Source organism: Cupressus sempervirens, chromosome 8, assembly GCF_028749045.1.
Source record: "Cupressus sempervirens isolate cs-2001-9-10 chromosome 8, ASM2874904v1, whole genome shotgun sequence".
Taxonomy (NCBI): domain Eukaryota; kingdom Viridiplantae; phylum Streptophyta; class Pinopsida; order Cupressales; family Cupressaceae; genus Cupressus; species Cupressus sempervirens.
Window position 1 is genome coordinate 399209877 of NC_143125.1, and position 144179 is coordinate 399354055.

Consider the following 144179-nt stretch of genomic DNA (forward strand, 5'->3'; position numbering starts at 1 on the left):
CTTCATTTCTATTTACAACAATTTTTTATTCTATGAACAACCACTGAGGTTATATGATAATTTAGTTAGTAAATATTTTGTTTTTAAAATAATTCTATCTCTATTTATGTATCTTGACATCAATGACATCCAATAATGGGATCTTGAAGCTATTGATCTGGCCATAGGATTTCAATATGTCAATCTAATTTCCTCTGTTATATGTTATGTGAAGTGTTGAATTCAAAAATAAAGTCAGCTTTTAATAGTGTTAATAATGAGGCTTGCCATATGAGGGTTGGAGACATGTAGAAACATTGTAGGTAATACACAAGCTGTGGCATCAATGATGCTCCTCCAAACCATGATGGACAAATGAAGCATTTTTTGGTGATTAAACTTTCTTTTGATGCTGAAAATCTCACCATACACTGAAGTTAGTAAGGTATGATGGTGAAAATAACTAAAACGTAAGTGTTATTAAGGGGGACCATTTTTATTTTATTTTCAAAACAGTGTGTCCTCCCTTGGTAGCATTTAAGTTCTAGTTTAGAGTTTAGCCAACTCCATGAAGATGTATGTGAAGTTGGTAGTCAACTCTAGTAAGTTGAAGTAGGTATGGGGAAATCACAGTAGCGGTATGGTTAAGTAGGTGTTAGTTCCAGTTCCAATTTCAGTGTGGTTGTGTGAAGTATCCTACCAAGTACATGGCAGTTTCCAATACGGATGCCAATTCGGCTGTGTCCTACTACAACGGGAGGTTCCTGTACAATGTTAGTTTTGGTACGGTGATAGATTTGGTTTGGTGTGAGGCAGAGTTAGTTGACCATTTAATAAAGTGATAGTTGAGATATCGAATTTTATAATGAGTTGCAAAGTGTATAAATGTTTGTGAGATTCGTTAGGATTTGTACGCTGAAATTATGAAATGTCTAGTTGATTGTAAAATACTATGATCTGTGAAAATGTGAAAATTTGTTGTGCATTATATGTAATTTTGGTTATTGTAATGCAAAGAAGGCACTTGGATTTTTTCCTGTATTTGTCTTGTGTGTTTGATATTTTCTATGTTATTCTTTCTTCTATTTATCTCAATATTTTGAAGTATATTTAAACTAATTATTATTATTAGCTTTTCTTACGGTAAGTTTGCTTCAAGTTTTAAATCTCTGATATGAAGGAAACTATTTTGTATAAACATTGGTCAATTGGATGAGTGGAGCCTTAATAATGTGGGATTTTACTTCATAGTATTATTGACTTGTAACGAATTCAAATTATCCTTTTTTATTGAATTAATTCTTAACAACTCTAGGATGGCAACGATGGAGAATCTTGGCTCTAGTTTGTTCTTTGGCTACAATTTGAACAAATAATTATATTACTATAATACAATTATTATATTATATAATAAAAATAATTATTATATAATAATATATATGATTATGAAAAAGTGGTGTCCCTCGGTGACAAGGAACCACCCACATATATTAAGGAAGAATAAGTCTCCTTCCAGGAACAAATTGAAGTATAAATAAATATAAACACTCTGGAAAAAGAAACATATCACAATATTAGAGAAGGCTCCCTACTAACCTGTGAGGTTTCACAGATAACATAAGTTTATAATATAAAGGAATCTGACTATGACTACAATAACATCAACACTCCCTCTTCGCTAGGGAGGAATCCATTTAGGTTGTGTCACAATGACTATCCTTAAATAGGTAGATTAAATAGATTCTTTAGTAATGGAGAGATATTGGATTAGTCATAATAAGATAATTGTATCATTAAACAATTTATTAATGTTTCAAATAATATGAAGTATTTTTTGAGACATCATTGTGAATCAAATATGTAAGCCTCCTAAAGCTTCCTTCAATAACCATTCTAGTAATATAACTCGAGCATGCTTAATCATAGAGTTTTCTCCAATGTTATGTGCTTGAGTTGGAGTAGTACTAGGATGGGCCCCCCTAGGAAGTCCTTATGCTTCACCCCTATGAGCATCCACTAGATGCAATAAGTGCTAAATTACGTTCTATTCATTGTCATGATCGATGGGGTCTTGTGAACCATTACCCATAAAAGATGGAATAATGAGTTTGATTCTTATACTACATAGTTGGATCATAATATCAATATGACAAATAGATGTACACTTAAAGTAGTGATGCTTACTTTTTATAGAAGATATTGAATCATATTGTAATTTACATCCTTTAGTTAATGTGCATATATATTTAAATCATTGTAATTCACATATCTCCTAAATAAATAATACTTAATAATTTATGTTAATTGAGGGGACATGACAATCCTCCATCCCAAAAATTATTTCTACAGGAAAATGCAAATTAGAAGCTCCAAAATGTACTCTCCTTTCTTTGTGGCACATAGATTTTTCTAATGGACCAAATATTGCTTCACACTTTCTTTTCTTAATTGTTATTACCTAGTATCAACAATTTTTCAAGAACCAAAAAAATCCTCTTTTTTCATCTAAGATAAGCATATGAAATGAGTATATTCCATGATGTCTAAGTTTTTTCTTGAAGCAATAAAATTAAAACATAATGAGGATTTGGTTCTACTCGGACAAGTCTAATTCATAAGCAATTTTCCCAACCTTTTGTTTGGTTTTGTATAGTTAATGAAAATGGGGTTTAAGTCTGTATGCTCCACTCCTCTAAGGGGTAGCCCCCTTGTATATACTAAAAGACCATGTCACCAACCTCTAAAGTGTTTAACAGGTTATTGATTTGTGTGATTTTGATGATTCTAGGCATGATAAGGGTTGCCTTTAATGATTCTAAATATATCCAACTTTATCAAACCAAATCTTTGGCTCCTAGAACCTCCTTGTAAAAATAACAAGGTAAACAAAAAGTTGAGCCTCAATGTTATAAAACCATAAATGATGGCATCATACTTGACATGTGATAGATAGAGTTATAGTAATTTTATGCTAGCTAGAGCCAATTGACCTACAATTTTGAATGACTAACTATATAGTTTCACAAGTAACCTTCTACCCATTTGTCACTAATTCTAGGTTTCCACTCTATTTGGCAATAGTAGGTAGCATTGGGATGAGTCTAATTCTTGCTAAATGAAAATTTTATTTTGGAACACATCTAAGAATCTATACTCTATCATTCACTATAATTTAAGCCAATTCATGGAGCCTAAAAACTCTTTTGAATAATAAACCAAAAACATGTGGTGCTTTATAATGTAAAGTATAAAGAAGAAAGCCTACTTAGTGTGCCTATGCATCAACAAATAAATACAACATTTGTTTCACACCTTGGAGTTAGTAGGTGTTGCAATAAGCTTAGCTGCTAGAAATGTCAACTTAATTTTATATATTTGAAAACAAGACACCACATTATGTGCTTAATGATATTATCATAAAGTCCTTTCCATAAAAACCTTTCTTGGCTATAGTTTTTTTGTCTTGAAGTATTTTGGATAGCCAAATTAAGATATAGCATGAACTGCTCTTAAAATATTTTCTTTCATCTTAGTTTCATGTATTAGATAACTTATATTTCTGTAAAGGATGAGGTCATTAACTACCTCATATTGTTGTCAAATAATTTATCTTCAAATAAGTCATTAAAAAGGGTATTTTTTATAGGCAAGTCTACAATACAATGATAAATTGTGAACCTCTTATCTAAAAGGTCTTTCTTAACACATAATAATAATTAATTTCAACAAATAATAATAAATAATTAAAACTTCAGCCCATTACCTATGGGACAAACTAATCTCCAGACAAAATGCACTAAGGACAAAACAAAGTCAAAATCTTTTTTACCAGATTCACAAAAACGTAGTGATTTTTTTTCTAATTTTTTCGTTGTTTTCAACTACAAACTATGTAGATCATTAAGATCAAATGCTGAAATTTTTAGAAAAATCCATAATGTTTTCTATTTTTCCAAAAATTGGTCAACTGTACAGTTTATAGCGAGGATAGCCACATCCATTACCTATCAAGAAAACAAAGGATTTTTTACTAATTTTCTACATGACCTCCTAAAGATATGGCTTTGGTTCCCACTCCCATGTGTAATGGTTTTACCAAGTTTTACCATCGCACTTTTGTGATCCCACCTTCAATAAATGTCACCAATGGCTTCCCGTCAATGGGTAAGTTTTGTTTAGGTTTGGGAGTGAACAATATTTTTGTGCATGGATTGGGGATACCTATTGTTGGACCCAAGCATACAAGAATCTGTGGCCAAGGATAAGCCTATTTTGCTTCCCCACCTTCGACCTTAATCTTTTATTGTGGTACCTTCCACAAGGGTTTTGTCTCTTCCTTTGTAGGTGTTGTTGTGACCAAGTCTGTTGATTTTCAACACAAGGTCTCATTTCTTGTCTATAAATCTATTTTTTTAAAGATGTCTACAGAGAGCGATAAGGAGATTGTTCATAACACTTATGTGTTCACTTCTCATGGGCTAATTTGTCATTTTTGAGGATCATGACCTAATCTTCCAAAACTTCATGATTGGATCTCCCAAAATGGGGAACTAATCTTAACTAGTACTATTCACATTTTCTCAATAGAAAAGGGCTTTTACATTGCAAACTTTGATAATACCGATGATCGATCTAAGATCTTGTGCGACCACTTTCTAAGCTAGGATGATAAATTTATGTTGATGGTTAAACCATGGCATCCAAATTTTAATCCCTCCTCTAATTTGTTTAGACAAATTCTTATTTGGCTAGACTCCCCAACCCTCCCCTTCATCTATGCAATGATTCTCTATTAGAGGAAGTGGGTGAGGCTTTGGAGGTTTTTTAATGTTGGTTGTTGACTTCTTTGATATTTTGTACACCACTTATCTACACATTTTGGTAGACCTAGACAATTGTAAAGGTCTTTCTACTGAGATCAATATCGATTCTTCCATGGGGTCCTAGATTCAACCACTTGACTATGAAGGCATCCCCTTTAGATGTGATGCAAGAGCTTCTTGGGTGTAAAGACAATCTTGCATCACCCAAAAAAAAATTATTTCTATTTATATCTTTTCAATAAGGACTATTTTAGTGTAGAGTTACTATTTGTAGAAACTTATTATTTTTAGTAAGTTGGTCATATGAGCTCGAAATGCTCTGATTTCATAGGTTGAGGTTCATGATCTTAGTTATATCATCCTACTAGTGGAACTTCATTGTCATATCATATGTATTACATAAGTTATTGAGGTTTTTGGGTACAAAATATTTGAGCTCAATTTCGAAGGCCTAAATGGCTCTGAAATGAGGTTAAACCTCAGCTAACTAGAGCTTGTGCTACTCAAGGTTTGTAGATCAAAAGATTCATTTCTGAAAAGTGGTTATAATATTAGCCAATCAAAGTTTATTTGCAAAATTTATAGCCTCCAGGAGATGGACTACCTAAAGTATAATTTGTAATTATTTTGAGTTGGCCTTATGTAATAAATGTGAAAACAATATTATTTGGGGGTCGGTCAGCCTCAAGAGTTAGGGCTAAAATTCTGCAACCTTCCCAAGTGGTGATAAAATGCCTTTATAAGGAAGGCCCATAGTGTTGTCTAGAGTAGTTATAGGTGGTTGTTCATAGCTCTATTTTACAAAATATTGTAAGGAATGTGTCCATATGGCTTTACGTCTTGTATTTCTAATATATGTAATTTGATACTTTTGGAGATAATAAGAAGCCCATATTTTGTTCTCACAAATTTTTGTTCTTTATCTATCTCCTTTTTGTGTTTTTGGTATTAAGGGGAGCACCCTTCATCAAGGTGTTGAAGATTTTTTAAGATTGGTCATATCTCTTCTATGTGTGAAGTAGAGAAAAAGCAAAAATTATTTTCTTGGTGGAAGAGTCTATTTCTTCAAATGTTGTGACTAATTTAGCTTTGGTAGATGTGGTTTTTAATGGAAGTGATGATTATCCTACCTTTGGTGAGGTTCTAGTTGGTTGTAGCCCTACTGAAGTTACTATTCACATCCCACATAAGAGTGTTGTTGTCGTTTGGGTACTTATGTTTGTTTGTTGTCCCCCTATGGCCATCTCTAATTATGATCCTCATGTTTCTATTGGACTTGTCTTTCCTTCATAGTTTTTTTCCCTAATCCTCTTTTTTTTTTCCCCCTTCATTAGCATCTTCTACTGGTATTCTCTCCTAAAGTAGGGGTACTACTATGTTGGATTTGAATTATTGGTAGAATGTTGTTGCTAGGGTGGAAAATGGATGGATTACAATCAAAAGTAATAGATCTAGACCCCCCCCCGTCCTTGTTTTATATGACTCTTCATTACCACAAGGCTAATACAAAAGGTAAATCTTAAATGTGTTTGGTTGTGATGGGTCAAATTCCCCTCTAACCTTGTTTCCCAATTTTGGTTACATGTTTTCTTGGGCTTTTTGTTTCTTGTCATGCAACATCTTGTCTTGATGGGAGGAGATAGTTGGTTTTACCCCCTTTCTTGGCTTTCTCTCATCTTGTCTTATCTATGTCCCTCTAAAACCTTCTTTGAATAAGATTTTAGATCCCTTTAGAACCTTTTTTCACTAAATAAATAACAAAGGTATTTTTAGAATATCTTTCTATAATATTTTAATAAATTTTAATGTCAAATAATATAAATGATTTTTCTTTACAAAGTATCTATGATAATCATCTTTTTGACTTTAACAAATTTTATGTTAAAATCACATTCTTAACCTTTGCTAACTCAGTTTCGCTATCTTTAATTAAGATCTTCCTAACTCATAAAGTACTCAGACTATCAATGTGTTTTAACATAAACTTCCCTCCAACTATGCATTGTTTACACAACCAAGATATGAAAATTTTGTTTAAAAATAATTGACAGTTCGATAATGATTTGCATGAGTTTTCATAAATCTTAATAATATAAGATTATAAAATTTAGTTTAATTTTAAATTTTGAAATGATTTGCCTAGAAAAAGGACTAGAATAGAAGGACTACATGTATATGTCAACAAAAAGATTACATCAAATCTACATTTTAGATTTAATACCTACAATTTAATTTTAATTTTATTTGAAAATTTAGTATAGACACATTTCATATTTTATAGACTCTAATTTCTATGAAAAAACAAAAATAATCTATTTAGTTAGTTAAATTATATTGATAGTTAACATTACTTTAACATTTTTTCAAAAATATGTTAGCAATATATTTTACATAGATAATATGACAAAAATAAAAAGAACATGGAATAATTATTTACAATATTCACCAAAAAAAAAATAGAATTATTATAATTGAAACACTAATTTTTATTATCATTTCCAACATATATAATATGTTAAGAAAACTAAATAATTATATTGCTAGAGTTTCGGTTGTGAACGTCATTGCATGCTCTTTTGTGGTGCTTCGTCTTGTGCATCTACCGAGGTGGGTGCCCCTTCTACTCATTGTAATGGATCACATGTTGATGGGTTGATGGTCAAGGGTATTAAGTGTTCTACATCCTTTGCCCATAGGGTATGTTGGCCCTCTCTTGCCTTTCTCTTTTGTCGAATCTTGATGAACGAAGTGTTTCAGATATTGAGCATCATACTAAGACTCTCTGTAATGACTACCCCTGCAAAACCAATGCCACATCAAAAGTCTCCATAAAATATGAAAAAATCAACAAGGGTTAAGTCATTTGAATATTGACCAGTCAACATTAGTTGATTAACTATCATTAACTTTAACAAAAATGATACATATACATATATGCTCAAATCTAAAAAAAACTATATTTATGTTACCAAGATACCAAGATGTACCAATTATGTCGACCATTTTGGTAGAAGCTCCAGAACCTATCTAAGAACACAAGGGTGAGAATATTGTAGCAGTGTTTTACCACCCTACCACAAAGTTGTTAAGCTTCCCCATAAACTTTCTTGAAATGAAAGATACCCAACCCAACATTGAAGAAGTTTAAACAAGTAAAACTTAGAGTAATGGAATTGTGTACACATTTTCTATAATATAATAAAAAAATTCTATTCACTAATTAGCAAGGCAAGTAACACAACCTTTTAAAGCCAAGGCAAGTTAACACATTCAATCATTTACATAAGAAACACATTTTTTTGACTCAATAATTTCCTTCTCATATGTCCATTAGGAAACATACCATATAATAATAATAAAAAACTCATTCCAATATCAGAACTTCATCAAGTAGTTCATAAACTCTCACAATGACTCACAATTCAAATCAATGTAATTATGTCACAATAGACCTAGTTGATGACCACACTATCAAGAAGCTTTACAAGACTGAATTTTGTGTGTAGTATGTTCATCATTCACATAAAGAAATTCTTATATCTATGAAAAAGAATCTACATCTCCTTTTAATATTTTTTAATCTAGTTGTTTCCAATAAATACCACTATGAATCATTGCATCATATTCAAGAGTTCAATACCATTCATCTATATAGGAAAGAAAATCCTTCGACGTAGCTTAGCTTATACTACTCTTTCACTCATGACCATAAGTAATAAATACATTCAATTCAATTATCATTGTACAACGACTTTCATCAAAGTATATACACAAGAATTAGCCATTTTCATTCAATTCAAAAAAAGAGGAAAGAATGAGTATTTTAATACATTCTAGTCATATTCAGGGTCTACGCGAAATTCTAAAGGGATTCTAGGTAATATATATTCAATCATACCCACTCACAATCTTACGAATTTATTAAAAGTACATCACTCCTATGTTTCAAAGAGTTTCATTTCTATGTTGATGAACAATCCTTCATTGCTATCTAATTTTGTATCATTCATCCTAATGGTCATGGCTCAACCAAGTTATTTAATCTTTCAAGACTTATTTGTTTCAAGAAATCATACACATCTTTAGCTTAATTCAATGATTTCCTATTCCCACCACTGTCATTTTAAGATCACAAAGGGGCCATGATAGGATAAAGGTTTCAATAAGATGGATGATTGTTTTCTAGGATTGTATAGGCCACCCAAATATTTACCAAGAGATGGTTAAAGAAGATGTAATGAAATCACAATGTGGGAATTTATGCATACTCCACAAGTTACATCAATGATTGTAGAGATTTTACATACAGTAATTATAATCGTGAATCTACAGTAAGAACACTAATCTAGTGTATTTATGAACATCCAATAAATATAGGGAATCTACAACTTCTATACAAGCAATTGAGAACTCTGTATAGTAAAATTCACTACAATCACATAGAAAAATGCATCCTCCTTTAATATAACAAGAACAATTACATTCTCTGCGAACTAATTGATTTGCACAAACTATTCGTTGGCAAGAGAAAAATACCAAGTCTATGTTTAAAAAGGGCACAATCTAGTGATGCTATGCTCTTCTAGCGTCTTCAAGATGAGATTCTTGCCTTAACTACAATATCTACATTGGGTAATACTAGCTACAGGCGCAATTCCTCAAGTATTTTTGCCAAAAAAAGAAAAGAGTAACCCGTCTTGGCCTTTTAATATTAGAATTACATTTGTAGAATGATGTGACTTTTTTCTCTGGTTTGACTAGAAAAATAACACAAAAAAGAAAGCATAGTGGGAGACTAGCATATATATCGGGAACTATGTTTTCGAGTGACAAGTTTGGTAATGAATCATTCACTATTCCTGCATTAATATAGGAGGGATTTAAAGTGTTTAAGAGGTTATCACCACAAGAAATGGCGTGTCACTAGCCCATAAGCCAAGATTTATTACATGAATCTAGCCGCCCACATTGTAAAGTGAGGATTAAGGCGTAACTATTGAAGACATAGCAGTTGATTGATAATACCATGTCTGATAACTGAGGGTTTCTTCTTATCATCTTTAGTTTAGATCCATTCACCAAGCTATTTACAAATAGTGGAACGATAAACCATCATATCATTCGCATAGTAATAGGTGAACATTTTTTTTTTGTTGATGTAATTGTTTAGCTTAGCAAGTTATTCTTAATATGCAGATGTACATATGCTTTTATGGTATCTTAAGTATTCAACCTAGCTCACAAGCAACAAAAGTAAACAAATGGTTTTATGTTTTAGAGTTCAAGACTTCGTTTGAAAGAAAATAACACTATGAAAATAGAGGAACTTGAGAAGATGTTGTTGTTGCTAACCCTTTTCTCCACTCGCCCCTCCAGAAGATTCCTCCTTGTAGCCATCATTCTTTGGCTTTTCCCTCCCATGCTACAGCGACAACATTCAGGTAGAAATCAATCAGTGTTGCATTCATCCATGGTGTGAGGAGGTCTTTACGAAATGGAGAATCATCTGTGATAATCATGTAGAGAAGGATGATGAACATAACGAAGCCCAGTGTCACTAACGCCACTCTCGCCATCACCACTCTGAATACCCACGATTCCATTTTCTTCCCTTCCAATTATGCATAGATTCTCTTGACCAAGCTTCCAGAATGAGAGAGAGCAAAAACTACCCAGCCACGTCGCTACCTCTCCTCCCTCTTAAGTGTGACGACAACCAAATATATCCGTTTTAGAGTTCTTTTTCCAACAAAATTTGTAAATATTTTCTCTTTAAAAATATCATCATCTTAATGAATTCATTAATAATGATGTTCCATTATAATTTAAGAAATTAATTTATTACCTTAACCTATGCAACAGTTTAATAGTGAATTATTCGATGTCTCATTAAGTGGGTTGTGACACTCTCTCTGTAGATGTTGTTATTGGTAGGTTTAAGGGCTTTTGGCCAATACTCCTAGTGCTCCATGCTTGGTGATGTAGGAGCAACAACTATCTACCAAGATTAGAATTCAGAAATTACTCTTCCAAGTTGTTTTGATTTTAATTAGAGCTCAGTAGTATTTTCATTAATTAGCAAATCCTTCAGTATTTTAAGGATTAGAAGATTCCTTATTTTTCTATATAAGTATTGTAAGTTTGTAGCTCAAAGGAGATCAGATTGGGCTTTCGTAGAATAAATAAAGTCTGTGACTTTGAGCATAGTTTTTGTTTCTAAATAAAATTTACAAAATTTTCTTTTGGTGGCTCATCATTGTGGTATCAGAGCCACATAAAAGTGTGACGTTTTGAACCTACAGTCCACTAATGAGAAACAACATTAGCACACTAACAATGATCAAGGCCTGCATTGTTTCTTAAATATTCTAACTGGAGATCAGATGTGTATTGCTCACCATGATTATTGTTTGATCAGCTGACTTCCACTCTTTGTAGCTGCATTATATATGGTGGTCTTCTTAGATCGTTTTATTTTAGTTAAGACTGGCTATTGTCAAAACAGAAATGTGAAGGAATACTCCATCTCTTCTTCACCCTAGGCATTGAAAATCAACTATAAAGGAGGTTATTGCACAGACATTAACAACGGTAGCAATAATAATAAGAGGCAAAGGAATTGGTAACATTGAAATTTGGAAATTAAGAGGTGAGGTGTTATTTGTGTAGTTTATAATTTTCAAGAATCAACATTTTATGAGAAGAAGATTATATTTCAGTCCTTTGTCATTATTGGAATCCAAAAGTGAAGATGAAGATTATATTTCAGTCCTTTGTCATTATTGGAATCCAAAAGTGAAGATGTTCCAGTATGTTCAAGACAAGAACTTCTTTGCCAAGAGATGGCGCTCAGAGTTTGAGGACAAGGAAGAGGTCAAGGAAGGAAAACAACCATTATAAAACTTCTGGAAGGAATGAGACACATGGAGGCACGATTGGAAGCTATCAAACTTGCACAAAGAAGAGGAACTGACATAGAGAATGTCAGTGATGAAGAGGCATAACCTAAAAGAGGAGAGGAAGAAGAAGGAAGGAGTTGAAACAAGAATCCTTAGAGCGATTTTGGGAGCTGGTTTCAAGCCAAGGATGGAAGTACCTGTGTATGAATGAAACCTAGATGCTGAGGAGTTGACTGACTGGATCGATGCAATGAACAAGTACTTTAAATATCAAAATGTTGTTAATGAAAAGAAAGTAAAATTTGCAGTAACCTGATTGAAAGGACATGCATCCCTCTTGTGGGATGGAGTACAAGATGAAAAGATGCAACAAGAAAAGGCCAAGATCAATAGTTGAGATAGAATATTGGCAAAACTAAAAGTTAATTTCTTGCCCAAAGATTATCAGCTTAGCCTTTTCAAGAAATTACAAAATCTTAGACAAAAAGAAATGTCTATTAAAGATTAAACAAAAGAATTTTATAGGTTGACCATTAGAGTTGGTCACATTGAAAATGATGTTGAAAAAATGACTAGATATCTCAATGGGCTGAAGTATAATATTCAAAATGAAATTAACTTTGTTCGTCCTAGAACAATAGAGGAAGCATACCAATATGTTCTTAAAGCAAAAGATAAGTTATCCAAGAAACAAACACAAATCTTGAGAGGGAGGAATCAAAGTTTTAGAGGAAGGGGATCACAAGGAGGTAGAGCACAATGACAAGCACAAAAAGAAGAAGCTAGTAGCTCACATCAACAAGAACAAACATATAAAAGTAATGAATTTTTTAGAGGAAGACCTTATTCAAGATATAGAAGTAGAGGATTTTTTGGAAAATGTTTTAAATGTAACAAATATGGACATAGACCTTTTGAGTGTCCAAAAAAATCCTACCACCAGTCAAAGGAGTGCACACATTGTTGAAGGTGAAGAGAAGGAATATGTACAAGAACTTCCCACTTATAATGATGAACCTAAAGTGGGTGAATTGCTCTTGGTGAAAAGAATGTTACTCAAACCCAATAAGGAGGTGATAGAACCACCTCAAAGGAAAAAATTGTTTAGAATGACATGCAAAAATGGATGAAAATGTTGAAAGGTTATCATATATAGTCAGAGCACAGACAATATAGTTTTGATAGAGATGGTGGAGAAGCTAGGCTTGGAAAAGGTAACACATCCTACTCCTTACTCCTTACAAGGTATCATGGTTGCAAAAAGGGCATCAAATTTTGGTGAATGAGCAGTGAAAAGTGGATTTACAAATAGGAAGTTACAAAGATCAAATAGTGTATGATGTTATGCCCATGGATGTATGTCACATTTTTCTTGGAAGACCTTGGCAGTATGACAAAAAAGTTATGCATGATGGACAAGATAATACTTACACTTTTGAGAAAGATGGGAAGAAACACATTCTTAAACCCCTAAAAGAGGAAAGAGTTGCCATTGAACCAAGCTCCAGAATGATGCTAATGGGTAGTAAGCAATTTTTACACCAAATTAAGAAGGAAGAGGTAAACTTTGCTTTGATAGGAAAGATTAAAATTGAAGTTACTCGCACAAAGATAATTGATTTTCCTCAAGAAATTCAAGATATGTTGGTAGAGTATAAAGACATAGCAGTGGATGATCTTCCTAATGATTTACCTCCATTAATAAGTATCAACCATCACATAGATTTGATTCTAGAGTAGAAAATCTTTCGAATCAAGTTGCCTATAGGATGACTCCGAAGGAGAATGAAGAAATTAAGAAATAGGTGCAAGAATTGTTGGAGAAGGGGTTGAAAAAGGAAAGCTTAAGCCCTTGTGCAGTTCCAACTATTTTGAATTCTAAGAAGGATGGAGGCTGGAGAATGTGCACAGATTCTAGAGAAATCAACAAAATCACCATTAGGTATAGGTTCCCTTTACCAAGGATCGGTGATTTATTAGATTGTTTAAGTGGGACTAAGTATATCTCTAAAATAGACCTCAAAAGTGACTACCGTCATATTAGAATAAGGGAAGGTGATGAGTGGAAGATGCCCTTCAAGACAAACTATGGTCTCTACAAATGGCGAGTGATGACATTTGGCCTATCTAATGCTCCAAGTACTTTCATGTGTCTTATGAATGAGGTGCTCAAAGATTTCACAAGTAAGTTTGGCATAGTTTACTTGGATGACATCCTAGTATATAGTAGCTCAAAGGAAGAACATTTGAAACATTTAAGGATGGTTGAAATAAATTGGAGGAAAAGCTACTAATCAATCTCATAAAGTGTTCTTTCTTTAAGACAAAATTGGTTTACTTGGGATTTGCCATCTCACAAGAAGGACTAAAGATGGACAAGGACAAGATAAAGGCAATCATTGACTAGCCTACTCCTAAGAATATCTTCGAGGTAAGAAGTTTCCATAGGGTGGCTAGTTCCTATAGAAAATTCATAAGGAATTTTAGTGGGATTTGTGTTCCAATGGTAGATACTATTAAAAGAGATAAAAAGACATTCTATTGGATAGAATCAATGGATAAGAGCTTTCATAGGATTAAAAAGAAAATTACAAAGGAACCTATATTATCTTTACCTAATTTTACTAAGCCTTTTCAAGTTGAGTGTGATGCTAGTGAGACTGCTATAGATGTTGTCCTCAGTCAAGATGGAAAGCCTATTTCTTACTTTAGTGAGAAGCTTAATGATGAAAAGAAGCAATATTCAACATATGATCAAGAATTCTATTCCATCATATAAGCATTAAAGAAATGGAGGCATTATCTCATGCCTAAGGAATTAGTTTTGTTCGCTAACAATCATGCTTTGCAATTTATCAATAATCAACATAAGTTGAACCAAAGACATGTCAAATGGGTTGAATTTTGTAAAGTTTTACTTTCTTCATAAAACACAAGAGTGGTCGATCTAATAAAGTGGTTGATTCATTTAGCAAGAGGAGTTTGATCTTGGAGGAATCTCAAGTAAGTATATTGGGATTCGATGACTTGGAGGAGATGTACAAAGAAGATAAGGATTTCAAAAAAGCATATGAAGCTTGTTTAAATCCATTGAATAGTGATAGAATTCCTTGGATAGAATACATGATATAGGAGGGTCTAATATTCAAAGGAAACCAACTTTACATTCCAAGAAGCTCCATGAGAGAAAATATATTGAAGGAAAAACACAATGGAGGCTTAGTGGGGCATTTTGGACGAAACAAGACACTAGCTCAATTAAGTTCACATTATTATTGGCCATGTATGGGAAATGATGTTAGGAGGTTTTTGGAGAGGTTTAAAATATGCCAACATGCCAAAGGAAGCAGTTAGAATGCAGGTTTATATCAACCACTACCAATCCCAAATAGACCATGGGATTCAATCAGTATGTACTTTGTACTTGGTCTACCAAGAACGCATAAAATACATGAGTTAATTTTTGTAGATGTTGATAGGTTTTCTAAAATGCCTCATTTCATTCCATGTACAAAAATAAGTGATGCTACTAATATTGCAAATTTGTACTTCAAGGAGATAGACTACATGGACTTCTATGAATATTGTCTCTTATCGAGACACTAAATTTGCAAGACACTTTTGGAGGACTCAATGGAAGAAATTGGGCACTACTTTGAGTTTCAACTCAATTTACCATCCTCAAATTCATGGTCAAATAGAAGTAGTCAACAGAAGCCTCAAAAACATCTTGCAAAGTTTAGCAAGTATGCATCCAAAACAGTGGGATTTGGTGCTTGCACAAGCTGAGTTTGCATATAATGATTCTCCTAATAGAAGTACAGATATGAATCCATTTAAAATCTTGTATGGTATGCATCCTAAATTTGTGTATGAGCTAAGAAATCTTGGTAAAATAGAGACAAGAAGTGTCAATGGTAAGGATTTTGCCAATGTAATCCAAGAATTGCTTGACCAAGTGAAAAGGAAATTTAGGAAAGTACCATTAAGTACAAAAGGAGAGCTGATATGAAATAGAAAGAAGTCAATTTTATTTTTGGTGGTATAGTCCTAGCTCATCTTAGAAAATAAATATTTCCAAGAGGAGAATATAATAAATTGAAAGCAAAGAAAATTGGTCATTGTCGGGTTCTACGTAAATTCTCAAACAATGTGTATGAGATTGAACTTCTGAATGGCATTGGTGTTTCTCCAATATTTAATGTTTTAGAACCATACCATTCTAATGATGGGGAACAAATTATCCAAGACCCTAAAGCAGTTGAAGAACAGGTCATCAGATGGGAGCAGTAATTGTCAAAAGCCACACCAAAGCAACCTGAGTTAATCTTGGACATGAAAGTCATCATGAAAACTAGAGGTGAGGAGAATCTAAAATATTCAGTCAAATGGAAAGGCTACCCACTGAAAGATTGCACATGGTTGACAAATTTGGATCTATTCAAGTATGGTGTCAATGTTGAGGATCTCATGGAAAGGAGCCCATGAACAAGTCTTTTTGTTCCTTGGATATCTGATGCAGGAGCAACAATTATCAACTGAGATTAGAATTTAGGAGATAACTTTTCCAAGCAGTTTTAATCATAATTAGAGTTCAGTAGAATTTTGGATAATTAGCAATTAGTTAATGTTAGAAAATTGTTCATTATTTTAAGGATTAGAAGATTCCTTATTTTCCTATATAAGTATTGTAAGTGAGTAGCTCAAAGGAGATTAGACTAGGCTTGTGTAGGATAAATAAAGTCTGTGACTCTGAGCATAGTTTGTTGTTTCTAAAAAAAATTTGCAAAGTTTTCTTTTGGTGACTCATCACTTAGATTTCTAAGCACTAGAAACCTTATGTTTCTAACTCTATTCAAATCCATCCCTTGGTGAATGGTTTCTTTATTGTAAGATTTAATAACCATGAGGACAAAAGGATCATTCTTTGTGATCATTTTTATACATGAGAGAATTGTTTACCCTTGATGATTAAGCCTTGGCTTCAGGGTTTCAATCCTTCATCTGAATTTTTTGTAAGATGCCTATTTGGGTTCACCTCTTGAATTTTCCCCTACACATTTGGACAGATTCTATTCTTGAAGAAGTGGGCAAATCCTTAAGAGATTTCTTAATGGTTGATTCTGCCTCTTCTAATCTATTCCACTCAACATATGCTCAAATTCTTGTTGATATTGATGCTTCCAAAGGTTGGCCGACGAAAATAAAACTTTTCTCTCCAAAGGGTTTTTAGATTCAAACTCTTGATTATTTTAGATGTCGTAATTGCTTTAAAATTGGTTACTTGGTGGCAAAGTATGATTTTGTCAAAGCTAAATCTAAGATGCCCTCTTCATGGTGGAATGGAGCCTTATCAGAGCACTATACTATTACTAATAACGGTTCTTAGGAGGAGGTGATTCCTTCAACTAGGGGAGGGATTCATACTGGTAATTCTAAGTTGGAAGAATCAATGATTACTGATAAGACTAGATCGGAGGAGATGGTTTTTATCCCTTCTGGCTCTAATCACCAGGTTGTTATAGCGCTTAGGTCTAATGTTATAGATTTTCTTGATAATGTTGGCTCAGTTCAACATGTTGTGGTTGAGGTAGTCGTTTATGGAACAACTCAAGATAAAAATAATTAGGTTGTTGTTGGCCTTGATTTTAGTGGCTAGTGGTAATAGTGGTGTTTCAGTCTTGGGATCCTAGTCCTATGTTGGATCTCAAGAGTCTATTTCTTGGCAAAATAAAGTTGCTATGGTTGAGGAGGGATGGATCCCATTTACTGGAAAGCATTCAAAGAAGTCTCCTCCTCAACTTGATATGACCTCTTGATCCCAAAAGAAGGGAAGTAAAGGCAAAACTTAGTTTGTTCCTTTGTTTTGTTGGTTCTGGGATTTGATTTCCCATCTCGGATAGTATGGATTTAATGTTACTCTTTCCTGATTGTCTTTGTTTTGTTGGCTTTGGATAGTGGTATCCTCAACAATCTTTGGTTGAACTATTTTGGGATGTTGTGCCTAGTCTATGTTACCTACTCTTGGGGTAATTATTGTATCAGTTGAAATTATTGAAAATCCATCTTTGAAGAGATTGTAAAGAGTTTTGGGATCTCTTCAAACCCTATTTTTACCATTAATCAAAAACATAATTGCAAATAAATACTATTTTTTATAATAATAAAATTGCACCAATTGGTTAGATTAAAGGTAGGAAAGTTCTAAGGTCTGAAAAGATTGTTGAAGGATATCTGATGAAGAACACAAATCACTTGATATCATTGAAATAATTGGATATGAAAAATCTAGCATGCCCCAACAGATCACAGATCACTTGATATCATTCAAATAAATTTCCTAAAACATATTTTCATGCAAAGGTGAGCAATGTGAATGTTTGGTTTTACTAATATAATAAATATTCTCTTCTTAAATTATAAATGATACTTTTTCAAATTATACTTCACTGCAAAGACTTAGATTGAAGTTATAAACATATAATACTATAATGCTTTAAAATATATTAAAAATTGTTAGGTAAATTTGTATCTTGAAATTTAAAGAAAGAACGTTTATGATTTAACATACTCTTAAACATAAATTACAAATTATAAACTTATTTATATTTTTAAATTTTTATAATAATCATTCTCAAATTATATCAAAATTTATAAAAGTATTACATAAATAAAATAAATATAAAATTTAAGCAATAACGCAAAACAAAATAATAAAACTAGATCCCACAAATATTTTCAACCGTTAAATTATATTGAAATTCATTTTTACAAAAACATTTTATTCATAATTAAAGATACACATCAATCTTGTGCAAATTGGAAACATGCAAGACATTTCATTTATATTTGACATTCATTTATCCCCATCAGAAATAATAACAATCCAATCAATAGAGTTCAGTAGAACAATCCAATCCATTTAGTCTAGAACAGTCCAATCGATTCTATGGATTATGTAAGTCTAACAATGATAGCAACCTTGATGAAACAACTGGGACACCCAATTTTTTGATCTACGACCTCAACTTATGCTTTGTGAATGTAGTCCGACAAGATTTTCTTGGAATTTCTCAACTTTTCATTGTTAATTATTTCTAACTTTTTGTCTTCACACAAAAACTCACAATGCAAAAGGACACAAAGTATATAGAGGCCTTTATATACAGGCTCTCCTAGTGTGTATGGACATGCTAATATGCTTCGACATCCTCATATGTTTCTATAGGCTCATAGGATTCTACATGCTCATAGGATTCTACATGCTCATAGGCTTCTACAAGCACTCCTAGTCACTTGGGGGGGGTGTTCGGTTCTTGGAGGAACTGCAAATGTTGGAGAAGGAAGAGATTTTTCCACGGATTTTTGAGGCGTAACGAATTAGCATCAATATCCAAGTAGGCACTCGTGATTATTTTGCATATTCTATTACGCCCTCTCTCTTCCTATCTTCATTGTGTCTGCTAAATGACTATTTGGATAATTCTTGTGATGAATGTTTTATGTTGTGGATTTTTGGTATGCGTGTTGATTCTTTTTGTGTGCGAAGAAATCTAAGGGTAATATATAGCAAAGCTTGTATACAGCATCATACTCTTATCCATGTTATAACAGAGATTAAAACAATCTATTTCAAAATAGGAGTGGTTGTTTCCATACATAATATTGCTACAAATAAGCAATACTAAAATTACAATAAATCAATAAACAAATCAAGTTTCTAAATGGACTAAATTATATTATTATAAGTCTCATGGGGACATTACGGTAGAGTCACATAATTGGGTGCAGGTAGCAAAGACATTTTACCAGGCATGTCAACAGTTATTTGGCAGAATCCAAAAAAACTAAGGCCACACATAGATGGAAAAACTGGCACTTCTTGAGATTACGATATTGTGATTAGACTCCTTAGATATTCCCATGAATAATGAAATAACTTGAAACTATGGAGTTGTGAAAGAAGAATTAAGAATTAACACATCAACTATCTTCTATTCTATGATGCATCAACAAAGACAAAGATTTGGAGATCATATTGAAGTATTTAATTAGCAATTACTAAACAAGATACTCAGGACAGCAATTAGTCCGGAATGACTCCTAGCTTAACAGAGATGAAGTGTTGAGTCAAAGAACTAGCGATATTAGTGATTACCATACCTATTATAGATGGACACCACTAGATATTGTTCATAGCTAGAGTATTGAGGATTTGATATACACATTGCTGCAATATATTTAGATGGGTGATGTACATTATTGAAATTAAAAAGGTTTGACTAAAGTTTTGCATAAGAAATGGTATGAACAAACCTGAGATGTGAAAGTGATTTAAAAAGTGATCAAACAATGGATTGACTCAATGGAGAGCACAATGAAAAGATGCAGCAATTAAAAAACAAAACTGAGAAGTGTTAACCGCGAGATTAATAACATAGCAATGAGAAATTAATGACCATACATGAAGCCAATATACTCTATGATGATTAAAGACTAATAGGAAATGATTGAAAAATATGATATGATGATCAGTAGATCGACTAACACAATGATAAAAACCTTGAGAAATTAATGACCATACATGAAGCCAATATACTCTATGATGATTAAAGACTAATAGGAAATTATTGAAAAATATGATACGTTGATCAGTAGATCGACTAACACAATGATAAGAACCTTGAGACTGTGACTATTATTGTTAGATGATAAAATGGATGAGTTATGAACTCTAAATGGATTAATTGGAAAGAGATGTGAATCTAGTTTTATATCCATTTGGTTTGAGTTGTTTTCATTGAGATTTGTGCAAGTTATACATTTCTTAGCAAAAATTGCTTTTTTAAAATCTTCAATGGAGTTGCAGGCATACATTTGCATGCATGTAATTATTTATGCATTGTAAGATTCAATGGCTTATATATTTGGAAACTAGACTCAATATTACTTATTATGAAATTGGTTTGGGATCAATTGGTTTTGTATTGTGAAAGATATGGGATGCCCTAGACAGGGCTACAAGTTTTGTTATTGGTTTATGACAATAAATATGGGTCTTGGTACAAAGACCATAACTTGTAACATATTTGCTAGATTGGAATGAGATTTGGATATGTTTTAATATGCCTAGATTTTCCAAATTCCTCCAAAGGGTTTTTCAAGAAAATATCAGAAACAACAACTTAGAATCACTCCAAATTTGTTTCAAAATGTGAATGTTTCCTTCCCTTCTCATTTGGTTTGACCATACATAAGGTTTTATAGGATCATTGGTGGTTTACAAATTTCAAACCAAATTTTTAACCTACGCTTTTATTCTCTTAACCCTTTTTCCACTTTTTGCAATAGTTTTGCACTTCTTGTAATATTACAACTTATCATTTTGTACTTTTTTGACAACTTTACATTTATTGCCTTTAGGCATTACAATTGATTCCATTACATGGAATATCACATAAAAACATATGGAATTAAATTAAATAATTAAAATATTTCTTGGGATCATCTCCAATATCTTTATGACTAGGTGCTCTTGCACCAATCTGTTGGCTCTTAGAGAAGCTAGGAATCTAGAAGATGCACACCATGTGTTTGACAAAATACCCTACAGAGATGGATTTTCATGGACTCCATTGATGGTTGGGTATGCACAAAATAGAGGAGACATTGTAGAGGTATTAGTTTTGTTTCATCAAATGCAATAGGATGGCGTAGTTTCAAATCCTATTGCCACGATGAGCACTCTCCAAGCTTGCAGATGGTTGAGTGATTTGGGACAAGTTAAGATGATCCATGGTTATGTTATAGAAGAGAAATTGAGCCAGATGTTGTTGTCAGTACGACACTCGTAGACATGTATGCAAAATATGGGGTTGTTGATATTGCACGGAAAGTGTTTGACAAAATGCATATGAGAAATGTGGTGTCTTGGAATGCAATGATGTTGAGATATGCATAGAATGGATATGGCACTAAGGTGTCCAAAATGTTTGATTAAATGAAGTTGATAGAGGTGGAACCCAATTCAAGCACCATGGATATGGTAAGCATAGACACAGGGAGGATGTTGTTGCTCTATTTTCCCAAATGCAACAGACTGACCTGAAGCCAGATCATGTCACATTCGTTTCTTTGTTGTTGGCATGTAGTCATGCAGGCTTGGTAAATGAGGGTTGGCAGTTTTTCGAGTGCATGAAATGAGAGTATTGCATAATGCCAGGAGAGAAATATTATGCATGCATGGTGGACCTCCTTGGAAGAGCAGGGTGTTTAGATGAAGCTATGGAGCTTATTAGAGAGATGCCTCTCAAACCTAATGCTGGTGTATGGGGAGCATTGCTTGGAGCGTGTAGAATCCATGGCAATATTGAACTGGGTGAACTTGCAGCTAAAGATCTTTTTGAGTTGGAGCCCCAAAATTCAGTGGGATGTTGTTGCAAAGGTGAGAAAAATGATGAAAGATAGACGGGTGAAAAAGACACTGGGATGCACCTTGATTGAGATGAACCATAAAGTTAATGCATTCTATACGGGAGATAGATCACACCTGCAATCAGAACAAATCTATGCAATGCTGGATACTTTGAGTTGCCAAATTGAGGAAGCAAGGTATACACCGGATACAAATTTTGTGCTACATGATGTAGAAGAGGAAGTAAAGGAACATATGCTCTACAGCCATAGTGAGAAGTTGGCCATTGCTTTTTGGATTATTTATACCAGTCTAGGAATCCCTATCCACCTCATAAAGTGTAATGTCCCCATTTTAGCAGTTGACCAAGTGTGTGTGCGTTAGCCTTGTTCTACATGGTCCCGAGGGCTAACGAAGGGTTTAATGGGATCTTGGAGTGTTTTGGCCTAGTCATTTCCAGTTTGGGCCAAAACGAAGTTGATTTACTCAGTTTCAGGCATACTTACTATTTTTAGTAAGTGGCAGAACACAGTGCAGGTCAATTTTGGTGATTGGATTCGATACTCCTCGGTGAGAGCTTTCCGATGAGCTATCACTCGCATTATTCGGAGTTCGATTGCTAATACATTTTAATGCTTGAAGTTTTATTAAAGTAACGCCTAATTTAATTGTAAAATATTAAAGTGTTACTTTAATATTTATTTTATGGTGATGTGTACCCAAGGGAGACATAAGGGGTATTTTAATATATGTTTTATATTACACATCTTTTATCCCACATTGCCCATATGAGTTGAGCGGACCCGTGGGAATAGAATAAAAGGAAGCATCTGTGGCTTCATTAGGCAGGTTGAATATGAGAAGAAATTGGTATGTGAGTTGCAGCTCAGTTCTTGGCATTTGAGGACGTCTATCCTCTCTTGTAACATTCTAGACGTCATTCCCTTGGGGTTTGGCCTTTGGAATTCTTTGTTTTTGGCTTCATTATCAGGCAGTTTAGTTGCATTTCCGGCTACAGGCAGATTTGGTATTTTGCTCATATCTTCTTCACTACTTGTCCGACGCTTATGCCGCTTTGAGGGAATGGTATTACGAAGGTAGTGGACTGATTGAACGACAAAGTATTGCAGCAGCAAGTTCGTAAGCATGGGCTGGAGTATTATGACAATATTGCTGAAGTAATTAGTGAGTTGATAAATCTGCCATGTATTTGGTTTTATGAATTCTGAAAATAACATTTTATTAGCAGCAGTTCATTTCCACTTTGCATATTATTGTAGTTCCTTTCTGTTTATGTTGTATGATACCAATTCCATGCATGAAACACAACAAACAAATAAACGTTTGATTTTCGGAGTTATAAGGGGTTTTAAGAAGTTGAATGCAAACTGTTTGACATAATTCCTTTCAGCAATTTGGTTTAGTTTTTTGGGACATCCAGGGGTGCCCATTACAGTGGTATCAGAGCTATAAGTCCTGCCATCCTGTGGAGGTCTTATAGGGAATTTGGAACAGCCGGATAGAGGGAAAAAGTAAGTAAAAAACACAGGCTAAGCATTTATGTTTGAGCATGCGACAGGGGTCTTATAATTTTCGCGATACCAGAGCAAGACAAAATAGGATTTCAGACTTGCAAAGCAAACAATCTAGTACATCCGTGCAGGGGGACATTGAATTCAACCATACAGACACAGAGGAGATATTCTGTGATCAGGACAATAATATGGGTGATCGAGATGACAGGAATACAGGATTAGGCAGAGGCAAAAATGTTGGTCCAGATCAGGAGGAGGTACTGTTCCGACAGTTACTGGATACATTAGAGCAGGGGCAGCGTATGCAGCAGGAGCAGAATAGGCGAATGGACATGATGTTGCAGCTCATGGCTAGACAGATGGGTGTCAATATTAATCCAGGTGATGCCAACAACAGAAACAATAACAACGAGGGAAACAATAACCATGAAGGCCAAGGCAACAACAATGGTCCTGAGAATAACATTAATGGTAATAATGGACACGGCAATAATGGGAATGAGGCTGATAACTTTAGACACGTTGCACGCCCAGCACGGACTGCGAGCTCGAGACCTCTTCTACCCACTTTTCCACCCAGAGATCCGGTTCATCCAGTAAACGAACCGCAGATTACCGAGTTACAGGATCAATTCAGGAGGGACTGGGAGGCTAGTGGACCAGAGTTTCAGGCGGATATTTCTCTTAGAGATTATATGGACTTGAGGATGAGACACATGCCTAAAGCAGGAGGGAGGAATCAAAACTTTGAGCTGAGGAAGAAAGTTGGAAAACTTTCTTTACCTTATTATGATGCTTCATGGAAGATGACTGCACGAGCTTGGGTGCAGAAGGTAGATACATACTTGCAGCTAAATCCTATGCCTGAGGAGGAGGCTATCAAGTATGCGGCTATGCACTTGGATGGCATTGCACATGAATGGTGGCATCATGGCATGGTGACTTTGGGGCATAATCAGATTACATCCTATGAGGAATTCACTGAAACATTGATTGGGAGATTTGACAATAAGGATCCCGAGTTACATTTCAAGGAGCTAGCACAGTTAAAACAGTCAGGTTCTGTGGATGCTTACATTGCCGAGTTTCAGCGCTTGTCTGTACTTGTTACTGATATCTCTCCTAGGAGATTGGTGGTGTTATTTTGTGATGGTCTTGCTGATCCATTACGAGGTTGGGTGAAGGGACATGATCCACTCACGTTAGCTGAAGCAACTAAAAAGGCACGAGATTTAGCCCCTTCGGTATACAAAGGAAAAAACCAATCAACTGATTCTTCCTATCGCAAGGACAAAGACAAAAAATCATTTCAGAAAGAGTATAGCAAACCCAAAGAAGGATCAAAAGGACTAGACAATGAAACCTTGAATGAACTTTGAAAGAAGAAGCTGTGCTTCCATTGCAGAGAGCCTTGGGACTTATCTCATAAATGTTCTCTCAAGGCTAAGGCAAATCAAACGGAGTATTTTTCAGCAGAAGAGTCAGAGTCAGAAGGGGAGGATCAGCACTCCGATTCAGATGAGGGTAACACTATAGAGGAGAGCAACATTCCTAAGGATGATAGATCGTTGGCACGCTTGACAAGGGCCCAAAAGGCAATCACATTTAAGGTCAGGGGTACTATCCAGGGGCAGAAAGTGATATCTCTTATTGACACTGGGGCTACACATAACTTCATAGATGCACAGTTGGTAGCCAGGAGAGGGTTACAGACAGAGGAGCATGATGGGTTTAGAGTCATGGTGGCTAACGGTGATAAGTTATTATGCACTCGGAAGATATCTAATCTTCACATCAGGTTTGGAGATGGCTACGAGTTGGAGGATGAGTTCTATGTTGTGGACATGGGAGATTATGATGTCATCCTCGGCATGACATGGATGGCTTCACTAGTTGAGTTCACACTCAATCTAGCGAAATTGGAGATGAGATTCCAGCATGAGGGGAGAACTGTGGTACTTAGAGGGCTTTCAGATGGAGGTTGCAGAATAGTGTCCTTGAGGAGAATGCAGAGACTTTTTCGTCATGATGACATAGAGTGGGCGGCAGAGTGCCACATTATGCCAACTTCACCAGAGCCACAAGAAAAGAGTCATCCACTAGATGTCCAGAAGATACTCGATAGACACGCTAAAGTATTTAGCGATATCCCTCATGGGGTTCCTCCTGACAGAGGGATGGAACATGTTATTGAGCTCGAGGAGGGAGCCAAACCAGTTATGATTACTCCTTATCGTCATCCTAAGAAACACAAGGATGAGATAGAGAAGGCGATTAAGGATTTGTTGGAGATGGGGCATATCAGGCCCAGTAAGAGCCCTTTTGCTTCAGTAGTAGTATTGGTAAAGAAGAAGGATGGGACGATGCGCATGTGCATCGATTACAGGGCACTGAATAAGAAAACAATTAAAAACAGGTATCCCATTCCTAGGATTGATGAGCTGATTGATGAGTTGCATGGGGCATGCTTCTTCACCAAAATTGATTTGCGATCCGGATACCATCAGATCAGGATGAGAGCAAAGGACATTGAGAAAACAGCCTTCCGATGTCACTATGGCCACTTTGAGTTCATGGTTATGCCATTTGGTCTAACCAATGCACCTGCTACATTTCAAAGTTGTATGAACCAAGTATTCAGGAAGCAGCTGAGGAGATTTGTCTTGATCTTCTTTGATGACATCTTGGTCTTCAGTAAGACCTGGGAGGAGCACTTACATCATCTAGAGGAGGTGTTATCTATTCTGGAGAGAGAGTCATTATATGCCAAGGAATCTAAATGTGAGTTTGGCATGACTGAGCTCCTTTTACTTGGGGCATATCATTAGTGCAGATGGCGTTCGGGTTGATCCCGAAAAGATTAGAGCTATTGTAGAATGGCCTACTCCCACAAACCTTACACAGCTTAAGGGATTCTTTGGTTTATGTGGTTTTTATAGGAGGTTTGTTAAAGGATTCTCACAGATTGCTACACCCTTGACAGATCTTACCAGGAAAGGAGCCTTCGTGTGGACAGGGGCAGCACAGAGGTGTTTTGAGCATTTCAAGCAGGTAATGTCTTCATGTCCAGTTCTAGCTCTACTGGATTTCACGAAGCCTTTTGAGCTTCATTGTGATGCATCTGGTGATGGGATTGGAGCAGTATTGATGCAGGAGAAGCATCCCATTGCATTCGAGAGTAGGAAGCTCCGAGGAGTTGAGAAAAGTTATTCTGTCTATGACCGAGAGATGTTGGCCATAATGCATGCATTGGCCAAATTTCGATCATATTTGGTAGGTGGACGTTTTGTGATCAAGACTGATCACAACAGTATTAAATACTTCATGAGCCAGCGTGATCTTAATGACCGACAACAAAAATGGGTGACTAAATTGCAGGCTTATGACTTTGACATAGAGTTTGTCAAAGGTAAGAAAAATGTGGTGGCTGATGCCTTATCTCGGAGACCTCACTTATGTGCTCTGGCAGAGATTTCAGGAGATTAGAGAGATCGGATTATAGCAGAGTATGTCGGAGATGCTTGGGCTTCTGGATTGATTTCAGGTACCATACAGGATGATCGCTATGAGGTGATAGATGGATTGATCAGAGTTCAGGACAGGGTTTATTTGATTCCATCATCACATTTGAGAGAGGCGATACTGAAGGCATTTCATGATGCACCCACAGCTGGACATCCAGGGGTCTTCAAGACCTACAGGTAGATCCGAGAGCGATTTTCATGGAAAGGGCTCAAGGATGATGTTCAGAGGTATGTCAGGGAGTGTGTGGTTTGTCAACAGAATAAGGGAGAACACACATTTCCTGCAGGTTTATTACAGCCCTTGCCCATTCCTGATAGGAAATGGGAAAGTATTTCGATGGACTTCATCACTGGTTTACCACGAGTACAGGGAAGGGATTGCATCTATGTGGTGGTGGACCGCTTGACGAAGTTTGCTCACTTCATTGCTATTCCGTCCACTTACACAGCAGCACAGGTGGCAGAGCTTTTCTTTAAAGAGATATTCAGGTTACATGGGTTGCCCAGATTCATTGTCAGCGACCGGGATAGTAAGTTTATGAGTGTTTTTTGGCAAGAGTTGTTTAGGTTGTGTGGTACAGATCTTACACCTAGCACTAGTTATCATCCGCAAACAGATGGGCAAACAGAGATTGTGAATAAATGGGCGGAAGGATATTTGAGGAACTATGTAACTACACAACAAAAGGCTTGGATCAAATGGTTGCATATGGGAGAGTATTGTTATAACACCACTTATCATATGTCCATCAAGATGACTCCTTTCATGGCACTCTGTGGTTATGAAGCACCTAGCTTCATGGATTTAGTTTTGGGGGACAGTAGAGTGCCCAAAGCCAAAAACTTATTGCAGGATAGTCAGGACATCCTGAAAGTGCTCAAAGAGAATATACAACAGGCCCAGAATCAACAAAAATTGTATGTTGATCAGCACCGAATAGAGCGCAGCTTCGAGGTAGGGGATATGGTTTACTTGAGGCTACAACCATATAGACAGTCATCGCTCAAGAAGAGAGGAGCTGAAAAGTTGAAACCTAGATTTTATGGTCCATATAGGGTGATTCGCAAAGTGGGCAAAGTCGCCTATGAGCTTGAGCTTCCAGAAGGCAATCGAGTGCACAATGTGTTTCATGTGTCTAGGCTTAAGAAAGCCATTGGTCAGAGTGTAGTGCCTTCTGCAGATTTACCCCCTTTGGATGAGGAGGGGAAGCTTGTGTTAGTACCTGAGGCTATTCTGGATACCAGAGAGAGGAAGCTTAGAAGCAGGATAGTGAAGGAGTATTTGGTCAGATGGAAAGACCTGCCGGAGGAAGATTCTACATGGGAGAGTGAGCAGGTTATTCAGCAGGCTGGACTGAGATTGCTTGAGGACAAGCAATTTCAAGGGGGGCGGACTGTAATGTCCCCATTTTAGCAGTTGACCAAGTGTGTGTGCGTTAGCCTTGTTCTACATGGTCCCGAGGGCTAACGAAGGGTTTAATGGGATCTTGGAGTGTTTTGGCCTAGTCATTTCCAGTTTGGGCCAAAACGAAGTTGATTTACTCAGTTTCAGGCATACTTACTATTTTTAGTAAGTCGGCAGAACATGGTGCAGGTCAATTTTGGTGATTGGATTCGATACTCCTCGGTGAGAGCTTTCCGATGAGCTATCACTCGCATTATTCGGAGTTCGATTGCTAATACATTTTAATGCCTGAAGTTTTATTAAAGTAACGCCTAATTTAATTGTAAAATATTAAAGTGTTACTTTAATATTTATTTTATGGTGATGTGTACCCAAGGGAGACATAAGGGGTATTTTAATATATGTTTTATATTACACATCTTTTATCCCACATTGCCCATATGAGTTGAGCGGACCCGTGGGAATAGAATAAAAGGAAGCATCTGTGGCTTCATTAGGCAGGTTGAATATGAGAAGAAATTGGTATGTGAGTTGCAGCTCAGTTCTTGGCATTTGAGGACGTCTATCCTCTCTTGTAACATTCTAGACGTCATTCCCTTGGGGTTTGGCCTTTGGAATTCTTTGTTTTTGGCTTCATTATCAGGCAGTTTAGTTGCATTTCCGGCTACAGGCAGATTTGGTATTTTGCTCATATCTTCTTCACTACTTGTCCGACACTTATGCCGCTTTGAGGGAATGGTATTACGAAGGTAGTGGACTGATTGAAGGACAAAGTATTGCAACAGCAAGTTCGTAAGCATGGGCTGGAGTATTATGACAATATTGCTGAAGTAATTAGTGAGTTGATAAATCTGCCATGTATTTGGTTTTATGAATTCTGAAAATAACATTTTATTAGCAGCAGTTCATTTCCACTTTGCATATTATTGTAGTTCCTTTCTGTTTATGTTGTATGATACCAATTCCATGCATGAAACACAACAAACAAATAAACGTTTGATTTCCGGAGTTATAAGGGGTTTTAAGAAGTTGAATGCAAACTGTTTGACATAATTCCTTTCAACAATTTGGTTTAGTTTTTTGGGACATCCAGGGGTGCCCATTACATAAAGAATCTACGTGTGTGTGGTGATTGTCACATTGCATCTAAGTTTATTTCCAAGGTTGTTAAGCATGAAATAATTGTTCGAGACATAAATCGTTTCCATCACTTCAAGGATGGTTTGTGCTCATGTGGTCATTACTGGTAAGGGGTGGCATTGAAGAGTTACAAGAGAATCAAAGATAAGGACTTGCATATCCACAAAGTAATGCTTACAACATGCTAAGCCTGTGAACACAAACCAAATAAATAGTGTGGAAGTATTTGCCAAGTGTGCAAACCATTTGATGGAACGTGTAATTCAAAAAAATTGTTCACAACAAATCGCAAATGGATGGATCAATGCACAACAATGGAGATTAGGTATTGAATCATCCAATGTCATTCGCATCCAGTACCTAAGCATTGGAACTAACTTTGTTTACCAATCAAGGAACTAGAAATAAACTACTTATCAAATACCATGCTCTGAGAGAGAAATGTGGAGTTCACTGATGTTCACTAACACAAGAGAGTGTTGTTGGGTACCATGATTCGATTGAGTGAGGAAAGAGTTAGATGATGGTAATAATGGGTCATTAGAAGAATCAATTTTAGACATGTTGAAGAAAGTTAGACTTCACAACGAGTTGCATCCATATGTAGATATGTCATTGCAAAGAACAATTGGAGCTGACCAAAGGGGATGAGATGAGATTTTGTAAACACTTGGAAAGACTATAAGGCATTATCTTGGAGTTTCAATGCTTGTGAAAAGATGATTTGTAGATAAAGAAAGGAATGTAGAGATCACATCAACGAGACCAAAGTCGTGTTCTCATTTTGATGATACAAACTTCAAATAATTTTATTGTAAAGTAACTTGAGTCATTCCTTGTAATTAAGTGTCAACTCTAGGACTAGTTTGGGTTTTAGTTAGAATCTTAACTTTTCTTTGGTTAAGGTTAGGTTTTAAGTTGAAATTTGTAAAAAGTAGAGTTAGTTTGAAAAAACATTCATTACTAACTTCTAAACTCTAACTTTTTAAGTAGTTATGAACCCGAAAGGTTAGTTACTCTAGAATAGCTATAAATTTTTGAATCTCATTGTAATAAGAGACTTTTTGAACTTGGAGACAGGGAACAATTATGTTTTGATAACAAGGCAATTTTTGAAAAGTGTGTACAATTGTTGTTCTTGTAATCGGTGATTTCTTATGTTCTTGATGCTAAGAAATAAAAGAATGTACATTTTGCATTCTCTTTTCTAATGAATCTGAATTGTTGAAGTGTTGATTGATCAATTTGAACATCGTCATGGTATGGTGTAAACATTCAAGAATCACTGAATTAACATTGTGTTCAAGATAACTCTCAAACGTAGTTCTTTTTTGTTTTCGTTAGTAGTCTACATCAATTTTATAGAAACATTGAAGTCGTATGGTGCATTCATCATCAATAGTTTCCTCTATATATTCTAAGTTGTAAACATCTTTATTGAAAAATCAAAATTTTATTTTACAAGGGAGTTGCCCCTCTAAATGCAAAGGAAGGTCAAATATCAAGGGCCTATCCAACTATTGGAGAAATCGATTTGCCACACACTCCATTAGGCTAAATTGTGTATTTTCTAAGTGAAAAATCTGTTTATCAATAGACTCGATGTTTTAGTTATGAAAGATGTGAAAAATAGAGAATCTTTAGAGTACATGTTATGCAAAATTCAGTCTTGCTATATAAAAAATCGCATTTTGTTTCATTTTAATCTTTGTTTCTTTAACTATAAAATTCTTATGATTCCACATGTTGCTTCATTATGATAAGAACTACAATTTTACCATAAAATTTTATTATAAACAAATGCAACCTAATATTTTTGTCTTTTTAAAACTTGCATCATTTCACTAATTTTGCTTATTTGTATCTCTAAATGCATTACACTATTATACTTATTGATAAGAACTATGACACTTTGAGTCTCTTGTTTTAGTTGTTTCTTTATATGATCCATTGCTGTGGTCATTGTCTAATGACTACATTCACGCCAAGTGAATTGTGACAAACTAGCTTACTGGAGTCCACCAGTTCACATTTTTCCTCAAATAGCGACACATTTCATAAACTTACAGAGCGGAACAATGGTTCTTGCTTTTACTAAATATAAAAGCATCTTAGGCTTTAGAATATTGTAAAATGGTACAATTGATCAAGCCTCTTGATCGACTCTATATCTTTACAACCCTAAGATGAAACAATTGCTTTAGAGCTCTCTTGAAATCTATATCATCGTCATTGTTCTGATAATTCTTCTTGGGAAAAAGTTGTACAAATCTACAATCTGTAGATAAAATTCACTACTTTCATTAAATGTTAATTCAGTTTTCAACCCACATTCCATCGAAGAAGGCATCCGAGAGAGCAGCTTCTGCTGAATCATACATGAGTAACCGTTTCCTAAAGGCTTGCAGCGATCGTTTATCATTTGGAGAACATCTCTGGCACCATAAACAAATTCTGTCTTAGTAATGCACAGTTAAGGCCTATTAAACCAGAAGTTGAAACGAGAGGCTTAAGAGCAACTCACAAAAAGTTTCTTGGTCAGTAAAGTGTCTGCTATATAGTGAAGCCACAAGGAATTCGTTTTAGGATACCTGTGAATATAGAGTTTGGAAGATTAGAATGACTCGTAAGAAAAAGATGAAAAATCTAGTCTTCAAATGATGCTTATAACCCTTTTTTTTTAATCTTTACCTTCCCTCCCAATTTCCCTTAGTCACATCCAACATCCACCGATATGTTTCAGACTGAAATTTAATAAAATTGTTAGTTACCCAAGCAAAAAAAATACACTTTGAATTTATGGCATTCATGTTGCGTGCGTTGAAATAGAAATCGGCTAGGTATTAGTAATACATTCCATAGGAGAGTATCTATGTGGAACGAAGATACAACAATAGAGATATGTCAGAGGTTAATAGCTTGTAGATTACCAAAACCACCAGCCCACAAGGAAAGACACCAAAGCAAATTTAAATAGTATAATTTACTAGAACGAAAGAACTTATCATATGTGAGCTACTTGTGCACAAGATTGAATGCCGCGAGGAACCCAAATCTATGCTTTCTTAAATTAAATTTGAAAGTCAAATGCTCCAGCTGAACGCACACCTGTGTGTTTCGTTTTGGACCCTCAAACAAAGCAGGGTCTGATGACAAGTCAAAATATAGAACTTGATTTCCTGTGGTTGAAAAAGCACGGTGAGACTTTACAGCAATATGATTTAGAAAACATTTAATGGCTAAACTGCATGTAAACTTGTGTTAAGCATGAAACTTTATCTACTTTATCTTCTTTGATTTATCAGTTCGACGTCTTCAGCAAAAGTCAAATATTACTATAGTTGCACTGGCAATAATAATTACTTATCGCATCCTAACATTTGAGTATAGGAAAAATTAAATTTATATAAATGTTCAAAAGGAAGCAAAGAAAATTAAATCAGCTACAAGTGAGGACACACGGGTCGGGATCCAGGAGAGAACAGGGTATGTACATCCCATACAAGCAAAATATATAGGGTAAATGGAAAGCACTCCCCCTGAAGGCCTACACAAACGTACTCACAGATTTGAGTCCAACTTGGCGGCGTGTTTAAATCACCCATTACCTTTATCTAATAAATTTCTTTGACCGTGACTCTAGTTTATTCCCTTTGGTAATTCAATTGGCACTAGATTAGATTTTAGCATAGTAACACAGGGACGCGTCCCCCCCCCCTTTTTGCCCAACGTCTTGGAGACTTCAATGCACTGGAGACTTGGAGACTCCGTCTCCCCGTCCCCAGCGGTGCCACCAGATTCTGCCACCTCCACCGAGGATAGGGGACATCCTGATATTCACTATTTGCAGATTCAACTATTTATGTTTAATGTTCGATGTTCCAATTCAATACAATGTTCAAGTATTCACTCTTCTACATCTTTATATCCTATATTGCAATACATATTTTCATAACTAGCATTTTTAAGTACCATATGCATAGATATATTCACCCCTCTTATCCCCCACCGCTGTCCCCCCACCGTCCCCCCGCCATCCCCAAATTAAGACCCCTTTGTCCCCCCGTTCCGCCATCCCCCCAGGGCGGTGTAACTATGGATTTTAGCACAGCATTTCATGTACAACTCTCCAAATCCTAATTTAGTAAAGAACATGATATGTGGAACAAGAACTATTTTGGCAAGTGGTTTCACCCAATAGGTGTTATAAAAGAACAAATGCAACTAATATGGCAAAAGCAAGTTGAATCGGATTAGTTACCCATCCTAAGAATCAAGAGAGAGTTAATAATCAATGGAATGCCATTCTGCTCAAAGAGAAATTATCCTGACATAAAACATCAATACACAATCCCAGGAACACACAGTTCAATATTCAGACTACTCAATGCTCATTCAATATTCAGACTACTCAATGCTCATTCAATATTCAACCCATCAAGAGATAAACCTCAGTAAAGCGCTTTTGCCAGTGTCTATTTGCAAATTTGATTTAAACCTACATTGTCAGGGCCCTTGGATTACTGATTGTGGGTGCACCTTGGGAAGTTCAAGGTTAGGATTCTTATGTCCATGGCACACTGATTTGCGGTCTTCCTTGAAATTATTGTTTACTAAGCCCAAAAAATTCCTGGTAACCTTAGGATTTAGGTCCATTTGGTCCTACCATGTGATGCTAGATTTGGTGTAGGCTGTAGTCCATCATTATAGGCTAAAATGTGCTATGACCATTCAAGATATGGTATCTTCACACACAAGTAGCTGAAAGTTAAGGATGCATTCAGAAGGAGCATATCATCATCTCCAAATATTATGGTTTATACAATTAAAAAAAATTGACTTGGCTTAGTGGCTACATGTCCAAGAATGCTGTATCAAGGAGCTTAAGGTAAAGGATAGAAGGATAAAGAAATTGCATATCTGCTCAATATGTTTTGCGTTAAGAATTTTATACTGTACACATGAATGGTTTCATGATCCCATCATTCAAGATGTTCACTCGCTAGGCTTCCTAAGATGTTGCCAAGGATCTTGTTAACCACCTTAGTTTTCCCATCTATCTGAAGGTGGTAAGATGAACTAAAACTAAGACTTGTTCCCAACTTCCAAAGAGCCCTCCAAGCGTAGCCAATAATCATGGTATCATTATCAGCAACAATACTTCTAGGATGTCCATGCAATCCTTATAATTCCTTATAAAACAAATTGCAAGCCTTGTTATTGCACATGATATAAAATGTGTCATTTTGAAGAATCCATCAAGTACAACAAATATGGAATCGTTATCTTTCTTTCTCTCTGTTGGTCCAAGTATAAAATCCATATTACTTGAATCTCATTGCCTATCCTGCAACTTAACAAACCTCTTCAAATCAGCATTCATTCTTGGCCAAAACTAATATGCACTCAATTGAGCACCTTAATCTGCCCAAAATGTCCTACCAAACTACCACCATGTTTCTCTTTCAGCGAGTTCTCTTTTGTGGAATATTTAGGAATGCATAGCTTGTTGCCCTTGAACAGTGGTGGTTTTTGATACATGTAGTCCACCCATGGACTCCTATCTTTGCTTATTGCACCTTCACATGTGGCATAAGCCTTCCTGATGTTTAAATCCTCCTTGTACATGTGTTCCAAAGGATCAAATCTCAAGATATTTACATCACATTCCTGCATAATAGGATTTCTCTCGCTAATGCATCTTCAAATTGTTAGATTGTCTACTTGTATGCTTGATTACAAAGGTAAAATTTTGCAATAATGCAATCCATTTAAAATGCATTTGATTCATTTTAGCTTTGGTTTTAGACATGGTGGTCAATATACAATACAACTTCTCTAGGCATCAAGTATTGCATCCGTTTCTTCAAAGCTTGGACAATGGCAGAAAATTCTGTCATATGAGAAATACTTCGTTTTGGCATCACTGAGTGTCTCATTGAAATAGGAAATCAGCTTACAATCCTTACTCTAAATAGCACCTACAGCAACCCCAATAGCATCAAATTCCACCTAAAAAGGTTCACCAAATCCAAGCAAGGCTAGAATAGGTTGTTCTAATCTTTTTGTTAAGGAATTCTAAGCTTCTTATAGCTTCCTTAGTGCGTTGAAATAGCTACTTATTTCCCTTAATTGTTCCCACAATTGGAGCACAAATCTGCTAAAATTTCTTACAAACTTTCTATAGAAGGTAGCTAAACCAAGAAGTTTTTTAAAGAGATTCTTTGGAGTAAGTTTTTTTGTTATGGCTTTGACCTTTTCTTTATTTTCTTCAAAACTTCTTGTGATATAACAAACCCCAAATTGATCAACTATGTTTTCATGAAATTACAATTCTTAAGATTGATTAATAATTTCCCTTTTTGTAATTTACTCAAAATCATTTCAAGATGTCTAGTGTGCTTCTCCTTTGAGTGACCATAAACCAGAACATTGTTTAAGTAGGCAGTAATAAATTACCAATAAATTTCTTTAGTACTTTATTCATTAGCCTCATGAAAGTGATTGGACATGTGTCAAACCAAACAATATCACCTAAGATTACTAAAGCCCAGCATTTGTCTTAATGTTGTTTTACATTTATCCCCCTCTTTGATTCTTATCCTAGGATAGCGATTCGTCCTATATAGGGCTGGTTTCGCATCCAAAGCTGACGGATGCATGGTGCTTCCGGAAGCTCTGTGGAAGCTGGCCGGAAGCCAGCCACAGGGTTCCGGATGCACATGGAAGCCAAAGACTGACCGGAAGCAGGGTTACAGATGTGCATGGAAGACGGTCAGTCTTTGGCTTCCATGCGCATCTGGAATCCTGTGGCTGGCTTCAGGCCAGCTTCCATAGGGCATCCGCCATTGGCTTCCGGTCAGTCTTTGGCTTCTACACGCATCCTGAACCCTGTGGCTGGCTTTTGGCCAGCTTCCACAGCGCTTCCGGAAGTATCAAACAGCACCTGTGGGCCCAGCGGCCAATAACATAAAGAAAACCCCTAAAACAAATTAAGTTACCCATTATGCATATGCCTAAATTGATTTTTTTAAGTTGTTTTTTCCTATGAAACTCTAAAATGACCCTAATTTGAAGCATTCACAACTCATTTTGGAACTTTGTTTGCACTCACAGCCACTTCTCATTTGATCTCTAATGTTGGACAAGCACATATTGATATATCATATGAATTTTGAAATATCTTGAATTTCGATAAAGGGTGAAGTATCATAGTCATACTATCAAATGATTTGTCTTGTATATTTCTTGCATTTCTTGGCATACATACATACATACATACGTTTCCTTCCGCATTTGCATCCAAGAAAAAAAATTCCCGCATCCCCTATCCACTTCGAAATCTGCATCCGAATCGGTAACTTAGCTGTTATCCAAAGATATCCACTTTTTAAATCTATCATAGCAAAAATATCTTACAGCACTTAAAGAGTCTTAAAAAGTCCATGAAATCATCAATTCAAGGTAAAGGTACTCTATACCTAATTGCAATCTTATTGATGGCCCTTAATCTATAGGCATTATCCAACCTACATCATTCTTTAGACTCAACACTGTTAAAACAGCATATGGACTCAAAACTCTCTTACTAGCCTTTTGTTCAACAATTCTTATACCTAATTTTTAAGTTCTTCATTTTCCTTTAAAATAGTCTGGAAAACTGCCTTGTTTAGTTGCAATCTTATTGATGGCCCTTAATCTATAGGCATTATCCAACCTACATCATTCTTTAGACTCAACACTGTTAAAACAGCATATGGACTCAAAACTCTCTTACTAGCCTTTTGTTCAACAATTCTTATACCTAATTTTTAAGTTCTTCAGTTTCCTTTAAAATAGTCTGGAAAACTGCCTTGTTTAGTAAATTAATCCCTAGAATGAGATCTATATGATGGCTGAAGTTACTTCTTGTAGGTAATTCATCCAACACAATATTAACAACCTCGCCGAACAAATTTTGAATTCCTATAGGAAGGTCACTCAGTTTTCTGCTAATAATGACTATTCTTGGCTACCTCCTCATATCACTCTGATATAAGAATTATTTTTTATTGACCATCAGCACTTTAGGACTGACCTCCTCAGCTGCATTCCCACCTTTCAAAAGGTACGAGTGTGTGTTTATTTCTGTCATTTTCAAAAGTGTAAGCATTACTCCTCCCATTATAAATCAGTCTCTTGTCAAATTGCAGAGGTCTGCCTAAGAGAACATAACAAACATCCATTGGCATAACATCACATGTTACCTTATCTTTATAGCTCTCTATTTGAAGCTCCCACTTGGCACTATGCATTTATCAAGACTTAATGTCCTTTTTACACCCAAGACACCTTATAAGGAGTTACTTATCTGCTTTAGATCTAGCTTATCAACCATTTCAGTAGACATAAGGTTGGCAATACTTCCACCATCAATAATAACCTTACCACATCTACCTTTAGTCCTGCATGTGGTTCTAAACAATATATTTATATGAGTAAGCTCCTGAAACTCTTTTCTAGGCTTCAGCGAAAATCTTTTCATAAATAATGACTCCCAGACCTCAGGTGCATCTTCATGAATAGGTGATTTGACATTCTTCTCTTTAGCTTGAACAATGTGCAGTCTCCTGGCTTGTTGCAGGATCGTTTGGACACTTATAAGATCTATGACAATATTTACTACATTTTTAACAATTACCCAGAAAAAGACTCCCCTTGACCTCTTGGCTAGGCCTGCTACCTCAAAGAGAATCGTGATCTTTTGGGGATTGTTCTCAATGATACAAGCTGCTGGCCACTTCTTGCAGCTGACTTCTACCTCTCAAACTTCTGTCTTTATGCCTTGGATTTTGTATTTGTTTTCTAGATAGTTTTTATTATGCTCTAAGACCAGTTTTTATTATGCTCTAAGACCATATTGATATGCTTCTGCATATGTTCAGGACTAAAGGTACATCTTGTATATTCAATCTCAATCCATAAGATGTAGAATTATTTTGGATAATCCTTTACTGACATTTCTTTTTGTCTAAGGCTTTGCAATTTCTTGAAAAGAATGAGTTGTTAATCTTTTGGCATGAATTTACCTTTTAGTTTAGCCACCATCCTATCACATCTTGTAATGTCTTCTTTTAGGAACAATGCAATATAACCAAAAAATTTAATGCTCAGTATCACTTGTTATGTCCCATTTTCTGATAACTTGTGAAATTGGGAAAACTACTTGCAAAAATCAATTGCAAGAGACTTCTTTGCTCAGGGATTCAAATAATGCGAAAAATAATAATCTATCGTACTACTTATAAATGTTTGTGTTGTACAATTGATAAGATATATATGGCAATATCACTGTTATCTCTGATTTGACAATTGGTAAGATGCAAGATGGTTACGTGTATATATTAATAATGTTAAATTATATATTGCTATCTCAGATATGAAAGCTCATCACTTATGCAAAGATGATCTCTAATGATTCACTGGAATTACTATCATTTATGGCAATGCAATGCACCTCTGAATATGTTGTAGCTTTAGGAAAAGGTGTAGGTAGTGAGATGAATATCTCCTCTCAGCAATAGGGGAGGCTAGGTGGCTACAATGGAAACCTAACTGAAATTAACAAATGGGCTGTTCTCTGAATCAACTCTTTTATCAAGAATGATTGTATGATAAAAACTACTTTTGCACATTAACAAAAAGGTACCTACTGCTACAGTAATATCGGTGGCTTAGTAGTTGACATAAGAACAACTCTTCAGACAACAGTTATAACTATATTTGATTGATTGATGATAACAACCCTAAGTTGTTTACAATCAATCTGTTTTGATGAGTAAAGTGAATAGATAACAAAGCGCAAAGTCTCTTGCTAACTATCCAAGTTGAAATAATATACTTTGAAATCAAAGCACAAAGTGAATAGATAAATGGGCAGTTCTCTAAATAAACTAGTGTTTCTCTTCTCCTCCAATTCCTTACTGGTGTCATAATGATGCCAAACAACTTCATGAGAGAGCCTTCCTAGAAGACAGTACTTGTGGCCTGTTTGAAGCCTTAGAACTTTCAATGCATTGAGGATGGCCATTATTTGTCTTGTCATACGGACAAGGAACTCCTTCATAAGCCTTTAGTCTAGCAAGTGCTAGTTCACCTCACTTTGTCTTGTGTGGAATCATTCCTCTAATTGTCCTCCAAAGATTTTTGGAAGGTGCCCTAAAATGGATGGACCATGAGATGGCTTTGTATTCATTCTCTTTCTTAAAAAATGGAGGTATTTCATCGTCTAGCTATTAAGTCCGCCTAACAAACAGATATCTTCGCATCACACTGCGACCACTTGTTGGCCATTAAGGAGCTCCTTGGCCAAAATGGAGGCAAGGCCTCCAAGCATGTCGTGGTGCACATCCACCACGACAGCCTTGGCACAAATCCTTGATCCGCTCACCATTTTATCCTCTCCTCTCCTCTCCCCTACCATTGCCAAAAAGCTTGTCAGTATTATCATTATGTTTCAAACTTCATTATTTGATGAACTAGTCTATGTTGCAATTTAGTAATTCAATGTATGATTTTCTTTAGAATTGTGAACATACATTAATAAGCAAGTATTTAATGTTTATCTTTGACATTTGGCATTGATCAATGATTAGGCAACATATATTCATACTATAATATGATTTAGTTTTGTGCATTTTATTCTACTTTTCTTATTGTTGTTTATCATTATTTTATGGGCAAAACATTAACATGGTATCATAGCCAAGTCAAATAACAGTGAATAAGGGAGCCTTTGTGTTCATTCAACTCTGAAAGTATACTAGTAGTGTTGCATCTTCTGATATTTTCACAATATTTTAGAGTGAACCAATTTAGCTGCGAGTCATATCCTCTCATAATTTTGTTTATTCTGTGAATTTTGGTCTTCTATCTTCTTCAGTTTCATCTATCTCAGTGGTTTGCGAGTTTCATTTTGCTCATCTAAAGTATGTTCCTTATGCCACTAATATCCATGTTTTCTCTATGATCATCATGTTGGTTCCCAAAACCACAAATTTTAAATCCAAGATCTTTGTCACTTCTCTGATAGGATTACTCAATCAATTTTGGCCAACCAACGCAAATAACTTCGATTCCCCTACACTTCAAGCCTCGCTACACCTAGGCGGGTAAACCTTCACCTCGAACCTGATGAGCTAGTTCAAAGCTTTTATATAGCAAATTTAGACTTGGTGAATTCTTAGGTTGGCAAGGTCCTCAAACTCAATCACATAAAGTATTGAGTGCTTGAAATGGTTGAATGTTTATGTAAGGTTATCAATAATTGATTAGATGCTTGCAAGAAGGAAGCATATAAATTTCTAACTTCATAAATCCCATAAATATATTTCAATGATTTTAAAAGACAAGTACGTCTGCTTATCCGAGCAACATATCCAACTACAAGGAATATCACCTACAACTTTCTGAGACAATATTTATTAAATATCATCAATTACTCATGTGCTCTACAAGAGATAAATTCAATATGCAGTTCTATGTTAGCCAAAGGAATTTAACTTCTTAGGTGGGAAGTCCGATTAGCTAGAGATGAGGAAACGTATGTATAGCCATCCCTGTTTGTTGAACACAGAATGTAGAAAATACCCATAAAAAAGCTTTGGCAAAATAATTCAATAATCATCTTATTGATTGTGAAGGACGAATCCAAATCATTATTTTAATGTCTTTGCATTTTAGATAATCAAAAAACAAAAAATGCTTTTATTTATCATTAAAATATAATATATAATTTTACATTAAAAAGCAATGTCTTCTGCTTCTTATCCCTTCATACAAGATCTAAATATCCTTTTTAATTCTCCTCTTCCTTTTTTTGAATGTGTCTTTTTCTTTGTGTTGTCCTTTCTTTCAACCAAAATATTCTTCATATATACCATATTCAAAGGAGGTTGTGACTTTTCAAAAGCAAAAGTCATATCTGTCATGTCCCCAATTTCTGCCCTTCCTTAGTGACAACATTTCTAGCAAGGTTGGTCTATTATTTAGTTCTCATAGGCCAGCAGAGCATAGAGGGAACCAACCCAGGGGCTTTGAGAGTCATGCATGAGCTTCCCAAGTAGTTTGGAGCAGTAGACAACAATTTCTTACAATTTAGGAGGGATTCCTAATTTGTAGGGATTGACTAGGAGTGGTCTAGGAGGCATTTGGAGAGCTCGACGAACGTTTTGGAAACTTAGAGTGCATCTCCTATTTTTTAGGAGGAACACCCAATTCAATGACAGTTCTCTCAGAGGTGCACACAGTAGGGGAGTCATTGGGACTCAATTTTTGTGGATTGGGGTTGTCTCCTACTTTGTAGGAGCATCCCTAGATTTTAGGGATGGACTGTCAGTTGACCCATCTTGTCCGGCACCAGTCACAAACAGGTGACAAGGTCAGATTCATGTTTGATTGGTCATTTTGGGCCTTTTGGGACCATTTGGGAAATATTTTAATATATTTAAATATTTCCTAAGTTGGTGATTAAATAAATTAAAATAAGGTTTATAATATAACCCTTTTGGAGTAATAAGGGGATTTTGGCTTCAGTTGATTAGGTACACCTATGTGTTATAGCTTGTTGAAAAGGTCTCGAATTATTATACATGATTTTTATTATCTGTAGACTTTTTGGTGCCTTCAGCTATGGAATTTTAATAAAGTAATGTTTTTCCTATAGCATGGACGACTTTAATTGGGAAAATGTTATTTTATTATATTTTATTTAAAGGGCAAAGTGTAATTTCCCTTTAGGGTTCAATTTACAATTGGAAGGGGATATAAGGAGATGGAGATCTAATTTCTTATTATCTTTTGTATATTGAAAAACTTGTTTTTGTGAATTGGCTTTCAGAGAGCAATTCTTCATCTGGGACGCAAACCCCAGGTTCTGGATTGGCTGGGACGTAGCCCTCAGCAGTTATTGGCATTGGATTCTTCAGAAAGTGTGTTGCTATCAAGGATAGAGTAAGCCATTCTTTATTGTGGATTCAGGTTGCAGATTTATGGTTTCAGCGTTGCAGATTGATTCTTTCAGCTGGGATGTGATTCCTTGCAGTCCTAGGGCCGCCATTTGCAGTAGTTTGGCATCATTGTTGGATGTAAGCTCCTTGGAACTGCATTGGATTTATTATTTGGCTTTATAAATCAAAAATTTGCCTGATACGATTTATAGCAATTCTGATTTGGTTCTATGTTCTTATTTATTTTCGGTCTGCTCTCATGTTTATTGTTCATTATTCATTAATATTGTGAAAACTATCAAAAAACACAAAACAAAAACAAAACCTTCTGTAACTTCTGTCTATTTTCAAAGACCATCAAAGAAATCACAGGAAAATATAGTTTATTAATTTAAAAACTACAGCAGATCAGCAAGGGCATCCATTAGGGATCTTTCAATATCCATTTAAGTAACAAGAGCTCTGAGAGAGCTTGAGTCCCAACCTTGTGCAAGGGTTAGAAGGTGAAAAAATGGATAACACTAAGTTGAAGACCTAAATATAAGAATTTGTTTCACTTAAAATATGATTTAACTTGTTAAATAAAATAAAGCATGATGAAGTAGTCATTATATAATTTTTTGGTGAGTTTTTATTATTTGATAGTTTGTATTTAATATATAAATTAACTAATTTTTAGAAATATATTCAATTGTAAAAAATAATATAATGATGACAAACAAATATATTCATATATTTGCTAAGGCATTTTTTAGAATAATCAATTCTTAATGTTTTTAAAATTGAAATCAGGTCTTAAAAATTATAATATATTATATTTTTTATTAAATTCAAATATTTAAAAACTCACATCAATTTATAAATAACTTTTTATAATATAAACTTCCAATAATTAACAATTATATTTTCCTAATTTATTATAATTAACTTTAATTTGAATAATAATAATTTTTAAAAACTAATAAAAAAATATTTTTTTCAATGATATAATTAAAATGTAATGTTATTGTAAACTAATCCTAATAGAATTTAAATCTTGCAAATACTATGGTTCAAATCGTGACGGGAGGAAACTGGCAATTGGAAAAGATTAAGAGAAGTGGAAAATTAGCAGCAGCAACCCCGACACGTTTCTTAAAAAAAATATTAAATAAATCTGATGGCTAATAAATTCATCCTAATCTCCTATTTTTTTCTTTATTTTTTGTTTCAGAAAAACAATATTTATGCCTAGAAAAATCGCCTCTAACAAATCAGGAAATTAGAATTTGTATGCTATAATTATTTTTAAAATAAAACCTTTAAAAATATCAAATGCACATTTGTTTTTCTGGCAAAAAATTAATACGAGGGGGCAAATGGGAACATTAGTTCCCTACCTTATATATGAGGCAGTGACTAATAATTATTTGTTTTTCATTGTTAAAATATAACACCCAGGCATTTGATTGAACAAGCTCTTCTTTAATTATTATATCCTCAATGTTTATATTAATCACCCATAATCTTGTCTGCATTATCAACACGATCTACCTTAATCTTTTAATAGTTTGAAACTTTGATATATGTTGATTAATTGAGGATAAACAATGTTTGACCCATGCCAAAGAATCTCTGCGATGTGTATAACTCTAGCGACATGCACCTCTACATCATCTTCATCACACATAAACTTCCAGACTTGGCACCACAATCAGATAAATAGAACTCCTTCATTGTTCCTTGTCATTAATCAATCGTATACATGGCAAATGTTTCAAATATATCCATTATTAAGATCAGGATGTTCACGTGCTTGATCTTACTTGGCTCCTTCGACCTATTGTTCACATGCTGATTGAAAACTCGTCTCTCCGTCAACAATATGATATGATATGATATGATAGATTTTAATGACATCCACGAGGCCAAAGTAGCCTGTGGGACCCACACGATCACCCCCCCAAGGTAGGAGTGGAACTAATCTAGCTGTAGAGTTTTGGTTATCTTGTCTCTCCTACGTTGAAGTTTGATAATTAGAGTCGTTCTCTTCACTTGATCTTCCTCGAATAAGTAGTTCAAGTCCCTGTTCTATAATATCTCTATATAACCAGATCTGATGTCATTGTATGCGAAGCAAACTTTGACAAAGTACTACTCCGTCTCTACTGCTCCCATATTACAGAATAGAAATGTTATGTCTACACACTCTTCCTTTGGAACTTGCCATCTACCAATTTCACATCGCAACTGGTGTGAACTAGTTTTGAGTTGCGCTATTAGCATTTTTGCTCTCCAATTAATAGGTGCTCTCATATAGGCCTTTTCATCATGACTAGAAGTGGAGTTAAATTCTTTAATGTAATAAGATTTTTTCCGTCCCATGTGCCTTGTCCATAAAATGTTGCGAAATTTTTCCATGACAAACTTCTTTATTTCTTTAATACTATTCGGGAAAGTATTGATGTTGATATCCCATTTTCACATCCATTTGTCATTTTGCTTCATCCCTGTGCTTTTTGCCTGACAAGTTTTTCATCTACGACTAGCTTGGGCCAATGATGTGTTTCCAGACCTTGGGTTTTCTTTAAATAGCTTATCATCCGGACCAATGCGACGGCTTCTAACGGAAAGGAACCCACCTCAGCCAATAAGATCACATACAGCACTGTGATCTTGATTTTAAGATTGCATGTGATGAAGTGTTTTTGAATTCTTTCTACCTGTCACCATTTCTGTTCGGACATACTGTCGCCCCAAACTTCACATTTGTATAGAATAACTGGAGTGACCAACAGACCAAAAAGAGTTTTCATGGTCGTCAAATCCCATAATTTTGCATTCCTACACCTGTTTTGTAAAGAATATAACGCCTTCCAGCCCCCTTGAATCTTTTTTGATTTGCATGTATCCCAATTGAGTTTGTTATGAAAATCTATGCCCAAGAATTTGTACTCCTCCACAATCTCAAGAGGGTTACCGTCAAACAAGAGCTCGTCCTGTATACCCCTATTCTTTTTCAGCAAGAAGATCATAACTTTGGTTTTGCTAGTGTTCACTTGCATTCCCACCTCATGGCAGAAACTTTCTAGTGTTCATGGTTATCCTCTTTATATTGTTTGATAGACATAATGGTTGCCTTGCCTACAATAGTTTTGCCAAGGCTCTCGAAACTTATAAGGAATTTCATTGGTGCTTGTGATATACGATAATCGAAAAGGAGTGCCCAAAATTTTTTATGTCCAGTCCAAAATCTTTTGGCAGAAGTTCCAATCATCGCTTCAATATATTTACAATTCAGAGATTTATCTGCCTCAAGAAATATAGAGAGATGTTTATCTAGTACATCACTCATATGTATGCACTACATTTTCAAAACATACTTCCTACTCCCGTTCTCAAAATTCAGTGCCTGTAATGATAGTTGGATAGAGGAAATAGTGACAAGGTCGAATTCATTCTCTGTTAATTCTTAGAACATAAAAAATCTCTTTGTGAAGCCATGTCTTCAACTGTTCATTGATGTGATAGAAGAATTACTCTGAAAATTCATGACGAGTTTGTGCATATCAAATTTATTCTTCAATATTTTTATTCCTCCAAGCTAGTCTTTAATAATCATCATGAACAGACTATAAATTAAGAAACCAATATCAGTGTGCATATCATTTTGCTATGTACTAATCACGGTAGTATCTGGTGATATAAGTTGTTCATTTGCAGCCATTCATTCATTTTGGAACCACAATATTATATAAACATTGCTTCCAAACTGACCAAGAATTTCCAAGTTTGTTCATTTTTGTTTCTATGATGCTCATTTTTGTTCCAAGTTTGTTCATTTAAAAGTGTAAACAAATTCATGATGGTGTTGGTATTGGTCTTGGTATACCAGGTCGTTGTTGTTCTGCCTGATTACATGAGTGTCTTCCAGAGTCGAAACATTTTCCTGCAAAATAGTTACTTCCATAGCCAAACAACTAACTATTTTAAATTTGATATCTTCAATTTCTTTAGAGAGATCCTTCAATTCTTTAATAGTATGTCTGATAGCTATAAGTTTCCACAATGCTTTTTATCTGCATCCTGGTAATATATTTTTCAAGTTTCAACAAAACATTTTCAGCTGGCAACTTATTTGTATTAATTTTTGGCATTTCTTCCATCTTCGGTTGGTGGATACCAAATACTTTCCTCTTTTTATCCTTTGGAACACATTTTCTCTATTGGAGGTATTTGGGACTCTAAATTTTGCCAAAATTTAGAGTTTCATCACGTCGTTGGTTTGTTTGGACTCTACATGTCATGTGTGCATGCTCTACATTGACAGTGATGTGGCATCAATGACTGATTTTTTATTAATGACATAGCATTCTTTGTATATCTTTCGTGGGCTGGCTATTGTTATTTGTCCTCCTCTATTTCTCATTATCATAGTGTATTTATGCTAGTCGACGGTTACTCTCAGCCTAGCTGCCCAGCTATCAACAATTACTCTCCTTCACCATCGAGCATCTTCTCTCCACTCCCTTGGTAACAAAAATTGTTTTTGGGCCTTCATCAATACTTCTTCTTGGGTTCTCTTCTGGCATCATTTTTACTTCTAGACAAAGGGCGAACAAAAATGTTATATTTTTTAATATAGAAAGTATTTTTAATACGGCAACGAAGGTTGCAGAATAATGACAAGAACTGTTTGGATGCAATAGACTTTAAAGGTTATGTTGAGACAAAACATATGCTAATTGCTTCCTGGTTTATTTGTTATTGAGAGTCGAATATTATGCATTCAAACTTTTATGTATTAAATGTTGCAAGTGTATGCAATCTGATTTTGGTGTGTGTGTATGCAGTTTGATTTTGGTGCAATGTTTTTATATCATGGATGTAAATATTTCTTTGGTGTTGGGTATGTGACAGAGTTGTGATTGTGTTGTCTTTAGTTTTTGAAAGTGGGACTGGGTATAATAGTTCAACTATGTAATTTCAGATGCAATTGAAGGATTTGTGCATATAAGAAGAAGATTGGTGTGAAAACAGAAATTATCAAATTAATTTCAGTGTAAGGAACTTAATCCACCATGCAAGTTATCATCTATCATGATTTGCTTAGACATCATAAGATGTTCATCACAATAGAAGGCCATCGCTTGTTTAAGGAACTTAATCTAGCATGCAAGTTATAATCCATCATGATCTGCTTAGACATCATAAGATGTCCATCATAATAGAGGATTAAGTTATTGAAAGATCATCACCTTCCAATAACTGTTACAAGTACAAGTAATAATCATTTGGAAATCGTCACTTCCTCAGATGTACACAAGGGGTAAGCCCATCAAAATCATGCATCACACATGGCTTTTCAAACTCCCTTTGAATATCAAACTTATGAGTTCCTCATCCAATGTTGCCTATGATGAAGTGTCAAACTCCCTCTGAATCTGATATCAATCTTCCTTTTCTTGCAAGGACATCCCCGGAGAGAAAGGAAAAGATCAAGGCAAATAGCTCTTATAGTATGTGTTGGATGGAATTTTGCAACCGACAGTTTTGGGTAAAAATTTAGTCGCAAAATAGGATGACCAACCACAGCGTGTGAGACAGAGTCTCTCCTACCTTAAAGGGAAGGCTCCCCCTTCTCACTGTTCCTTGGATCAACTCAACGTAAGCAAGAAATTGAGAGATTTATAAACTGGGTGTTACTATTATCCTTTCTTCTTAACTTTCAAGAAACGATCCACTTATTTGTAAGGCGAATAATGGGCAAGGTGAATCTCTAATTACAATTCTATCACGAGCTGAAAACAGTGATACCGATAAATTTTAACTAACTCAAAGGCTAGCCAAAACGTACCAGTTTGGCTCTAAGTCCTATTGTACTTCTATGTGGTAAAATGTTTACAATTAGGGCACAAAGACTCCTAAAAGTAACAACAATCTAACTATTTTGTGAATCAAGATGAAAATACAAGCTACAGACAAAGCTTCTAGCTATGGATTTTCACAATTGTTCCTGGTCAAAGCTCGGGATTCAATTGTTTCTTAACTCTTTTCTATCAATCACAAGATACAATATCAATGACAAAAGATAGTACGAATCAAAGGTAACTTGAATGAATTATAGACAAAGCTTACAATTCACACAAATAACAATCTCACTTAATCAAAGTTAAGTCTCAAATGCTCCTTTGTATTTACTTTCTCTCAAAATAGTGCTACACAAACAAAGTTCTGCTGGCACAATTTCTCCAGAGCTCTTTTGCATAAAGATAATGATGATTTTACAATGAGGGGGACACTACTTTATATAGGAAAAGAAGTTGAGAAAAAGGGGGAGGAAAAAGTGGGAGTAACTCAACCAACTTTGACCAAGTCTAACTACAGAAACTAAAAGGGTTACATGCAACTGCACATGCAACTCGCATTACACCTTTAACATACACATGTAATGCGAGTAATTACACTTTTTCATGTGATGCATCTTCTCCAACTACAAACATGAAAGAAGAAGAAAGAAGACGGAAGAGAAAAGAACAATTTTGAAAGGCCTTGTACTTGACGATGCAATCCCAATTGATAACAGGATTGGGAGTTCCTGTACCTTGTACTGTTGTATTCACGTTGACAACCATAATGTTGCGTTTTTTGACAACCTCTAGCTCTCTTTGATGAATTGTCCATTATCATGTGGAAACTTGATGTGATCCATCTTTTCTCGCTCAAGTTGTCGTGAATTCTCCTTTGTAGATCAACACAAACTAGAGTCTTTGACACTTTGAAAACCTTCTTGACGATGTTCGGATGTACACTCGAAACAACTTCCCATCAACACCTTTAACTCCCCTTTTTTTTTTTTTAGTAAAGTGCTTAGCGCATGGGAATGCGTGTAAATGGAGATTGCTGATTTTCAAAAAGTGACTTGGGCTTTGAAGATGTCATTGCACGAAAAATGAATTACATGTAAATGCAACATGTAACGGAAGGTGGAGGGTGAAACGAGATGTAAGTGCGAATGAAAGGTACAGTTTACGTGTACATGCGGGTGCAAATGAAGGATAACATGTAAAATATGTTATGAGGTGAAAACATGTATGGAAACATGTACTTATTCATGTAAGTGCAAATGCGTATATAAAGATGGAAATGAAACAATGGCGGTGAGATAATGAATTATATAGTCACTTTTGGAAAAAGAAAGAAGTCAAAATTCATGGAAAGCGAAAATAACATCATTTTTGTCTTTTCAAAATATGACTTTTGATCAAAATCGGACCTTTTGGATGCAATTACATGTAAGACATTTCGTGTAATCGTGTCTTACAAATGGAAGTGAAAAATGAGATGGATGAAAATGAAAACGGAAAATGGGATTACATGCATGTGCGGATGGCGAATGAAGTGAAAAACATGTAATCGCATTTGTCGGATGAAATGTGAGATGTAATGACATGGAAACGGAATGTGAAATGAAATGATAATGCTTTCGCATGTAGTGAAGGAAAAACAAGTTTTTGGGAAAAAACTTGCAACTTCTCCAAAATGGAGGAAAACCGGCAACAAGCACACAAAAACAAAACAAGAGAAAAACATACCTTTGAAAATAACTCAAAACATGCCAAGATGTAATGCATTCCCAAAGATGAAATTTGAATTTGGAACTTGGGGAAGAACCAAAGACATCAAAATGAAGAAAATTTTCATATTTAAAGAAAAAATGCACACTCTAAGGCAAAGATTTTCACAAATGGCATCCATCCAACGATTTCAAGCATCAAATCAGCAAGGATAAGCATGAATTAAAACACAAGAAAAAAGAAGTCCACTTACTTGATGAATATGTGCCAAAAATGAAGGAAAAGATGCTCTTTCTTTGAAATTTTCTTCAAAAATGATGAGTATTTGTCAAATCTTCAAAATCCGAATGATAGAGGGCAGCAAACAAGGAGATTATTATACAAGATCACAAAACGTGCCCTAAATTAGCTCCTCATTGCCACGTTTTAAAAATTTGAAAGTTCTTGAGCCGTTTTTATCAAAACAAGCAAAAAACGTGATCTTCAAAGTAAAGTATTTTGATGATTTAACACCAAAATAATGATCCTCAACCAATGTAATCACCTAAAAAGGTAAAAACGATTTGATCTCATGCAAAAACATGATCAAACTTGGCAGATTTATAGATTTTTATGCAAAAAACGTGCTCTAGCTTGAAGTTTCAAACATGCTTTTGGGTGCAATAACTTGATTTTTGATGAGGGCAAAATGATCACCTCTCCAAAACATGATGAATGCAATTGATTTCATTCAAATCCATGATGAGAATCAAAAGTTATGATCAAAATAGGAAGTTTTTGGAGCAAGAACATGTTTTCTTCACATAATAGGACATTTTTGTGTTCATTGCATATTTTAAAACATGTAATAAGGTAAAATAGGACCTTTTTGATGCAATTGCATGTTTTAAAATATGTCTTTGGTTATAATCTCACTTTTTGAAGCCCATTACATATTTTAAAATGTGCAAGTCTCCAAAATCTCACTTTTTGGAGTCACTTACATATTTTAAAAACATATCTCACCTTTTTCATGCACAAGCATGAAAACTCAACTTTTCATGTCATTGCATCAAAAAGGCCCACTTTTAGAAACTTTTGATGTAATGACTTAAAAAAGGTCCTCAAAATGAATTTTTATATGCATTAGCATGAAACGTTTCCACTTTTCATTATTTTTTACATGCATATGCATATAAAATGTCCACTTTTAGACTTTAAAGTCATGCATTTCACTTATTTTTATAGAAATGTCAACAATATGGATCAAAAATAATATTTATGCATTATATTAATCAATATAAGTCATAAACATTAAGTTAAAGTGACATTTAAATAAGTATTTGATTTAAAAATCAAAAATTTAAAAAGTAACTATATAATTCTATAGTCACTTTAAGTGAAAAATTAAAAAGTAGCTCAACTTAAAATTATAACATAAAGTGCACTATAGTCACTTTAAGTTATAAATTTAAATGAAAAGTAACTTTAAAACATAACAAAAAGTGAGTAAAATGTTATATTTTCAAAAAGTAAACGTCAAAATGAAAATATAACATCATATTTTTAATTCGTGTTGTTGCACCTAAAATGTCCACTTTTGAAGCACTAAAATGACCATATCTCTTGACTGACAACTCCGATTGACCTCTAGGTTAGACCGAATCGAAGGGGAAAACGAAAGGCATAAGATGAGCGAATTCAAAGGACCAAAAACAAGCAAACACAAACTCAAAAGCAAAGAATGGACTCTGAAGGCTTCAAAAATCAAGCAAAGGCTCGACAGAAAGAAAAACAAAAACAACTTGACAAAGGCTTTCAGTAAAACAATTTGATATTCGAATTGAAATGGATCAATCGATCAACATTAAGCAATTGAATATCAAATTCAAGCTTAGAGAGACACGAAACTAGCTTGGAAAAGTTTCATGCTGTTACCAACATTTTGTGGTGACAAAATGCAGGACAACAGCTATGATATGGAGTTATGCCCTACCAAGTTAGTTCATGGTAAGGGACTTTGTCAGCTTATGGCTGAAAATGAACCATTACAAGTAGAAGATGCAAACTCCTCTTCACTTCCTACTGTATTGTTTGTTAGTACAACAGATGATTGGTTCTCTGACATGGCTTATTATCTAAGTTATGGCAAATGTCCTCCTCACTTGACACACAAAGAAAGAAGGACTCTCAAGTTGAAAGCTTCTAGTTTTATTCTTTGGGAGAATGGTCTTTTCAAGCGAGCATTGGATGGAACATTTTTAAGGTGTGTTGATAAAAGTCAGCAAGTCCGACTTTTGGATTCTTTTCACAATCAAGCATGTGGTGGACATTTCTCGGCACCATTCACTGCTCACAAGATTTTGAGAGCACAATACTATTGGTCCACACTTTTTCAAGATGCATATCAATGGGTAAGGAAGTGTGAGTCATGTCAGCAATTTGTGGGTAGGCAGAAACTTGCTGCTCTTCCATTAAAACCAGTTTCTGCAGCAACATGATCCACCTTCCAACAAAGGTCATACTTACATACTAGCAGCAACAGATTATTTCACCAAATGGGTTGAAGCAATTCCAATGAAAGGCTCTACCTCAGAGATTATTTGTGACTTCCTGAAACAGAACATCATCTCACGTTTTGGTGTTCCAAATAAAATTATTGCAGATAATGCAGCTGCTTTTTCTTGAAAAGAGGTTACTGAATTTTGTTTCAATCATGGAGTTACCTTGGCACATGCGTCTGATTATTACCCTCAAGGTAATGGTCAAGCGGAATCAAGCAACAAAAATTTGGTGAATATCATGAAGAAGTTGATTGATTCAAATCAGCGAACTTGGCACAAGGCTTTGATTGATGCTTTGTGGGCAGATCGGATCACTCCGAAACGAGCAATTGGAATGTCTCCTTTTCAATTGTTATATGGGGTTAATGCTGAAATTCCAATAACTTTAGAGCTTCCTGCTCTCAAGTTGGTGCGTGCCATTGAAGATGAAACTTATTCAGTTGCACTAGATAAGAGAATTATGTTTCTTCAACAATTGGAAGAACAAAGAAAAGAAGTGGTTGATACGCTTACTACTCATCAGCAACAAGTCAAAGTTCTCTTTGATAAGAAGGCCAAATATCGAGAATTTCAAATTGGCGATCTTTTTGAGGACCTTTTTCAATTCATTATATCAAAAGCTTCTAAAAGTGGGTCTTTTTGATGCAATGACATAAAAAGTTGAGTTTTCATGCTTGTGCATGAAAAAGGTGAAATATGTTTTTAAAATATGTGACTCCAAAAAGTGAGATTTTGGAGACTTGCACATTTTAAAATATGTAATGGGCTTCAAAAAGTGAGATTATAACCAAAGACATATTTTAAAACATGCAATTGCATCAAAAAAAGTCCTATTTTACCTTATTACATGTTTTAAAATATGCAATGAACACAAAAATGTCCTATTATGTGAAGAAAACATGTTCTTGCTCCAAAAACCTCCTATTTTGATCATAACTTTTGATTCTCTTCATGGATTTCAATGAAATCAATTGCATTCATCATGTTTTGGAGAGGTGATCAGTTTGCCCTCATCAAAAATCAAGTTATTGCACCCAAAAACATGTTTGAAACTTCAAGCTAGGGCACTTTTTTGCATAAAAATCCATAAATTTGCCAAGTTTGATCACGTTTTTGCTTGAGATCAAGTCGTTTTTACCTTTTTAGGTGATTACATTGGTTGAGGATCATTATTTTGGTGTTAAATCATCAAAATACTTTACTTTGAAGATCACGTTTTTTGCTTGTTTTGATAAAAACGGCTCAAGAACTTTCAAATCTTTAAAACGTGGCAATGAGGAGCTAATTTAGGGCACGTTTTGTGATCTTGTATAATAATCTCCTTGTTTGCTGCCCTCTATCATTCGGATTTTGAAGATTTGACAAATTCTCATCATTTTTGAAGAAAATTTCAAAGAAAGAGCATCTTTTCCTTCATTTTTGGCACATATTCATCAAGTAAGTGGACTTCTTCTTTGTTGTGTTTTAATTCATGCTTATCCTTGCTGATTTGATGCTTGAAATCGTTGGATGGATGCCATTTGTGAAAATCTTTGCCTTAGAATGTGCATTTTTTCTTTAAATATGAAATTTTTCTTCATTTTGATGTCTTTGGTTCTTCCCCAAGTTCCAAATTCAAATTTCATCTTTGGGAATGCATTACATCTTGGCATGTTTTGAGTTATTTTCAAAGGTATGTTTTTCTCTTGTTTTGTTTTTGTGTGCTTGTTGCCGGTTTTTCTCCAGTTTTGAGAAGTTGCAAGTTTTTTCCCAAAAACTTGTTTTTCCTTCACTACATGCGAAAGCATTATCATTTCATTTCACATTCCGTTTCCATGTCATTACATCTCACATTTCATCCGACAAATGCGATTACATGTTTTTCACTTCATTCGCCATCCGCACATGCATGTAATCCCATTTTCCGTTTCCATTTTCATCCATCTCATTTTTCACTTCCATTTGTAAGACACGATTACACAAAATGTCTTACGTGTAATTGCATCCAGAAGGTCTGATTTTGATCAAAAGTCATATTTTGAAAAGACAAAAATGATGTTATTTTCGCTTTCCATGAATTTTGACTTCTTTCTTCTTCCAAAAGTGACTATATAATTCATTATCTCACCTCTATTGTTTCATTTCCATCTTCATATACGCATTTGCACTTACATGAATAAGTACATGTTTCCATACATGTTTTCACCTCATAACATATTTTACATGTTATCCTTCATTTGCACTCGCATGTACACGTAAAGTGTACCTTTCATTCGCACTTACATCTCCTTTCACCCTCCACCTTCCGTTACATGTTGCATTTACATGTAATCCATTTTTTGTGCAATGACATCTTGAAAGCCCAAGTCACTTTTTGAAAATCAGCAATCTCCATTTACATGCATTCCCATGCGCTAAGCACTTTACTAAAAAAAAAAAAAGGGGGAGTTAAAGGTGTTGATGGAAAGTTGTTTCGAGTGTACATCTGAACATCGTCAAGAAGGTTTTCAAAGTGTCAAAGACTCTAGTTTGTGTTGATCTACAAAGGAGAATTCACGACAACTTGAGCGAGAAAAGATGGATCACATCAAGTTTCCACATGATAATGGACAATTCATCAAAGAGAGCTAGAGGTTGTCAAAAAACACAACACTATGGTTATCAACGTGAATACAGCAGTACGAGGTACATGAACTCCCAATCCTGTTATCAACTGGGATTGCATCGTCAAGTACAAGGCCTTTCAGAATTGTTCTTTTCTCTTCCGTCTTCTTTCATCTTTGTAGTTGGAGAAGATGCATTACATGAAAAAGTGTAATTACTCGCATTACATGTGTATGTAACAGGTGTAATGCGAGTTGCATGTGCAGTTGCATGTAACCCTTTTAGTTTCTGTAGTTAGACTTGGTCAAAGTTGGTTGAGTTACTCCCACTTTTTCCTCCCCCTTTTTCTCAACTTCTTTGCCTATATAAAGGAGTGCCCCCCTCATTGTAAAATCATCATTATCTTTATGCAAAAGAGCTTTGGAGAAATTGTGCCAGCAAAACTTCGTTTGTGTAGCACTATTTTGAGAGAAAGTAAATACAAAGGAGCATTTGAAACTTAACTTTGATTAAGTGAGATTGTTATTTGTGTGAATTGTAAGCTTTGTCTATAATTCATTCAAGTTACCTTTGATTCGTACTATCTTTTGTCATTGATATTGTATCTTGTGATTGATAGAAAAGAGTTAAGAAACAATTGAATCCCGAGCTTTGACTAGGAATAATTGTGAAAATCCATAGCTAGAAGCTTTGTCTGTAGCTTGTATTTTCATCTTGATTCGCAAAATAGTTAGATTGTTGTTACTTTTAGGAGTCTTTGTGCCCTAATTGTAAACATTTTACCACATAGAAGTACAACAGGACTTAGAGCCAAACTGGTACGTTTTGGCTAGCCTTTGAGTTAGTTAAAATTTATCGGTATCATTGTTTCCAGCTCGTGATAGAAGTGAAATTAGAGATTCACCTTGCCCGTTATTCGCCTTACGAATAAGTGGATCGTTTCTTGAAAGTTAAGAAGAAAGGATAATAGTAACACCCAGTTTATAAATCTCTCAATTTCTTGCTTACCTTGAGTTGATCCAAGGAACAGTGAAAAGGGGGAGCCTTCCCTTTAAGGTAGGAGGGACTCTGTCTCACACGTTGTGGCTGGTCATCCTATTTTGCGACTGAATTTTTACCCAAAACTGTCGGTTGCAAAATATCCACCCAACAATACGTATTGAAATTAAAAATAATAATAGAGAGACTAATATAATACTCAAGGATAATAAATACTATCTTCTCGATACATGTTTCTCAAGTCAGAAAACATCTTCATATAAGTATTTGTCAAATAACGGGAATGGTACCATGTGGCTGCAAGGATGTGTCACTCTTGGAACAATTTTATTCGGTATATCAGTTTGGATTTTATGCATAGGTTTCCTCGATTCTGAATTGTGCATTTAATTTATGCAATCAACACTATTTATGACTCTCTTTTATATTGTTCTCAAACTAATGAATTAACTTGCTTGTTGTAGACAAACTTCCTTATTTCTCTACACAATATTGGGCTGATATATGTCATGTTCATGCTCACATATGTTCCGTCCTTGATTCCACGTGGCAATCTCCTCGAGCCCACTTATTCGTTTAATCAAGCAACCAACCTTTAGTTTTATTTTGGAACACTTTAGAAACCCGACAAACTTAACAACACCGTTTAACATGTCGGACGTTTCAAGTTGGATTCTGACCTGCAACGTGCCAGAGATGTAATAGGTATGCACCTTCTGCGGTTAATCACCATTGGCCATTGGTGGTGTGGGTGGAGAAATATCATGAACATTGCTTTCATGTTTAATGTCGAGGCTGTTGTAATGAAACTTGGCAGCAAAGTTGTCATTGAATGTGTATTCTGGATAAGACAGTGATGTGTAAGTCAACATAATCTCTGCATTCATCATGTTGTTGTAGAAATCCTCTGTAAAACAGTGGAAGAGGTTCTTCAACAATCTGGGCTGCTTGTGAGTTGAAGAATCTTCAGATTTGAAGCCATTGTTTTCAGCATATTCGGGACTTCTCTATTTTCTCTCGAATGTGTCATTTCCTACGTGGAGTTGCTTATAGCACATCACCTACGTGGACGACCTTATGTTTGTAGTTTGCAACAGGGGTACTTCACTTCAATCATTAATCTTGAAAGGTTCGGGCAAGGAGAAAACAAAACTTCAGCACCAGCAGATATACACATATCAATAGTCAAACCCGACCCTTCATTGAAGATCTCCATTCCACAAATCTTATGGCAGAAGAAGATATTTAGAGAGGATATATCAAAAGATTTTCACATTGTCTGTAGCAAGATATTGTCTCCCAAAAGTAGTATCCGTGATAGAAATTGATATTTCAATATATGATTTGACCAGCCGCAAAATTTACACCCATGAAATCAATGCAACTAGAAGTCTTGAATACTAGTTATCATATTGCTTATGAATCAATCACGTACATTTTGCTTAATTGGCAATATAAACTCTTCAACTTGAATACCCCGAGATTTAAACTTCATCATATTCAAAAATAACCTTATTGCCTGTTGATTTATTTGCACAACATATGCTAGGTTCAATGCATATAGTAATAAATTTGCAACTTGGCTCTAATACCATATTGAGTTTTATGATCGCTCCAAATGTAATAGCACTACCGGTCTGGTATGTGTTTTCCAAAGGCAACGATCTCTTGTATTTATATTGAAAATAAGTCAAGAAGAGACATGTCCCTTCATGGGACATGTCTATTCATTGTAATGAGATTAATATAAATGACAATTATATTTGTGTGTTATCTCTCGAGTCATTATTATTATTTATATTAATTTCTCTAATACTTACATAATAATAATAATATTTATTTTTACATATATTTAAGTATATATATGCATCTCGTATATGCTAAATATATATGCATATCTTCACTATTTTTGACTCATAGGTTTATCCAACTCGAGCTACCAAACATCAACAATGGTTATATTTGATTCGGTGACACTTGGTTGCATAATTGTTTGACACTGTTTCATGTTGGGTTCCCTAGCGGGACATTACAGACTCCATGACTTTGATCTTATGTTACTATAACAACCAGTTTTTTGGGTCTTAATTAACAACTAATATATTCAAATAATACAGTTATTACTTCAATTTCATAGGAAGACAGTTATAATAGTCATGTTCATGTGAAAGAGATTTACCATTAAAAACAGTTAAACAAAATTTCTTAACTAGGAACTTAAAGCACCATCAATGAATTTACTATAGAAATTAAAATCCACATGCCATGGAATTTGAAATTAGAAATCATTGTAGGGATGCTTTTGCAACCACCCAAGTTAGCTCACAAATACCACTATAACAAAATCATATAACGACTACCATTGAATATCGCTATATCAAAATTGAATGACGAATTACTATTAAATACCACTATATAAAATTAGGGCATCATAAACCATTGCATCAATTAGGGCATCAATTACCACTGGATCATTTAGAGCATCAGATACCACTGAATCAATTAGGGCTTCAGATACCACTATATCGTTTGGGGCTCCAGATACTACTGAATCATTCTTTCCTTTCGATTGCTTAACTATGGCATTATCATAAGATAGAAGATATGCTCATATTTAATATTCATATAAATGAAAGGCAATCAATAAATCTATCTTTTGCATCTAAGTGTAAAATAACTATAACGATGATATAACTCAATTAATCTTACCTTCTTGCATATACATCATAAAATTAAAATACCTGTTACCGACAAACAATTGAACGTAGAGCTTATCTTTGTCTATTGTACGTTTGACAACTTGGGGAGAGGTGAAACATTGTCAAGGGTTTTACCACCCAACCTCAAACCATAATTTATCCCCACACAATCTCTATCGAGAAAGGCCTTCCCTACCCAGAATAGACAGGGATCATCTTATTGTCCATTGAGCATCCTGGTATCTAAACACCATTCGACTTGACAGCAGGAGATAACAATAACAGGATCATGCACGAGCTATTAGGTGTTTCCTTACTTAGTTATTCATATTTGATTTCATTCTTGGTTCTTGCAGGTTAACAACACCTCTTCACCATTTCAATGGCTTCTTTGCTAGTGAATCCTAATTGCCTTAAAGATTATGATCATTTTGTTTTATTTACACCTCTTCACCATTTCATGGCTTCATCGTCGATGAATCCTATGTGTTAGAGAATCTAAGAGTATTATGATCTTTGTTTCGGAAATTATGATAGCATGGTTATTGATGTTGATTCATATAATCATTTAAGTTTCTACAGCTACCATTCGAATTCATATATGATGTTTAATCACAAAGATATTCTATGAAGATCTTTAATGAACTCTATGTAATGCAAGGGACCAATAGAAAGGTATTGTAAATTAATCTCAATCTAACAATGCATAGTCGGCAACAGTCGGATATTCTAAGTCAGAAAAAGAAGTTATGAGCATGAAACATATTTGTTTTATTCTCAATCCTATCATTATGTACCGACTACAATCAGTCATTATCCTCCATAAAGGAAGAACCATGAATTACGATTGCTTATACTGTATTTCATTCAACCCTGGAAATGAGTAGCCGACTACAATTGGGCTTATACTTAGAAAGAGAAGAAAATTATGAAATGCGATTTCATATAAACGTGACCTGTGATTGGGCTTGGATGTGACTTCTTTCGTCCCTAGGTCGAAACTTCTGTTGGTTGATTGCTCACCCGCTGGTTGAACTTGATGCAATATTCAATCGCCAATAGAGTAAGGGAGAACAAGGTGGTTTGATGGAGTGATTAGGAAGAATGTTTTGGTTGAGAAAGATTCAAACTCAGCTTGCAAAGGAGAATGCAGCAAATAAGGAAAAGGAGAAATGTTGAATGGTTTGGTTCATGGCTTCTTTTAAAAACTAGTCGTGACTCCTCAGCTACTATTGGTTCCAAGAAGTCCATTCAAATTCCGATTATTAATTCGATTTAACATGCCAAATGTTAATCGATTAAAAGCAAGAATATTAAAATGGAAAGAAAAGATTTGGAAGATTATAATTCGAATATTATTATTATTCAAATGTTTTGATTAAGTATAAACAGGTTTTAAAGGACCCGAAACCTTTACAAAATAACAAAAGTCTAGAGATAAACGAGAGATGTAAACATCAAAGAAAAGCAGCACAGGACAACATAAGACAGACCTCCAAAAAGAACAACCATGAGGTCACCCAAGACAAAGCTGGAAAAGACAACAAAAGAACAATAAAAGAACAGCAACCGACCAACTAAGAAGTCTTTATCAGGTCAACAACCTGATCCGCCAGAATATGCATATTTTCAGCAACAGCCTTCACCTCGTCCTTTTTACTCACATCCTCATTCTTCTTAGAATGAGCTCGGGTGCGTTTGCTTGGTCCCTAAATCTCTACCAGCGGAGGGGAGTCCTGCCCTTTGTCATTCTCAATCCGCTTCAAGAGGTTACCCACATTATCAGCCATCTATTTAAACAACTTTTCCAAAATGCCGTCTTAGCATCCATTTTAGACACCTTCCCCTAAATACCACTAATCTCTTTATCCATCACCCTTTGTTTAGCCTCAAGCAGTGGTTTCTTATGCATGAGGTTTTTAAGTCCTTTTGCATTCCCAATAACCTCTGAGAGTCTGTCTATGTGTTGGCCCAATGTACGCTCACCTCTAGCATTTTTGCTGACTTGCTCCATTTCCTTGCCCAACAACTACATTTGTTGCTTAAGGAAGCCAATCTCCTTCAAGATTGTACTAGGGTTACCAAAAAGACCCTTGGACGACCCGAGCCCACCATCAATATTATCACCCAAATCTGGAAGGTGCCCCTATTCCCCAATATCCTCATTATCCGAGTCCCCATTCTTCATAATCTGTAACCTCTCCTCTTGCCGCCTTAAAGATTTTCTTTTCCTTTCCAGTCGGTGAGCCAAAGGCACATCATCATAAGGAGGAGAGGCCCGGTCATCTTGAAAGCCCTTAATACCCTTTCCTTTACCTCCATTCCTCTTATTATAGTGATCTCTCACTAATTCCTCCATGAAATCGCTTTCCCAATCAAAATCACCTTCAACAACTATCTTTTCTTCTTTTTAGAACTACAACCAAAGCCCTTTTTCAAACTCCCCATACCCCCTTTAGCTTCATCTTGGGTATCTAAATCATACACCTTTTCCGGGAGACTCCCTTCCATATCTTGGTCTGCCCCTTTCAAACTCCTCTGGGTTTCACAATCTTCTTGGATTTTAACACATTCATTATAAGGACCGTAAGACCCTCATGGCAAACATGCTCCCCATTCGGGTCTTTCTGAATAGCCTGAGTGGAAATACTGAGAGACTGCATTAAATAAAAAGGGAAATTGATCCTAACATCATGCCTAAAGTGATTTGCCAACATGAAATGGTACCCATACAACTTAGTGAATCTCTCATCTAAAGTTAGATATTCCATTATCACAAAGAGCACAAATTGCCATGGTCGAGAAACAGAGGCCGGGTTGAAATACGAATTACCTATTTTAACCAATCGACTTTTCTCTTGCTCTGTCTCCACAAAATCATCGATGGCCCTATCCCAGAGCTTCCTCTCCCGATAAAAATTAATCCCGTCCATGTCTAGCCCCGTGACCTCCGCAATTACTTCTTCGGTAACATCCATTCGCTAGTTACCAACCATAACAGAGCCATCCTTCCAAGATTTGATAAATTGGTGCGTAATAGCTAGATTGTTACCTCTAAGCCTTTCCATGTACCCTGTGAAATTGCCACGCCTTAGAATATCCCATACCTCCGTCTTGTTCCTCCACTCCGAGTAGCTAGCCGGCTCCACCCTTTTCCTTTTTCCTCCCATATTCACTTCATCAAATTCGTTGGTTTTCAATAATTCAAATGTTATTATATTTGAATATTATTATAATTTTATATTATATATGTACATGTAAATATTAATGGGGTGACATCACTTTATTAAATTATTATAATATAATGGTGCCATCTCATTTCTATATCTATATGTACGTATATAGATATATCTATTATAATAATAAGGTGAAAGATCATATTAAATCCTCTGAGGTATGATTAATATTTTAACCCAATTATTTATGTTTCTCAAATTATTTATTTAAATAGCTCATGCGAGTCCCACAAATGTATCTTGTTTCAAGTTGTTAGGTCATCAACCCATCTGCCCAATGATGGTGATGCTCTTGTGCTTAATTCTTTTCTGACAATGCTTCCACCCCTTCAACGTGTTTCCTACAAGGAAATTCTCTGAAATTAAATCATAACAAGTTCTAAATAATCATAACAGCTAGCTGCCTTTTCAATTCCAAAAATTCGTTAGCATGTTATCTTCACATGAAATTATAACCACTAACCATCTTACCATTTTGCAAGATTATAACGAATTTAACTGTCAACTGACTTCATGTGAACCTCAATGGCTATATTTTAAATTAGGTCAAAAATTGGGATGTAACAGTTACTATGATGAATTGTGTTATGCTGAGATAACATGTTTTAATGAGAATCTATGTGATAAGATTTTATCATTGACATCTTTTGTTGGCAGCTATGTGTGCCTGCCATACTCAAGATCTCTCTCTTGCTAAGAGGGGGTGTGGAAGATTATAGTTGTAATAGAGATCTTTATCTCTAATTTTGCTATATATTGAAATTAAGATAATACCTATGTATTGTGTTTACAGCTGGAGAAGATATTTATGATAATATTTGAGATAATATTATATAAAGACACATGGGTCATGCATTTGGAAACATGAAAAGTCTTGTAATTGGAAATTGACGAGACCTTTGTGTGTAATGTGAAGGGTCTCTCATTTCAATTTACATATGTGATCGGTTAGTGTACTAACATATGACTTCAAGTGGAAAGCATTGTACTTGAATATTTATTTATCAATAAAAGAGATATTTACTGATGTGACTGGGTTTTTCCCATCAAGTAGAAGGGTTTTCCTGAGATAATCCCCTGTGTCTTTTGTGCATTTTATTCTACTTTTCTTGTTGTTGTTTATCATTATTGTTTGAGCAAAACAATAACAGAGGTTAATGTTCTAGACAAAATATTTCCACTTATAGTATGTTTTTGCGTCAAATTTATTATGAATCTAGTTAAGAAGTCAAATAAGAGGACTAAGATAGTAGAGGGCATCCAATCAAAGTATTGAATAAATTGTATGAACATTTTAACTACAAGAGCACTAGAAAATATTGAGGTATTTATAAAATATCATAAAGCTACTACTTGAATGAGAACAAATATAAATACAATTCCAAGTGATAAGAATGTTTAACTTAATATGCATGGACACCAAATAATAACATGGGTTAATACATGTGTCTATACGCATGCACGTACACACATTAACAATGACAAAGATTGAATTTTGTTAATTTGTGTGTTAATTCATGCCAAATATCAATTCAGCTCAAAACCTATCTATTTAAGTTTTCTAATGCATATGATAAGAGTGAATAAAATGTTAGTGCTAGTTGACTTATTCTAGGAGCCATGCAAAGGATAACTATGAGTGTTACAAAGAGCTATGAGGCTAGCTCATAATGAGAGGCATCAATGGTTGAGTTTTGTTGGACCTCATTGGCAAATCGCTAGAGAGATGGGAAAAACCTTGAGCAAAACTTGGAGCTTTACTACAAACAAGAGGTAGAGGCACAATAAAATCGCGCACATATTGCTACAATTATGCTAGGCTAGTTGGTTACAAAAGAGTCAAATCTGATATGTTGATTGGTTAAATATTAATTAGTAGATAGGAGACGAAGAAAAGTAGAAAATGTTGTTAAAAATGTGGAAAAACATCCCTTCGGGTGTCTTAATCTAGTTGAGATTACATGCTAATTTGTTGGATTTGATGCAAAACTCCCAACTATTGCATTTGAGCAACAAATTCTACATCAAAGGTAATGTCCTTCATTTTCAACTACTAAGAATAGGACTGTGGATCATGAAACATTTCAAGGTAGTCTATGGATGAATCGAAGTCCTATTGATTCAATGCAAACATGAGTGACAATAGGTTAGAGGCATGAAGTGTGTAGCTCATTGTTCATAGAGTTCTTTTTCTCTATTGAGGGTTTCTCGAAAGTAAACTTTTATTGCACATTGTTATGTGTGTGAAGCAAGTTGTTTTGCACTTTAGAAGTTTCTACTCAAGTACTTTGTTGCATGTCATATGTAGCCATTAGAATTGATAACGTGCATGCAAAGGAAAATAGTAGATTCTCACTTTAGAATTGATAAGAAATCAACTGAAGCTTGACACAACTGCCCTTATGGATCATAGATCTTCCCTATCTATGATATATTTTCAATCTCCTCATTGATCTAACAAATAAAATTCATTTTCATCCAAAAAGGTCACTTCTTACTTGTTCATGGGTTTGGCCAAACAAAGACTCAGTGTTACCAAACAAATCCCAAGGCAAGCAGGCCAAAATGAGACCCAAGGACTCATGACCTAAGTTTTGGAGCCCCAATGAATAGACTATACCAAGTCTATGAAAACTAGGAAAGAAAACATTTAAGTGAAAAATGCTTAAGCATAAAAGCATGAGAATCAAGTCATTTTTGAAGGGTTTGGAGGACATCTATAGAATAGCTAGAGTGCTAAAATTATGAAAAATGGTTGCACCATGATACCACCCCTCGGCCCCAATTGGATTATTGACAGTAGACCCCCACAAGGGGCACTATTCCTTGACCTTACTTGGCGCACTACCCCCAAATCTTGGGCCATAGTATCTATGGTGTCCTATCATTATTTATGCAAAAAGGAGAATTAAGTAACCACTTTAGTGCCTTAGCCTAATGAAGGGAATGGTAGTCTAAAATTTTGCCGCTGCTTTTTACATTATTGGAGAAGGTTTTGTGGATAGCGAACAATAAATACCCAAGTCCATGTACAGTATTGTAGGGAGGAATTTTTATTCCATTTGTGTACAGTGAAAAGCTGAAAAAAGAGAATGGGAATGACATTAAAAATTTATGGGAATGAGATTCACAAACTACTTTCACTCATTGCATAAGTTTCATTACTTGATCTCAACTATGCTACTTAGTTGCATTTTACCTGATTTAAGTTTTCACAAGATATCATTTATAGAAATAGAGATCACCTGTATTGATTCTAGACAATGTGAAATCAATAATGGCTATTGTCAAGCCAAATGTTTGTGCTTCCATTCTTTTCCCTTGGAGAATGAATTTTATTGTCTTCCTTTGGTCACGATTTAGAAGAACATTACCCCTGCACATACAGAAAGAATAACCATGTACAAGAATGTTAGCAAGGATGCACAAGTCTTTAGTCTTGAACACTTTACTAAGAGATCACACACAACTGAGTGTACTGGAAACTATAGGTACATCATGAAGCAGCTACAAGTACAGAGGGGCAATGAGGGAACCAGTGCAAATCTCTGTGCTCAAACTCGCAAGCTGCTTCTGCTATAGCAAGAGAACTTGTTACCTAAGAGAAACAAGCAAAGGACCAATATATATTTCAAATTAATATTGTTTGGAATAAAAAAGTCAATGTACTTTTCAAGAGCTCCTTTGTAAAGAATAATTAAATATAATAACCTGCACCAGCAAGCTTCGAGCTTCATCAAAGTCTAAAACCACAAAACTTTCGAGGTCCTGCCCTCCATCTGCTAAAATGAATGTTGCATACAACTGAACCACAATTTGTTGAGAATCAAAATTATCTTCTGCTTGGATGACATCTTGTACACTAGAGTCTCATAATCCATATTTGAAACAGCAAATCACAGGAAAAATTAAAAACTTTGACCTGCTTTTCAGGAAATGCCATAGGGTGATCATTTTCTGATGTGTGCTTTTCATCCCATTCCTCCCATGCGTTCACTAGAAAAGCATCATATGTACCTTCACAAACTCTTATTCTGGAAAATTGATCATATTCAGGATTTTTTTAGTGCGTAGTAGAAAAAAACAGAGCTCAAATAACAACAATGGTTTTTTCAATGTGTCCATTGCTGAGTTATTCTCAGCAGCAAGAAACAGCATTAGTAACTATATCTTACCACAGAACTTACGCTTTTGTTTCTATGAAGTTTATACAAGTATTATTGTTAGCAGTCTTGTCATGTGCACCACGTAGACAATTCAGTGTTTTGGAAAGTGATACCTCCGTAACAAGTTCAGCACAAGTCTGCATAAAATGAACATGTTTGCACATGGGATAACAAATAAATTCCAATACATTTAGGAACCAACACCTTGGCAGAAAGATGATCCCATCAGATGCCAAGAGAAATATAACTCAAGAATATATTACACAACTATGTTACATACTTTCTGGGCTTCTCCATTCACCAAAAAATCCCCACCAAACGGTACAATTTTAAAGACATTTCCATGTCCTTTGAAAGCTTCTCCAAATGTCCCTTCGCCAATTTTAATAATATTGTTTGCATCACTGTTTAAAAATATACTTATATGAGGAAGCTTAAATTCCAAAAAAACGTTTTTTCACTTTAAAGAGTATTATATTAAAAAAAGAGCATATTAAAAAACAACAGCTATCCTCAAATAGAAAACAACCAAACAAGCAGTAATGGTAGTTAAGAACAAAATGGCTTGCACTTGGAAGCAAAACAATGCTATTATTGACAGTAATCAAACTTTGATCCGATTATATCAAACGGAGCAGGTTAAGGTAAGTCAGAATAAGAGAACGTAACAAAGTTGGTGCTTTAAAAAAGTTTTTCATTCATCGAAATAAAATGATACATGCAGACTTATACAGGAGAAGCAATACTTACAGTGTCTTAAATACAATAGAAAGAAAACAATATGACATGATTATCTTCTCAAAAAATACTTCAAGGAGAGAAAAATAGTACATAAAACACTTGCATACTTTATTGACTCAACCATTCACAATATAATAAGATATTTCTCATTTTTTAAACCCTGATTCATATGTGAGTATTTAGAGACCCCTCAATGTAGGAAATCATTAAGCAATATTACCCCTCATATTCCCTAGTAAAGACACAACTCTAGGCCCCACTAGGTATGGAGGCGTGTTATACAATGCAAAGCATGGTTTGTAAACTCACCAAGTACTCGTGAGCTTTTTCAAATGGCAAGTATTTGCAAGGTTTACTAATAGATTTATCAGTGTCAAGCTTTTCCAAGTTCTACATAAAAATGGGCATGTATTCAATGAGTCCAAACACTTGACTCGCAGTGCCCCTAAATCCTCCGAATAGGGACTACCCATCAAGCCCATAAGGACATTGCCCCCAAGCCCTGAACAAACTCATTTGATATATTTTGCAGCTTCATTTTGCATTAAATATATGGTTTTTTTCAAAATATACTTGTTTTTTAAGTAGCCAAGACAGAAACTTTTGTTTTGTTGACTACTCTCTGAGTTCTAGTTTGCAAACTAAGATGAAAGAAGACAGCACATCCAACAATTCAGTCACAAAATCATTTCCCCTGTAGCCTTTTAATTGCCTTTTGCACCTTGATTCATTGTGATGTGTTTTCTTTTGGATGCTTTCTCTTCTAAGGTGTCAGTTTCCATGATATTGTTAGTTCAACAAAATCATTCATTACCTTTTTGTGGCTCCTTCTGCACTGTGTTGCATCATTACAGCAAGCAATTTTTTTTCTTTGGTTCGGTAAGAATTTCTCCAATGAATTTTTGCCATTGAGGATGTTGATAACTTGATACAAGTGTTACAAGTCTCGAAATCACCTTGGTCTCAGCAATCTGATTTTTACTTGGACTCCACACCAAATCTCAATGCAGAATAAGCAAGACTCCATGAATTGAAAAATTCAAGAAAATCAAATATTTTTATTTTGAAGGATTGAAAACTTGTTTCATGCACCCTTCGATAAATAAAGGTTTAAAAAACAATAATGTCATCAAATACAGACTACTTTGATTACATAAATATAAATGCAAATTTTAGCTGAAGAAAACAACATATTTAGATGCATAATATCATCAAACGTGTACAAAATTCACCGACTCTATTCTGATGGATAATTAACTACAGGTAACATCACCTCTTCACTTCTGGTAATGAGACTATGAAACAACATGAAACTATGGCATTGTCATATTTTTCAAGCTAAGCAATGATATGATAAAGGGCCTAGATTAGAACTAAATTCGAGCCAATTAGCAAGGACTATGGATTGTTTGTTACCAAACAACTAATTCACAAGCCTATTACTGTAGAAAAAGATAGACCATCAAATGTTGTTTGGACCAAATAACCAACCAATGCTCACAACAACAATTTAGTAATGCCAGAAACCAAGACAAGAAGTAGACCTAAAATCAAAACATGATAAAATAGACATAAATTATGAAGTAGACACATTGAGCTAAAATATAATGTCAAAATTTAGATCATTCACCTGACATAACAGTAAAATACTCTCTTTGAATTGACACCTCACCAAAATAAAATATATTTTTACTGAAAGATCCTCGCAATTCACACATTGAAATTTTACTTTTTAACATTCAACGTTGATAAAAAGTAGACACAATATTAAAACATGTGGCAATAATATATGTACATTGTAGACACAACAAGCTAGAATGTAATGTCCAAATATATATGCTCCAAAAAGACACATCACTTGAGCTAGTGCCCTTACTCTTGTACCAACGACACTATGAGGACACAGCTTCAAATTATGAGGGAATTTGAAGTGGTTTTGAACAAAAATCTGACTTGACGCCTACGCATACCCCTGCAAAAAACTTATCTAGGTGGCCTAGTTTGAGAGTTAACAACTTGAGTTTTATTAATTTTCATGTAAAATGCCTTTGGGATCATGCCCATCACTTATAAGGAAGTATGTTTGTCCATTTTCATGCTTCCCTTCGTCAGTTTTTACAGGTGTTCCAAGCACCTGGTTTGAGGGCTCAACGGAAGTCTGCATCATGCACATTTTTAGATTAATCCATAGTTACACCACCCTGGGGGACGGGGGGACGGCGAAACGGGGGGACAAGTTTCCGGGACGGGGGGACAGAGGGGCCTTAATTTGGGGACGGCGGGGGGACGGTGGGGGGACGGCGGTGGGGGGACAAGAGGGGTGTATATATCTATGCATATGGTATTTAAAAATGTTAGTTATGAAAATATGTATTGCAATATAGGATGTAAAGATGTAAAAGAGTGAATACTTGAAACATTGCATTGAATTGGAACATCGAACATTAAACATAAATAGTCGAATTTGCAAATACTGAATAACAGGATGTCCCCCATCCTCGGTGGAGGTGGTGGAATCTAGTGGCACCGCTGGGGACGGGGAGACGGAGTCCCCAAGTCTCCGGTGCGTTGAAGTCTCCGAGACGTCGGGCAAAAAGGGGGGGGACGCGTCCCCGTGTTACTATGGATTAATCAGAGTAGCCTACTTTTGGAGGCTTGCCTTTTGCACTCAATTGATCATTATTGAAAAAAGAGTGTTCCCCTGTATTGCCAGCATATTAATGAGCCCCTATATCCATTTGTTTAAGTATCAGACTTTATGCTAATATTATTGAAGGTGATATAAAGCTGAAATTAGATGAAGATTCTGTGCTCTACAAAGTATGTTGAAGGAATGAGAAAGAATAAATTTCTGCTCTGCTGTACTTAAAGACTTGTGTAAATCTGTGTTCTACATATAGCAGAAACAGGGCGGGAGAAGTTCATATATACGGCAATCTCCTTTAAAACAAGAGTTATGACCGATAGTCGTGACTCATATTTGAGTCACGTCTATCGCCGTGACTAATCAGAGTTTGTTTATTTGACTAAGCCAACAGACGACTTTATATTGTTGCTTTAATATATATGATTTTGGATTATATATAGTTTGATATGAATCGATATCTTAATTTATCATTTTATATATTTGTGATTATATATATATATATATATATATATATATATATATATATAAAATATGAATATAAGTTATCAATAGCCCTTTACTAATCTATACATTAACACTCCCTCTTAGATTAGTAAGATAAACACACATAAGAGGTCTTTGATCAGAAGACTTCTTTTATCCAATGTCAAAACATTGTGACATGTGAGAGTTGACCTATCAAAATATCAATTTCATGATATTCACCAATCTCTCAAGAGCAATGGCCTATCAGAATCATCCACTTAATGATCATCACCAAATACTCAGTGTGGTAATGGCCTATCATTATATCAGGGCAAGATATACACCAAGTACCAAGAATATATCTATACAAACAACTTGTAGATAATCAAATTAATAATATCAACTGCCTAGTTGTTGATTTACAAGATAAAGCCCTTACATGAAACACTTTCACCAAAATGAATCATGCTACAAGTTATTGTAAGGACGTCACTTTACAACAACTTCTCCTAATACAAGTGATAATCATTTAGAAGTTGTCACTTCTTCATGATGTACACAGGGGATGGGCTCATACATGGATGACATCAAAAGTTCGCATGAAGTCTCCTCAAATACTATCATGTGGCATTGTCACAACATTCACCATAAACATATCAGAGAATAAGATTTCTCCCTCTTAGTTTGATATCAAATTTCCTGACCTCTTAGCACAAGGTTCTCTCTAATGAAGTGTCAAACTTCCTCTGAATCTGTTATTATCCTTCTAACCTCTTGAAAGCAAGTCATGTCATGCTTCCCTAGTTCAATGGGTATCCTGATAGCATAAAGTCTTCCAGCCTACATACATGAGATTTTATCCCATGAATCATAGTCCTTTAGCTGTTATAGTTTCTGAATAGTGTTGAATCCATCAACAAGGTCTACTCCTTGTGAACCAATATCATCAAAAGTTTGATTGAAGCATTTTTATTTTATTTTTTGCTCCCTCTCTTTCTCCAAGGTTGCATCTAATGAACTGTCAGACTCCTTCTCATAATTTCAATCATCAAGAATATTTGCTTCAAGAAACTCACATTATCCAACCTAATCATCAGATGATTCGTGAATCCTAAATCACAGCTTCTTCGGAACTAATATCATAAGATTGAGTCTACACAATATTTGGTAGCATGCCTAATGTTCCAATCTTCTTTCCTGCAAGGGCATCCTCAAAGACAAAGGAAAAAATTAAGGCAAATGACTCTCTATAGCACATATAGAAGTACAAATAAGAGAGAGACTACAATGAGTGGATAAGTATAATACTGAAGGATAATAAATACATATCTACAAAAATGTCTGAAAATACATTTGAAGGTCCATAACTGAAAATGTCTTCTTAGATCCTCTTTTGAATCAGCTCCTCACTAAGGATGGTTCAACTGGGAATGAAACATTGTTTATTATATTTCCCCCTACAATGTAAAATGCTCACTCTTATGCCATCGAACAATTTAAAATAATCTTTCTCCTCACGAGATGTCTCGACTTAGTCCTTTGTTGAAGGTTGATTGAAGCGCTCCTCACTAGCATCCAAATTCTATTGAATATCTTATTCCATCTTGAGCAATATAAGTTTTGAATCTGTACTCCAATTTCCCAACTGTAGCACATGCCTTGTATAAAGCTTCATCCAATAGACGATCTTCCACACTTTGAAGATTTGGCAACATTTGATGTCAAGCCAAATTCTTCAATTTCACTAAGTCCGTCAATATTGGTATATGCATAGATAGGAGTTTGCCAAGGAATACTGATATCAGAACAGAGTGTTGTAATAATTAAGGATTATTTGAATACTGTCTGAATATTCCCATTTTCATCTACAACCATAAGATACATTGTTGAGTAATCATGTTTGTAGATTATTACTATCAAGCATCATCATTCACTTCATGGCACATGAACTAAATAGTCATTATTTGTAGACCGGCAACTATAACTGAGAAGTGATATAAGAACAATCGGTGCAACTTGTAGTTCAACATCTGGAAGATCAAAACTTCCTACAATGGTCTCCCACCATTGCCGCCAAATCACACCTTTGACACATAAGATTAGCACGCTACAGTCTCTTATTTGAAGTGCTTTGACCTCCCTTAGGTTCTCCACTGCTCGCACTCAATCGTTGGTATGATCACAGCAAATCAAAGCACATGCGATGCTTTTGAATCAATATACCCTGATTTCATTGCACCCTCTGTGATCAACATGGTTGGTCTTGATGGAGCACTAAAATTTAAAATTTTAGGCATCCATTTGAGCATATTTTATGAGTATCAGCCTCCGTGATTAAGAGTACGAAGCTGTATACGCTTACTGCCTAATGATGTTAAAGACTTTGAGAGAAGTTAAAATGTTGTGAGCTTAGAATGAGCATGTGAATGCAGTCCATTTCTGTAATACATATGAAGATGATCATCATCATGTTCACAAACTAATGGAGTTACATAAAGACGGAGAGCTCCTTAATCAAATATTGAAGTTAAAAGGATAAGTGCTAATGTAAATTTGATGCAGCCTATCTGTTCATTAGTCTAGGGAGATTTTAACATATGTTTATGGTTAACAAAGTCAGGACTGAAAACTTGCCTAGATCATTAATCCAATTTCTGATGTCCATATGGGAACAATTTAAATGGCAACCAAAGGCAAAAGTTTGCTACGAGAAAAGATATGAAGCATATCGAACTCTGGATAGTTGTATATTCTGAGCACCTTCAATGATACTTTCCGACTTTTGCTACCAATCAATATGAAAGTGATAATGATATAAAATACTAGTCAAAGTCACTGCAAATGAATGGAGTAATAAATGGGTTTTGTTTAGAGTTCCTATGACAGGTAATTGTTGGAGAATCAAAAGTCTGTTATTCAAATGCAGTGATCTGATTGGAGTACTGATCATGTAAGACAAAAAAAATAATGTTTATATAAAAAAGGGTTATGGCATCAAAACTTACCTTATGCTATAGGATCATTAGGACAGTAGTATCAATTTAAGGTGTTTCTTTTCTAAAATAGCTTGCAATGCTAAGTATGGTTTCCAGATGTTGATGGGGAATGAATAAAGGTATGAGCAGTAATTCCCATCCGAGTCGGACATGTTAAAAGGTAATGGTTTATACTTAGTGATAATAGCAGAATTGGAAATGAAAAGGAATGATGGAACAGATCTTCAGAGGGATTCTGCTGCGGTTATGGGTGCCTTGGGAGCTCTTTTTGACTGGAGAGATATTACTTGTAATTGTGCCAACTCCGTCTCAGTATTGTGAAGCTGTTGTCGGCCTTGTGCTAATAGGCTTGGCCTTGTTCCTAAACCATCTAATTCAAATAAGGGCAATCAAGGAAGAGCGCAGCTACAGTCACTCTAGCAAATTTGCAGAGAGTTGTAAAGGTCAGGAGAGATGAACCTTTTAGTCTCAAGACTGAGCACAAAGAAGCAGTTTGGACAAAATATGCAGCCACAAACAATACCAGGTCTTCAGTGAGGCGTCTTCACCATTCACCCTATTTCTGTGATGAGATCATCAGATTTTTTAATGATGGATTGCGAGTGTTTTCAGGCCTTATGTTTCATTTTTCTCCAGAAAACTGCGATTGGAGCAAGTAATTCTGGATTGCCGACAGCTTCAATTCGATTGAGATTGCTTAAAGACTGGATAAAAGCCCCGTCAGTTTAAGGAATACCATGAATTAATATTATGGTTGCGGCAGTCTGTGAAGTGCTTCAAGTCAATAACGGAAGAAAACATGGTCACCGAAATGCATCCCCTTATTTGGATTTCGAAAAGAGTAATATAAAAATATATTTGCTTGTTCTAACGCTGTGTTTTTTTTGTTGCAGGTGAATGCACATTTGGATGAAAGAGCCGCTAGAAATTGGGAAATAATCGTGGAGCAACATACACGCCTAATGGAGGAAAGCCCTGTGCAATTTTGGAGAATGATCCTAAGGCCATACATCCGACAATACTATGAATTCAATAAATATTTCGGTTCATAAGCTTCCACCGTTTGATTTGGTAGTAATATGTCATTAATTAAATATTGATTATGGGGTAAAGCTTATGTTTGAAGCTTATAAAAGCAAAGTGATTAGTTTCTTGTTATTAAAGGGCGTGATGTTTTGAAGAGAGGCCCTGTGTCCTTTGGAAATCTATTAATATGAGATGTAAAGCGGAGACTTGGGAGACATATTGATATTATTAATTTTTACTTATTTTATACTTTATGATGTATTGTATTTTTCATTGTCGGAGAAATGGATTTTTGAACTAAGCCTGTGGATTTGAGTTAGTGGGTGAATTTTGTGCCACCCGGATATGTTCTCAATAGATGGATCTTCTGTAAGGAATGTCTCTATTGTGAGTTTATTTTCAGCATTAGTATTTATTTTATATTTCGGAGTTTTAAATTATTAATAGGTTGTGTCCTTTATAAATATTTTTTTTATTATTTTCTATAAATATTTTAATATTCAGATAAGTGGACTGGATCATTATTGCATGTTAAATTAGATAAACATAAATATTGGAAATATTTAATTGCTTTTATATTTATGTCTAATTTGTCTCCGCAGGAGTTAAAGTGCATTTTAGACTAATTTAAAATTGTGTCATATAATTGATCCATTGCATCTGAATTATTAAAATTGTTTATAGTTAAATATATTAATCTTTATAAAGTTGTACGTCTCAACTTATAATGTTGACTCTGATTGCCCATTTAATTAGGCACTGGTCTTTTATTCCTAATTCATAGTCCATATGCTGGAAAATGTTTCATTTCTTGCCTTTGAAGAATTAATATATTCATTTGTCGCATTAATGTATATTTATTTTTTATTCAAAACATTACTCCAATCATTTACTTTTGTTCTCAGTTCATAAATCGCAAGTTTAAAGTTTTCCTCTAATTCTTGCCATTTGGAAAACTTTTATTGTATTCACGTTCTAATTGATCTGTTTTACGTGTCTTGGATTTAAGTGTTTTGTCCAAGATTAGGTACACCCACCTCGGTTTTGCAGAGCCGGAAGTGCAAGGGATTTAGATCACATTGACCGATCCCGTCAAGTTGGCTTTAACCGGTTGGATATCCCAGCATCGAGCAGGCAAGGCTTGTAGGATTCCAATCTGCAGTTTTGGGAACCAACAAGTCTAACTAAGATTTTTTCTTGTCAAACTCATATTCTCTTCAACACATATAGTCTCTCGAGCTGCATCACATTCATCAAGACGCCACTGAATTTATATTCTAAGCCAAATTGCAAATTTTCGAGTGCTTCACTTGTACTTGGCACAAATCAACAGTTTTTATCTCCAATGCAAATCGTTTCCTTGACATATATCAAACTGCAGGTGACGTGCATTACTAATTCATTGTATGGCGGTCTTATTGCCACTTAAGTTGTAGTTGATATCAAAGGATTACAAATATTTTATTAAAAAATATTGACAACTGGACCAAGCACCTCTCTGTCACCTTGCTCTACTCAATAGTAAACATTCAGCACAACAAATTTGTATCTTGGAGCTCGACGTTAGGGGTTCCACTCCCCTGAATTCACCCAAATGTCCCATCGAATTTCTCTTTTGGGTGTCTACTATATATTATACCCTAATAGCTTTGAGTAAATGGTGGATGTCTGTGCTTTAAATTTGCTTTACTGAACAAGAAAGCAAGCATCCATGGAGCTAGTAAGAAATATAACGGAGGTGTTCATGAAAAAGATTGAAAGCGATGTTGAGCATATTATTCCTCTTCCTCAACAGTTCTATATTGTTATCGTCCTCGGTGCCCTCATTTGTATGGTGAAAACTATGTATCGCAACAAATATATTCCATCTGTACCCTTCAGAGCTCTCTTTCTCTACCTTTGACAGCCCTCTCTTAACCTTTCTTGTCTGTGTTGTCAGTGTGATCTTCATGCATTTCAACAGGCATGCTACTAACCAACCTTCCCCTACGTTGATTGCTCTTGCAACTCCTCCAAGATATGTTTGTATTAACATCTTTATCTTGTGTCATTAGAAAACCTTATTTGCACATACAGTCGCTCATCTACCATGTTGATTTCCGAAAAAAAATATTATTATGGACGTCTTAATATTAACAGTCCTGGGTTCCGCCTGCTCTGATACCATGTTAAAGTATCAGACTTTATGCTAATATTATTGAAGGTGATATAAAGCTGAAATTAGATGAAGATTTTGTGCTCTGCAAAGTATGTTGAAGAAATGAGAAAGAATAAATTTATGCTCTGTTGTACTTGAAGACTTGTGTAAATTTGTGCTCTATGTATAGCAAAAACAAGGCGAGAGAAGTTCATATATACGGCAGTCTCCTTTAAAACAAGGCGAGAGACCGATAGTCGTGACTCATATTTGAGTCACATCTATCGCCATGACTAATCAGAGTTTGTTTATTTGACTAAGTCAACAGACGACTTTATACTGTTGCTTTAATATATATGATTTTGGATTATATATAGTTTGATATGAATCAATAACTTAATTTATCATTTTATATATTTGTGATTATATATATATATATATATATATATATATATATATATATATATATATATATATATATATATATATATATATATATATATATATATATATAAAATACCTTCTACATATATAAGAATATATATAATATATATATACACGAATAAATATATATATTAAATATGAATATAAGTTATCAATAGCTCTTTACTAATCTATACATTAACACCATTTTTAGACCCCAGTGACATCATGGAATTACAATTTAGTACATCAATATTTTGATGCTCAATGACTTTCATGCCAAGGTGTTTGACTCATTGGATTGTCGTGCATGAAAATGTTCTTTCATATTAATTTGCAGAGTCTCAAGGATTAGTATGCTATTTTTAACGAGCCAAAGCCAGATGCAGTTTATTGTGTTTCGAGATCTACATTTTCAAAAAAATTCAGAATAGCCACTTTATCATTAATATCTAGCACTCAAAGTGGCATTGTGCAAAACATACTCATCAAACATGAATTAATCTACATACCAGGCGGTGGATTCTCGGGGTTACATTTAGTATTTTTTTAGGATGCATATTAGAAGGGTTTCAATTTAATTTTAGTATGTGCGATTGCAGAATGAATGAAATGACCATCTTTGACTTAGTTACCGGATTCTCTTGCCCAGTGCTTGGATGCAGAAGCATATGCATTTGGAGGCAGATGCACAGGAGAACTCACAAGCAGGGTTACAGCTCCCTGTGGATGTGCATGGATGCACAACCAAGTGCATCCACGTGGAGCTGAAACGTTCCCTGTGAGATTTCCTTAGATTTTTAAGCCCAACTCACACAAACTTGGTCTTTGTAATATTGGTGTCTTTTATTGACCATTCCATATAATATCGTTGCTGACCTATTTTTAATCTTTGATTGTAGTTGCCGATTCGGGATACAAATTATCCGTTGATTCGTGAAAAAAAAATTCCTATTATGATTCGCAAGGATTTGTGTATATTTAAAAATATATAAATATACAATGAGAGAGTGAAATAGAGAACGAAGGCGAAATGTATTTGGATGTTGAATAGAAGGGTTGTTTTAGGGTTAGAAGGCAAAAATAATATTTAAAAAGTCATATTAAGTTGGACCCACTCTAAACCTTGGCTTGTCCGTGGATCCTCAAGGATTCGTGTTGGATCATTGTGGACTTGAACTCAATTCGTGTTGGATCCTTGTTTTACACAATGCATTTGTTTAGATTTGCGGGCCCACAAATTTGGACGAATCCACTCTGTAAAACAAGGATCCTACCTAGATCGGCACGAATCCGAATCTGACCTCCCGGGCACAAATCCAATAACTAGGTCTTTGACTTTTTATATTATTGCTAGTACACAAATTGCCTTCTTCTTCTTTTTTTTATAGGCAATGCTATTTATCTTTGAAGATAATCGCATCATATTAATAGTTATGTTTTGTCCAATTAAGTTCTAAAAAAATTGTCCATGTTATATTCCAGAGGTACTTTTATATTATCACTATATTAATCTATTGAGCAACATATTTATTGAATCCTTCACTATCATTTTGGTGAATTTAATATTGTTCTATGTCTCCAATTGTTTGATTGTTGGAACCATTGCTTATTATAATTGTTCATAGACGAAATGAGTACATATAAATCGCCTTAATTTGAATCCTTCAGTTTTAGAAAACCATTCTTATGTCGTCTAATATAGATTTGGCATTTGATATTATCTTGATCAAATATCAATGATTAAGTATCATACTATCAAATGATTTAATTCTATATATTTGTTGAATTGTTTTGTGTATATGTATATGTATGTGTGTGTGTGTGTATACATTAAAAAACACACCCAAAACCCACAGAAAAATTGAACATCCGCATACCATCTTTTACCCGTATCTTCATCTGCACCCAAATGGTAACTTAGATCTTTGGGTATTAAAATCTCACAACTCTAATGTTGCCACCTAAATCCATTTGGCGACTATACTAGCATATCAAGAGTTAGTAATTCAGTAGCTCCAAGAAGTTGTTTGATGTGTTTTCAAAGGCAGTTCTGGAGGCAACCAACCATGTTTTGGCCAAAATACAAAGGTTTCAGAAGTTAGATTTAAATGATGACACAGTTGGTGTTTTATTCTAAACACATCCAAAGTTGCAATCAAATCATTTTGGGATGAAGATCGGTTTCAAAACAAGAAAAAATTTAGGCCAAGCACACATTGGCACTTGGCATTCATCGGATCTACAGAGGACAAGATAAGAAAGCTTAAAAATGCATTTTTTTCAATGATATAAAACAATCATGTTGGAAATTAATCTCCCACTTTATTGCCAAAATGATATTAGGAGAAAACAAAGTTAAATCATTTAATCTTAAATGATTTAAGTTTGCCAAAGGAGATGATAAATTTAAAAATAATATTTGCCATAAAAATTGCAATGTCCAAATGTAAAAGGAAAAATTTAAATAAGAAATGCAATAGGTGATGGAAAAAAATTAATTTAAGCCTTGTCGCTCAATGAAATGATGGGCCCGTGAAATGCAAAGGTATGCAAGGATATATGTTTTCTAAAACCAGTGGACACGTGATCAAAGAGCGCATGATCACAAGCCAAGTAAAAAGTGTTGGGCAAGGGTTGCAATGTTGCACCCAAGATTTAAAGGTAAAAAAATTTAAACTTTGCATATGGTAAATGTGGTGGACCTGTGAAATAAGCAGAAGAAAGGATTCAAAACATTCAAATATTTTTTGCCAAAGCTTATATTATATCTCCCTTACCATGTGTCAAGTAAGCGCACCAGTGCAAAGCCTTCAAGGATTGTGTAAGTTTAAGTTGTGCTGATGTGATCTGAGCCTCCTTTTATAAAATTAGATTCAAAGTTTGAAAAATCTTTATTTTAATACCCAACTACCACATGAGTAAAGCACAAGACTGCAAGTAAAAAGTGAAACCCATGAGATTGGGAGTGTACATGCTTTGAGCATTAAATGTGACATTAAACCTTAGATATGCATTTTAATGTTCTTGCCTATCTCTTGTGTAAGTAGAGCGCAAGAGTGCAGCTAAAAATTGGGACCCATGAGAAAGGCAGCAAAGTTGCACCCAGCACTTATTGTAGCAAAACATTTGATATATTTTATGATATTTCTTTCCCTGTGACTAGGTTTACGGTTCAGATGCATTTTCATCTGTTAATTTCGTGCAAACAATTAAGTGGTTTTCATTTCAGGTAGTCATGCTTGTTAGCCATGAACATAAGGATTGGTGTTGATCAATAATGGGGATGTCTTTATAATTCTGCGTCTGTTTGGAGCAGCATACATGTGCTGTTTCTCGAGTCAGTTTTCATAGAGGAATTGAGGAAGATTGGTGAAGGCCATAAAATAACTAACTGCATGACTTTGTGGGCTGCTTCTGTGTGATGTAGTCAGTAATGAAATGAAAAGAAATTTGAGCATGCTATCAGTAAGGAATGTTTGTACAAATTGCAAAACCATACCCAGACTAGCAGGTGTACAATGACCATGGCATGCTTTCGAGAGAATGCCGATGCGCAGTCTGGACAATCTCATGTCTATGCAAAACATCAATGGCATCATCCTTTGAATTGTGTGCAAACAGTAGAAATGAAAGATGGCTTTTCGAAAGCCCACGGACATTACATGATGCTCCCAAATAAAGATGCCCTGACAGCGAACAGAGTACAGATTCAAATGCCTACGAGTTTAACCAGCACATAGCAACAGCGGCCTCTTGTGTATTTTTCAGCTATGCAGGGGTTGGAGCATATATATTTGCATGTAATTTCAAAGAAAGATGGGAAGCAAGTTCAAATGATTCCCATGACCCAGTCATCCTTTAATGTGTCCGTTGAGGTGATTCTGTGATAGCTAATTCACAGTGAAAGTTTGACTTCAGCTATGGAGAATCAGGCAGTTAAGAAAAAAGTGGTAGAAATGTTTCTTATTAAAGGCATTTGAAACATTGATTTAAATATCAGTCAGCAAAGTTCATTTTATGATTGCACTGCTTTGTCTTCTCCTATGCATATTAATTTGCAAACTTATTTACAAATAATGGTGATATACTTGAAATTGGAGGATGGCTATGGTGCTTTCTGTACACAATGACTTTTGCATCATTCTTGTGAAGAGTATTCAGCCCAGAAATTTTTGTAAATCAGACTGCTTGTCTTCATAGACGGACAGATTTTGAAATTAAAATTTGAAAGTGAAATTATGACCACCATTTTCACCATTGGGACAGCAGTTTAAACTGCACCAATGTCGTGTTCTATGTTGCACTGCATACACACATTAACTATTACAGATGGTCTTGTGATGGTTTGTTTCATATCTCAGTACAAAGAATTTGTGCTGGTGCATATTGTAAAGTCTTATTGGCTTTGCAAGTTGTGAAAGACATGGGAAAATTGCATTGAAGAGAACAAAGTGTCCACAAGAGGTAAAAATTAAAATGGATGGGAGGAGAGGAGTTTAAATAGATTAAATGCAAGTCTGGAGAATATGTCAAGACCTTGATGCCATAAAGAAATGTGCAGAAGAGATGAAGGTTTGAGATTCTTGTGTATTGTGAGGGGAAAAATATGCAAAACACAGCATAAGTGAGTAAAGATGACAGATGAATTTTGATGAGAACTAACAATGAATGATTTCACTTGAAGTGAAATAATTTAATGTAGATAGTGGAAAGCTAGATTTCACATGAGATAGTAAGAAAAGGTTAAAAGTTTCAATTACAATGAAGAGCGCTTGGGAAATCATTTTTCAGTAGTAAGGGGCAAAATACTGATGAGGTTTTCTGAATATTTTCACAATATGAATTTGATTTTCATGTGAATGCAAGGAATAGGTGGATTGATTGTAGAATCGTTGCATTTTTTAATTTTTATCAGAAGTTGTAGTTTTAAAATAGCATCAGAAATTAATTTGAAATTACAAGTGAAAGAGAGGAGCTATTTTAACCATTTTAAGTGAGTTTGGGCCCACTTAATTTCATTTTGGGTCATGGGTCCCCGGGGGTCCACAGATCCACGTGGGATTCCCCTAGGTCCACACAAGATCCCCCCAAGTGCATGTGAGTTCAAACCTATAGGTCCAAGCATGGACATTAGGCAAATCCAGAATGTTCCTATCCGTGAATCTAGACACAGTTTGAGGGTCCAAGGTGTGAATCTAGTAAAGTAGGTGTTGGGGCATGGACAAGGCTAGGAGTTGAGTAGCGGTAAAGTTTCTAATTGTAGATTCTTTGTGTTTGCCCAGTATTGGACAATGTTTTCACACAACAAAATATTTTCTCATATTGATAGAAAATTAAACGAATGCACATTAATGATGATGTAAATAGTGCGCACTATTACGATAATAGATAAGCTTCTATTATTAGTTAATGGTTATCTATTTGTAATCTAATGTAAATATTAGAATGTTTCTAATATTAGTTAGTCTGTAGTTATCTGTTAGCTTTCTTTAGCTTTCTTTTAGCTAGAATAGAATGTTTCTATTCTTTACAATTGTTATCGTTTTATTCTTTTGTATATATTGACCTCTCGATCTCTGTTAATATTAAGCAAGTATTATACTAATTACTTCGTAATATGGTATCAAAGCCACTTCTTTAAAAAAATCAAAAATAATAATTTCTTTTCTGAAATTATCAAACCTATTTTCGAAATTATTTTTCTAAAATATTTGCTTCGAACTAGGGTTTGTTTGAGAATATTGACCATCAATATTCATGTTTTCTTTTTTTTAGCTGTTTTTGAAGAAATGTGACTATTTTTTGGGCATTTTGGTCCATTTTTTCAACACATCTAGGGTTGGGAGTGATGCCAAGGGTTTCTTAAAACCCTGAGTAACAGATTCAAGCCCAGAAATTGTGTTTTTAGCTGTAGATTCGCCACTGATTTCAAACTTTTTTCAGCCCAGGACGTTTATGTTCAAAACCCTAATTTTTGTGCTCAAAATTTTTTTCTAATAATAGATTCTTGGTGGGTTTTTCAAGAGCTCAATTGGGTTGTCGTCAAATTTTTCTAGGTGCCTCAATTTTCAAGCTCTCTTCTGGGTACCCCTTTAATTTTTTTGGGTCTTCCGTTAGTTTGCCTTGAAGTACGTGTCTTCACAGATTTTCACGTTTTTTCAATGAAAAATGTGCTATGGCATCTCTGACTAATATTTTGCTTGAGAGCAATTCAAAATTATGGCACTTGGAAGCAACGAATAATAGTAATTTTTGAATATCGAAATATTGATCAAATTGTCTTGGGTGTTACACAGCGTCTGACTACCCCTAGTACTAATTGGGATACATGGGATATGAATAATTGAGAGGTAGTGATGCTTCTCAAATTATCCATAGATGATGATCAACTCTCTCATATTCCATCCGAAAAGATAGTTGCCGAGATATGGGCACATCTCAAGAATCTTCATGAGACTTCTGACAAAAGCAGAGCTTTCTTTTTGAGGAACGCTCTGTTTTCTATTATAATGGATGAGTGAACATCGCTCCAAGCTCACCTGAATAGGATTCAGGAAATCCGTGATCAGTTGCTTGCCATTGCAAGATGGAGAAAGAGGACATTGTGGTCATCACTGTCATGAGTTTACCCAAGTCCTATGAGCATTTTATCGAGACTCTCAACATCACTTTTTTTGATGTTGATCTAAAATTCACAAATCTTTGCACACTCCTGCTTCAGCAAGATCAGTGGAAACAGCAGTTCGGTAGCAATTTCATCTACACCTCCTCGAAGCAAGCCTTTGTTGCTAAATCCTGTTAAGTTTGTAGTTACAGTCAGATTGATATGATTATGAGTTTCATTACTGATGGTAATATAAATATTCCTTTATATAATATATATTACATATATTATATTATATTACATATATAATAATAATGTATATATTATACATATGGTTAGTTATATTATTTTATACTAAGTAATGATGTTTAAACCTTGGAAGACATGTCTCTTCATTCTCTCATACTTATGTGAGATCCAAATCTACATTCGGAACATATCAATAACAATGGCAATATAATTACATTTGCAGACACGATCCATGTTACTTATATGGTATCAGAGCTGGTTGCAAATGTAAGAAAACAAAATACACAATGTCAATCCCATGGTTGCAAAAAGAAAAAAAAAAAATTGAATATGAAAAGCATTGTATGTGCGTGTTTACTGAGCATTGAAGAAACTTCATTTGCGTGGCCAGTTGGAATTCAAAAGATTTGGTACTGCAGAATATATGACAGTGCACATAAAACCATTAAAGAGGACCCCCCCACATTGACATCGGGAGTGTCAAAGGGTTTTTTAATTACTTTGCCCTACAAAACATACATGTAGATACCATGAATAGATCATATCGAACCTAAAGGTAGGGACTTCATATTCGTGGTATTGTCCATATTGCTGTCAAAGACCGCCTTATTAGGACACATGAATGGAAGACTTGGCATGTACAGTTTGAGAAACCACTTAAACAAGGTGGGTACAAATTCTGACATGTCGCCCACCACAAATTGCAGCAATTTAGCAATTGAGAGGAGGATGACATTTATTAACAATATCGACTCAATGTTTATAGCAAATACTGAAACATGAATCAAAGAACAATAACAAGAGAGGAAGACAATACGTCCAATAGAAAAGGTAGGGTATAATTGTCACATAACTTCATAATTTGAGAACTACTTACATGACCATCAGATACGATTAAGTTTGGGTGAAATCGCAGACAAATTAATAAACCTACAAGCATTACCTTTTTCGGAGATTGAAGTTCTGGAAAGCAAAATAGAGAACACGACAGAAATACGGAATTGAAGAGAAAGAATTAGAACTGGTCCTGGGAAAGATACATGGACGATAAGAGTCTCATTCAAGAAAATCCAATTCAAGTCAAGGGATCTGACAACTACTAGATGAAAACTACTCTTTGCATGCATGGGACTGAACGCTTTAAGTTTAGTTTATGCAATTTTCAGGATCCCCGATGGCTTCCTGAATATTTGTATCATCCTCAATAGTTTTTGCTTATTGTCGCTGAAAATTCACATTTCTTATTTGTTGTCTCTGACTTGGTCTTTCATCGAGATGGTAATCCATTGGATAAATGGTCTTTGACAAACATACGATATGGTTGTGGCTGGAGACTTCAAACATCCATATAAAGTCAATTCAATATCATATCACTTTGACAAGCCTGGGATGCATACGTGTGCAATTAATTCCTTATTGTTGTTGTCTTTTGATTCTTCCTCCATAAGACACTATAAACGTGTCTCATTACTTCAACGGCATCCATATATGCCGCTTTTTCTATATCACTGATCAATTCATCTCTATTACTTTATGACTAATTAATACCTGGTATTGATATCAACCGATGATATTTGATTGCATCGCATATTGTGTGGCGTGGGAAGACATATCACCGTCTACCACAGATAATCATTTGTTTATTAAATCTAGCTGTTTATATCCATATTACTTAACATGGTTTGTTTATGATATCCATGTTACTTGACTTGGAATAGCCACATATATTTAAAGTCACAATGAGGATTGACGGCAATACACTATATTGTGAAGTCAGGCATCACGATGAATATAGCTTCGAAAAATTTGTGTGCACACGGGTGATTGTATTTGTGCCTCTTGAATATATTATTGTAACCGAAGACCAGAATGGGATGCCGTGAAAATGGTTCAATCAGATGCAAATAAGAATGAAGGAATATAATAAGGTGGCCCAACATACACCATGTGGATAAGGTGGCCCAACATGAAAACATATAGAGCCACAACATTTTGTAATAATCTCTGCTTCGTTTGATAAATAAAACTCAAATCTGAACTACTAACTTTTCTCCAAACAGTTGTTATGCAACCATAAACCTTAAGCAAAGGTGCCTCTAAAACACCACGTGCTAAATATCATAATAAATGTCATGAAATAGTCATATCGAATAGAACTTTAGCAAATACATAGATAGTGGTACAAACATTAATTGATAGTATTCATCTAAGCTCACAACGATAAAACCAAGTTTGTTATGCAATGAATAAATATAGAATTTCCACATTCATGAAAAAATCACAGCGTACGGTAACTGGCAAAGACAATACAGACCCGATTTTCTAGAATCTAGTTTGCTGCCAATTTGAAGGTGGAGACCTTGTGACTGTCCCTGAGCTGCCGTTAGGATGCTGGGTTGTCTTTGCAATCACTTCCTATTTCAGCAAGCTATTCCTGCTTATCATTTTCTGTTTGCTACTGCTGGAGTAAAAATATTCATATATGTGTTCATTGTAAAATTAATCTAACCCATCAACCAGCTACCCCCATCTACATGTGCTCTACTACTGTCGATTCGATGCTAAGGCAACGCTGGCAATGCTACTGTGATTGTCTTTCGGCCATGTACTCGGGTTGCTCCCTCTATTTTTTGTGATAACCTTCACTCACGTTAACTCTATGGCCACCTAGATACCTCTATTACCTCCAACTCTAATGCACTTACTGTAGGTTGTCAAGTGATGAGCTGCAATTGATGTTATTGTAGATAGGTATCCCACTGTCCTCTAACAGTACTCTCCACACCACAGTTCGCAGGCTACTCCCAGTAACGTGTAGACACTACTACACTACTATTGTATACAGATTACAACTTACACAACTACTAAAAGATTAGATGCATAATCATCGTTCATCAATGTAACAATGGAGTCTTCGCATACCTGTATGACCTACTGACTTTAATCTCCTGTTCTTCCTTCTACCATGGAAGCTTCACTTCTTGTAAAGTAATGGATCTATTCAACCTCAATTCTACAGTACAATGTGAGTACTAGGTTTGCATCCAATCTCACTATTTTCCTTAAGAGGTTTCGTCCTTAGGAATTATCCAGTCACATTTAAGCAACCTTTCGGATTTGAGAAAATACCATATATTCATTGTAATAATCCCAATGTTTATAACTTCAAAATGAGGAGAGGCTCGAACAATTTAGCAATGTGGGATAAAAGACTATTTCGTCTTTTAGTCACTTAAGTAACTTTACAACTTTATAACATTAAAATATTTAAATAAATCACTTAAGTCGCTTGAACTTTAATATTTCTTGAAATACTTGTCTAATTGTCGTGCCATCTGAGATAGGAATCTCTCCTCATAATTCCCCATGTGACTAAATGTACTTTCTAAAAATAGAAAGGGTCCACCTCTATTACCCTAACTTACTATACATAGTAAGTATGGCAAATGGAGTCTAAATGACATCAAACGAAGGTCAAATCCATAGATCACTGAATGTTGGAGATGATACAATCCTCAGAAGACCCTCTAGCCATCCTCATTAGACTATGAGGATCCAATATTAGGCTAATCCCTAAAATTCTAATGCTGGCAACCGATGGGGACATTACACATTTGAGGTACATGGGATAGAACGGAGGAGTCTAGAAGAGTTTTGGTGCCCTCAATCGAGCTAACGATAAAGGGATAGTAAACATATATCTTACGTGGATACATATCAAACAAAGTAATATATATGAAAGATGGCATGTGGTCAAACAAGAGTATTGACCGAAAACTACTCATTTTATTGACAGTTAGAGTGATATTGGAGGTAAGAATATGTTTGCTCATTTCATTACTAGATCTTTAGAATACTATTTAAGGGATGTGTCATCATTAATAATTATTTATTGGTTATATTATATAAGATAGTATAACGGAAAATATATGATGACTATAGATATATATAAAGTAAAATACGTTTTCTAAACAATTTGTTATGAATATAAGTGAAATTGGTTACCTTAGATTTTTATGTGGTATTAATAAAGGAGTTAATATATTGAAAATTTAGATTATGGTATATATAGAAATGGAAGATATGATTATATGTTCAAAGCATATACATTTGTATATATTACATTGAGATGATCTTATATTATGATGCAGAATTATTATCCTTTAGTATTATCTCTAATCCACATATATACTTGTTGCCTCACTTTTCACCATGTACGAATCTTGCAAAGTGGAGATTAGCTTGTATTGTTTTTAGTTTAGTCGATTCGGTTGCCCCTTTTCCTTCCTCAAGTAATAAGTATCTCCATCGGGTTTTCATCTTTCCCTTCTCTCGCATTGTATGGCCAGGTGGGTTTTGTTTATCATCATGAGTCTTTGGGGTAGTTTAAGACCTTGCTCGATGGAGATTCTTAAATTATTTTACTTCAAATGAACTTACTCACAAGTCATTTTGTTCTGAACTTATAGAAAGTTGGACTGGCGAAAAATCCAATTTCATCTTCTCCTTGGCGGGTTTCGCACCCCAAAGGTGAAACTCCGCCGAGATTCCCAAATGCGGTTCTCGAGCCTAAATGAAGAGAAGCAAATCATGTTATGGATAGATCATTCAAGTGTTGCCATACTTTCGCTACGGGAACCTTTCAAAACTCACTAAGATGATTAAAAAGGCCATCGGCAGAAAACTCAGAAACAACTTCTCCTCAGCGGGTTCCGAACCAAGAAGTCAAATTTCCGAAAAGGTGTTTGTAAAAGAATAAAGTGAGCCAGTGGGTCCCACCTTTCACTTGTGAAGTCAATTTTATATTTTTCGAAGGCTTAAAGTAAAGTGATTAGGGCAGAGAAGGTAAAACAAAGGGCATCGGCGGAAAACTCAAAAACAGCTTCTCCTTTGCGAGGTTTCTACCCTTGAAGGCAGTTTTTCGCATCCAGCGGAAGATCACTCTTGCAAGCATGGTTATTTGATGAATCGATTATAGGAAGCTTAAAAAAGGTAAGGGAAGCATGTTGATCACTTTGAGGGAGGTATTCTGTTCAAATTCTGACCGAGCGGAATTTTACTCACGGAGTACTCCGTTCTTATTTCTCCGCAGCTTGGTGTAAAACGAGAAAGTAAGCCGTAATAAAAGAAAATAACCCTTGGGCCAACGGAAACAGTGAAAAGACAAGAAAGAGTTTGTTGTAACCTCCACATTTACTAATCTAACGGATTTATCATTTAAGTCATTTGTGTGGCGCGGATTTTAAAGATTAACAGGTGGATTGGAGTTTCTATATAGAGATGAACATAACGGATTTTCAAACTACTGCTTACTCATTTGAACTGTTATGCTGTTAAATTGATTATTGAAATCCCCACAGTTACAAAGTTCTACTCTCTATCTTATTTTGAGTTTTAAGATTTCCAATTATCTCTACCTCAATCGAAATGGCAACAAGATTTGTTGGATTCGATGGATTGGGCAGAATCAAGTCCACATGGCAGAATATCACAGACACTTCACTCCGTTTTTTTGACATGCAAGATTTCCAAAGAAGGTTGAGGGCAGAACTAGTTCATCCCATAATGGAGAAACTTCGGAGAAGTGGGCTGGTAGAAGCAACAAGATTTCCCGTAGAAGTGCAAGCCTCGGAGCTGATTATTGAATGTATCAATCACTATAACCCAGATACGAAGCAAATCTTGCTACCTAATCAAACGGTGTTAATCTCAATTGATAGGCAAGCAGTAGTCAATTGCCTGCGAATTCCAAAAAGAGAGGAGTTCTCTAAATTAACAATTGGAGGAGATATGTCTGAATTCTCTTTGAAAAAGATGGTGTGGCGAAAGGAGATCATGAGTTCTTGGTTCCAAAAGCCAAGAGGAGCCAAAAGTAAAGTTCCTAAAACCCTTTTGGGCACTGATCTCAAGCCCAAGATTGTGGACATTCTAGTTCTTTTGCATCGATTGAAAGGTGAGGTCGAAGCCCTTAATTTTGTAGAACAATGCTTCTGTTTAGTGCAAATTATTTGCTCGGATACACAATATGTTGACTAGGTGTATGAGGTAAGTGAGCATCTATCTAGAGCTCTAAGTGCAGCCAAGTTCTACAATTCATTTTATATGTCTTCCTTCTTGATATATATGTTGGCTTCCCTACAATTATGGCCGGGCCTTCCCAGAATAGAGAATTTTCTAGATGATGTAAAGAGTTATGAGTTTTACCCATGCTTGCAATTACAGAATAGTTATGCAGAGTATATCAGAGTTAATGATGCATTTACAATGAAGCTTTGCAAGGAACTCCAAGGGTGCCCAGAGAGGAGATTCAGCCCAAAAGCGATGGCGGCCATCAGTCAATTGGGTAGTTATTTCATCCAATTCTCATCTTTTTCATATTTACGTCTTGCAGCTTTCGATGGATTTCCCCTGAAGCTGCCCAGATATCCGAATGACATGATCATGCTCATTGAGATCATGAGACAAGCAATCCAAGTGAATGTGCTGAGCGCCAGTTTGAAGAAAAAGGGATATGAATTTCCCATAAAAGTTGGAGCATACAGTTGTGAGTCCCGATCAAATGCGAAGAACATACTCAAAGCATTCGAGAACAAATACAGACTAGAGGAGTATGAAGTGATAAGGCCCATGTTTGATCCAAATGGGTATGCTAGAGATGTGCTTCAAATTGGAAGCGTCATCAAACATGTAACTGCTATAGAAGATTGCTAGGCTGATTGCAAAGATGAGCTAGAGAGCCGAGACCGTGCCTTTGCTAGACTCACAATAGAACAAATAAAGACATATGGCATTAACTTAGAGGTGGAAGGGCTAGAGGATGATGGGCAAAATATGTATAGTAATACATATTTGACCAAATTGAGAAATACTCCAATCAGTTCTGAGCCATATGTTGATGTGGAGAAAGACCTTGATGTTATGATGGCTCGGATTATCAAAAGAACCAGGAAATGGGTCAAGTGGACAGCAAAAAAGGGCCGGAGTAGGAGCAAGACTACTCAAGCTTCACTAGTTGTTGCTACTCCCACTTCTTCTCAAAGTGCCACACCTAATGCTACAACTTCAGCTACTCAAGGACCTGCTCAATCTGCAGGAGGAGGTGACCAACCCCCAGAGAAGAAAATTTCAATAGCTCCAACTTGCCACGGTGGTCCTCTACCAGTTATTGGAGCCCAAGCCAGCACCAAAGTAAAGAGGATTGAAGAGCCGAAAGATGGTGTTACTACTCCAGTTTCACCTCCTCATGTGGCTGCTACTCCATCTCCTCGTCATAGCCCTGGTCCATCTGCAAGTGCTCCCCTTTTGAAGCCGACTGGTTCCCCCATTCAGATAGTAGAGATCGAGGATGAACAGAGTAGTAGCAACGAATCCACCGAATCTGATGAAGCCACAAGGAAAACTCAAGAGCAAGAGAAAGTCCCGAGTTCTTCTAGGCTTCTATTTCAGGATCCTAAGAATCCTTTTTCTGCTACTTCAGCGCCAGTGACTCCGGTGAGGAAGAAGATGTTCAGTGTAGAATCACTTGGGGCTGCTTCTAAAGTAATCAGTACAGAATCTTGGCTAGAAGATACTCTAGAAAGGAAGAGAAAGAGGAAAGAGGAAAGTATCCCTACAAAGGATACTGTGTCTCAAGCAGTTCGCTCTAGATCTATAGTAGCGAAAGCTAAGAAGCAAAAGACTTTATCAATACTTGGGCAAGTTCCAGAAACAGAACACTTAACAATGGAGGTAGCAAAGTCAAATAAAGCAAGCAGAATTGAGGACATGACACCTGATGATTTCACTCTGCATTCGACTGATCTTGGAGAGGCTAGGCATGATACAAAGGTGGGCTTATGGAGATCAACTAACGAGGTGATAGAAGAACAATTGGAGAACCTCAAATTATCAAAAATCAGAATGAAGGCCGAGATTGAAGAATTGAAAAAATTTATCAGGCAATTAGTTGTTCCATTGGCAACCATTACTGGTGTGCCTGCTATTGAGAACCCTACTGCAGAAGAAGTGCAAGCCTTCATCTCACAGCTTCAAAAGGATAGACATTTTGGCCAGATCGGAAAAGAATGGATTGAGAAACTCAATGCAAATGGAGCTATTCTAATTGATCAAATTGGAAATGTTATCCTTCGATTGGAAATTGAAAAGGATAATATCATTTCTAATCACAACACTTTGGCCGCAAAAAAGGCAAGGTGTGACGAATGTATTTCTCTCCTGAATATGGTCATCCAAATGAAGGCAAAAGAGGCAGTTGAAGCGAATATTTTGAAGAAGGGGACTGAGCCTCTGTTCGAATGGCTTCAAAACATGCAATTCAAGCAGGAGATTATTCAAGAGGCTGAAGAAGGACTCGAAGAAACAAGGGAAAAGGTGAAGAAGATCCAAGACAGAGCATTTGAACTCATGCGAGGATTACATACTAACCCACAAAATAGTGGGCAAGGAAAAGCTCTCATTGGGGTAGAAGTAATGAAAAATAACTTCTCCACATACTTGAGTAATCTATCTGGAGTGACTTCAAGCAGTCAAAACAAAGTGGTAGAGTTGCAGACGCTTGGTGGATACATACATGTGGCAGCTGGAGAATTGACAAGTCAGCTAAATGCAGTAAAGGAGTTGGCTTGGGAGCATTCAAAGTGGCTCTTAAGATTCACTAATGTACATGTGCCTAGTCACGAAAAAATGATCCCAATTATAGTGGCTGCCAAAACATATAAGGCAAAAACTGAAAAGGGAAAGAAGTCTAAGTAATTCATTTGACACTCCCTTTTCGTTCTCTGATGTAAATTTTGCAAATTTTGTAAATTTTGTAATACGACAAACTGGCATCTTGCCATTTGTCATCCTCAGAAGATGAACTGATTAAAATTCCTATTGTAACGGTCATCTCTCAACTCTATATGTATGAAGTTGAATGATTAATGAAAGGTCGGCAAATTTTTGGTGTGAAGTACTTTTTGTTGCATAGTCAATTAAATGGTATTTTATGTCAATCATTTTCTGTTCCAGTAGGTATTGTGTTCAATCTATGTTTCCTTTCCGTTTTATAGAGAATTAAGGAGGAACAGAGCTTCTTTCCCCTGTTTTCAAGATCATGAATGAATGTGATAAGTATTGTTATGATTCATTCGGCTAAAGATTTTGTTAACGTTCCTGGTTTATCAGTTATAGTTTAGATTTGAATTTCAACTTATTCTAGTCTTATGCGAATAGATTTACAGATTCATAAGATGTGTGGATATGTGAATCTGGTTTAGTATTGAGAAGTCTTTCTTGCCTGAATTAAGTTCTAGTTAGGCTTAATTTGGTTTGCCTCTTCTGCTCTCGGGTTAAGAGCATACCCCACATTAGTTTTAGGAATAAAACATAATTCCTTGAACATCATTCACACACGAAGCTGTACCTACCAATTCAGAGAGAAGCCAATAATCAAATAATGGCTTTTCAACTGTAGTAAATAGATATTGTTCATCATTCAAGCATTAAGAGTCATATCTTCACAAGAAACAAGAAAGGACAAATTTGTTTACCAACAATACTATAAAAGCTATGTGCCTTGATCTTTTCTTTGAGAATGTTATTACAAGAAGAGAAAGATTGAAATTCAAAGGGAGACTGACATTAAAGACAACCTTGAAAGAGAGGGAGAAGACTGAGGACATTATTTAGTTAAACCACATTGTGATAGATTGACTAATGACATAAATTTGGAATACACAGATTGCAAGATGTGCAAAATATAGGTTTAATCAAAAGATCAAACAAATACCTTTGCATGAACAAAGGAAATTTGATTTTTTGTGAAACATTAATGAAGTTTTTTCAGTTGAACCATCTACGAGCCTCTCTTTGATGAATGAAACTCGACGTACAAGTTGTAGATTCATACATGTAACACAATCATACTAAATCAAGATATTGGCGTATTGTGAACAAGTTTGAGAAAATTTAAGGACATGTTCGCTACTACTGTTAAGCTAAATGAATGTTTGGACCTTTAATGGATGAAAAGGGCAAGATGGAACTTAGAAAGGAGTTGTCATATTTGATGCAAAATTGTTCAACAATATAAGAATGAGTGAGAATTCTACATTGTGGGGGGAATAGTAGTCAATGTTCCATTCCCACTTGAATCTTCTTTAGAGGGGAGATGTTTTATTCTCAAATAAACTAAGAAGACAATTTATGAATCTTCATCTACAGATAAGTGTTCTTTTTTTTTGACATTTATTTCTCTTATTTGTAATTTCTATACATACTATAAAGGTTATTTGCCTTGATCTTTTCCTTTATGGTTGAGGATGTTCTTATAGGAAAAGAAAGTCAGTACTCTAAACATGCTACCAGATATTGTGCAGACTTAACCTAATGATAGTAAATCCAAAGACCCTGATGATCAAGATGGATAAAATGAGACTCTTATCTTTGATGATTAAAATTATGAGAGTCTCCTACATTAAGAGGGAGTGTGACACTTCTTCGAAGGCAACACAAGAGCTTAGAAGATTGATACTCAAAGGGAGTCTAAAAATACATGTGGGTGACTGCATGATGTTGATGGGCCTACTCCTACGTATATCATGAGGAAGTGATGACTTATCACCAAGAAATCAAAAAATTGATATCAGATTCAAAGTGAGTTCGACAAGTATTCTTGGGTAAAGAGAGTTTCAAAAGAAGTAACTAAAGGACCTGACTTCCCAGGATCGATTATCAAAGAGAGAAATTTTGAGATGCAATACCTTGTGGATGATATCTTCTCTATGATGAGAAGTTCTAAGAGAATTTTTTTATAATGCACTCTCCTCTATGAGAGAGAAGTATGAGGTGAAAGCCCTTTGTTCCACCCTCTAGTAGTAGCTATGGTGGGTCCACCCTCTAACTTGGTTCATGGTGGATATCATGTGAGTTACTACATGTTGTTGTAATTATGTCATGAAAGATGACGATCTTTCATTGATGTATATATTTAGAGGGGAGTTATTGAAAGATGACAATCTTATCAATAACTGGACCTGTTATCATAATAGACTACATTAAGTTGTTTTCCCGGTGTGTCAAAAGTTATGATAACAAACAGAAAGTAACTATTGCAAGGTGACGATCTTATCAATAGTAGACCTATCTCTTGATAGTAAAATGTGTTGGAGCACGTGTTATCTTGGTTCTTTGGGCTAGATTTTGCCGGACATATTGGTAACCAACTTATCATGGTTCTTCGGGCCAGATTTTGCCGGACTCCATGAAAGTTGTTATGGTTCTTCGAGCCGGATATTGCCGAACACCATAACTTAAATCTAGTATAGACCACACTTGGGTGGTATTTAAACTTATATTAAAGTTATAGTAATTGCTTAATTTCCCTCCTTGCTAAAAGAAAAAGTGTTGAGAAATTTAGTCTCATTATGAATCATAGCAAATTCCATACATAATATATGTGTGTGTTGATGGACTTATGTTGATATACTTAAATTTGTCATTCTGGGAATATCATACTGAGATTTTATCTCTTTGTATACTTAAGAACATAATATGTTTTGTGTCAATCCTTCCTAACTAAGAGGGAGTGTTAAGTTTGTAGTTACAATCAAATTGATACGATTATGAGTTTCATTATTGATGATAATATAAATATTCCTATATATATATATATATATATATATATATATATATATATGTATATGTATATATATACATATATACATATATAGATATATATATATATATATATATACACACATATCATATATACATATATATACATATCATATATACATATATATATATATGTATATATGTATATATATATGTATATATGTATATATATGTATATATGTATATATATATGTGTGTGTGTGTGTATGTATGTATTACTTATATTATATTATATTATTTATATATATATAATAATGTATATATTATACATATGGTTAGTTATATTATTTTATACTAATTAATGATGTTTAAACCTTGGAGACATGTCTCCTCTCATACTTACGTGAGATCCAAATCTGCATTTGGAACATATCAATAACAATGGCAATATAATTACATTTGCAGACACGATCCATATTACGTAACAAATCCTTTCAAAAGGATAAAGGGAAGTCTCAGCAAAAATCCTCTGCTCCAAATTCAGAAGGCTCCTAGAAGAGAAACATTCAATGCAACTATAGCCACAAGTTTGATCACATTTAGGTTGAATGTCAAAAACACATAGCTGCCCTATCTAAGCAATCTGGTTCGCAGCCCACAAGAAACAGTGCGGAGCACTTTGAGAAGACAAAATCTGTCTTTTACGTTTTTCGACAACTTTGTGTTCTAGATAGATTAACCATTAAGGGAGGCTATTACGATAATAGATAAGCTTCTATTATTAGTTAATGGTTATCTATTTGTAATCTATTGTAAATATTAGAATGTTTCTAATCTTAGTTAGTCTATAGTTATCTATTAGCTTTCTTTAGCTAGAATTGAATGTTTCTATTCTTTACGATTGTTTCCTAAGGAAACATCATTTTATTCTTTTGAATATATTGACCTCTCAATCTCTGTTAATATTAAGCAATTGTTTTACCAATTACTTCGTAATACTCACACCTATATTTTCACTTGAGTGGTGTAAAAATGGGGAAAATTATTTGGTACTTTACAAAGGAGTTATACTTGCAAAGAATATATTTTCACTCAAGTATTTGAATGATTATCCTACTTGTGGTAAAAATTGTTTCATGGTAGAAGCATGGGTTAGAAGATGATTTCAAAAGGTTTTGAAGATTAGGTATGCAACACATTATTCTTCATCAAGAGAATGTAGTTCACAAGGATATTGAAAGAGAAAAACCATTTTTTTCTAGTAGCAAATGGGAAGTGGACAAAATAGCAAAATCTGCAAGTAGGAAAGTGTAGATATTTTCAGACAAAGGAATCAAATAGAATATTTTCTAGCTTAAAAGAGAATAAAGATGACTATGTTGGTGTGTAGCAACGGATCATGTTAATATTGTACACTTGTCAAGCAAGGGAGGGGAGGCAAAGCCGCCCCAAAATTTTCTCAAACGAGTATGAGAATACAAGGATACAAGTACATGAAAAGAATATGAGTAAACAATTTAGGGTTAGGTTAATTTTGTTAGCCGACCTTTTGTAAACTGTCAAGAAGGGGCCTATAAATACGTTGATGTAAAATGCCCCAGAAGTGAGAACATGTATTTATAATTTTCTCTTCATTGGATAATAAAATAAGTAGACAGTTGTTTCTCTAACAAATGTAGCCCATATTGGATGAACTTTGAACCACATTAAATTTTTGCTTTATTTGTTATGTTATTATTCTTCATTTGTGTATTTGAGTTTGTATAAAATTATTAATTTGTATTTGCTCTAGATTTGCATAAACCCTATCGTATCAAAGCCATGTATTTCTATAAATTGGCAAGGAATTTCAAATTCGAGTGGGAGCAATGGAAGAAATCAAATTCAAGGTCGACAAAGTTTCATAGCCAAAATTAGCAGCTATGGAAAATGCAAATAGGGGATCTTTGGAAGCTATTGCAAGGGAAGGCAAAGAAATCTACCATGATGTTGAATGAAGACTAGGGGAATTTGAATGGAAAGGCACTAGGGACCATTCAATTGTGTCTTGCACCATCTGTAGCATTCAATATATCAAAAGCAATAATGGTTGAGACCTTGATGACAACATTAGCTAAATTGTATGAGAAACCCTCAACTTCCAATAAGCCATTTCTTATGAAGTGTTTGTTTAATATGAAAATGAGTGAAAGAGGATTTGTAGCAGACCATTTAAATGAATTTAATACAGCTACTAGCCAATTGACATCTATCAATGTCAAATTTGATAAAGAGATTAGGGCTCTCTTAATTTTATGTTCTTTGCCCAAAAGTTGGAACAGCATGGTTATGGCTATAAGTAAATTTCTGTTTGGTTCAAGCATTTAGAAATTTGATGATGTTGTTGGTGTTATCCTAAGCGAGGAAATGCGATGGAAAAGCACAAGTGAGGCTTCAACATAATTGGGTGTCGCTTTGAACATAAAGAACAAGGGAAAACCAAAGGAAGAGAAGAAGACCAAGAAATCGTGAGAAATCAGGAGGGAAGTCAAAGAGAGTACATTCTCAATCAAGAGGAAGATATTTTGTTGGTACTACAGAAAGCTAGGACATTACAAGAAAGATCATTGATCTCACAAAAAAAAAGGAGACGAAAATCAAGATAATAGCATGGAAGCCAACATTCAATTATACTTTACAAGATGCCTTAAGTCTATGCTTAGATAATGTTAATGATTCTTAGGTAATAGATTCAAGGGCTTCAATTCATGCCACACCCCATAGAAAGTATTTTCTAGATTATTTTCAAGGTGATTTTGGAGAGGTCTATTTGGGTGATGATGAGTCTTGTCAAATTGTTGGAAAAAGCAAGATAAAAATCAAGTTGCAGAATGGAAATGACTAGTTGTTGCAAGAGGTTAGGCATGTCCCTAGTTTAAGAAGAAAATTTATTTTTGCGGGACAATTGGGTGAGGAAGGTTTCATAGTGACCTTTACAAACAATGTCTAGAATGTCACTAAAGGTGCATTAGTAGTAGCTAAAGGTTCAAAAGTAGGCACATTGTATTAGTGTACTAGTAATATTTTTTCTACCTTAGTTGCTACAAAAATGTTGTTGCACACACAACTACAATAGATGTTGTAAGGGATAGCTACAAAACTGTGGCACCATAGACTTGGGTGCATGAGTGAGAAAGGAATGAAAATCTTTCACTCTAAAAATTTGTTGCCAAGATTGAAGCAAATTGATTTGAAGTTTTATGAAAATTGTGTTTATGGCTAACAGAAAAGAGTTAGATTTCTCAAGGTTGGGAAAGAGAAGAAGAGTGAGAAACTAGAACTTGCGCATTTAGATGTATAGGAACCGGCTCAAGTATCATCTCTTAGTGGCTCTTGTTATTATGTTACTTTTATAGATGATAAAACTAGGAAAACATGGTTGTATTTCCTAAAACAGATATTGGATGTTTTTGAAACTTTTAGGAAATGAAAAGCTTTGGTCGAGAATGAGACAAGAAAAAAGTTGAAATGTTTACAGGTCTGATAATGAAAACAAGTATTGCAGCAAAGCATTTGAAGATCATTGCTCTTGCAAGAGAATCCAAATGCAAAAGGCAATTCCTAAAACCCCACAAGAAATGGTGTGTCTAAGAGAATGAATAGGACTATCATGGAGTGTGCAAAGAGCATGACATTGCATGTTGGACTGCCCCTACATTTCTGGGAAAATGTTGTACATATTGTTGTTTATTTGATAAATAGGGGACAATCAAATCCTTTGGATGGTAGCATTCTAGAAGAAGCATGGACTATTAAAAAGGTCAATTAATCTTTTTCAACAAACCTCTATGGTATTTTGAAAAAAAGAAAATACTTGGAAGTACAGATGTTATATTCAATGCGAAGGTCATGCATAAAGAACAAATGCAAGAAAAGAAAGCATGAATAGGCCACAAAGGAATATGTGGCGTTGGATGAGATCCCAAAAAATCATGTCATTGGTACTTGATTCTCAACAACAACAAGATATTCCACAAACTCCTGCAAGGGTAGACATTCTACAGGGTTAAGCAGACCTCCTGAAAATTTTATCATTTATTCTAGGCAACATTTGTTCCAGGTTCTGCTAGTTACATTTATTCCACCATTTTGTTTATGTCATTAAGCTTAAGATGTGAAGATACTGCTTAAACATTAAATCTGTTTAGTCATTGCGGCAATTAGCTAATTTTACATTGAGGTAACAGTATTCCACTGATGAATAAATGGTTGTTAAATGCCCTTTATGTGGCAGAACTGTTCTGGTTGCAATGCATTTTCTGAGGCAGCAAGGGAGTAAAGAAACTAGACATTGCTTTGTGCCTCAAACTTGAAGCAAAACATTGAAACACATTTCGAACATAAAACCATTGGCTTGGTCTGAGATAGTCAGTTTACAGTTTGGTAAAAAAATGGTAAAAATATCATTAAAGTCCTCAAATTTCAAATACAAACCATCAATTATGTTGAAGATTGTAGCTGTGATAGATATCTTTATCTCTGACTTTGCTATATGTTGAAAGTGAGATAAGATCTATATATTGTGTTTACAGCTGGAGAAGATATTTAAGATATTTATTTGAGATGATATTATATGAAGAGATGTGTGTCATGCAAACTGGAGAAGATATTTAAGATATTTATTTGAGATGATATTATATGAAGAGACGTGTGTCATGCGAAGAGGCATGCGTTTGGAAACATGAAGAGACTTGTTTTTAGAAATTGAAGAGACCTTCAGTTGTGAGATGAAGAGTTTCTCAATTCTTTAAATATATATATATGTGTGTGTGTGTGTGTGTTACGGGACTCGGACTCGCCTCTGACTTGGAAAGGTCAAAATTTGACTCGGACTCGGACTCGGCGACTGGACTCGGCAAGGACTCGAAAAATTGAAAAACTCATGAAATCCAAAGATTTTTAAGGATTTTAAGATTGTTTCTTGCATCTTTTAGTCAATTAACATCAAATACACAATAATTGATATAAATAGAACCTACTTAATACACATACACAATTTTGCATAGATCACATAAGTATAAAAGCGAATTTTTGAAGGAAAAAAACTGAATAACCACAATATAAAGTTATAAACTATAAAGTAATAAACATAGTGTCACTCCAATATCAAAGACTCAAATGTCTACAACATTCATGGATTACAAAATCCATGGTATCAAATTCAAAGGTTCAAAACATATATCAAAATAACAACTAGAGTCATCCTCTATGTCCTCCTACGAGTGCGCCTAAGATAAGTCATGGAAGACTCTAGAGCCATCCTCTCTGCCTGTGTCTGAGGCTGACCCTGAACCTCCTCCTCATCCTCATCATCATCATCCTCCTCACGCACATAATCCTCATCATCAGCCTGGGATCCATCACTCCTAGCCTCAAGGTCCACTCTGTCTCCTCGTGCTCTAGCCTCCTCAACTGCCATCGCTACTGCCTCAGCCTCTCGATCCACCTGATCTACCCACTCCACATCTTCATCACTGAAGACAGGATCATCCACCTCTGTGTTCTACTTTGCATGAGGATCAACATTCTCTAATACAATCGGAGTTGTATCGGTGCCAAAGATCTGTCTATGGCGAAGGCGAAAGTTGTAGTGAACAAAGACAAGATCATTTAATTTTTGCACTGCCAACCTATTGCGCTTCTTTGAGTGTATGTGCTCAAAAAGACTCCAATTACGTTCGCATCCTGATGCACTAGATGGCTGGCTCAAGATGCGAATCGCAATCCTCTGTAAATTTGGCACCTTTGTGCCAAACATCTCCCACCATGCATCTGAAACAAGAAATTTTTGAATCATATCAATAACTTTGAATTTATCAAATTAAGATGGTAATAGAATTACTATTAGAAATTAGTATGTAGAATCAAAGATTTTTAGTGTTTATCAGGCATCAATGCTGTCCTATTTCTTTTGCACAACTCTCGTGCAAATAAGTCCCCTTGAGCTTTCTTAAATAGCTCAATCTCACAGACTATATCTGTGCTAACTGCTGAATTGGGTGACATTCTCTCTATAACATCGTAGAGGCCGCTCCACACCTCATCATCAGCTTTGAAATGTGGGCTGAACTGGTATGCTGGATTAAGGAAGTAGGCCACTGCATGTATAGGCCTGTGAAGTAGATTGTGCCATCGTCTATCAATGACATCCCATATAAGCCCGTACCTATCTCGATTCCCTGCAAAAAAAGTGCGAATGGCCTCCTTCACCCTATCCATGCCCTCATAAATGTAGCCCATTGAGGGCTTCTCTCCATCAGCTGTTCGTAGGAGAACAATAAGCGGCTTTACAAACTGCAATCATTATGAAAGTTGGAAAAAAAAAATCAGCTTTAAGTTTTTTCTTTAAAAAATGAACAATAATTTATAACATAATTTTATAAACAAAATAAAGTTGAAATGAGAACAAAAAGGAAAATTACCGTCACAATATCAGCAATAGGTGTCCAAAAAGAGGGCTCGTCAAAAATATGATCAACTGCAGCAATCCCTACAGTGGTCTTTGCATATGAAGATGCAAGCCACTCCTCACTAACAAACATACGTCTCAAACCTCCCTTTGAATCAAGCAAGAATTTCAATGTGAGGAAGTTGGTTGCAAATCTAGTGACCCCTGGACGAGACAACTCCCTTTGCTCATTGTGTTTCCTCATGAGGTTGAGGACCCATGTATGATTATATATGAATTTGCATACACTCCTTCCTCGCTCTATAACTGTTTTGATCCAAAGGAGTTTACCAAAATCCTCTAACATGAGGTCAATGCAATGAGCGGCACAAGGGGTCCAAAATAAGTGAGGGTGTCTCTCCATAAGAAGCTTTCTTGCAGCAACATAATTTGCTACATTATCAGTAACTATTTGCACCACATTCTCCTCACCTACATTCTTTATCACTTCATCTATTATTCCACAAAGATATTCAGCATTCTTTGTTTAACCCGAAGCATCAATGGATTTCAAAAAAACCGTGGCACCTAAAGAAAAAGAAACAAATTAGTATAATGATTAATGATGAATCATAATTTATAAATTCAAAATTTATAAACTTAATCACTTAAGTACAAGTTCTACTTCTAAATTTTTAATGTCTAAGACTCTAAGTACAATTACAGTTTACTTGATGAAGAAACAAGAAAGTTGAGGAGTGTTCTACTCCTTCTATCAGTCCAACCATCAGTCATGATGGTGCAACCTTTTTTCTTCCACACCTCACGCTGCTCCGTGATTTCAACTTGTACATCAACCACCCTTTGGTTGAAAATAGGGCCTCCTAGCTCTTCAGTACTAGGGGCTTTGAACCTTGGATCACAAACAGCAACAGCATCGATTCCAATTTGCCAATAAGGGGACCTAAAACAAATAGAATAGAATTTAAAGTTAAACAAATTAGCATATTATTAATTAAAATTAAAAACAAAATACAAATTAAAATAAACAAAATAAACATATTATTGAAAGTTGAAAGTTGAAAGCTAAAACTTGTAACTTTGAAAGCAAGAGAAGACTTAAATTTAAATTTACATAAATAATTACCTTGCTGCATTGAATGAAATGTTGTTGTAGATGAAGAAGTCCCCAAGTGCCAATTTTGCATAATCATGTTTATCCTTGTTCCAATCCATGCCCTCAAGCGATGGCTGTGAACCTAGAGCCGTGCGTGGAGCAAACATAGAATCAAATGTCGATTTTTGCTTACGAATGCGAGGCTCAATGCTCACACTCGTAGAAGCAGTGGTACCCGTAGGTGGAGCAGTGAATAATGGAGAGCGAAAACTAGAAGACCCCTGTTGGACTCCGGCTAGTTGTATCATTTCTTCATGTTGTTTCTTTTTCAATTCTTTTTGCTCCATTTTTTCCTCTAAAAGAGTTTGGATGTCTCGCATAACATCTTGGAGTACATCTTTGCATTTTTTAGCATCATGTCTAGGTATATGTGCTAGGTGATACTTCAATCTATTTATTCCTCCCCCATTATATACCACACCACAATGCCAACATGTAACAACTCCCTTTTTGTGCCCCGGGATGGCATGTTTCCAAGCCCTATCCCTTGCTATTGCACTTGGGTCTGCATTAAGGTTAAATGGAGGCCTATTTCCACTTCCCTCATCTTGTTGTTGAGACATTATATCAAATTTCAATAAGTTACTGTTCGTTGTCAGCCTGCTGCAATATGAATGTAAACAAAATGAGAAGTAAAAAAATAGTAGACTAGTAGTAGAGAGTAGAGACCAAACAAATTTAAACAAAATGAGAAATGAAAATACTTTAAAAATATGAATATAAAAGTTTAAAACATAGTATAAAACAACACAAAGAAATGCAACAACAACTTGTAGCTTACCTCTTCAAATTTGCACAAACAATGGAAATGCAGTTTGTAGAAAGCTCCTCCAAATGCTCCCTCAAGCTCCTCTCAATGCTTTAATACAAGCTAGAAAGATGCACAAACCATTAGCAATCAATACGGGAGAGCAAACCGGTTTGTTGATTTCTCTCTCAAAACCCCAATATTCTTCTCTAACTCTTTCATCTCTCTTGTGAGCACAAGCAAATGGTGGAATGACCTTTTTAGGTCAATAACATGTTATACAAACCAAAAAAATCCAATTAAACAAAGCATTTTATGTTTTTTTTGCCTTTTTACTTGTTACCCGCCGGCGATAGTCCTAGCATCGGGACTCGCCGAGTCAGGCGAGTCCATGGACTCGCCGAGTCAGACTGGACTCGGACAGGGCTCGGCAGAGTCTGAGTCAAGAGGCAGTCTACCTCGGAAAGGTGGACTCTGCCTCTGACTCGCCGAGTCTGAGGCTGACTCGACGAGTCCCATTACACTGATATATATTGTATTCAGTGGAAAACATTGTACTCGATCATCTTTTATCATTAATTGAGATATTTTTCTGGTGTGGCTAGGTTTTTCCCTTCAAGTGGGAGGCTTTTCTCAGGATAAATGTATTGTGTCTTTTGTACCTTCTTTTGTTCTTTCTTATTGTTGTTTATCTTTATTTCTGGGCCAAACATTAACATGGTACTAGAGCCAAGTTTAGATATCAACAATATAGGAGTGTTGAATATGTGTTGTTTATTTGATAAATAGGGGACGTTCAAAATCCTTTGGATGGTGGCATTCTAGAAGAAGCATGAACTATTTAAAAGGTCAATTATTATTTTTCTATAAACCTCTATGGTGTTTTGAAAATAAGAAAATAATTGGAAGTACAAATGTTACATTCAATGAGGTGGTCATGCATAAAGAACAGATGCAAGAAAAAAAGCATGAATAGGCTAAAAAGGAATATGTGGTGTTGGCTGAGATTCCAAAAAATAATGTCATCGGTACTCGATGCTCAACAACAACAAGATATTCCACAAACTCCTACAGTGTTAGACATTCTACAGGGTTAAGTAGACCTTCTGAAAATTTTATCATTTTTTCTAGGCAACATTTGTTCCAAGATCTGCTAGTTACATTTGTTCTACCATTTTGTTTATGTCATTAAGTTTATTATGTGAAGATACTTCTTAAACATTACACCTGTTTAGTCATTGCAGCAATTGGCTAATTTTACACTGAGGTAACAGTATTCCACTGATGAATATATGGTTGTTGATTGCCCTTTATGTGGCTGAACTGTTCTGGTTCGAATTCATTTTCTGAGGCAGCAAGAGAGTAAAGAAACTAGACATTGTTTCGTGCCTCAAGCTTGCAGTGAAACATTGGTACACATTTCAAACATAAAATCATTGGCTTGGTCTGAGACAGTCAGTTTACAGTTTGGTTAAAAATATCATTCAAGACCTCAAATTTCAAATACAAACCATCAATTCTGATTGTAGCTGCGATAAAGATCTGAATCTCTGATTTTGCTATATGGTGAAAGTGAGATCAGACCTATATATTGTGTTTACAGCTGGAGAAGATATTTAAGATATTTATTTGAGATGATATTATATGAAGAGACGTGTCATGCGAAGCATGCATTTGGAAACATGAAGAGACTTCTTTTTAGTATTTGAAGAGACCTTCAATTGTGAGATGAAGAGTCCCTCAATTCTTTATATATATTGTATTCAGTGGAAAGCATTGTACTTGATCATCTTTTATCATTAAAAGAGATATTTTTCTGGTGTGGTTGGGTTTTTCCCTTCAAGTGGAAGGGTTTTCCCAAGATAAATGTCTTGTGTCTTTTGTACCTTTTTTTGTTCTTTCTTATTGTTGTTTATCTTTATTTCTGGGCAAAACATTAACATGGTATCAAAGCCAAGTTTAGATATCAACAACATAGGAGTGTTGAATATGGTGGTAGCTACGAGGCAGATTCTTCTCTTTTTGGACATCTCTGTAAATCTCTTGGTTTGTCTCCTTGATGTTTGTCTCTCTATGTTGGTGTTGTTAATATCTCTTCTCTGCTGCTCCAATTTTGCTCTCAGTTTTGCCGCATGATCCTTCTTTCAAAATCTCATATGTTTGTTAATACTTATCGTACTCATATGCTCATATACATTTCTTTTTTGTGCATTGTTATTTTCAATGACTCGGATTGTCTAGGTCTTGTGTGTCCTGACCTGTTCTTCCTAGTCAACATGTTTACTTCACCTTCACTCTCCTTACAATCAAGTTGTTTATTCATGGTGATATGTCATTAATGGTTTGAGTGTAATGATTGCCTCTTGGTCTCCACTTTGCCTTTTTGTTGTAGAGAACCGGTGTCTATTAAGCAAATGGTTTTTGGACTTCATCTGGCATTGCTAGAGTGATATTATTTTCTGAAATTATTTTCAGTTTTCTAAAAGTCATCAAAGAACAGTTCGTAGAAGAGTTAAGAGATCTAGAGAATGTGGCAATAGTTGGTCTCGTCTTTGAACTTTCACTCCCTGGAGCTAAGGAAAATCTCAAGTTTTTCATGGTGGATTTGAGCAATGATTGCAGCCTCGATATGGCCATCAATGGTTGTGAAGGGGTCTTCAACCTTCAAATGCCCCTTCTCTTCCATTCACAAAATCCAGAGGACGAAATTTGCAAGCCTACAATCAAAGGCACACTCAATGTATTGAAGGCTTGCGCGTTATGGCCAAGCGTGTGAGGAATGTAGTACGTCATCAATAAGCAAAGTATTGGCCATTGAAGAGGATGGGAAGCGTATAGTCACTGTTGATGGATCATATTGGGTGTCTGTCGATCATGTCAAAGCAACCTCTCAGGCTTTATTGTTTGTGGATACATTGAGGCTTGCTGTTGAGACACTTTTGTCTCCAAGATTACAGCATTATTGCTTCAATCCCGAAATTACAATGCACAATGCCATTGTTAAACAAAATGTCACATGGAGGTGATTTTTGAGGTAAGAAACATCTTCAGTATGGGACTATTGCGAACAATTGCATGTAAACCTCTCCAATTTGAAGTATCAGCATTCAATAGAGCTCTACAAGTCTTGTTTGTGCATAATACTTTTCAGCACGGTACAAGTATTTACTCTTTGTTTTAAGCTGATATTTATTATTTACAATCGTTATACTAGATGTCATGGGCAAGCAATTATGGCAATTGTGCTGATTTATGTTTCAATATGCTTAAAAGAACTCATATTATTGCCAAATGTAAACCCTAAACCCTGTTTCGTTAAGCATTGTCAACGTAGTCTTTTCAACCAATCATTCATCTTAGTGTTTATTGGGTATTTACAACATTGATGCTCGTGCCATAGATTTTGTTTGAAATATTTATCATGGAGCTTGAAATGTGCCTTCACAATCCCAACTAAGCTTATTAATCTACTTATCTAATTATGGTTCTTTCTGAGATTTGTGTCATTACTCTCCTAGCCCCCAAAAGAGTGTTATTTGTGAAGGAAGTAAATTGTTAATAGTGGTTGAGGTGTATTTATGTTCTTTCACTTCACTTGAAAAACATTGTGGCTGAATGACGTACAAGAGGTGTGTGGGCACATGTTTTGAAGTATATTCTGCAAAAGAACTCTTCTCGGTGCAAATTGACGTATCTTATCTCATGCTGTCATAAATGGAACTTCTTATGTTGTAGCCCTACAAATGGTTGTTGCGGCTCTAGCATGTTGTGATGACACATGTTTATTGAGGATCTCTACAAATTGAAAAGAAGAAGAGGGGAATGGAGGGTAATTCTCTTGTTGTTGATTTGTGGGTAGTCAAAGCAGCCTTTGAATTTAAAGAATCAGACTATTTATGTTTTCTTTTAGACAGGGACTATATTTTAAAGGTTACTGAAATCTTTGCTGGTCAATCAAGGAAAAAAGAGGATGAAGTTAATAAGCTCAACAAGGAGCTTAAGGATGCTCAAGAGGCATTGGATAATGCACGAGTTGCTCTTCATGAAGTGGAAAATCGTATTGTTGTCACCAATCAATCCAAGGAACAGGAGGATAAAGGAAGGCATGATTTTTTTTAGGAAGTAACTGAGGAACTAGATAGTATTCAACAAACTTACAACTTGGATAGCTACCTCAAAAGATCGAATAGTGGAATTTTGGATGACATTCAGCTAGTAGACAATTCTTTGTTTAAGGTGTATGTTGATTGGACATTTGATAATTCACTTTTTGAGCTGAAAAAGGAAAACCTTTCTGTTTTTCGAGATGAGGATTGGAATGCTTATAGGACTGTGGCCCTAGGTGCAATTTCTACTGATGTGTTTTGGTGACAAGATTGAAGTGGTGAATCGATTTCAAGAGTTAGAAGTGCTGCTCATTCTTTGATCAGCTTATACATGGTTCCAAATTCTAACTTACATATGAGTGGCGTGGATTCTATGCTTCAGCAGCTGAAAAGATCTTGCTTGAGGATTGATGGGAGTTATAGTTTGATCATTGGGGATGAATTTTCAGCCCATTCCTCACTCGCGATACCTATGTACTTAGGGGGGTTTCAAATATCATTGTAGTATTAGGCTTGCCACACCCTTGGTGTTGATTTCAGGTTATGAGCACCTTGATTCCTTCATCAGCAATTTAGGATAGGCAATTATGATAGTTTGTATGCAATTCCATAGGAGATCATTCACAGATGGAGAGTTGTCAATTGTTGATAGTTCCTTGAGATATTTATATCACCACATACTAGATAGTCATGTCAGCATGATATTGTGGGATCCTTGTATCAGAATGGTTGATGCATTATTCTAGTGGATTATTGATGAGTGGGCTTCACAATTTTGGATAGATTGCTTGCACCGTTGTAGCACAAGGGATTGATGGGGCAATGTTCTTGCGGTTGATATGGGGTCTAAGTATTTTGGTCACTGCATGCAAATGTTAATTGCTCAAGGACAAGCAATCTTAGGGAAGGGAGGACTGTAATGTCCTCTTTTCTAGCCCTTTATTTTCTAATGTGACATTGGCCCTTTCCATCATGGTCCCACAGCTAATCAGGTCTTTACAGAGATCAATGCGAGTTTTGGCCTAGGCACTTCTAGTTGCAAGCCAGTCGAAGTTGCTTCGACAAGGTTTCCAAGTAAATACTAATTTAGTAAGTAAGCAAGGTTCAACCTTTTGGCCATTTCAATATTGGATTTAGAGCATTTTGGCAAGCTATCACACATGATATTCTAAGTTTGATTGCATACTTATCTTATTGCCAAAAGATTCAATAGTTAGTTAATTAATTGACTATTTAACTAAAGTACATATTAACAAGTCACTTTATCATTCAAAGGGGTCTTTCATTCTCCTAAGTGGAAAAGGACATTTTAAAAATAAAAGAACAGAAGATGAAAAGAAGGAAAAGGGGAATTAAAGAGTCACAGAATTGGACATTAAAAGATGAAAGCATTGGTTCATTTCAACATGCTTGGGATTGAGTTTGATTTCAGATTTCTCTTGGAGAAACGAGGAAGGTTGCAATTTTCATTTTCAAAAATTGAGGATGGAAACCTTCAGGCTTTTTGGGTGGATTGGACACAACCCCAATTCTCTTATGTGGTGAATTCACAACAGAGTTCACAGTTGCATTTTAGGTTCATTTCTGGTTATCCGATCTAACTGTCATCATTGTTTTTATGATTGGATTGTTATTGCATTGTAGAATATTATAATGCAATAACATTTCTAAGTATATTTTATTGGGCATTATTCTGGTTTTTGCTGGCTAAATCTGAAAACTGTGCATGAAATTATCTATTTATTTATGAAATTTATTTGAGAGAGCTTGACAAAAAATATCCATTGAGGATATTGTAGATGGGGAGCCTGATAACAGTCTCCCTATCAAAGCCTTTGACCATGCTTGTAAAGCCATTTCATGGACTCATATACAGCATAATGAAACGGTTGACAATGCTACCATTACAAATAGTCTAAATAGTTGTGAATGCAAATCTTAATGGGTGAAAAGCATGTGAACCGATTGACATAAAGCCTCAATGAATACGTATAATCATGAATTGTTTGTCAAAAATGCCTTGAGGGTGTCATCTCAAAAAGAAAAATAGAATGACTGCAGATTGTTCACAAAGTGAATTGGTTGATAAGGTTTTGCAAATTTTCAACTGGGTACAAGTGGCACAATGCACACAAACAAAGCCAAAGTTCACAATCTTCACTATTATTCTAACTGCCCAAGATGGGAGCTTTAGAACCCTTTTTGTACTTTCAGGTAAAAAGTACAGAAAAACAACAAATACCTCCATCATATGAAGGAGCTGCCCTCTCAAACACATAGGAAGGTTGCTATCTAATTGCAATCTCTCCAACTGTTGGCATAGTTGTCGCTGCTCACATGGCAAACAAGGTCAGTTTTGAAGAAATACTCGCAATGACAAACCTGTTTACCAACATGTTTCTCTTGCTACATCAGCTACAATGGATATTCTCACAAGTGTGGCAGAAACTTGTCTAATTTCAGCAATTGGGCACCAAAGTGAATTGTCAAAGATGGGAATAAGTGTTACTAATCCCAAGGGGTCAAGTCATGCCTATTTTGCAACAATCTCTTTCTTTGACCAAAGAGTCATGTCGTAACATAAAATCTTGAAAGTGAAGGCAAGAAGGATGGGAAAGCTTTGATAGGCCATGGAAGAGACTGACTAAGAGCTAGATGTCAGGTATGTTCCTCTATTCTAGGCATGCAACACAGCTTTGAGAACAATCTTTCTTTGGTTTAGCACCATTACCCTGATTCTCATTAACTGTCAATACAAAAATCTAATGTAGATGAGATACATCATATTTGTGATTTGAAATAGACATAAGATTAGACACACGCTAAATCATAGACTTGCATACTGCTATGTTGATGCTACTTTCTATGGTCAAAAGTCAAAACCATTGACTTTACCTAAGTTTAAAATAGCAAAACTGAACACACATGTCCATGACCAACTGTAATAGTCACAGCTATCTATGGTGTAAAACCATAGTAATGAGACTCGCCGCGAGTCGGGCAAGTCGTCCAAGTCAGCAAATCAAGTTACCTCAGCCAGGTCAAAATGACCCGTGACCTTAGCTCGGTGGATCAACTAAGCTGACTCGCCTGACTCAGTTGACTCGGCTGGGTGACTCGGCTGACTCACCTAGGTGGCTCGGCTAACTCATCTGACTCGGGCTGATTTTTAATTTTTTTGCCTTTGTAGTTGTGTATGTGATCAAATTACCTCCTATTTTATGATGTTATTGTGTCTTTAATCTTTATTCAATAATGGGGGCATGGAATTAATTTAAATCGAAAAAAATCTCTAAATTTCAAAGGTTTTATCACTTTGGCGAGTCACAGGCAAGTCCGAGCTGAGTCACGGATCAAGTTACCCTTGCCGATTCCAAGCCCGGTCCGAGTCTCATTACTTTGTGTAAAATACCCAAAGATGCCTAAATGGATAACAGAAATTCAAGGGATCAAAAAGAGCCAGGAGGATCTAAATGATGCTAAGATAGAAACGAAGGTACAGTGCGAGGTAGAATGTACTCTAAACCATACATCTTATGAGAATATTTCCCCTGTCAGTCCACTCCAATATGCATTTAATTGATTCAGAATTAGCACTACACATGCTGTAGAGAATTGCAGAATAACAAAACAGATAATAGTTTAATATATTTCTTTAGAGGAATCAGGAATGTTTATATAGCAATGAATTTAATTTTCTTATTAAAAAACTTAATGCGACTCTCATTTCAAGCGCACTTTCTCTCTATTGCTTAGTTATGTGTCATATAGTAGCTCATCTATGGTCTGCATTTGTTACATCACTTATCAGCAGAGTTCATAACCTTCTAAATTCCAAAAGAATATCACCATTTGAATGTAATAATATATGCACCTAGCCTGACAAAATTTGCAAATTCAGCAGGAAAAAATCTTTGACAGAACATAACAGAAGGGAAAGAGAACAAACCAAAATTCAGAGAATGCTTCAAAAAGTCTCATTGGCCTTCTCTGCCCACAAACTTGAAGTAACTTTCCCAAGGCTGGCAACTCATAAGGTTCATCTTCTTCTGAAGACAATAGTGAAAAAGGATCTTCAATGTTTGTCTCACCCGCTTCAGTATCCTCTTCCACATATTTACTTTCTAATTTTGTGCGCTCCTCGGTGTTCTGAGAATTCTGCACACCAATTATCTGCATTTTGCCAAAAGCCTCTGAGATGTAACTTTCATCAGAACATGATGATTTGTTACTATTCTCCTGAACAGTCGATTGGATGTTTGCAGGTTCTTGAATGATGCCCCCACTATCAGGGCCTTCAGCAGTTGCATCTTGATTTTCAGTTAACTGTTTCAAAGACACATGGCTTGAAGATTTAATCTTATTGATTGAAAATTCATCTGGAGGTTGCTTTGAAGGTTTGACCTTGTGAAATGAAAATCCGTCTGTTGATATTTCAGTATCTGAAGATGACGAGGAACGTTTAACCTTACGGAATTTAAAACCATCTGATGATATTAAAATATCTGAAGATGCCGAGGACTGAGATAATGCAGGAGGAGTTTTGAGTATAAGTGAAAGCATATCCGAACAACTGCTGAGTTCACCATCTGAATTGGGTGGAAAAGATTCACCTCCAGACTCTTCCCATACAACATCAAGATCCTTAGCCAAATCCTGCAATGGAAACAATTTGCTTGGGCCCGCCAATCTTGGGTGAATTGCTTGCACAGGTGATGGACCCTCCTCCTCGTCCAACTCAAAACAATCAACCTCTTTAAAGTAAGACTGTTTTTCCTCGACATAATCAGTTGGAGGGATTTCCACCCTTTTCTGTAAATGCCAGCTATGAAAAAAATGAGTGGTTCCATATGTCATATGATTTTGAGTCTTTATATATCATACAATGTATAAACAATCAAAAGCGCGACAATATTTAAAAACTTTCTGATTTTCTCACTGCAGGATCGCAGGATTTGATTAAAAAAATTTGATAAAATTTAAATAATTTCTCATTGATAGATGAAGATCAAAGAGTGTGATTCGAAAGTTTGACATAAGACTTCCACAGCTTTACCCTAACATCTTTGCAAACATGAATATTCATCTTAAATAGTTGAAACCCCCACAAGTGCAAGCCTTACGTTCGAAACTCTAGATTGGCCTTTCTTGTTAGATTGCCTCCCTTTCTGTGTACGTCCATTCTGTGCGAAAGGAAGTGCAACGCTCTTTCTTCCTCTGCCACACACATACGTAGTATTTACAAGGGATTGTTGTTCAGGTCAAGAATGACTACTTCTTGTACTACATAATTGATAAAAAGGTTAAGTAGCCAGTTCTAAATAACAAACAAGTTGCACACTGTTTACTTTCAGCTAATAAATTCAGGATAAGGTAATGGTAACCTAGAAGATAGTGCTCGGGAAATCCAACTTTGCCTGCGAGTCATCCGCGCAGGAGCAGGAGGCAGAATACCGCCATCACCATCACCATCTCCATCCGTTCTGTGATGGAAAGTAATCCCGGATACATATTGTCATAAATTTCAACAGTAGAATGAATAAATGAAATCGCTGAATTAAATTCTATGACTTACAGAGGATGCTTCTGCTTCTTCTTGTTCTTTGGAGATCCTCCCTTACGCGCGTAAACGACAGGGGGGCGATCATCCTCGCCTATAATGTCGCTCCACCTCACGCCGAGCACTCCTGCTCATTTCACAAACAATCTATAACAAACTCTAATACTCTGTATGCCGAACAACAATGGGTAGCTTACCTCGTCTGCTGCCCATAAATGCCGCCGACCGTATGTAACTAAACCAGACGCATACGCAAGAGAATTGCGTATTGGGGATCAGATGCAATTGCAGCTACTGCTCAACTCCCACACAGTGCCGATGCCATCTACTATCTGCAACTAAATTTCCCGGGGAAATGGAGATCGCGCTAATTTGAATATTGAGTTTTCCCACTCAAAGATAGATACACGAGGCTAAAAATAGCCTATGGGACAGAAAGGGACAGAGTTCAAACACCAATTAAAAAAGGGAGGTGTTAACCCTTGCGGTCATTATTTTTTTAAATCGTAAGGACACCCTCCTTTCGGTGCCTCTCAACAACCTACTGGGAGAGGACCCATTTAGTCTTGCACCTGAACTTCGGTCTATTTAAATTATGATATAACAATGATTAAGTTAAGAGGCTTTTTAGAGTGGTAGCAATCTTCAATGTAAACATTTTTCTTTTTTAAAATTGTTTATTTACTTCTAACAAAAATAAAATAAAATTTTAACAGTTACAAAGAATAATATAATTAAAATCTTGAATGTTGCATGCAATGGATAGTTTAACTCAATGTGAATTGGTGGTTTTTTCGTTTACAAATAGTTCCTCCTCAATGTAAGGTGGATTTGTTCCACATTTCAAAATATGGTTTACAATCTTCTCATGATTATGCTACTAATTAGAGTATAAAATTAAAATAAATTCAAAACATTTATTACCATTGCTTATTTTATTGGTATAATTTTCTTTAATTTGTATATTTTATGTTTGAATGTGATGAAGTTAATCATGGTTTAAGTTTTTTTTTTTTTTTTTTTTCCAGTCTTTAAGATTTTTATGTATTTTTTTTCAATAGATTTAAGATTTCTATGTATTGACGAATAGTATATATAAAATAAATAAACTTATACTAATTCTGTTGAAATTGGATACTTCTCAATTTATTTTTTAAAACAATTGAATTAAATTTTTAGGTATGCTAGTAACAAACTCTTTCCAATTAAGGTTTAAACTCATCCTTAATTTAAGAGTTTTATGAAGTCTTTTTTAATTAGTTAATCATTTATAATTAAGGTTTCAACTTATTCTTACTGAATTTTGAATTTGATATGATTTTTATATGTTACAAATTGTCATTTTTCTAATTTTTATCAATCGAGCCAATTATTACACTTAATCTTTAGTTGAACATGTTCCAATAATTTAACATTTTGTGTTTGAATAGAACATTTATCTCAACGTGAATATTTATTAATTGTATAATATAGCATTAGTAGTTAGATAAATGTATCCTTTATTTATTTTCTAATTATTCAATTATTTTACATTTATTAGTCTATTTCTAATTGTTTTGAAATCTACAATGAATAGTAAAAAACTTACTATTAACCTAGCCCTAAACATTATATTTCCCTTTTTTATTAACCTAATCCTCTCTTATGTAGTGTCACTCAATCTATCTATCATTTAGTGCTACAATTTTGTTTTCTTGCATCATGTCAACCATGGAAGAGGGCACCCCGAGAAGGATATGTAAGTGTGTTTTACTTTACTTTAGTGCTCTTTTGTTACCCGTGTTGCCAACTTCACTACTAACAAAAGGATTATGGTGAGGATTGTGGTTCGTTTAGAGTTGTTAAGCGCCATTTTTATGCAACAACAACGACAGATATCCAAAATGAGTTTCTTTCTTGAGAAGTTGAAGATATTAACTTCAAGGTTCCTTTAGGTTATTTGTCAATCAATTGGGTAGTGTAATAGAAGATCAATGTGTTTGTTCATAAGGAGGTCTTTGTTGGTTTGGTAATTTCGAGATCGTGAAAACTTGAAAGAAAATATAACAAATTCAATATTTTTGTATATTTTGTTTTTCAATGCTTGCAACTAATATGATTTCCCTAATATACCAAATTCAAAAATAAATGCAAAGAGATTTAGGGTAACGAGAGAGATAAAATAAATTATTGAATCTGAAAATAACCTAAACGAACATAAGTCGATGTGTAATGCTTCTAGGAATTAAATCTTCAAGGGAACGGTGGAAAACCCATGTAGTTAGGAGCAACACAACTGTAACTTTGCAAATACAATCATCAAAGGAACTTTTAAAGGTTGTAGGATAATTCACAACTCATCAGATTTTACAACCACTCGGATGTACATGCACACAAGATGAATTACTACGAACATACTTAATAGAAATTCCCTTTCCAATTCATCACTGTAGAAGTATTAACGATAATTATGAAAAACTCTAAAATATTGAGATTGATAAGCATCACATGCAATAAAAAAGTAGTTCTATCATCATTCATAAATACAAATTCTTTAAGACACAATATTCAAGCAAGCTATACCACACATAGAATAGGAGCACTAATTGTATATCTTTATTGCACAAAATATCAACCCATATTACAATGTATAATCATGCTCTTATAGAGAACCAACCTTGAATTCATGTTTTTTAAAGGTAGGGTTTCTCTCATCACTATGCCTAGTGTTATGATGTGCAATACCCAATTTTTGTTATTGTGTAACCTCAACTCATATCTACTTGTTGAGGCCTGTCATGAGGAGTGGAGGTTGTCAAATATTTCTCTTCCAAAATTATGTGTGTCTCATCCTTATTATCAATGAACCACCTCTGGGCACTTTATAGTGAAATGCTATAGAAAGTGTCAAGGTTGGAATGTAGAAAGCCTTCTCGATAGCATCAGACCAAATATCTAGAACTACTTCTTTGGTCATATTCTTAACTACCCTTTCCTCTGGTACATAGTGTTAGGCTAGGGTCATGATCAACTATGAGAATTTGATGGATGTAGGGTGTGAAGCCGCATGTACCAATCTGGCAAGCACCATTGAAGTAAGCATGTCTGACCTCTCATTGGGTTTGTTGTAGAGGACCAAAAAGTGTTGTCAACCAATGTTCCCCAACTTTGTATCCTTACTTTCTAAATGTGTGTCCATGAATTTTGATGGAAAAGGGACTCCCTTGAACTTGTATTACACTAGCCTAGGTGAAGCCACCTTTGGTATAGATGCAAAAGCTGATGTTATTTTGTTACCTACACAAAAGGGTGATCATCAATATCTTGCCATAAACATGTGCTAAAACAATAATAGAAGGATCAACAATGGACTGATGACCATGATGATAGGACGAGAAAACTAACTAAAAGGAGCAACCCTAGAATTATACACTTGCGCGGTTATAGACCTCTGTAAGTGTGCAAAAGCATGCAAGGTAGTATTTTTTAGAGTTGCAAAGGTCATGGAGTTTGAGACCTTTGCAACTCTGAAGAATCTACAAATTTTGGGGACTTAGTGATTTTAGGCACTTTGGGGCACAAGTGACTTATGGGGTTGTGAGGCTTTTGGACTTGTGGACCTATGCATGTCTAAAAATGAAGTTGACTTGGTGAATTTGGAAAAATTTGAACTTTAGACTACGAAATCAGCAGACCTGCGAACCTCCACAAGTCTGGGAGGCGTCAAACTCAGGGGACTTGGAAAAATGTGGAGTCTAGAGGTCAAATCCTCAACAAATGTGTAGTTTTCTAGTAAAAACAAAGAATTAGGGCTTTTGACCTTGTGGAAGTTGACCCTTCTAACCATAATGATGATGTAGATATGAAGGGAAACCTATGACCTATGAACTAGAACCTAAATCATAGGACAAGGAAAGAAGCAAGAAGGAACCCTTGAGTGAGGGTGCAAAAAGACAAAAAGGAGGGAGAAGATGTAGAGCACGAGGTCTAAAAAAATAATGAAAGCTTACCATGAATGGAAGGCATGAAAATAGAAGCACAACTATCGCAAATAATGGAGGAGTTCGGAGCTCGAGAAAATGGAAGACCAATGTGAAAAATAATAGAAAAGAACCCTAGTCCACCCTTTTATAAACTCTTTGGTGGGTTGATGCCATCCTTGGGAATCATGCCTCCCTACACAAACTTTAGAGTTGCAGAACTACAAAGCTCTACAACAATGAAAGTTAAAAAAACTATTGAGAGTAAAAACATGAGGGTCCAGACCTTGCAAAATTGCAGAGCTTTGCAACCTCGTAGGTTTGAAAGGAGTTAGGGTAGGATAATCACAAACTACACGGGTTCATAGCTTCGCAACTCTGAAAAAATGATTTGGAATAATAGTTGACCTTGCAGGGTTGTAGAACTTCACAACTCCGTAACTCTATAAGTGTGAAAAATACTTAGGGGAAAAAATAAAATACTTAGAAAAAGACAAAATAGAAAGCTAAACCCAAGAAAACACACTAGGACCCTACCAGGCAACCCAATAACCTTCCCAACTATTGAGGACACTCAGGAGTGGCTATCATCTAACTTATTGAGAAGGCATGGGGTACGAAGCAAGATTGCAGAAAAAAGGAGTGGTCTCCATTTTGAAAAGGCAAAAATTGGGTGTGTGTTGTGGAACCACATCAAATAACCCCAACAAAATGAAGAAATGACAAAGGCATATCTTCATCAACTAGCACTTTTTTGACCTTGTGGAACAATAAATAGGATGCAAATCTCTATGTTGGTAATGAAGTATCTCCAACCAACAAATCCATATCTTCAACTTTCACATTCAATTGTGCACACATTTTTCGTTCTTTCAATCCTTAGGTGAGGAAAACCATGAGTCAGTAGTGATCAAAACTAGCCTTTGCCAACTAGTGTAATCTAACCTTTCTCTACTTCCAAATGAACCTTTTAGATCCAGTAGAGATTGCTAGAGTCACTTGTCTTTATTCTTCCAACCAGATGTGAGAATTCATTCAAATTGATCTTTAATGAGTCAATTTTACATTTAATTATTGTTATGAGATTTATCCCTCGAGAAAGCCTTCGTGTTTCTATTTGGTTTCTCCTTGATTCTTCTTTGCAGTATTCTAGGCAACGATTGGACTGCACTACCTTGTGTGATCTTCTTTTCTTTCTTTGTTTTTCTTTTTTTGTCCTTTTGTGAATAACCAAGCAACAATTAGTCGGTGCTACCAGTTTCTTTGAGTTTTCTTAATTCTTTTGATTGACTCTCATTTCTTATATTCTTCTTTTTCAGTTTTGGGAACTCATGAGCCAAGAAGTAGATGAAGAAGGGTTTTGAGAACCATCATCAATCATGTCGATGAACTTAGACAAGTCCCAACCGCTATTCACAAAGGTCATCCACAACCTTTGCATTGTGCTTAAGTGTTTGATCTATGAGAACAATTAATCTTAGTTTTTGAGCTCGATAGTTGAAGATTGTCATCTCCATTTGTGATACCTATATAAAGTTTCTTGTAATAAAAGATCTTTGAGTGCTTTGACTAAGAAATAGCTCTTCTTTAAGCCAAGACTGGTTAGGATGGACCATGTTCAAGAAACAACCTTGACAAAACCCACTAACTCCTTAACTCGCAAACACTAAAAGGAAAGAAACAATGCAAACAAGACAAAAATGACAAGAGACCCTAGAAAATATACTATATAGTACAAGGTGCAACACCCACTCTTCAGGACCCAAAATGGTGTTTAAGGAATAGACCATTGACAGGCAACAAGACCAATTCTCCATCTAATGAACTCAACCTGGTAGTTTTTTTGCCTAATATCTCTGCAATTTGATATAGAACAATTCACAAGAATTGAAACTTCTTGTGACTCCCTAAATTTTATTTTTCCCTATCCCACGTGAGGACTAGGTCAGAGATCCTAAAAGCTTTTACAATATCTATTATGCCCTTAATATTGATGCATACAGGGTTATGAATAGTCAGCTTGTGGCTATCTTAATCCTTAATTAAGTCATGTTATCATTATTATATTATTATTTAGGTAGGTAGGTCGACCTAGGTATTATGTAGGGTTGTGTCTATTCAACCTTAGCATAATTAGGTATATACAGGAGGTTCTGAGTCTTATTTCAAGATCATATTGGAAGTGTGTTCTCATTGGAGATATTTGGAGGTTGCCCCCTCAAAGTGGCCTATTACTCTTATTTATTATCAAGTTATATAATAGTTCATATTATTTCTTCTATTGTGCAAGTTATTTCATTACAAGTGGTATCAGAGCATGATCTTGGCACCATAGAGGCAAGATTTTTTCTCAACATTGGGGTGATTTTGGGAAGAGCATAACTTTCAGATTTTAGCGATTTTTTCAAAGATTTTTAAAGGGTTTTTGGAGATCATGTTAAAGAAGCTATAGTCCAAAATTCAAAGAAATTTGAGTAAAGTATTGCAGAATTATTGTTTCTACACAATTTATTGAGATCTTCATATCTCTCACATCTTGTCAAATTGGAGTATAACTTGTATTGGGTTTTTTAATACATATTAGAGGAGCCTAAATTTCAAAGCTTGGAGAAATTGAAGAAAAAATAAGCAAGATATTGCAAAATTAGAAAAAATCGCTCTCAAGGGAGCAAATTTGCTAAAAAAAATTGGATTTTTTTCGAGTAAGGGTATCTTGGCCCTAGTAAGTTGCAGTAAAAAAATAAAAAAATAAATTAGAGAATTTACATTTCATTTGTGTGATTTTTTTCAAAAATATTGATTTCCATCATGACAAGGCCTTCAACAAGAGGTAAAAAGAATGCTACCACACCGAGGAAATCCTTTGATAATCAAAATTGGGAAGCAACAAAGGATATTTTTCCCAATGAGGAACTAAGTAAGTTCAAGGAAGAGGTTAAGAGGGATATGTGTGACCTACGAGGAGATATATCAGATATACAAAGCATGTTAAGCACCTACACAAATGAAACAAGGAAGGAGCTCTCAAGTAATTAAGGTGAAACCTTCAAGTTGACTAATAATGACACAAATTTTAATACTCCTATGGGATCTGGGAATTTTTATTTATATGCACAAATTTGATGGCAAGGATCCTCTAACATGGATAAATCAAATGGAGATTTTTTTTGAAGTACATCAAACTTCATATGGACGAAAGGTCACAATGGCTTCCTTATATCTAGAACTAGATCAATTCATTTGGTATCCTTGGCTTTGTACTCATAGGAGGAAAAAGGGTCTCACCATATCATGGTCAATTTTTATAGAAGAACTCCAAGCACAATATAGTAATAGTGTGACAGAAAACTTCTTTAGCCAACTTGCCAAGCTTCAACAAATAGGATCAATTAAGGATCGTATTAAAAAATTCAAAAATCTATCCTTAAGAGTGCATACAATTACAAAGGAGATCTTGAATGATTTATTATTGGGTGGTCTCAAGGATCACATTCAACATGAGGTATGCATGTTTTGTCCCAGCTTAGTAAATGAGTCTTTTATATTGGCACACAGGGTAGAGGAGAAGTTCTTGATTCCTAGAAAACAAGGGGCTAATGTGACAAGAGAAAAAGGATATTCAACACCTTCTCTTCCTCAACCTACTAGGTTGACTCCACAACGAATTGAGGAGAAAAGAGCAAAAGGATCGTGTTTCAATTGTGATAGCAAATATAGTTGAGGACATAAATGTAGTAAAAAGAAATTGTTCTATATTGAAGGTCCAAGTGAGGAAGAAGATGATGAAACCATATTAGAGGAGGATAGGGAGTCAGGTGAGAAATCACATGATTCTCAACCAATCATTTCTTGTCATGCACTTTCAGATTTTAGTGCACCACAAACTCTCAAGGTAGTGGGTTTCTTAAAGAAGCAGAAAGTAACAGTGTTGATCAACTCAGATAGTACTTGGCAACTCTTCTAAATTGTTTTATATATCCAGCCCCAGAGTTTTAGGTTTTGATTGCAGATGGAGGCACAGTTAGTTTTTTAGGGAGGTGTCATAGCATCAAATTATCCATGGGAGACTATCAACTTGATACCCCAATGTATGCGATATTCATGGGTGTGGCAGATATTATTTTGGGAGTATAATGGCTTACTACATTGGGAACAATTGAGATGAAATTCCAAGAACTATTCATGCAATTTCAATCAAAAGGAAAGGTAGTGGAGTTAAGGGGATTCAAGGCAAAATTCCCACACATGGTAAACTCTCATCAAATGCAAAAGTTTCTTAAGAAAGGAGTGGATGGATTTGTGGCCCAACTATGTTCATTAGAATTCTCTCAATCTAATGCTCTTACTCATCCAAATTTACAAGCAATAATTGATCGTCACTCAGTGATTTTTGGAGATATGCCTAAAGGACTTCCTCCTAAGAGGGATCATGACCATGCCATACAACTAGTTCTAGGGAGCCAGCCACCAAACATGAGGCCTTATAGGTACCCACACATGCAAAAAAAGTGAGATAGAAAAAAATGTTGAGGAAATGCTAGAGGTAGGAATTATCAAGTGTAGCCAAAGTATTTACTCCTCACCTTTTGTGATGGTGCATAAGAAGGATGAAACTTGGCACGTGTCCGGATTATAGAGTGCTCAACAAGTACACCATTAAAGATAAGTTTCCTATTCCAATCACCGATGATCTTCTAGATGAATTAAATGGAGCTATGTATTTTACCAAGTTAGATCTTAGATCGGTTATCACCAAATTCAAATTAAGGAGAAAGATATTTGCAAGACAACATTTCAAACTCATGAGGGTCATTATGAATTTTTGGTGATGCCATTTGATCTTACCGATGCACCATCTACATTCCAAATTTTGATGAATTCCATTTTTAAGAAGTTTTTGAGAAAGTTTGTGTTAGTATTTTTGATGATATATTAATTTATAGCAAAACTTCGGAAGAACATTTGCAACATGTAGATCAAGCATTAAAATTACTCGAAGATCGTCAACTCTATGCTAAGCCATCCAAGTGTGCTTTTGATCTTAAGGAGGTGGAGTATTTGGGACACATAGTTTCACACAAAGGAGTAAAGGTGGACCCTAACAAAATTAAGGCTATCATGGAATGACCTATTCCAAAAGTCATTAAGAAGTTGAGGGGTTTCTTGGGATTTGTAATGCCTATCCCTACTTAACTTTTTTGTTGTAGTGTTAGATTTTTTTAGGTCAATTTGTTTACTGTGTTTTATGATTATTGATACTTGGTTACCGGATTGGATTAAATGTATTTCATACTCAGTTGATATATGTATGTATAATTAGTTATTTTAGTTATTTCATGATTGTTTCGATAATGATAGATGTATGTTCATTCAGCGATTTCAGTTATTTAATGATACTAGTTAGATGAATAATTTTTATGTGGTTTCTATGGATACTTACCCCATACTTGCATGTGTATGGTGTGCGTGTATATTTTCTTTATGTTTGACGTCTCTGATGTGGTTGAGGAAGGGAGTTGTAGTCACCTGTTAGTCAGGATCTATACAATGCACCACTTCCTTTCATTGCCTATTTAGTTTAAAATATGCGTTTGTACATGCGTTGATTTTATGCAGATTGCAGGTATCGATTATCGACTTCCCTGAATTGCCAGGATGAGTGTACCCTATCATAGTATTTCAATGGTATAAGTGGAGAGATAAATCTTGAGTCCAAATTCTAAACCCTAAGCCAATTCTCCTAGAAAATAAGACAAGTATCTAAGCTAGTTTCACTTTTTTGAATTCATCAAGTGATGTGAATTCATGATTTTGACCCTGGTGTTTGATTTAGTTTAATGTTTTGTATGATGAGTTGTCATATTTGGTTTTGTGGGTCAGTTGAGATTTTTTGTTTTAATTAAATCAAATTTAAAGATAATTTAATGACTTAATTTAATAAAAAAATTATAAAGAAATATAATATTTATTATATTTAATTAATTAAGAAATTAATTTAATTAAATAATTAAATAAATTTTTTTTATTAAAGTTCTATTTAGGCATATTTATATTTATTTTATTTAATAATAATTATTTAAGAGATTTATTTTTAATAATAAACTCTAAATAATATTATTAGTTGAATTAATAAATATTATTATAAAAATGTCTCATGAATTTATTAAATAAAATAATTCATTTAAAGATAAAGTTATAGTGTAATTTTGGACGTGATAATATTTATTTAATTTAATAATAATATATTTAGGAGTTCATTTTTAAATAAATGTAAAATATTATTATTGCTTAAGTTAATAAATATTATATTAAAAAATGTCTCGAATATTAATTAAAAAGAGAGTAAACAATTATTTAATAAAGCTTATTTTAATTAAATTGCATAAAACTTATGCATGAAATTAAAATATAATAAATTAGTTAAAGAGAGAAAGCTAATTAAGATATTTTGTAATTAAATATCTGAAAGAGTTGTGCATGAAAAGGTAAAAGGTAATAAAGTAAAAAACAATAATTGATCAACGAGTTCCCTCTCGTGATTGCACAATCAAAGCCCCAAATTAAGAGAGAACTATATATTATAGATCTAGAGCTCATTTTGCAATTACACAAGTTTTGGAGGAACAATTTCAGATAGGAAGGTTTTCAAAAAAAAAAAGAATTGTTGTGTGTTCTATGCATCTGTTGTTTTAGCATCATATCCAGGTAGGATCTCGTGGTTTAATTGTACAGTGGATTTCCATTCTTCGAATTCCTGTCTTCTTCGTGTCTGGATAAATATGATTTCAGAATTTTAGATTTGGATGAAACCCTTGTGTTGAAATTTACTATTCTATATCCTTGATTTTGTTTGTGAATGAATTAATTAAATTGAAACCCTTGTTTGTTAAATTGAGATTGGAAACCCTCGTTTGATTTAAATTGGGTGATTTGGAGTGTCCACCTATAGTTTATTTTTACATTATATTTACCAAACTCTTTTATGCCTATTGCATGGACGTGTTAGTTTCAAGGATATTATTTCATAACTTGGAATAGAAATATATCAACGATGATTACTTAGTTAACTATATTTCATGTGTTGTTTAATAATTATGGTTACTAGTGCATTAATGATGCTTTAATAATTTGTAGTTAATAAATGTGATTTCTTTCATAGCAATGTCAGATGATGCTTTAATGATGATTACTTCATATTCGTAATCATGCATTATTTTATCTGAGCATTTGATGTTTGACTTATAATTATTATGGTACTTACCCCATACTTGCACGTGTATGGTGCATGTGTCTATTTTATCTTCTGCCTAATGTGTTTGATTTGGTTAAGGGAGGGAGTCATAGTCACCTATTAGTCAAGATCTACATGATGTACCACTCCCTGCCAATGCTTGTTTAGTTTAGATATATTTATATAATGTACATGCTCGTCTTTTATGTAGGATGCAGGTACCGAGCATGGACTTCCTTGAATTGCCAGGATGAGCGTGTCTAATTACAATACTCAAATAGTAAGAACGGGAAGATAATGTTCATGTCCAATCTCAGTCATAACCTAATTACTTGTCCTAAGAAGGAGGACATGTATTTGACTTTCCACCTTTTTAAACTCGTGAGTTTGTCTTTGTATGTGTTGGATTTTGAGCTTTGGTCTGTTTTGGTAATGTTGCTTTTATGTGAATTTCGCCATGTGATTTATTTGGTAAATAATTTAATTATAATATTTTGGTTAGTCATATAATATTGAAAATTATTGAATATTATTTGATTAAAAAATAAATATTACAACATGAGAATATTTAATTAATTAAAAAATTAATTAAATATGTGCTTAAATTTAAAAGTCTTAATTTAGAAAATTGGTTAAATAGAAATTAGAATATGATAATATTTAATTAATTATAAATTAAATAAATATTTACTTCATCTTAAAAGATTTAATTTAAAAGTCTAATTTAAGAAGTTGGACAAAAAAAATAAAAAAATTAAAGATTTAATATTGCTTTATTATAATTATTTATTTAATAATAATTAAATTAGAGTTGCATTTAAACAATGAACTTTGATTATTATTATTAATTTAAATAATAAACTGTGCTTTAATTAGTGTTTGCATTATTTAATAAACTAGAGGAAAAGAAAATATAAAAGAATATTTTAATTAAAAAGTTCTTTAAGTGTGCATGAAATGATTAAATAATAAAAGTTTATTTTAAGGAGAGGCCTTTGCATGTTCAAAATTAGAAATCTTCAGTAGAGTTAAACTCTTTATTAAGAGATTAGAGCTCATTTTGCAATTACATAGGTTTTGGGGAGAAAAATTTTTAATGGGATCAAAAGAATTGTTGAAAGTTTCAGAGGGTTTGGATTTGCATGCATTCACAGATTGTCTTAGATTTTAGTTGTGGTTTTGAGGTAGGGTTTGAAAGCATATTGTAGAATTTAATTGAGATCTATTTACTTCATGTCTTCCTGGGTGTTTGGATATTGCTTATTAATTAACTGTATTGATTGTTGAATAAAGAATTATATTGTAGATTTTAGAAAAGGAAAACTTATTAATTAAGAAAACTTGACTAAAAAAATTGTAGAAAATTATTGTGACTATTCTTATAAACTCTTTTCTAATATAACGAAAATTTGATTATTGAAAATTAGAAAAAAAGAATAAATTGAACAATTAGGGTTTTAACTTTAAATTTGTCATTAGAACCATGAGATTATCATGAATTTTTTAAATATAGATAAATATTATTCTTATATCTAAAATAATTTAATCACAATTTATTGGAAAAAGAAAAGAATTAATTGAAAGGAAAGCACATGGTAACTAAATGTATACATGCATGTGAAAACAAATATACTAAAAATAAAAAACTAAGTATAGTATGATTATATGCATGTGAAAATAAATATGCTAAAAATAGAAAGCTAAGTATATTATGATTACATGCATGTTAAAAATAAAAAAACTTAGTATAGTATGGTTACATGCATGTGAAAACAAATATGCTAAAAATAGAAAAAAAAAAACTAAATATAGTATGCTTGCATGATTTGAGAGATCAAAGACATGTGAAAATACTAATTGCATTTTTATTTTTATTTTATAAAAATATAATATAATTTTCAGATTGATTTATTTAAAATAATAATAATAATAATAAAATTCAAAAATTAAATTAATACTACTCATTTAGTTAAAGTGAATGTTAGTATTAGTGATTCTTTAAGTCTACTTATACTCTTAGTTGCATATAAATAATTTTGCAATTATTAATGCAAGAGAGAAGTTAATAAATAAATATTTATAATTTTATTACATTTTAAAAGAAGTTGTGGTGAAGTTCACTTTGTAATCATTTAGTTAAGAACTATTTGACTTTGACAGAAATTATAAATAATTCAATTAAATTTATAATTTTATCTCTAGTTGCATTATGAATTAAAGGAAAAGTAAATATTAATATTGGACTTAAATAAAAGTCAAATTAATATTTTAGAAATTAAATTGATATTAGTATTTAATCTAATAATATACATTTGTGTTATTAATTAAATCATTTATGATTTAAGATTATTTAATTTAATAACATGATAATATTGCATGATATTTTATATGCGTGAAAAAATTAGATATTTAAATATTTATTGTTTTAAATTAGGTTATTAGCATAACAATTTATATTAACATGTATATTCTTACTTTATTTCTAAACGCATCCTTATGACCCAAACTAAACAAGAGAAATTGGTGGAATTAAATCATGTGGCTGAAAACTATGTGTTTTCTAATATTCAATTAATAGTCTTGTGATGTTTATTTTCTTGATAATTTTTCTTTGTGAGTTGTTTAGTTGGCCAAATTAGGATGTGCACTAGAGGTTGTATTTGTGATTTCTTTTATGATGTATATTTATTCTGAATATTATGATGAGCTTGTGTTTTCTTTTAAATATAAAAGAGCATTTATGAGTTTTTCTATGTGGTGCATTTATGTCTACTTGGGTTGGGAGAACCAACTTATTTTCGAGTTGTCTGTTAAAAAACCGAGTTTGATCTTTATGGGTGTTATGGTGTGAGACACAATTGTATTTTATGTACTTAGGATAGGTTGTCTAGGTACATGTCTTTGGAAGTGGCTTGTAGTAGGGGTCCAAGACCCAAAGCGGTTAGTGCCATGGTAACTCATTGTAAGTTATTTAATAAATGATAATCTAGTAATTAATATTTTTAAAAAAATACACTAAAAAGATAAGTTACAGATATTTGCCCTGCCCATGCCTTGAGTGCTTGTATAGACTAAGGATGGGAACGGGATGATAGTATGACTAGTTTGCCTCATCTTCTTGAGAGGGTTCTCTGGTTTCGCATGTATCACGTTGAGGGTCCGGGGTTCAGAGTAATCAGTTGAGGGTAACTCAACGCTTGAGAGTTTGGGGTCTATTGAGAGACCAGTCTAGGGTAACTCAAGTAGTTTGACCATATGATGACACTCCCTACAATGTAGCCTAAGTCTCCTCTATAGATTTTGTTTGTACTACTTTTATTGATAATGATTGGTGATTCATGGAAGATGTACTTTTGACATGTGGTTCTTGATTTGAGGTGGATATCTTCATTGACTTTATCTTATGATTTTGGTGATTTTATCTATTATTGGTATATGAATGATGTTTTGTCATGTGGTATTGGTATTGGATTGAGTGTTCTTTCTTTTGGAGTATCTTATCTTCTTGAGTAGTATGTGTTACCTTTGAGGTAGTTTTGACTACTAGGAATTCCTTTCCTATGAATGTTTCTTGATTGATTAGTCGTATGTAGATTATTCATTATCTTCCTTGCATAGTAGGAGTGGAAGCCTGACTAGGTGACCACGTGATCGAGAGGTAGTGTATTCTTACCATTTGGGTCCCCCTCACATTTTCAATTGTTGGATGTTCAGTGATGCAATTGTACCTTTATCATTCTTATTTTTTTATCTCAAAGACTTCTTTTCAATTGATGTATATATGTTATCATGTATTCTGATGTATTGTATCTATTCTCACATACCCTACAACATGTGCAGTGGATGTTATTTATTGGATGTACTTTCATTGTATTAGTTATACTTATGCATTTTTTAAAGTGATTATGTATCTATTATTTCTTTATGTTCAGGAGACATTGTACTTGAAACTTAAACTAATTAATTAAACTTCTTAAATGTGACTCAACATAAAGGAACCCTTGAGGAATTGAACAGTATTTGTAATTACTTATGTGTATTTGATGTGTATGTTCATATTGCTTCCACATTAATGCTATCTTGATGTTGTCAAACTTTTAAAAAAAATAGTTCAATAAACTTTGTAATATATTAGGTTTATTTCTTTTGGGTTTCCAAGCGGGTCGTTACATGATTCATAATAGATTTGATTAAATTTGAGATAGGGGTTCTGAAAAGAAAACTAGTTTTAAATTACTAAATTTAATTGTTAAAATTTCATTGCTCTACTAGATCTAGTTTGGAAAGTTTCCATTTTTAGCAAGTTTATATTTTGGGAAAGTTTATATTTTTAGAAAATTTCTATTTTTGGAAATTTTATATTTTTAGTAAGTTTCTATTTTAAACATGTTTCTATTTTTTGAAGTTCCTATTTTTAGCAGGTTTCTTTTTGGAATTTTGTTTTTCTAAAGTTTAATTAATTTAAAATTATTATGGTAATAATTGATAATAATTATTATTAATAATTTTAATAAGTATTGTTAAAATTTTAAATTTAATTATTTAAAAATTTGATTTATTACTTTATTATTTAAATATAATTCTAAAGTAAATTGAAAATCAAAAAAATTAATTGGAAGAATTAATGGTTATCTTTGGTAAACTTGGGTTGTGCTTGATGATTTGATTTTATCTAAAAATGATTTATATTGTTAGGGAAATTTTCTTATTCGAAAACTTTAGTAATTAAGATACTTTAAAAAGATGAAAACTGTGATGTGTATGTTCACTGAACTCTTATGTTTTGATAACGAATTGAACTATGAAAAAAAGTTTAAACAACTTTATATGATTTTTTGAATCATCTAAAATTCTAATAAACTCGAAAACCTTAGTAAATATGGTAACTAGAGAAATGAAAATTGAAACCTGGCTTGAGATTGAAAAACACTATGAACTAATATATTTGATAACGAAAACTGAAAACTTGAAAACCTACAAGTGAAAATGAAACTGTTGTGTATTCTAAACCTAATATATTGTGAAAGTAACTTTTCTATGTACTCTTTTTATGATGTATGATTTACTGTTGGGTGTTGGGTTGACTTAGCTTTAACCAAGTCAAGATGTTTACCAGAGGCTCGGGAGTTCTGTTTTACGATGTCATGATGATGTTTTGATCATGATATTTTATACTCAACCATGGTAATGTGTCTTGTATGCTCTATGAGGTGTTTTGATCTATTGATTGTTATTGCATTCTAGTGTTCTTGTGTGAAACTTAGGTGAATGGTGTGACCTATCTGATATAACCTTTGAGTCATCGATCAATTGTATTTGGATTGCTTTCCAGTTGCTTGTATAGGACTAGGTCTTGGTATGATTTATTCTTGGTGATGTTATGTTATGACATGGATTGGTTTATGTGTACTTTCTTAGATCAGTCTTGTTATGATGATCATTTTAGTGATGCTTGTATTTTGACTAGTGATATTTCAATGCTTGCTAGTTGCTTATTTAAGAACTGATGTATGGCACGTGATCTTATGAGATATTTTTGATTTTACTAAGCTTAGGGTAGGTTATCTGTATGTCATGTTGGAAAGTGGCTTGCAATGGAGGCCGAGGCCCTAAAGAGGCTGACAGGTAACCCATTGTAGGTTATTTAATAAGTGATAATATTTCATTAAATGGGTTTAAAATGAATTAATAAGAGTCATTGTTTAAAACATCACGAATATTAATTCAAGAGAGAGTAAGCAATTATTTAATAAAGTTTATTTTAATTAAATTGCATAAAGCTTATGCATGAAATTAAAATATAATAAATTAAATAAAAGAGAGAGCTAATTAAGATATTTTATAATTAAATGTTTAAAAGAGTTGTGCATGAAAAGGTAAAAGGTAATAAAGTAATAAACATTAATTGATCGGCGATTTCCCTCTCGTGATTGCACAATTAGAGCACCAAATTAAGGAAGAACTCTTTATCAAAGATCTAGAGCTCATTTTGCAATTACACAGGTTTTGGAGAAGAAATTTTAGAATGGAAGGTTTTTAGAAAAAAAAATGAATTGTTGTGTGTTCTATGCATCTGTCATTTTAGCATCAGATCCAAATAGGATCTCGAGATATAATTGTACAATGGATTTCTATTTTTTGAATTCTCGTCTTCTTCGTGTCTAGATAAATATGTTTTCAAAATTTTAGATTTGGTTGAAAGCCTTGTGTTGAAATTTACGATTATTTGTCCTTGATTTTGTCTATGAACGAATTAATTAAATTGAAACCCTTGTTTGTTAAATTGAGATTGGAAACCCTTATTTGATTTAAATTAGGTGATTCGTAATAGATTTGATTAAATTTAGGATAGGGGTTCTAAAAAGAAAACTAGTTTTAAATTACTAAATTTAATTGTTTAAACTTTATTGCTCTATCAATTCTAGTTTGGAAAGTTTCCATTTTTAGCAAATTTCTATTTCAGGAAAGTTTCTATTTTTAGCAAGTTTCTATTTTTCTAAGTTTCTATTTTTAGCAGGTTCCTTTTTAGGAAAGGATTTTTTTCCAAAGTTTAATTAATTAAAAATTATTATGGTAATAATTGATTATTATTATTAATAATTTTAACAAGTATTGTTAATTTTTTTTATTTAATTATTTAAAAATTTGATTTATTACTTTATTATTTAAATATAATTCTAAAGTAAATTGAAAATAAAAGAAATTAATTGGGAGAATTAACAGTTATCTTTATTAAACTTGGGTTGTGCCTGATGATTTATTTTATATGAAAATGATTTATATTGCTAAGGAAATTTTCTTATTTGAAAACCTTAGGAATTAGCATACTTTAAAAAGATGAAAACTGTGATGTGTATGTTCACTAAACTCTTATGTTTTGATAATGAATTGAACTATGAAACAATGTTTAAACAACTTTATATGATTTGTTGAATTGTCTGGAATTCTAGTGAACTCAGATTCCTTAGTAAATCTGGTAACTAGAGAAATGATAATTGAAACCCAGATTGAGATCAAAAAACATTATGAACTGATATATTTGAAAACAAAAACTGAAAACTTGAAAACCTACAAGTGAAAATGAAACTATTGTGTTGTCTAAACCTAATATATTGTGAAAGTAACTTTTCTATGTACTCTTATTATGACGTGTGATTTTAATGTTGGGTGTCAGGTTGACTTAGCTTTGACCAAATTAGGATGTTTACCACAGGCTCGAGAGTTCTATTTTGTGATGTCATGATGATATTTTGATCACGATCTTTTATACTCAACCATAGTAATGTGTCTTGTACATACTCTATGAGGTGTTTTGATCTATTGATTGTTATTGCATTCTAGTTTTCTTATGTGAAACTTAGGTGAATGGTGTGACCTATCTAATATAATCTCTAAGTCTTTGATTAGTTGTATTTTGATTTCTTTCCAGTCGCTTGTATAAGATCGAGGTGTTGGTATGATTTGTTCTTGGTGATGTTATGTTATGACATGGATTAGTTTATGTGTACTTTTTTGGATCAGTCCTGTTAGGATGATCATTTTAGTGATGCTTGTATTTTGACCAGTGATATTTCAATGCTTACTAGTTGCTTATTTAAGAATTGATGTATGGTATGTGGTCTTTTGAGATCTTTTTGATTTTACTGAGCTTAGGGTAGGTCATTTGTATGTCACGTTGGGAAGTGACTTGCAATGGAGGCCGAGGCCCTAAAGAGGTTGATGGGTAACCCATTGTAGGTTATTTAATAAGTGATAACATTTCATTAAATAGGTTTAAAATGAATTGGTAAGAGTCATTATTTTCCTCGCTCATGCCTTAAGTGCTAATATAGGCTAGGATGGGAGTAGAGAGGATTCTTGGTTGTGACCATACTTTGTCAATATGCCTTGTTAGTATGAAAGGATACTAGTGCCGCATAGAGTCACTAGGGGGCCGAAGGATTAAAAGACTAGCTGGGTAACCTTAGATTTGGTTCATGTGATGACACTTGCCCACATGCATAATATATTTCCTTTGTGTTTGTGTTGCCTTCGGGATTAGTTGATACTTGTGTCTTGGTACCCTTTGAGATAGTTTGCCTTTAGGTGATTCCTTCAACCTAGATGTTAGTTTTTGACTTTTGAGTTTGTTATCCTATTTGGGATTTGAGTTTATCTCCTTAGCGTGGTGGGAGTGGGCCTTTTTGAGATCCTATATTTCTATGATGGATGGTTGTACCTAGTGTATTGTATTTGATTCCATAGATCTTAAGAGATTGTGTAATCTATTTCATGATGTATATTATTTTAGCCTCTCATACCCTGTGATCTATATTGTGGATGATTGTGCATTATGTTTATTGTCAAGTGGCATTCAGGATAATTGTATATTGTTTAAATGGAATTTGTACTTGTATATTATTATTTGATGTGGATTTATTATATATTGGATTTAGTGTTAATTAAAATTAAATGTGATTCATCGTCATGGGACCCTTAAGAGTTGTAACCTGTTTATGTGTTGTTGATGTATGAGTGTATGTTAATTGCCTTCACTATTCTATAATTGTTGTTGTATCTTTATCTTTAAAAAAAATGTTTGATAAACTTAGTAAAACTTTAGGTTAACTTCTTTTGGGTCACATGGCGGGGTGTTACAGGATTGACAGGGTACTATAAAAGATTTGTGAAGAATTATGGTCGAATAGCAGCACCCCTTACTACTTTATTGAAGAAGGATTCTTTTCATTGGAATGAATCTGCTAATGTAGAATTTGAGCAATTAAAGAAGGCTATGTGTACAACTCTAGTACTTACCACTCCGAACTTCACCAAGGAATTCATTATGGAATGTGATGCCTTTAGAAATGGGATAGGAGTAGTTCTCGTGCAAGAAGGTCGACCATTTTATTTTGAGAGTCATCAATTCAAAAGCTAAAAATCAACTCAAACCTATTTATGAGAAGGAAATGCTAGCAATCTTTCATGCTGTTAAAAAATCGAGGCATTATTTAATGGGTTGACACTTCAAGGTTAAGATAGATCATGATAGCCTAAAATATTTTTTGGAACAAAGACTATCTTTAGAAGAGCAGCAAAAATGGGTCACTAAGATGTTGGGATATGACTTTAAAATTCTATACAAGAAAGGGAAGGAAAATATTGTGGCTGATGCACTTTCTAGGAAGGATGAAAAAGATGAAGCCTTATTGTGCGCCCTTTCAATATTACAAGAAAATTGGGTGGTAGAAGCCAAAGAAGAGTGGCAAAATGATGTTGCAATAAGTAATCTCATCCAAAAAATAAAATGTGACCCTAATAGTTTAGATAAGTTTTGTTTAAAGGGGGATATTCTTTGGTATAAAGAGCACTTGTATCTCTACAAGAATTCCACTCTTAAACACAAGATTCTCAAATAACTATATGAGTCCCAATTGGTGGTCATTCAGGATTTTTGAAGACATATCATCGAGTCTAGCAAAAATTTTTTTTGGAAGGGCTAAAAGGTGACATTCAATCATTTGCGGCTGAATGTTTAGTTTTTCAAAGAAATAAGGGGGAAACAATCAAGACACCAAGTCTCTTGCAACCATTATCTATTCCTAGCCAATGTTGGGAAGAGGTATCCATGGACTTCATCACAAGGCTTCCCAAATCTAAAGGTCATAATGTCATCATGGTAGTAGTTGATCACCTCACTAAAAATGCATATTTCATTGCATTATCACATCCTCTTACAACAAGTATAGTGGAAAAAGTTTTCTTGGAGAATATCCAAAAGCTACATGGTACACCTAAGGTTATTGTTAGTGATCATGATCCTATCTTTACTGGTCACTTTTGGAAAGATTTATTCACATGTTTGGGTACTCAATTGGCTCATAGTTCTTCATACCATCCTCAATCAAATGGGAAAATTGAGGTTGTTAATAAATGTTTGGAAGGATATCTACATTGTTTCACTTCGAAAAAACAATTTCAATGGGTAGATTGGCTACCTCTTACAGAATGTGGTACAATACTTCTTTTCATAGCTCATTAAAATGTCTTCATCTTTGGCACTTTATGCATATCATCCTCCTTCCATCACATCATCATTAAAGGTGTCACCAAGAGTTCAAGTAGTAGAGGACCACTTGCTTCATCAACAACGGGTACTTTTAGGACTTAAGGAGAATTTAGCTATGAAATAACAAACAAGTCAACATCGTAGTGAAAGACATTTTGAAGTTGGGGACTTGGTCTTCTTGAGATTGCAGCCTTATAAATGAATCTGAATGAAGCAACAAAAAAAGAATAATAAGTTGTCTCCAAGATATTATGGACCATACCAAATCATGCAAAAGATTGGTAGTGTTTCCTATAGGCTCGAGTTGCCACCAACAACAAAGATATATTCAGTTTTTCATGTTTCTTGTTTGAAGAAGGTAATTGGGCAAAATATTCCTACTCAAACAGTACTACTAGAGCTTGATGAAGAAGGATTTATAATTTTGGAGCTAGAGTGAATTCTTCAAACACATACGAAGAAGCTGAGGAATAGAACCCTCACTCAATATCTCATTCATTGGAAGAACTTATTAGTTGAAGAGGCCACATGGGAGTATGAGGAGTTCATTCAAAAGAATCTACACTTGGTTAACATTGAGGACAATGCTTCTTTCAAGAGAGGGGGCATGCTACGCCCTTAATATTGATGTTTATAGGGTTATGAATAGTCAACTTGTGGCCATCTTCATTTTTAATTAAGTCACACTATCATTATTATATTATTATTTAGGTAGGTAGGTAGGCCTAGGTGTTATGTAGGGTTGTGTCTATTCAACCTAACTGTAATTAGGTATATATAGGAGGTTGTGAGTCTTATTTCAATATCATATTGGAAGTGTGTTCTCATTGGAGATATTTGGAGGTTGCCCCCTCTAATTGGCCTATTACTCTTAGTTATTGTCAAGTATTTATATAATATTTCATATTATTTCTTCTATTGTGTAAGTTATTTCATTACAATAGCTCTTTTGTAAAATCAACACTTAACAATATTTTGATGTTTATTAATGTGTTATAATGTCAAAGTTATTCTTTCATCTAATTTCAAAAGATTCATCAACCTTACATGAAGCTTATCTTTATTTTGAACATATCCTCTTGTGAACTTCATGTTAGAAAGTAAAGTCCACCAAGATAATTGCGAGTGGAGGGGTGAGGGGGGTGAATTATTTATCCAAATATTAAAATATTTATCAAACTTATTAATCCTTAACCATGTAAGCAATATAACCAACAACCATAAGAAGATACACTTGCATAATAACACTAGATATGTTAACTAGGAAAACCCTTTATTAGAGAGAAATACCTGGTGGGAATGGTACCCACAAAATAATGTACTAATATAAAAGTTCCTTGTAGGAGTATGGACTCTAATAGGAGCTAGTGAAAAACATTTAGTACATATTAGTCCTTTTTAGGCATCTTTGAATCCCTATTAGGAGATTCCAACCCTGTTAGGAGTTATAGAAGGCAAACAGACTCACTGTCTAAACAACTTCAGGGGAAAGGCCACCAAGCTCACTATCCAACTCATATTTGTATTATTCCTTGAAAATAATAGAAATGAATAATCTTGAGCTCCTCTATCCTCTTGACCAGACCAATCCTCATATGATCTCAATACCAAATCTTCAAACTTTGTAGCCAATAATCCCTTGGATCGCTCACATGCATTTACCAACTTTGCATATCACTTGTACAGTTCACACTTGCATAATCATTCACATCACTTCCATACTTCACCAAAAGGAAAATAACCCTCCTTTATACCATATCCTCAAAATAATTCTTTGAGTTAGTCTTAATAACATTCCTTTATGCCATATCCTCAAAATAGGAACTCATTAAGATATTACAATCATTTTACAATTACACAACACTATCAACTCACAGTCTTTACAACTTCTCACACGTGTGACCTCTAACCTCACACACTTGTTGATGTCATCTTTAGGTTATCTACTATCACTGTCTAACTTTTCCCACCATGATTCTATTCATGTTAAGAGATACAATCCAAATGTTAGAAACTACTTCTCATTTACTTTGTCTGCACATTGTCCTGTGTACTTCATGAATAACTCTCACATATCTTCACCTTTCTATATGCGTACTTGTCCACTTCATTAGGAAACAATGTAGAACATATCCTTAACTATTCTTGACCTCATCATCAATACATAATTTGTACGACCTCATTTTTGTCTGCTAGTTTGCCAGTCTTTACAGAAACAATACTATGTTGACATTAATGACAAACACAATCATGAATGGAACATTTCAATCATGCTAATCATCTCTCCCATTCTTAGATTACTCCCCCAAATTAATACCATCAATATTCATGCTAAAAATCTCCCTCTTTGGCATTGATGGCAACATAGATTAAAAACATTTAAGTTTCAAGAATACCAAATCCAACTCTACTACTATTGTTGTTGTTCTCTTCTTTTCAAATCCTCTTCGTAAATCAAATCTGAAACTTATAGGAACACTTTTATGTATGTGCTTCCTCATTCTTAGGATTGGCATCAGTTGTTCACACTCTAACTCATAGGAACAACTCTCCATTTATATTTCTTACATGCATGGAAATAAATTGTTCACACTTCTTCCCCATTGATATAACTCAATGTTTCTCCCCATTGACATCAATTCATCCATGAACAATTATCCTTCATACATACATCTCCCACATACTATCGGAAGATGTTTTTCATGTACAATTCTCCCCATTAATATCAATGACAAAGGCTTCATTATGTCAATCATCTAGTCCAAGTTTTCAACTAGCTCAAGTGTCCAAAGACATTGTTTTATACCAACTACCAGGAGTCTTTGATGAATTTTCTCATCACAGATTAACAATAATGCTTTGTAATAATGGACTAATGCACTTTCTGCATCATCTACTAAGAAGTAGGCAAGGGCATAATCCCAAGCATACCTCACAAATACTCATATGTATCTTTAGGAAAAGGTTTCGTAAAGATATTTGCAATCTGCTCTTTTGTACCAACATATTCCAATATCAGTTCTTTCTCTGTAACTTTCTCTCTCAAAACATAATGCTTAATGGATAAATGCATAGTCATAGAATGCAACACAAGATTCTTAGACATACTTATTGTACTTGTGTTTTCACAATGTATGATAACAGGTTTTTAATACTCTATCCCAATGTCCTTGAACATCTATTTCATCCACATAATTTGATTACAATTGTTTATTACTACTACATATCCTACTTCTATTGTACTCTGTGAGATATAGTCTTATTTCTTATTTTGCCAAGAAACCAATCTTCCTCCAAAGAAAAATGCTCCTCTGCTGGTACTCTTTATGCCATCCATACTACTTGCCCAATTCACATCACTATATGCACATAAAGTAAAATCACTTGATCTGTCATACCACAAGCCAAAATTGGGTGTACCCTTCAAATATTTGAATATTCTCTTTACTATTGCATAATGTGCTTCTCTAGGATCTACTTGAAATCTTTGTACTATACCAACTGCATTTGCTATATCTGGTCTGGCGTGTGTCAGATATTACAAACCTCCAATCATGGATCTGTACTTCTTCTACTCCACTATAGGTGTCTCATCTTTGTTTGATAACTTGTAACTAGTTATCATAAGTGTACCAATAGGCTTATAGATTTCCAAGCCAAATCTTTTCAACAAATCTTTTAAACAATCGATCTATGACAGGAAGATATGTTCACTGTTCTGCGCAATTTGTAGACCTAAGAAATATTTCATCTTGCCAATCATACTCATCTCAAATTCATTCTTCATCTCATTATCAATTTTGTCACTTTCTTCATTGTTGCCTCCAAAGATTATGTCATCCACAGATATCACAATAATCAACAATCCATTCTCAAACTCTTTCAAATACAAATTACTATATGTCATACCTTTAGCAAATCTCAACTTTTCCAAGTACTTGTCCAATCTCACATACTAGGTTCTAGGTGCTTGCTTTAGACCATACAATCCTTTCTTCTATCTACGTACCATGTCCTTTTCTTTTGTCAAAGGAAATCTTTCAGGTTGCTCTATGTAGACTTCTTCAAGTTCTCCATTTAGAAATGATGACTTTACATATCCGATATACTTTGAGCTTCTTACTTGCTACATAAGCCAAGAACATCCTTCTTACTTCAATTCTAGCAACAAAGGAAAATGTTTCTTCATAATTTGTACCTTCTTTCTATGAATATCTATTGCATACCAATATTTCTTTATTTCACACAAACTTACCTTGTTCATTCATCTTGTTTATGAAAACCCACTTAGTTCCTATAACATTCTTGTATTTAGGTCTAGGAACCAATTCCCATGTCTCATTCTTCACAATATGATGTAGTTCTTCCTTTATTGCTTGATTCCAATGATCATCCTTGCATGCCTCATCTTCACTCTTTGGTTTAAGTTGGAAAATTAAACACAATTCTTCATATACTTTGTTTCTTGTCATTACTTCTTTTTTCTTTACTTCCAATAATTTGATTAGCAGGGTGATTCTTTGTCAAATTCCTGTTAGGTGTAGGCGTTACTGATTCAACTCTTACTTTTTCTCTAGGTTCATATCTTGGATCTTTTCCATGTTCAATGATTTGAACATCATTGTACAAATAATTGTTAGTCTCAAAGAAAACTTCAACATTTTCTATAACAGGTTTAGGATTATCTTCTTCTTCATTAGAATTATAATTCAACATTCTTTCTTTAACTCCAAACTTTTCATCCACTTTTAAATTTGTGCACTCAACGATAGTCTTAGTTCTAACCAAGGTACATACCTTCATTTCTTATTGTGTCAAACTTGCCAATGTCATCATCTCTCTCAATTGTAACACTTACTTCCAAAAAAATTGAAATACTTTACTGAGGGTGCATGTCCAAACCATAATTCATAGGGAGTCTTGTTTGTACCTTTTCTAATCTACACTTTGTTCATTATGTATACTATTGTGTTGATTGCTTCTCTCCAAAATTTCTTTGAAACATCATTTCTCTTGTTGCTTATGTTAAAAACTAATTCTGTCTTTTAGCAATCTCATTTTGTCTAGGGGTCTTAGGTGTTGATAGTTATCTCTTGATGCCATTTACTTTATGAAAGGTGTTAAATCCATTCAAGGTAAACTCTCCACCTCTATCTGTTCTCAAACATTTTATCTTTACTCCATATTCACTCTCAACTTTTTTCTTAAACAACTTGAACTTTTCAAATACCTCAGACTTTTCTTTAAGAAATGTTACCCACGTCATTCTAGTGAAATCATAAAAAAATCATGAAGTACCTTTCACCATAGAATCATCTTGTTCTAGTAGGACCACTCAAATTCATATGAATAATCTCCAATTCTTCTATGGTAGTGAAATTCTTGATAGGAAAGAAAACTTTCATATGCTTAGCCATAGCACATTCTTTGCACACAATGTTAATAGGCTTCATAATTTTAGGTGACACTCTAACAACAAATGTACTAATAGCCTTTACAATTTTATCAAAGTTTACATGGAAAAATCTTCTATGCCATAACCAACTGTTATCCACCTTTGCACCCAGTCATGTCATCTTTGTAGGGTTTAATTAAAAAAATATTACCTTTGGATCTTGTACCAATGTCAATCATCTTACCATCTTTATCTTTGATAATGCTTGTCTTCTCTATGAATTGTAATTGATAACCTTTATCAACCAACTATCCAACACTCAATAATTTATGCTTTAATCTATCAACAAAATAGATATCATCAGTTTTAGTCTTTCCATCAAGAGTAATAGATCATATTCCCTCGATATGACAAGTTGTGTTGTTACCAACTCTAACAATCCCTCCATCATGACTATTGAACTTAACAAAATTATTCACATCACCAGTCATATGATGTGAACAACAACTATCTATGATCTAATCAATTTTCTTTTCAACCTACAAAACTAAGGATTCCTCTTCTCTAACTTTTTTTTTTAATAGCTACAAATCCTAGCTCATCATCACTTTCACTCTGAACTTTTCATCATCTTCATTTGCATACAAACAACTTCTGAAATTATTTTTATATTTTTTCTCTCTTCGAGGACACTTAGAAGCATAATGACCAGATCCATTGAAATTCCAATGTTTAAAGATTCTTTTACCACATGCTTCTCTCCTTACAAGTAGTGTAATTCCTTCTTTAATTATCCTATCCTCCTTAGATCTAGATTTGTTATTGCTAGCATAGTCTCCACTAGTGCTTGCACTTCTTAACAAGGAACGGTTAAAACTTAATACACTTAAAGTTGTTTCAACTCCTGGAAATTCTCCATATTTCTTTGAACTCACTTCTGTTGCTTCCAATCTTCCAAGTAGAGTCTCTCTGGTAAACTTATTAATACAAGGTATCACTTGCTCAATCATCTACATTGTCTATCTGAACGACGATGTCAAATTTTTCAATATCTTCCATATAATATCATCTTCATCTTTAGATCCACTGAAAAACTTAATTCCTGCAACAATTTTTGATATTCTACTAATATAACTTCTTACAGATTCATCTTCCATCATTTTGGCATCTTGAAACAAACATATCCAATTATGTAGTTTGATTATTTTAGCATGCTTATCATCTTCACAAGTAGATTCAAAAGCTTCCAAAATTGCATGAGATGTTCCTAAGGATTTTCCCTGACTGTATTCATTCTCAGAAAGGGCTAACAATAATGCTTCTCTAGCAAGTATATTGCACATAAACAAATCTCTTTCAGCTTCACTGCAATCCTCAAGTTTTCTTTCTTCCATAATCTTTTTTTCCATTCTTTGTCATTAGCCAATATCTTGGACCCATACATAGCAAATGACTCTTCATCTTCTCCTTTCAACTATCATAGTTAAATCCATTGAATTTAGGACTTTCTTTTTTGAAGTGACATGCCATTGATCTTCTTAAGTTGTTAAGCTTTTTCTTCAAGATCCTGATACATTGATACCAATTGTTAGAAAGTAAAATCTACCAAGATAACTGGGGGGGAAGGGAATGAATCAGTTATCCAACTATTAAAACATGTATCAACCTTATTAATCCTTAAAAATGTAAGAAATATAACTAATAACCATAAGAAATGTTGATCTAATAATGGTTATGACTAGTGAGTGTTTATAAATCTAATTCATTTACTTAGTTCATGCCAAACATATGTTGAATGAAACATATAAGTTAGAGCATGCCGAGTCAACAGTGAGTGTCGAGTCACCCGTATGTCAAGTCACTCAAGTGCTAAGTAGATAGTATGTGTCAAGTGATTCAGGAGCTGAGCAAACAGTGCATGTCGAGTCATTCAGATGTCGAGTGAGAGTATTGAAGTCAATATGTGCCAAGCACCAGGGACTTCAGTTGTCGAGTAACACAATTTTGTCATAGTTGTTTATATTGGCACAAACTACTATGTAAACCATTTTTTATCCAACTTGAAGATTGAATTATGATATTTTGGTGATAAGGATAAATCTTAAGTTGGAATCCCCATGCGTTACATGCACCCAATTAGGTAAAAGGAAGGTTTAAGCGGCAATATGGGTGAATCACAGTCGTTGATTCATACCTAACCCTAAGTCACCTAGTTCTTCTTAAGGAAGACAAACCCTAAATTTTTAGAGAGCGTGAAAGGGAATGAATGAATGATCAAGGAGAGTTTTTCATGTGCAAACCAAGACATTCATGGTGACCAAGGTATTATGAGCCAAATTGTATTTCAAAACTAGTTAAAGGAGAACATGGGAAGAAAATAGTGAAAAATAGAGAGACATCTAATCAAGAAGAATCAAGTACACAATAAGACAGAGGTGATCTGTCATCAAGCATAAGAGTGCTAATCATAGGATCAATGTTGAGACATTCTAACAGGAAAATTAGTTAAATCTCTTAACAGAGGGGTCCTAACAGGCTGTATTGAAATCTTCTAACAAGTTGCTTACTTAATTGCGAGTTGAAGTCCTTTAACAAGGCACACTTTTAATAGGGTGTTGAAATCCTTTAACAGGATAAGACCTAACAGTCTTTGTAAGCCTTTAATAGGGTAGGCCTTTCATAAGGTAGATCATGGTTCATGATCAAACATTGTAACCTTCATTGGATACACTTTATTACTGCAGTAGTGAAGATTTGTGGGTGCCATCCACACCCTAGTTTTACCTTCTCATTAGAGGGTTTCTAGGTAATCATATCTTGTGTCATATGTGTGATTGCTTACTTATTTACATGCTTTACATGGTATTTTATTTTACTTATTTAATATGTGAGATGGATGTGTGGTGAATATTTTATGGGTCAAAGTTTGAAGTACTGATTCACCCTTCCCCCTCTTAGAAGTTTACCTTTCCTATTGTAATTCCAACAATTGGTATCAAAGTCTTGTTCTCTAAAGATGAAGCTTTGCGGCTATGAAGAAAGATCTTGGAAATGGAAGTCTACAAGTTGGGAAAGATCATTGAGAATCAGGGAATTGAAATACAACTCATTCTACATTAGTTGAATAAAGTAAGAGATGATCTAAAGAAATCACTAAAGAGAAGGAAGGAAAACATCATTGAGGAGAATGGCACACAATACAGAGACATGGACACTACTAAACTATTTGCAAATCGAGACTCCAATGAATTTGATGCAACAATTGCAAATCTAATGGAAAAGAATAGAACCCAAGTTGAAGAAATTAGAAGTCTCAAAATAGAACAAGAATCACAAGCCCTATTACTATGTGAGGTGACTAAACAAAAAATAAAGTAGTGGAAGAAAAAACCATGATTGAAGATGACAAAAGAGTTTTGACAAGAAGATTGAAAGAGAGATCATTAGAGGTAACCAATATTGCTAACATGCACTTAGAAACTTTGGGTCAACTAATGAATGCCAACCATGAATTGAATGCCAAGGACATTGAGATAACTACAATAAAGTTACAAAATGAGCAGTTAAGAAATGACCTAAAATGGGAAAAGGAGTTTGCTGAAAGTTTTAATAAACCTAGTGAAACCATCAAATACCTTAAACAATTGATGAAATCCCCTAGATCTAACAATGATACATCTATACTAGGATACATAAGTATTGTAGAAGGAGAATCATCCAAAAGTTTTGAAGAAAGGAGTAACAAATGTAAGAACTCCAAACCTACTTGTCATTATTGTGGTAAGAAAGGACATACTGCCAATGTGTGTAGAAGCAAGACTATAAATTAGAATGTTAAGCATAAGAGCATGGGTCACTGTCGTAAGTGCGACAAATAAGGTCATTCGGCACATGAATGCAGAACCAAAACCATCCACATTCAAAGGTTCTAAGGATATTGTTATGACTGTCATAAGAATGAACATAGAGCTTTTGAGTGCAAATCCAACCAATGTGGTCATCAAATAAGCAAACAAAGGTAAAGAACAATGACAAATTTTATAATTGGGACTATAATATAAGGTATAGTTGTCACTACTATCAAGAGTATAGACACATTTTTTAGAACTATATTAGAACACACTTCAAGAGTGACTACAAGAGGTGGTTGAGTCA

The 144179-nt window shown here is 34.6% G+C and overlaps 2 protein-coding genes and 3 pseudogenes across 3 annotated transcripts; 2 read left to right on the forward strand and 3 right to left on the reverse strand.

Moving 5' to 3' along the window:
* The first annotated feature begins 21222 nt into the window (after positions 1 to 21222).
* LOC149542967 (putative pentatricopeptide repeat-containing protein At3g23330) lies at positions 21223 to 21746 on the forward strand (annotated as a pseudogene).
* Positions 21747 to 21757: 11 nt separating this feature from the next.
* On the forward strand, positions 21758 to 29829 carry LOC149542968 (pentatricopeptide repeat-containing protein At4g33990-like; annotated as a pseudogene).
* A 1921-nt stretch (positions 29830 to 31750) lies between these two features.
* HASPIN (Protein kinase superfamily protein) lies at positions 31751 to 113929 on the reverse strand. 2 transcript variants are annotated; one of them, XM_089797897.1, is made up of 15 exons: positions 113589 to 113929; positions 113407 to 113518; positions 113216 to 113314; positions 112955 to 113048; positions 111781 to 112643; positions 66768 to 66891; positions 66509 to 66624; positions 66244 to 66355; positions 66033 to 66125; positions 65858 to 65919; positions 65567 to 65697; positions 32828 to 32898; positions 32411 to 32463; positions 32244 to 32310; positions 31751 to 32154 (listed from the first exon to the last, which is right to left on the reverse strand). In XM_089797897.1, exons 1-15 carry the CDS (start codon positions 113602 to 113604, stop codon positions 32035 to 32037), a joined length of 2133 nt encoding a protein of 710 aa, XP_089654023.1. In that variant the 5' UTR covers positions 113605 to 113929; the 3' UTR covers positions 31751 to 32034. The 2 variants fall into 2 exon arrangements, 1 of the variants encoding a protein (XP_089654023.1); XR_016355570.1 differs by lacking the exons at positions 31751 to 32154; positions 32244 to 32310 and having other exon boundaries at positions 32423 to 32463; positions 65817 to 65919; positions 113589 to 113925.
* LOC149542970 (large ribosomal subunit protein uL13w pseudogene) lies at positions 39573 to 40151 on the reverse strand (annotated as a pseudogene).
* LOC149542971 (uncharacterized) lies at positions 101166 to 102342 on the reverse strand. Its single transcript, XM_089797898.1, has 2 exons — positions 101835 to 102342; positions 101166 to 101706 (listed from the first exon to the last, which is right to left on the reverse strand). Exons 1-2 carry the CDS (start codon positions 102222 to 102224, stop codon positions 101287 to 101289), a joined length of 810 nt encoding a protein of 269 aa, XP_089654024.1. The 5' UTR covers positions 102225 to 102342; the 3' UTR covers positions 101166 to 101286.
* Positions 113930 to 144179: the final 30250 nt, after the last annotated feature.

What these genes read in the sequence shown, in the direction of transcription:
- HASPIN (XM_089797897.1), bottom strand. An exon ending in GAAGCATTCTCTGAATTTTG is followed by an intron (nt 66,892 to 111,780) that starts GTTTGTTCTCTT and finishes ATTTTTAAACAG; the next exon opens with TGATGCAAACAATATTATTA. An exon ending in ATTGTCTAGAATCAATACAG is followed by an intron (nt 32,899 to 65,566) that starts GTGATCTCTATT and finishes TTTCAACCACAG; the next exon opens with GAAATCAAGTTCTATATTTT.
- LOC149542971 (XM_089797898.1), bottom strand. Translation starts at nt 102,224, where the DNA reads ATGGAGAGACACCCTCACTTATTTTGGACCCCTTGTGCCGCTCATTGC. An exon ending in CTATTGCTGATATTGTGACG is followed by an intron (nt 101,707 to 101,834) that starts GTAATTTTCCTT and finishes TAATGATTGCAG; the next exon opens with TTTGTAAAGCCGCTTATTGT.